Raw genomic sequence first — 144,179 nt, forward strand, 5'->3', positions numbered from 1 at the left:
CAAGGAAGGATCTCTGTTGCAGTCACCTTCATGTTTCTGGCAGAAAACACTGCAGCAAGAGCAGCTTGTGGGAGGAAAGGGATTGCTTCAGTTTACAGACTTGAGGGGAAGCTCCATTATGGCAGAGGGAAATGATGGCATGAGCCAAGGATGGACATCACGTCCTGCCCAATATCAGGTGGACAACAGCAGCAGGAGTGTGTCCCAAAGCTTGCAAGGAGAAGCTGGCTATAACACCCATAAACCTAGCCCCAACAATACATCACCTCTAGGAGGCTCCATTTCCCAAATTGCCACCAGCTGGGGATCTAGCATTCAGAAAACATACATTTATGGGTGACACCTGAACCACACCACTACAGTCTCACAGAAGCCCAGGCTGACTTGGAACTCACTCTGTAGCTCCAGGTTGCCCTCAAACTCACAGCAATCCTACCTCAGCCTCCTGAGCAGTGGAACTAAAGGTGTAGGTGTATGTCACCATGCTCAGGCCTAATGGGTTTAATTTTATTTACTTGCGACAGAGAGAGAGAATGAGCACATCAGGGCCTTCTGCAACTGCAAATTAAATCCGGATGCATGGTCCACTTTGTGCATCTGGCTTTAAGTGGGCTATTGGGGAATTGAACCCTGGCCTTCAGGCTTTGCAAGCAAGTACCTTTAACCACTGAGCCATTTCCACAGCCTGCCCTCTCTCTCTCTCTCTCTCTCTTTGTTTTTTTGTTTTTTGAGATAGGGTCTTACTTTGGCCCAGGCTGGCCTGGAATTCACTATGTAGTTTCAGAGTGGTCTTAAACTCAAGGTGATCCTCCTACCTCTGCCTCCCAAGTGCTGGGATTAAAGGCATGCACCACCACTCCTGGCTCCTCCAGATCTTCTATTTCTTAATATATTTATTTTATTTTATTTTATTTTATTTTTTAAATTTTTATTAACATTTTCCATGATTATAAAAAAAATTCCCATGGTAATTCCCTCCCTCCCCCCTGACACTTTCCCCTTTGAAATTCCATTCTCCATCATATCCCATCCCCATCTCAATCAGTCTCTCTTTTATTTTGATGTCATGATCTTTTCCTCTTATGATGGTCTTGTGTGGGTAGTGTCAGGCACTGTGAGGTCATGGATATCCAGGCCATTTTATGTCTGGAAGGAGCACGTTGTAAGGAGTCCTACCCTTCCTTTGGCTCTTACATTCTTTCTGCCACCTCTTCCACATTAGACCCTGAGCCTTGGAAGGTGTAATAGAGATATTACTCAGTACTCCAGTCACTTCTTTCCAGCACCATGATACCTTCTGAGTTATCCCAAGATCACTTCTATCTGAAAAGAGAAGATTCTCTACCCAAAGAGAGTAGCATTAATATAAGGGTATGAATATTAAGAGAAGTGCTTAGTGGGCAGTTTGATTAGCATAATATATACATTTAGCCAGACATCAGCAGACGTTACACTCCGAGTGCTCATGACTACCCCTATTTTAAGTTTTCAGTATCAGGGATGTATTCCCTCCCATGGAGTGGGCCTCCAGTCCAATTAGGGGGCAGTTGGTTTCCACCATGACAGACATGCCACTATTGCACCCGTTGGCTCATTTGGCCTGGCTGGCCAAATATAAGGCTTGCAGTGTCCACTGTTGAGTATCTTCACTGGTGATATTGATATCTCTTTCTCCCATTGAACTACATACAAATGGCTTCTTCCAGTTTTCTGTCAGCTGGTCTACACGGAAGAGGTTATCAGCTCAGATCCAGCAAGATTTCTCAGTGGAGTCTTCAGCAATAGGGTCTTACCATCTATTCCTGGTGGGAAACCAAAGGCCTCAGCAATGGCCTATAATGGTTTTTGGGGGGATTTGCCATTCTTAAATAAGCTATATTTTGGGCTTGTCATTTGTTGCTTTCTGATTTATAGTGCCTTTGTTTCCTCTTCTGTTGTTCATTAGGGAAGGGTCTCACTTCTTCACAAGCTTGGAACCCTCTACAGACCAGAAATCTTAGCCTCCCAGTTGACAGGATTAAGGGTGTGGGACAAAACACATCCTTAGGGGATAGAGGATAGGGATAGAGGGTTAGAGGATCTGGTTGTCATAATACCTATTCTTGCATAAATACTCTGTGCTTTTTTTCATTGAATGCATACATTGTTTAGTTAAATTTTAGAATCTGCCTGTATTTTGTTCCACTCAGCCTATTTGAATACTCTCATAGCAGGCAGACCCAACACCTAGGGTCACTTTTGTGGCTACTCTGAGAGTCTTAAGAGCCTCACCTAGCACCTTAAGATACTACCCTGAAGATATATAACATCAACTTCATTGATACATCTAATAATACTGCAGATAATTAGAAAATCCAAACATTAAATTAATCCAAGATGCAAAAATTGCTACATCCTAATACAAGAAACACCAAAAATCAAGACAATATAAATCCACCAAAAAGTGAGGTTGATTTAGAAGAAATTCCTGAGAAAGATTTTAAAAGAATTATTATAAATATGTTCAAAGATGTCAAAGAGGAAATCAAAGGATACACAGAAAACCAACTTAGTGAAATAAGGAGGTCAATACAAGACATAAATAAGGAAATAGAAATAATAAAAAACAGTCAGAATTACTAGCAATGAAGAACACAGTCATTGAACTAAAAAACTCTGTAGAAAATCTCACTAGTAGAATGTATGAAGGAGAGGACAAAATATCTAAATTAGAAGACCAGGTGGCTAATCTAATACAGTCCAAAAAAGAGAAAGACAAACCAATAGGAAAGTATGAATGGAAATTTTCAAGATATTCAGGACACTATGAAAAGATCAAAGGTAAGAATTCAGGGTATAGTAGAAGGAGAAGAATTTCACTCTAAGGGCATAGAAGGCATTTTCAACAAAATCAGAAGAAACTTCCCCCAAATTGGGAAAGAGGTGTCAATATAGATACAGGAAGCCTTTAGAACACCAAACAGACAAAACCTAGACAGAACCTCTCCTCGCCATATTACAATTAAACTACCAAACATACAAACCATATATATATATATATATATATATATATATATATATATATATAGTGAAAGCAGTTAGAGAGAAAAATCAAGTCACATACAAAGGGAAGCCCATCAGCATCACAGCAGATTACTCAATACAAACTTCAAAAGGCAGAAGGGTTTGGAATGCTGTATTACAAGTTCTGAAAGATAACAACTGTCAGCCAAGGTTACTTTATCCCACAAAGCTATCCATTCAAATAGATGAAGAAATAAGGGCATTCCACAACAAAAGCAGCTCTACAGAAAATACTTGAAAGAATCCTCCATGCTGAAGAGAAAGAAAAGCACACATATAAGGAACCTAAAAAAAAAAAAAAAAAAAAACTCAAATACTGGTTAACACAAGAAACCAAAGGTAAAATGGGAAGAACTACAAAAAAAATGGCAAAAATAAATACACACCTTTCAATAACATCTCTTAATATCAACGGCCTCAATGCCTCAACCAAAAGACATAGGTTTGCAGACTGGTTAAAAAGCAGGATGCTTAAATTTGTTGTCACAAAGACACTTACCTTTCTATAAAGGATGGGAACTATCTTAGGGTGAAAGGTTGGAAAATGGTGTTTCAAGCAAATGGGTCTAGGAAAAAATCAAGGGTTGCTATACTAACATCTGACAAGGTAGACTTCAGTCCAACATTAGTTTAAAAAGAGGGCTGGAGAGATGGCTTAGCAGTTAAGCGCTTGCCTGTGAAGCCTAAGGACCCCGGTTCGAGGCTCGGTTCTCCAGGTCCCACGTTAGCCAGATGCACAAGGGGGCGCATGCGTCTGGAGTTCGTTTGCAGAGGCTGGAAGCCCTGGCGCGCCCATTCTCTCTCTCTCCCTCTATCTGTCTTTCTCTCTATGTCTGTCGCTCTCAAATAAATAAATAAAAAAAAAAGATAAGGAAGGTAACTTCATATTGATGAAAGGCACACTCCAACAGGAGGACATTACAATCCTAAACATATATGCACAAAACATGGGAGACCTGGAAAATCAAACCTGGGTCCTTAGGCTTTGCAGACAAGCACCTTAACTGCCAAACCATCTCCCCAGCCTTAAAATAAATATTTAAAATTATTTTACTTATTTATTTGAGAGAAAGAGAAAGAAGCAGAAATAGACAGAGAGAGAGAGGGAAAGAAGAGGTGCACCTTGGCTTCTAGCCACTGAAAAGGAACTCCAGATACATGTGCCACCTTGCGCATCTGGTGTTATGTGAGTACTGGGGAATTGACCCTGGGTCCTTAGGCTTTGCAGGCAAATACCTCAACCACTGAGTGATCTCTCCAGTTTTATTATTATTATTATTTTGGGGTTTTTTTTGTTTTGTTTTGTTTTTCCAAGGTAGTGTCTCACTCTAGCTCAGGCTGACCTGGAATTCACTATGTAGTCTCAGGGTGGCCTTGAACTTTTAGTGATCCTTCTACCTCTGCCTCCTGAATGCTGGTGTTAAAGGTTGAGCTACCACGCCTGGCCTATTTTACTTTTTTGTTATTGTTGTTGTTTTGTTTTGATTTTTTTTTTTTTCATGATAGGGTCTCACTCTAGACTAGGCTGACCTGGAATTCATTATGTAGTCTCAGGGTGGCCTTGAATTCATGGCAGTCCTCCTACCTCTGCATCCCAAGTACTGCCTATTTTAATTTTTTAAACATTAAAAAATAATTACAGGAGTCGGGCGTGGTGGCACACGCCTTTAATTCCAGCACTCGGGAGGCAGTGGTAGGAGAATCACCATGAGTTCGAGGCCAGCCTGAGACTACATAGTGAATTCCAGGTCAGCCTGAGCTAGAGTGAGACCCTACTTTGAAAACAAAAAAATTACAGGGCTGGAGAAATGGTTTAGCGGTTAAGGCGTTTGCCTGCAAAGCCAAAGGATCCAGGTTCAACTCCCCAGGACCCACATAAGCCAGATGCACAAGGGGCACATGCATATGGAGTTCATTTGCAGTGGCTACAGGCTCTGGTATGTCCATTCTCTCTCTCTCTCTCATTGCAAATAAATAAATACAATTTAAAATAATAGTAATAATAATAAGTACATAAAGCCGGGCGTGGTGGCGCATGCCTTTAATCCCAGCACTCGGGAGACAGAGGTAGGAGGATTGCCATGAGTTTGAGGCCACCCTGAGACTCCATAGTGAATTCTATGTCAGCCTGGACTAGTGTGAGACTCTACCTCAAAAAACAAACAAACAAAAATTACATATTGCTAGGCATGGTGGTACATACCTTTAATCCCAGTACTTGGGAAGCAGAGGTAGGAGGATTGCTGTGTGTTCGAGGCCAGCATGAGACTACAGAGGGAATTCTAGGTCAATCTGGGTTAGAGCAAGATACTACTTTGACCCTCCCCTCCACCAAAAAATACCTAAAACAAACATAATGCATTGTTTTTTAGAGAGAGAGCACATACATGCCAGGCTCTTTAGCTGATGCAAATGATCTCCAGATACAATTGCTACTTTGTATGTGTGGCTTTATGTAGGTACTTGGGACTTGAAGTAGGCCTGCAAGCTTTGCAAGCAAGCACCTTTAGCTGCTGAGCCATCTTCTCGGTCCTACACTTTGAGACATAAATATATAAAGACTATGCATTCAGAGATCATTTGTATAACTCGTCACTAGGGAAGTTTCTCTGACTAGGTAGAATACTGGAAGCCACAGAAGCAGGCGTAGTGTTCTCTCCTGAGCATGAAGCCTCTCTTGGAGTTTCTTTGCTCCAAATGCCATTTGCATTGATAACTGTCCTCACTTTTTGTGTGGGAGTTAGCCAGAGAGAACATAGTGAGAGCGGCTTCCTTTTTATGGTGTGTGTAATGAAAGAACTGCACCTTCTTAAACTTTAGTTTGAAGAATACAAGTTTGCTTTTAGGGGTTTAATCAATACTAGCCTTTTTAAAAAAATACTTATTTAAGAGAAAGAGAGAGAAGGAAAGAGAAAAAGAAAGAGAGAGAATGGGCATGCCAGGGCCTTTTGCAACTGCAAACGAACTCCAGACACATGCATCTTGTGCATCTGGCTTAAGTGGGTACTGGAAAACTGAACCTGGGTCCTCAGGCTTCCCAGGTAAGTGCCTTCACTGCTAAGCCTCCAGCCCTAAGCTTTTTTTAATGTCAAAGATTTTATAACCTATACTTTTAACTTATACTTTGTTTTTTTTCTTAATATTTTGATACCTGTACTTTTAGAGTTCCTGTCATTTCATTACAACAGGGATTATCATAGCATTCTTTTATATATATATATATATATATATATATATATATATATATATATATATATATATATATATGTTTGTTTGTAAACAGAGAGAGAGAAGGAGGGAGAGGGGAAAGAGGGACAGAAAGAGAGAGAGAGAGAGAGAGAGAATGGGCATGCCAGGGTCTCTTACCACTGCAAATGAACTCCAGACACGTGCCACTTTGCACATTTGGTTTTATGTGTGTACTGGGGAACTGAAATCAGGTCATCTGGCTTTGCAAGCAAGCACTTTTAACTACTGAGCCATCTCTCCAGTCCAGCAGCATGCATTTTTAAGAAAAAAGTATTGGATTGAAGAGATGGCACAAAGATTAACACACTTACCTGCAAAGCCTAAAGACCTGAGTTTGATTCCTCAGTATCACCATAAAGCCAGATGCACGAAGTGGCACATGAATCTGGATTCTGTTTGCATTGACAGGAAGCTCTGTCATGACCGTTCTCTGTCTATCTCTGTTCTCTCTCTCTCTCTCTCTGCTTGCAAATAAACTGGAAAATGGAATGTGAAAGGAATGGAGTGATCCCTCTGTGCAATGTACCAGGACCTCCCTGCATCTTTTGTTTCTAAGTACCTTTGTGATTACATAGCATAGAATGTTTTTTGCCTCAGTTCAAATTATGTGACCTATGTAACCTTGTGACTTCTTGTAATACTACCCCTCCCTTGTTTAACAGTATGTAATTTTGTGGTTTAACTCCCAATCCTGTTCTTACTATAAATAACATGTGATTATTTCAAATAAAAGCTGACACTCCAAAACAGTTCAAGTCTACATCCTGAGATCCCGAACTTTGAGATGCGGACCTGATGTGCCAGCTTTCTTCTTTTCTTTTCTTTTCTTTTCTTTTCTTTTCTTTTCTTTTCTTTTCTTTTCTTTTCTTTTCTCTTCCTTTCTTTTCCTTTTCTTTTCTTTTTACCCAATAAAATTTTGTCTCACATTCTGTGAGTCTATGGTCTTATTGTGCAACAATGGACCCCATAACATGACATTTATATATTGTTTTTCAAGGTAGGGTCTCACTCTAGCTCAGGCTAACCTGGAATTCACTATGTAGTCTTAGGTTGGCCTTGAACTCATGGTGATCCTCCTACCTTTGCCTCCTGAGTGCTGGAATTAAAGGTGTGCATCACCATGCCAGGCTTAATTTTAATTTTTTTTTTCTTGGTGTTTCAGGGTAGAGTCTCACTCTATCCCAGGCTGACATGGAATTCACTATGTAGTCTCAGGGTGGCCTTGAACTCACAGTGATCCTCCTACCTCTGCCTCCCACGTATTGGGATTAAAGGCATGCACCACCACGCCTGGCTCTAAAATATTTCTTAAAAGAAAAAAAATATTAACAACATTGTAAGGTTTTCTTTTGTGGTAGGGTCTCACTCTTTCCCAGACTGATCTAGAATTCACTATGTAGTCTCAGGCTGGCCTCGAACTCACAGTGATCCCCCTACCTCTGCCTCCAAAGTGTTGGGATTAAAAGCATACACCACCATATCTGGCAGTGAGTGAGTTTTGTCTTCTGAAAAATATTTGTTGAAGAATGATACTTCAAGTAGTCAGTTTCTGCAAGAATATTTTTTATCTTATTTATTTATTTGAGAGAGAGTAAGAGGCAGAGAGAATGAGAAAGAGAGAATTGGGGCAGGAGAGATGGCTTAGCTGGTTAAGGTGTTTGCCTACAAAGCCAAAAGACCTAGGTTCAATTCCTAGGATTCATGTAAACCAGATGCACAAAGTGGCACATTCGTCTGAAGTTCTCTCTCAAATAAATAAATAATAAAAGCCCAACCATGTGTGGTGGTGCACACCTTTAATCCAAGCACTTGGGAGGTAGAGGTAGGAGGATAGCTGTGAGTTCAAGGCCAGTCTGACTGAAACTACGTAGAGAATTCCAGGTCAGCCTGGGCTAGAGGGAGACCCTACCTCGAACCCCTCCCCCCCCGGAAAAAGCCAGGTGTGGTGCCGCACCCTTTAACCCCAGCACTTGGGAGGCAGAGGTAGGAGGATCACTATGAGTTCAAGGCCACCCTGAGACTACATAGTGAGTTCCAGGTCAGCCTGGGCTAGAGTGAGACCCTACCTTGAAAAACTAAAGATACATTTTAAAAACAAGTTGTTAAAAAGAGAGAGAGAGAGATCTGGGCGTGGGGGCACACACCTTTAATGCCAGCACTCAGGAGGCAGAGGTAGGAGAATCGCCATGAGTTCGAGGCCACCCTGAGACTACAGAGTGATTTCCAGGACAGCCTGAACTAGAGTGAGACCCTACCTTGGGGGGAAAAAAAGAAGAAGAAGAAGAAGAAGAAGAAGAAGAAGAAGAAGAAGAAGAAGAAGAAGAAGAAGAAGAAGAAGAAGAAGAAGAAGAAGAAGAAGAAGAAGAAGAAGAAGAAGAAGAAGAAGAAGAAGAAGAAGAAGAAGAAGAAGAAGAAGAAGAAGAGGAAGAAGAAGAAGAAGTAGAAGAAGAAGAAGAAGAAGGAGAAGAAGAGGGAAAAAAATGGTACACCAGGGTCTCCAACCACTTTTTGTTTTCTTGGTTTTTCAAGGTAGGGTCTCACTCTAGCCCACACTGACCTGGAATTCACTATGGAGTCTCAGGGTGGCCTTGAACTCAGAGCGATCCTCCTACTTCTGCCTCCTGAGTGCTGGGATTAAAGGCATGCACCACCATGCCCAGCTATTTTTATTTATTCATTTGAGAAAGAGAAAGAGAGACAAAGAGAGAATGAGAGAGCTAGAGAGAAAGAGAGAATGGGCACACCAGGACCTCCAGCCTCTGCAGAGTCCAGATACATGTGCTGCCCCCTTGTGCATCTGGCTTGCACGGGTCCTGGGGAATCAAACCTGAATTCTTTGGCTTTGCTGGCAAGCACCTTAACCACTAACCCATCTCTCCAGCCCTGCAAGAATATTTTGAATTAAATACATATTTTGATATCTAAAAAAATAGTTGGAAATATTTTCCATTTTGTAGAATTTGATGACTATCAAGGTGCCTCAACACTTGCAGACATGATATTTTCTTCTTCTTTTTTTTTAGGCATCATATTTTCTTTTTTATTTTATTTTTTTGTTTTTTTGAGGTAGGGTCTCACTCTAGTTCAGGCTGACCTGGAAACCACTCTGTAGTCTCTGGGTGGCCTCGAACTCACAGCACTCTTTCTACCTCTGCCTCCCGAGTGTTGGGATTAAAGGCGTGCGCCACCACGCCCAGTTTAGGCATCATATTTTCTAAAGTAAAAATACTATGGGGAAGCTGGATGTGGTTGTACACACCTTTAATCTCAGCACTCAGGAGGCTGAGATGGGATTGGCGTGAGTTTGATGCCAGCCTGTGCTACAGTGAGACCCTGCCTCAAAAAACATATACAAAAATACTAAGGGATCTTTAGGTAGATATCAGCGGTAGAATGCTTTGCAGCGTATTCACAACAGCCAAGAAGTGGAATCAATCCAAGTACACATCAACTGATGAACAGATAATGAAAACGTGGCTTGTATGCACAATGAAATAAAAGCAATAAAAGAGGATAAAGTCCTGCCATTTTCAGAAACATGGATGGGACTGAATGTGTTTTGTATTGTGAAGCCTCCATAGTCTCAGGGGCTCTGCTCATTGGCTTTAGGCAGGAACCACAAACGACAGAAATGGAACTTGTTATCTTGTAGTGACTGCAGATGAATGCCAGAGGGCAGTCTTTCCTATGCCACCGCAACTTACATTCCACCTGCACAGAAAGGCACAAGAATCAAATTTTGTCGTTTTTGTTTTTTTGTTTTTTGATATAGGGGTTCACGCTAGCCCAGGCTGACCTATAATTCACTCAGGGTGGCCTCCAATTCAACAATCCTCCTGACTCTGCCTCTCAAATGCTGGGATTAAAGGCGTGCGCCACCACATCTAGCTAAGAATCAGGTTCTAATCAATGAGACTGAAGAATAAAGAAGGCTGCCTCTTTTGAGGCATAATAATGTTTAACGGGCAGGGAGTTGTGGTGCACATCTATATTCCCTGTACTTGGGAGGACAAAGTAGGAGGATCGCTGTGAGTTCAAGGCCACCCTGAGAATACAGAGTAAATTCCAGGTCAGGTCAACCTGGGCTAGAGTGAGACCCTACCTCAGGAAAAAAAAATAATAACATGGGCAGAAGGAATGGCTTAGCAGTTAAGGCGTTTGCTTGCAAAGCCAAAGGACCCAGGTTCAATTCCCCAGGACTCACGTTAGCCAGATGCAAAAGGGGGCGCTTGAGTCTGGAGTTCGTTTGCAGTAGCTAGCGGCCCTGAACGCCCATTCTCTCTTTCTCTCCCTCTTTCTATCAAATAAATAAATAAATAAAAATAAATATTTTTTAGGGCTGGAGAGATGGTTTAGCGGTTAAGCGCTTGCCTGTGAAGCCTAAGGACCCCGGTTCGAGGCTCGGTTCCCCAGGTCCCACGTTATCCAGATGCACAAGGAGGCGCACGCGTCTGGAGTTCGTTTGCAGAGGCTGGAAGCCCTGGCGCGCCCATTCTCTCTCTCTCCCTCTATCTGTCTTTCTCTCTGTGTCTGTCGCTCTCAAATAAAAAAAATAAAAAATTAAAAAAATATTTATAAAAAATTAAATAAATATTTTTTTAAAAAATATTTTAACCAGCATTCAGGAGGCAGATGTAGGAGGATCATTGAGAGTTCAAGGCCACCCTGACTACAGAGTGAGTTCCAGGTCAGTCTGAGCTAGAGTGAGACCCTAACTCAAAAACAAACAAAATAAATTACAAAAAGTATTTAAGCCGGGCATGGTGGTGCACGCCTTTAATCCCAGCACTCGGGAGGCAGAGGTAGGAGGATCGCCGTGAATTCAAGGCCACCCTGAGACTACAGAGTTAATTCCAGGTCAGCCTGGACCAGAGTGAGACCCTACCTCAGAAAACCAAAAAAAAAAAAAAAGTGTTTAACATATTAAATTCATGGGCAACAAACCAGAAAACTATAGTCAAATAAGATTATTACAACATATAAAGCTTCTGTTTCTTAGTCAACAATACTAACATTAAAAAGAAAACATGTGGGACTGGGGAGATGGCTCAGCAGTTAAAGGCACTTGCTTGTAAAGCCCAGGTTCAATTCCCCAGTACCAACATATACAGAGTGTACACATAAAGATGTACAAAGTGGTGCATAGATTGGGAGTTCATTTGCAGTGGCAAGAGGCCCTGGCACTCTCCTCTCTCTTTCCTTGTTAATAGATAGAAGTACATATATTTTAAAAAGTAAAGAGCTGGGTGTGGTGGTACATACCTTTAGTCTCAGCACTCGGGAAGCAGAGGTAGGAGTATAGCTGCAAGTTCAAGACCACCTTGAGACTACATAGTGAATACCAGGTCAGCCTGGGCTAGAGTGAACCCCCTTCCTTGATAAACAAACAAAAGAAAAAAGAAAAATCCGGGTATGTTGACACATGCTTTTAACCCCAGCACCCAGGAGGCAGAGGTAGGAAGATCGCTGGGAGTTCAAGGCCACCCTGAGACTACATAGTGAATTCCAGGTCAGCCTGGGCTAGAGTGAGATCTAGACCTACCTCGAAAAACCAAACAAAAGAATGTTTGTCTGGTGTACATGCGTGGCTGATTTGAACTGAAGACTTTGGAAGCAAGCTTTTTTAAACATTGAGCCAGCTCCTCAGCCATGTGCTAAAACCCTTTTATTCCTATGCACTAGAAACTTTTTTCACTTTGCATTTTTCTTTTTTTTTTTTCTTTTGTTTGTTTGGCTGGTTGTTTTTACGAGGTCTAGGCTAAGGGCCTGGGGCACCAATTTTCTCTCTCTTTGTCTCTCTGTCTCTCTCTAAAAGAAAGACTAAAAAACAAAAATCAACATAGAATTTGATATTTTTGTGTATAATTACATAAGTAATTAATTATGTATTACCTATACATACGGACAGTCTGTACTAATCTATGAGAGCAAGTCTTCCACAGTCAAAATATCTGGTTCAAATTATAGGAATAAAAAATATATAAATGATGATTGCTGATCACATATTATGTATTAGTTATCAAATATTTAAGCCTATGAAGTAGGTATTCTTAGAGTATTGTCACTTTACCCATGAGGACACAGGCCCAAAATCATACTGAGATGAATTTACAATTTGCTTCCAGTATTGTGGCCACCTAACTCATAAATGAATCAATAATAGAATGGTCCATTATTTATGATGTATTTAACAAAAAAAAATCTAGAGTTCCCATTATTAATGACAGGTAAAATTATTTTAACCAGAATCCAGGCATAGCGGCACATGCCTTTAATCCCAGTACTAGGGAGGCAAAGGTAGGAGGATCACTGTGAGTTTGAGGCCACCTGGGACTACATAGTAAATTCCAGGTCAGAGTGGGCTAGAATGAGACCCTATGCTAGAAGAATAAAAAATAGTTTTAGGGCTGGAAAGATGCCCTAGTGATTAAGGCACTTGCCTGCCAAGTCAAAGACCCAAGTTGGGAGTCTCCAGGACCCATGTTAAGACAGATGCACAAGGTGGCACATGCGTTTGGAGTTCATTTACAGTGGTTAGAGGCCCTGGCAGGCCCTTTCTCTCTCTTAAATAAATAAATAAAATGTTTTTAAAATATGTTATATAATAATTATAATGGTATAATAATTATAACTATAATTATATAATTACAATTATATAATTGTAATATTTTTAAAAGCCATCCTGCTTGCAGTTCAATGGACGAGAGAGAAAACACCAGTGAAGATACGCAACAGTGGACACTGCAAGCCTTATATTTGGCCAGCCAGGCCAAATGAGCCAACGGGTACAATAGTGGCACGTCTGTCATGGTGGAAACCAACTGCCCTCTAATTGGACTGGAGGCCCACTCCATGGGAGGGAATATATCCTTGATACTGGAAACCTACAACAGGGTTAGTCATGAGCCCTAGGAGTGTAACGTTTGCTAGTGTCTGGCTAAATGTATATATTATGCTCATAAAACTGTTCAGTTAACACTTCTCTTAACATTCATATCCATATATTAATGCTACTCTCACTTTTGGTAGAGAACTTTCTCTTTTCAGATGGCAGTGTCCTTGGGATGACTCAGAAGGCATCATGGTATTGGGAAGAAGTGACAGAGGAGTGCTCAGCACTGCAATATTTCTATCACACCTTCCAAGGCTCAGGGTCTAATGTGGAAGAGGTGGCAAAAAGAATGTAAGAGCCAAAGGAAGGGTAGGACTCCTTACAACATGCTCCTCCAGACACAAAATGGCCTGGATATCCATGACCCACAGTGCCAGATACTACCTGCACAAGACCATCATAGTAGGAGGTAAAAGATCATCACATCAAAATAAAAGAGAGACTGAGATCGGGAGGGGATATGATGGAGAATGGAGTTTCAAAGGGGAAAGTGGGGGAAGGGAGGGCATTACCATGGGATATTGTTTACAATCATGGAAGTTGTTAATAAGAAATAAATTAATTTTAAAATTTTTTAAATATTTTATTTGCACGTATGGGTGTGTGTGTGCATGTGTGCTCTTGAGCCAGGGTCTCTTGCTGCTGGAAATGAACACCAGTCTCTTATGGCACTTTTTGCCTCTGACTTATGTAGGAAGTTTGAGAACTGAATGCAGATTAGCAAGATTTATAAGCAAGTGCCTTGAACAACTGAGTCATCTTTCCAGCCCTTGATTTGTGTGTGTGTGTGTGGAGACAGGGTTTTACTATGTCCCTAAGGCAGGTTTAGAAATTGAACATGTAACCCAAACTGGCCTCTAACTTGGGATCAGTCTGTCTTCACTTCTGGAGTCCTTTAGAATTTCAGGTATGTGCCATCATGGCAGGCAGAACACATATTATCCTCTTATCCTGCAGAATGGAAAATGGGAGCCCTAACAGGTAAATTTCACAAGCCACACAATTGGGAAGTGTTTATTAGAAGAGCCATTTTGTTGGATCCAGAATGCTCTTTCTAGCCTGCTTTTTGTGCTATCTAAATTCATCATCTATAGCAATACAAGAAATAAGACATTGATTATATTTTTGCTTAAGATGTAATTTTATTTTTATTTATTTATTTGGGAGAGGGAAAGAGGCAGAGAGAGAGAGAGAGAGAATGGGCATGCCAGGGCTTCCAGCCACTGCAAATGAACTCCAGATGCATGTGTCACCTTGTGCATCTGGCTTACATGGGGACTGGGTAATCGAACCAAGGTTCTTTGTCTGTGCAGGCAAGCGCCTTAACCATTAAGCCATCCCTCCAGCCCTTAAGATGTAATTTTTTTTTTTTTTGTATTTTCTTGGCAAGGTCTCACTGGTCACTTGGTAAGGCTGACCTGCAATTCACTATGTAGTCTCAGGGTGGCCTTGAACTTTTGGTGATCCTTCTACCCCTGCCTTCCAAGTGCTGGGATTAAAGGCATGCACCACCACACCCGGCTTCTTTTTCTCTTTCAAATAAATAAAAAATGGTCTTTTTAAATTACATCTTAAAGCCAGGCATGGTGGCGCACCTCGAAAAACAAAAAAAGAGAGAAAAATATTAATATGGGCATTCCAGGGGCTCTTGCCCCTACAAATGAACTCCAGACACATGTGCCGCTTGGTTCATCTGGCTTTATGTGGGTACCAGGGAATATAACCCAGAATGTTGGGCTCCACAAAAAAATGCTTTTGGACTGGAGAGATAGCTCAGTGGTTTGAAGTGCTTGCTTGAAAGCCTGATGGTCAGAGTTCAATTTTCCTGTACCCATATAAAACCAGATGGGTACTGGGCAATCAAACTCCAGTTGTTAGGCTTTGCAGGCAAGAACTTTAACCACCAAGCCATCTCTCTAGGCCTTTATTAACGCTTGAGACAATCTAATGTAGCCTTTGAACTTAATATGAAGCTGAGGATGACCTTGAACTTTTGTCCTCCTGCCCCTACTTCCCAAATGCTCAGGTTACAGGTGTGTGCCACAACAGGTTTACGTGGTGCTTCGTGCATGCTGAGCAAGCAGTCCACCAACTGAGCTGGTTTTGAGAATTCAAATAAGTAATTTTAAACATATACTTGTTGCTGTGGTGTGTGTGTTCATGGTATATGCATCTTTGTATGCAGATGTAATGTGAGACTATGTAGTATGATGTAGATGAGACTATGTAGTCTCAGGATGTCCTCAAACTCATGATGATCCTACCTCTGCCTCCCAAGTGCTGGCATTAAAGGCATGCACCACCATGCCTGGCCCGCCCCCTTTTTGGCTTTTCAAGGTAGGGTCTTGCTCTCTATCTCTATCCCAGGCTGACCTGGAATTCACTATGTAGTCTCAGGATGCCCACGAACTCATGGTGATCTTCCTGCCACGATGTCTGGCTCCACCCCTGCCAACTCACAGTGATCCTACCTCCACCTGTGAGTGCTGGGGTTAAAACCACCACACCCAGATTCTAATCCTCATTTTTTTTTCTTTTTGGCTTTTCAAGGTAGGGCTCACTCTAGCCCAGGCTGACCTGGAATTCCCTATATAATATCAGGGTGGTCTTGAACTCACGGTGATCCTCCACCTCTGCCTCCCGAGTGCTTTCCCTTGTGCAGCTGGCTTACGTGGGTACTGGAGAATTGAACCAGGATCCTTTGGCTTTGCAGGCCTTAACCTTAACCGCTATACTATCTCTCCAGCCCTATTGTTTGTTTGTTTTTGGTTTTTCAAGATAGGGTCTCACTCTGGCCCAGGCTGACCTGGAATTCACTATGTAGTCTCAGGGTGGCCTTGGACTCACAGTGATCCTCTTACCTCTGCCTCCCGAGTGCTGGAATTAAAGGTGTGTGCCACCATGCCCAGCTTATTGTTTGGTTTTTTGAGGTAGGGTCTCGTTGTAGCACAGGCTGACCTCACACTTACCTCTTGCCTTGGCCTCCTGAGTGCTGGAATTAACGAATTGTGCCATCACACCTGCGGTTTTTCTTTTGTTTGTTTTGTTTTGTTTTTCTAGGTAGAGTCTCACTCTAGCCCAGGCTGACCTTGAATTCACTATGTAGTCTCAGGGTGGCCTTGAACTCACGACGATCCACTTACCTCTGCCTCCCCCATGCTGGGATTAAAGGCATGTGCCACCAACTCCAGTCAATTTTTTTTTTTTTTTTGGTTGTAGCACCTCAATGTAGCCCAAGCTGGGACCTATTTTTTTTACTATGTAGTCTCAAATTCAGTGATACTCCTACCTCATCATCCTGAGCACTGAGACTAAAGGTGTGCACCACCATGCCCAGGCCAGTATTTACTTTTTTCCACCTGTTGAATTCTTTTGAGAGAGAAAAAGAGGCAGATAGAGAATGGGCCCAACAGGGCCTCCAGCCTCTGCAAACGAAATCCAGACACATGTGGCACTTTGTGCATCTGGCTTTACATGGGTACTGGGGAACTGTCCTTAGGCTTCACAGGCACCTTAATTGCTCAGCCACCTTTCCAGCCCTGCAGGAAGTTTCTATATATTGCTGAAGCCAAGTTGGCATTCACTCAGACTAGCTTGTAAATTTGAAGAGGCCAATTGCTATCCCCAGTGTAACTTCTAAAAAGTATTTGCACATGTGTGTATGTATGTACCAGGGTCTCATTGCTGCAAATGGAACATAAGACACACATACCACTTTTTGCATCTGGCTTTATCTGGGTGCTGGGGAACTGGACTAGGGTCAATAGTTTTTTGCAACAAGAACCTATACACTAACTTGTCTCTCCCCAGCTCCTCCATGGTTACTCGTAAGAGAATAACTACAAGAATATGCTGGAACATAAATGAGAAGGGAATCAAAATAATATCCTCCCCCCAAAAAATAAACATAAAGGGCAGATTTACTTATTCTCTCCTGAGTTTTTCCCATGTATATATCAGTATAGATGCTATTAAAACTTATGTTTTTCTCGTTAGCCTGCTTCTTATGACAGAGATTCATCCAAATTAAGAACCACAAAAGACAGAGGCTGGAGAGATGGCTTAGCAGTTAAGGCACTTGCCTGCAAGGCCAAAAGACCCAAGCTGAATTCCCCAGGACCTGTGTAAGCAAGATGCAAAAGGTGGCACAAGCATCTGGAGTTTGTTTGCAGCAGTTGAAGGCTCTGATGTGCACATTCCGTAGCTACCTCTCTCTCTCTCAAATAAAAATAATCATAAAAAAAGGTTAAGACAGGCCATCCAAGACTAAGGCCTAATAAGGTTAGAGAGAACATTGTTTTTCCTCCCCTAAATTGCAGATCAGGATGGGTTATTTCTGGACCCTTGTTCATCCTAGAGACTATTAAGAATCCTGTAAATATTGACAGAGGTCATGGGTAAGGATTAGTACCAAAGTACCATTCAGATTGCTGCCTACTGTGCCTAGTTAAGATGGTCAGTTTCTCGTCTCTTCCTTTCCCACTTCAGATCATTGGGAGGAAAATCTGTAAAAATTAATTCCTTGGATTTGTGCCTCTAGTTTGGGAATAACCATTATTTTTTCCCCAAGAAACAGCCATTCCTTTCCTATTTGTCTCATTTCATGTCCTCAGACCTTACTAGATTTCTAAACACCATCACAGGTTATCAGAGCTTTAACCACTGACACATCTCCCTAACCCCAAATCTCTAATTTCAAAAGGCAGAGATTGGCAAGACAAATTTTAAAATATGACCTAACTTCCTTAAGTTCATGCACACACCTTTAGTCCCAGCACTCAGGAAGCTGAAGTAGGAGGGTTGCCCTGAATTTGAGATCAGTATGTGGCCTCCCTCTCTATTTTTAAATAAATAAAAGTATTTAAAGAGTGAGTTTCAGGGCTGGACAGATGGCTTAGTGGTTAAGCACTTGCCTGCTCCTAAGGACCCCAGTTCGAGGCTCAATTCCCCAGGACCCACGTTAGCCAGATGCACTAGGGGGCGCACGCGTCTGGAGGCCCTGGTACGCCCTTTCTCTCTCTCTCTCTTTCACTCTCAAATAAGTAAGTAAAAATGAACATTAAAAAATATTTTTAAAGAGTGAGTTTCAGGTCAGCTTGGGCTAGAGTGGGAACCTACCTCAAAAAAAAAAAAAAAAAAAACTGGGCGTGGTGGCTCACACCTTTAATCCCAGCAGTCAGGAGGCAGAGGTAGGAGGATCACTGTGAACTCAGTGAATTCCAGGTCAGGCTGGGCTAGAATGAAACCCTACCAAAAAAAAAAAAAAAGGGAAAAATAAAATCTATTAGGAAGCTACAAGTTGGGCTGGAGAGATTGTTCAGCAAGTAAGGCACTTGCCTACAAGGCCTAACAACTCTGGTTCAATTCCAGATGCACAAAGTGGCACATGCATCTGGAGTTGATTTGCAACAACTAGAGACCCTAGAACACACATTCTATTTCTCTCTCAGACTGCAAATAAAAATATTTAAAGGCCAGGTGTGGTGGCGCACGCCTTTAATCCCAGCACTTGGGAAGCCACCCTGAGACTACAGAGTGAATTCCAGGTCAGCCTGAGCTAGAGTGGGACCCTACCTCGAAAACAAAGTGACACATGTATCTACACTGGCAGGAGGCCCTGTTGTGCCCATTCCCTGGTAACACGTGTTTTTGTTTTATTGTATTATCTTAATTGTGTTTGTTTGTTTTGAGGTAGGGTCTCACTCTAGCCCAGGCTGACCTGGAATTCACTCTGTAGTCTCAGGGTGGCCTTGAACTCATGGCAATCTTCCTACCTTTGCCTCCTGAGTGCTGGATTTAAAGGTGTGCGCCACCACACCCAGCTGTGTTTATATTTTTGGACTCTGAATTCCATTACTTTCATCTATATTGTTGGGTCATTAACCTAAAACTACATATAACTTGCAACTTCTTTTTCCTTTTTTATTTATTTATTTGAAATGGAGAGGGAGGACAGGTGCACCAGGTACTCCAGCCACTGCAAACGAACCCCAGACACGTGAGCCCCTTGTGCATCTGACTAATGTGGGTCCTGGGGAACCGAGCCTGGGTCCTACCTTTGCCTCCCGAGTGCTGGGATTAAAGGTGTGTGTCATCAAGCCTGGCGTGTGTCACTTTGTACATCTAGCTTTATGTGGGTACTGGAGAATTGAACCCAGGCCAGCAGGCTTTGCAAGCAACTTTAACCACTGAACCATCTCCCCAGCCCTCAATTAATTTAAAACAAGGATGGTGACTCAACAGTCTCTTCTGCAAATCGTGCTGGGACAATTGAATATCCACATGCAAAAGAATGAAGGAGCCTAACCTCATGACAATTTGCTCAAAATAAACCAAAATCTAAATGTAAGGAATTTAAGTACAAAATCTTTAAACATACAGCTAAATCTAAAATGTTAAGGATCTCAGATTTGCCAATGGTTTCTTAAATACAACATGGAAATCATAAGCAACAAAAGTAAAAAAAAAAAAAATTGACTGGATTCCATTAAATTAAAAACTTTTGCACAAAGGAAACTACCAAGTGAGTGAAAAGACAACTAATATAAACTGGAGAAAAATATTAGCAAATGATTCCATCTGATAAGGGACTATCTAGTAGTTGAATATAAGGAGAACCATTATAATTCAGTAAAAAAAAGATAAACACTATTTAAAAATTGCCAAGCTGGGACTATTGTTAGACCTTTTCAAAAGATTCTAAAGGGAGATTGGACATAAGAGCATGTATGACAATATCACAACAAACCCCATTTTTCTTTGTTTTATTCGAAGTCTCACTCTAGTCCAGGCTGACCTAGAATTCACTATGTAGTCTCAGGGTGGCCTCGAACTCACAGTGATCCTCCTACCAGTGCCTCCTGAGTGCTGGGATTAAAGGTGTGCACCTCCACGCCCGGCTAAACCCCATTAATTTGTACAATTAGTATATGTTAATAAAAATTTGAAAAAAGATGGGTTTGGTGGTGCACATATTTAATACCTGCACTCAGGAGCAGGAGGAGGATCACTGCGAATCTGAGGCCAGCCTGGGACTACAGAGTGAATTGCATGTCAGCCTGGACTACAGTGAGACCCTACCTTGAAAAAACAAAAGGCCAAACAAGGCTGGATATGGTGGCACATGCCTTTAATCCCAGCATTCAGGAAGCTAAGATAGGAAGATCACCATGAGTTTCAGGTCAGTGTAGGCTGGAGTGAGACTTTGCCTCAAAAAAAATGCCCATAACAATATGAAAACATTCCCAAAGAAATGTACAATGTTGGGCTGGAGAGAGATGGCCTAGCAGTTAAGGCCTGCAAAGCCAAAGGACCTCGGTTCAGTTCCCCAGGACCCACATAAGCAAGGGGGTGCATGCATCTGGAGTTCATTGGCGGTGGCTGGAGGCCCTGGTGCACTATTTTCTCTCCCCCACTCTGTCTCTTTCTCTCTCTCAAATAAATAAATAAAAAGAAACGTACAATGTCCAACAAGCACATGTCCTTAAAGAAATGAAATCCCCAACTTTAATTACCACTTCACACTCCCTAGAATGGCAATAATAGTAATAATAATAACTATAAACCACCATGGTGGTACATGCCTTTAATCCCAGCACTTGGGGGGGCTGAGATAGGAGGATTGCTGTAAGTTTGAGGCCAGTATGAGCTTAATTCCAGGTCAGCAAGGGCTAGAGTGAGACTCTATCTTGAAAAACCAAAAATTAAAAAAAAAGAACTAGAAATCATTAAGTAATTAGGAAGATGTAGAGAACCTGGAACACTTGTACATTGCTGGCATAAATGTACTCTGGTGATTCCATGATAAGCACAGAATTACCAAAGTCCAGAATTTTATTCTACACATATTTCAAACATTCTGAAACAGAGAACTGAACAAGCATTTTATATATAAATCTTCACAGCAGCACTGCAATAGTCAAAAAGGAGAAACAGGGCTGGAGAGATGGCTTAGCGGTTAAGCGCTTGCCTGTGAAGCCTAAGGACCCCGGTTTGAGGCTCGGTTCCCCAGGTCCCACGTTAGCCAGATGCACAAGGGGGCGCACGCGTCTGGAGTTCGTTTGCAGAGGCTAGAAGCCCTGGCGTGCCCATTCTCTCTCTCTCCCTCTACCTGTCTTTCTCTCTGTGTCTGTTGCTCTCAAATAAATAAATAAATAATTAAAAAAAAAAAGGAGAAACAACCCAAATGCTTAACACTTAAATGGATATACTGTGGAGTGTGTATATAAATACATAATTATCATAAAAGAACTGATATTTACATATATACATATATATGGATGAGTCTTGAAAACGCCATGTTAAAGAATTCTGATTCCATGGGCTGGAGAGATGGCTTAGCGGTTAAGCGCTTGCCTATGAAGCACAAGGGGGCGCACGCATCTGGAGTTCGTTTGCAGTGGCTGGAGGCCCTGGCGCGCCCATTCTCTCTCTCCCCCTCTATCTGTCTTTCTCTCTATGTCTGTTGCTCTCAAATAAGTAAATAAAAAATGAACAAAAAAAAATTCTGATTCCAATATCCAGACTAAGCGAATTCCCAAAGAGATTAGTGGTTTCTAATGGCTGAGTAAAGAAAAAATAGGAAATAACCACTTAACAGTGGTTACTGGGTTTCCATTGGAGTTGATACAAATGTTCTCAAAGTACACAGTAGTGATGGTTGCTCAATGCTGTGGATGTATTAAATGTTGAAATTGTATACATTAAAATGAGCAGTGTTAAATTATAAGTTATGTGTAGTTTATCTGAGCAGAAAGTTAACAATTGAAATGTTTGAAATGGTTTTAAGAATTAAATGGATGAAAGATCTGTTTTTATTGCTTGCAAAACTATTAAGTTCTGATGTGTCTAATATAATTTGTAAATATAAAAGTAGATAATGTGTCCATTCAAAAGGAAATACTTTCTACTAACAAGGAAAAAAGAAAAAAGTGTATCATTTGAACCAGTTCACTATTCAAATGTAAAGCAAGTTCTCTGTAGGCAACTGGAAAATACTCATTTATGAAGCATTAGCAAAGGACATTTATTTTCAGGCTGACTTGGAATTCACTATGTAGTCTCAAGGTGGCCTTGAACTCATGGCAATCCTCCTAAGTGTTGGGATTAAAGGCCTGCCCCACCATGCCTGGCTAAAAGGACATATAGTATATATGCAAATTCCCACTAACTGTGGTCTTTTTTCTGTGTCTTTTCATCTTCTCCTTTGTGTGTGGGGTGGTTTATAAGGTAGGGTCTTGCTCTAACTCAGGCTGGCTGACCTGGAATCCACTATGTATGTTGTCTCCGGTTGGCCTCGAACTCACAGCTATCCTACCTACCTCAGCCTCCTTGAGTGCTGGGATTAAAGGCACGCACCAGCACACCTGGCTTGGTCTTTCTTCTTAATGAGCAATTTTATACAAAAGGGAGAATGAAATATGTTCATAACACTCTTGCCATGTGCAACATTAAACAAAGTGCTCACTGAAACTAAAAAGATGTATGGAGCAAGACACATGGTGTAATATATCTGTAATCCCAGCACTTTAGAGAGTAAGGCTGAAGGATCACAAATTCGAAGCCAGCCTAGATTACATGTGAATTTCAGGCTAGCCCAAAATACATAGCAAAACCTTGCTTCAAATAAAGGAAAAAAAATGGACACTCTGGCTAAATGTATGCTTATCAAACTGCCCAGTAAGCACTTCTCTTAATGTCTATACCCTTGTATTAATGCTACTCTCACTTTTGGTAGAGAATCTTCTCTTTTCAGATGGCAGGGACGACTCAGAAGTTATCACGGTGCTGGAAAGAAGTGACTGGAGTGCTCAGCACTGCAGTATCTCTATCACACCTTCCAAGGCTCAGGGTCCATTGCAGAAGAGGTGGCAGAAAGAATATAAGAGCCAAAGGAAGGGTAGGACTCCTTAAAATGTGCTCCCCCAGACACAAAATGGCCTGCATATCCATGACCTCGCTGTATGTGACACTACCTACACAAGACCATCGTAATAGGAGGAAAAGATCATGACATCAAAATAAAAGAGAGATTGAGATGGGGAGGGGATATGATGAAGAGTGGAGTTTCAAAGGGAAAGTGGGGGGGAGGGAGGGTATTACCATGGGATATATTTTATAATCATAGAAGTCGTTAATAAAAATTTGAAAAAATATGGACACTAAGAGTAAGTAATAAAGTTCTTAATCTCACAGACATAGACACTTTCACAGAATAAACTGATTTCCTGAACTGTATAGACACAACCATCTGTGGCGTGAAGTTCCAGACCATGGCAAGACATTGCATGAAGACTGTACTGCAGACTCAGCAACAGTTACAACGACATCCAGAAACATTTAGTCAGCATTTTGCCCAGAACACAAACTATTAACAGAAAAAGATCAGTGCCCAAACTAAAAAAGCATATATTTTTTATTTGTCCTCTCAGTTTAAATACAGACTAGTTCCATCTTGACATCATGAAACCATTTGACCCGAGGACTTAAAAGAAACAACGTTTATACTTGTAATTGACTTTTCTAAGATAACATTTAAGAATAATCACCTACCTTGAGTATTTTAGGAAATTTAACCTTTTAACTATTCCCTCCCCCTCACAGTTATCCTCAAAACTATGACAAAAAAAGAGAAATTATAAAAATACACAAATGTGAATTGTCAAAAGTGAAATAAAGAATTAAGGAAATCATTACAAAGATTTTAGTTAAATCCTGTTTTTTTTTTTTAACTTTCTCGCAATATTTGGATTTTAAAGATCTTCCCCAGAAGTCTTTTTTTTAAATAAAAGTTTTATTGGAGAAAAATAGAACCACCACATACACAGGGAAAAGAACACAAAATTCAACTGTTACAGAAACAAATGAAACTCACAATTATCAAATGTTGTTTGCAATTACTTTTCAATTTCTTACAAAGAGCTTCCCTTAATATGTCTTGCAAATTTTTCAGCTGAAATAAGCATCAAGTTTCTAAAGAATTAAGGGAAATGGACCCGCTTTTCAAGACAATGAAGGTGGTATCAAGAGCCTTTTAGTAGGAACAACTCTATGTAAAAATGAAGAGCAACTCGTGAGTGGTGTAATAGGCTGATAGCCCAGAGGCCATCAGGGCTGAGTTAGAACACTGATATAGAAGGTCTGGTAAACAAAGGAACCACATTTCCTTGTCAGATGAGCTCCTGTAGGGAAACCAGGGAGGAGCCAAAGAAATATACGCACTGGCTGCTCAAAAAAGAATTAGGCTGGATTCTAAATACTACATATAGTTAGATAACAGTGTGCAAGTGGATGCAATTAGAGAGAAACAGGCAACTTAAAAAAAAAAATAACAGCTGACCACAGGTCTTTGAGAACTCAAGAAAATAATCAACAGTAGACACAAGAGTCCCAAGTCTCCTAAGCTAAAGGTTTGAACCCAGGAATTCTCCCTAATGGCTCCAAAGAGGTAAGGACATATGCAGTTGTAAAAAGCATTAAATTCTAATTAAAAAAAAAAAAAACACACCACACCAAAGTGTCTACTTCTCTTCCATGATCAATTCCCTTCATGGAAAAAAAAAAAAAAAACAAAAACCTGGAGAAAAAGCAAAACCCTGCTGATGATAAAAGAGAAGCCTTTAACTCACATTTGCAAGCTGAATAACAACACTTATGAACAATTTGGGGACATTATCCTCAAAAGCAGGTGTCCAGTGGCTATGAGAACTCTTAAATTCAAGCAACTTGAAATTTTCAAATACAGAGTAAGAGAAATGAGAGAAAAATCTTTAGATGTAGGGTTTCTGGAAGTTAGAATAAGGATGATAGCTCCTTATTTCACATAGACAAAAACTGGGATGCTTCCAAGAAAAAAAAATATAGAGGAAACTGGAATGCGAATCCTAGGAAGCTTGTAACATTCTATGATTGGTCCAAGTTAGACAAACTGTCCAAACAATATTTAAAGACTAAAGCATGTTGAAAACTAATTGGTAAATTTTTGCTCATGTAATAATTTACAAAACATAATTTTGGTCTCTCATGTTTTCATTTTGTATTCATTTTTCATATAAAGAAATAGTTGGTTTTTTTCCTTCCTCTTTATGTTCATCTAGGATAGCAATTTTTGCTTCTAGTTATTTTTTATAAGTACCTGTTAATCAGCACAGCAAACTTGGTGCTAATCCATATATGCACATCCCATACTTACAAGAGGAAAATTTTAGGATGTGAATATACAAGGTATTATGTAAGTAACTGTCGCCCTTCTTGAAAACTTGTTTCCAAAGATTTTTTTTTAAATATCCCTTTCAGTGTAACAGAATGTTATCAAGTAAAATATCAATACCTATGACAACATATGTTTCTTTCCAAGGGAAACCATGAGACAGGTGAACAACCAAGTCCAGGGTGGTTTTTCTATGATAAATACATCCAGAACTCTGTACAGTAAATAAAGTTTGCATGCAGTTTAAGTATTTTTAAATGACTTTTAAGCAAATAAACCTTTTGCTTCATTAATGGTGTATAAGAATCCCCCCCGCCCGTTTAATAGCCATAGGGATCTCTTCCCCAGTTCCAAAAAGGAATCATGAAGACCGAGTACTTTCTTAAAAAATGTTCTGCACATCATACTAAATAACATGCAAAGAGTTCAACAACATTCTTCTTAAAGTATTACTCTTTAAAATGGGCATGTTAACCATTGAGAAAAGTCCACTCAACTATTTCCATTACACTGCTTCATTTGGTCATCGGAAGTATAAAAGAAGTCAAATAATATAGGATCAACAAGTTAGTTTATCCACTGGCTACTGCATATGACAACAAATGCTCCAAGGCCAACTTTCTATGCAATATAGTTGTACTGGTTTGGATTTTCTTTATCTCTTTCCATGTAGTCCCGGTCAATTAAGGATTCTATTCTCTTCTTAAGGTCAGCAGGCTGTAAGAGAAGACACATTTTCAATGTAAAGCTCATAATCATTAGCATAAACCCACTTCTCAATGCCCCACTAAATGAGAGCAAGGGTCAAGTGAAGTAGCACCTATAATTCTAGCTTAGAAGGCTAAAGTAGGGTCACAAGTCTAAGGCGGGCCTGAGTTATAGTTTTATAGTGTTATATAATATTGCCTGTTCTATTTTTTTTTCCTTTTTTTTTTTTTTTTGTTTTTCAAGATAGGGTCTCCCAGCCCAGGCAGACCTAGAATTCACTCTGTAGTCTCAGGGTGGCCTTGAGCTCACAGTGATCCTCCTCCCTCTGCCTCCCGAGTACCGGGAGGAAAGGTGTGCACCACTGTGTCTGGCTGTCTATTCTATTTTAAAGAGATCTGAGAACCAGCTACTTTCTGTACTATTAAATACAAAGACTAAACTTATAACCTCACATGAAGGAAATAATGCTATTTAGTTCAATGAAGATAGTTTGAAAGGTAAGTATACCTTTGCTAGCAAAAGGAGAAAGTTCTCCATGTGAGTTTTCATTTTTATGAATTCAAATTTAAAATGTAGCTAGAAGGCGGACTGTAGAGATGGCTCAGCAGTTGTGTGATTCCTGCAAAAGCATGAGGGCCTTAAACCCTCCAAGTCTGAATCTCTAGATCCATATAAACAGGAGGGCATGGCCACATGCGTGTAGACCCAGTTCTGCCAAGAGGAGCACAGAACAGGAAATCACCTGGGCTTAGGAAAAAACAGCAAGCCCTGGTATGAGTAAGAAACTGGCTCAAATAAGGGGCTGAAGCCAGGTGTGGTGGCGCACGCCTTTAATCCCAGCACTTGGGAGGCAGAGGTAGGATCACCCTGAGGTCAAGGCCACCCTGAGACTACATAGAGAATTTCAGAGACCCTACCCTGAAAAATGAAAAATGAAAAAAACAAAACAAAACAAAACAAAACGGGGGGGGGGGGCTGAAGAGTGATAGAGCAGGCCACCACAGGCACGTGCCTCCCCATGGGGCAATGCAAGGGTACATACATGTGCATACATACACACACCACTCAATAAATAAGAAAAAGTACACACTGGTCACGGTAGTACAATACTGTAATCTCAGTACTTAGGAGGCAGAGGTAAGAAGAATCTAAGTTTGATATTGGTCTGGACTACATAATAACACTATCTCAAAAAACAAATAAATAACTAAAGTAATTAACACATTTAAAAATGTATAGAGGCCAGGCGTGGTGGTGCACGCCTTTAATCCTAGCACTTGGGAGGCAGAGGTAGGGGGATCACCATGAGTTCAAGGCCACCCTGAGACTCCATAGTGAATTCCAGGTCAGCCTGGACTAGAGCGAGACCCTACCTCAAAAAAACCTGTATAAAGGAAATCATTATATAAAAGTAGAGGTACTGTACTGAGCCTGGTGTCACAGGCCTGCACTCTTTGGATGGCTGAGGCAGGAGGATTGTTGAATTTAAGACCTACCTGGAATACAGAATAAGTTCAAGGACAGCCTGAAGAACTTAATGAGATCCTATCTCAAAAAGAAGGGAACAGAGCCTAGCATAGCTCCCCAGTAGTAGAAGACTTTCCTCAATTGTGTGAGGACCTGGTTTACATCCCCGGCACCATGCACACTTGAGCAAAACATACTACATGAAATGACTTTATAAATGAAGGAGCATATCACAATAATTCATATCTGTATGTTTCTAGTTTAATGTAAAATTTAACTGTTACTTAAGTGATTTAGATTTCAGAATCTTCTGACTTGAATATCATCTAGGAAGTTTAGCATCAGGTGTGGCGGCACATGCCTTTAATTTCATAATGTGCATAGTAGAGGTGGAAAGATCCTAGGTTTAAATGTAGTCTCAGTTACCTAGTGTAGTTCTTGACCAGCCTGGGCTACATTGACTTTGTCTCAAAAAAACCAAAAACCAAAAACCAACAACAACAAAAAAAAAAAAAAAAAAAAAAAAACAAAGCAAAAAGCCTGGCCTTCTCAATCACACTATCCCTTGGATGAGAAAATTCCACAGTAGAGATCTGATGTATCCAGCTCCTATAAAGAATATAGTCAGTCGGGCATGGTGATGGCACATGTCTTTAATCCCAAAACTTGGGAGGCAGAGGTAGGAGGAACACTGTACGTTACCTTGAGACTACATAGTGAATTCCAGGTCAGCCTGAGCTAGAGAGAGACCCTACCTCGAGAAAAAAAAAAAAAAAAAAAAAAAAAAAAAAGAATACAGTTGTCCCTTGATATTCCTGTAGCCCTATCTACTAACATCTGCCAATGCTTGCCTCACATATAAAATGGTGTAATATTTGTACCTAACCTACAGACATTTTCTAGTACACATTAAAATCAAGTTAGATGGTGTGTTGGCACATGCCTGTAATCCCAGCAATGGGGAGGCTAAGAATGAGGCAAGACAATCACAATTTTGAGGCCAGCTTGGGATACACAATAATACCCGGTCTAAATAATCAACCACTCAGTAATCAAAGAGAAATCCTTATGTTATAATACCTGATACATGCCTGTTACATAATTTTTACACTATGTTTTACACTATGTTTTTTATATATTTAGAGAATACTGGGAAGAAAAAATCCTGCAAATGTATAGCAAAAATCCAATTGTTGTTGAGGTGGGGGGGGGGGTCTCAAAACTCCCAGGCTCAAGTGATCTCCCTGCCTCAGCCAGTAGCTAGGAATATAGGAACATACTACTGCACCCAGCTAATCTATTTAAGAATATTTTCATGGGGAAGAAAGATTTTAAGAGCCAGATTGAGACAATATGCCCAGAGGCATTGCTGACTGCTGTTCCAATAAGGCACAACCCAAAGTCCCATGGGAAATATCTGCAACCCCAGCGTGGAGGGACTCCAGCAGAATGGGGACAGGGAAAAAGGAAAAAGAGGGTACCAACATATGTTGTATCCATACAACATGTTGTTAATAATAAATTTTAAAAAATGTTTTTGGGATGGAGAGATGGCTTACTGGTTAAGGCACTTGCCTGCAAAGCCAAAGGACCCCAGTTCAATTCTCCAGGACCCATGTAGGCTAGATGCATAAAGTGGTACATGTGTTTAGAGTTCATTTCCAGTGCCTAAAGGCCCTGGTATGCCCATTCTCTCACTCCTCTCTATCTCAAATAAATAAATAAAAAACCCAGCATGGTATCGCATGCCTTAAATCCCAGCACTCAGGAGGCAGTGGAAGGAGGATCGCTGAGTTCGAGGCCACCCTGAGACTACATAGTTAATTCAAGGTCAGCCTGGGCCAGAGTGAGACCCTACCTTGAACTCCCCCCCCAAATAAAAGAGAGAGAGAGAGAGGGAGGGAGGGAGGGAGAGAGGGAGGGAGGAAGGGAGGGAGAGAGAGAGAGAGAGAGAGAGAGAGATTTCAACCTTAGTTTTGTTGAATCCACAGAAATAGAACCCGTGGATAAGGAGAGCTGATAATATAGTATTGTTTGCTAATAGAGTTATTTAGAATATATAAAATGATCCTTTGATCAAAAGCCTGGTATAGTGGCATGTGCCTGTACTTCCAAATAGTCAGGATCTTGAGAATAGCTTCAGGCCAGTTTTCAAGGCCAACCTAAGCAATATATTAAGACCATATCTTAAAAACAAAAACAAAAACAAAAAAAGTAAGAGTCAAGAAAAGACGGGGACTGGAAGGATGGCTTAGCAGTTAAGACGCATGCCTGTGAAGCTGAAGGACCTAGGTTCAACTCCCCAGAACCCACGTAAGCCAAATGCACGTGGTGGCACAGCCATCTGGAGTTTGTTTGCAGTGGCTGGAGGTACCTGGTGTTCCCATTCTCTTTTTTTCTCTCTCTCTCCCTCCCTCACTAAGAGTAATAATTAAATAAATAAAGAAAACATGTGAAAGCTAAAATTTCATCCAGTCATCTCAAAGTTGGAATATCAATCATGGAAAATGTTAATAAAAATTGAGAAAAATAAATAAATGAATGAATGAAGAACAAAAAAAGCTGGAAAATCAAATGACTGTTATTCTTTTTCCAACGAAAAATATTTTCTTAGCCGGATGTGGTGGTGCATGCTTTTAATCCCAGCACTTGGGAGGCAGAGGTAGGAGGACTTCCATGAATTCAAAGCCACCCTGAAACTACAGAGTGAGTTCCAAGTCAGCCTGTGATAGAGTGAGATTTTATTTGAGAGAAATAGAACCTGGGTACTTTGGCTTTGCAGGCAAACCCCTTAACCACTAAGCCATCTCCCAAGCCCTGGTTGTGTTTTAATTACAAACTCCTAGATTATCAGCAGGGTGCTTATTATAGTAATCCCTTTACTTCCAGCATGAGTAAGGTCTCTGGCTGAAGGTGAAAAAGTATTGAGTGTGATAATGGGGGGTAGTATTAGGCCTGGAGGAAAAGCCTACCTTATTAGAATTAACAGCAGCTGAATACTTATATGCCAAGTTCAATGCTAGATTTGTTATATTCGCTATCTCGTTTAAGTCTCACAATAATCCTATGAAGTAAGTATAATTATCTTTATTTTACAAAAGTACAAACAAGTTGAGCAAGGTTAAGCAGTTTACCAAAGTCTAAAGCTCTTAGGAATGAACCCTAATAGCCATGAATCTACCTAAGCTTATGTTAGATGTTTATTATCATAAGTTTAAGACTCTTTTAGAACTTGGAAAATAGTTCAGTATAACCTCAACTTGTTAATAATAGTCTTTACTACTGGGAATTTATTTTGTAAATGGTGAATTTCAATTTATTGAAACTATCAAGAGACTTTTTTGAAAGATACTAAAGGGAAGATGGACATAAGAGCATGTGTAGAAATATCACAATGAACCCCATTAATTGATACAATTAGTACATATTAATCAAAACTGTGAAATAAGCTGGGCACGGTGGTGCACACCTTTAATCCTAGCACTTGACAGGAAGAAGTAGGAGGATGGCGATGAGTCTGAGGCAGGACTGGAACTACAGAGTGAGATCCAGGCCAGCCTTGGCTAGAGTGAGACCCTACCTTGAAAAAAAATAAATATAAAAAGACAGTTATTGAGCTAGGGAGATGGCTCAATGGTTAAAGGTGCTTGCTTGCAAAGCCTGTCAGCCTCAATTGCCCACTACCCATATAAAGCCACATGCTGAAGCGGAACATGTTCGCTTGCAGTAGCAAGAGATCCTGGCATGCCCATATTCTCTTTCTCTCATATAAATACTGTTTAAAAAATATTTTATTTATTTACTTATTTGAGATAGAAAAAGGAGAGAAAGAGGCATATAGAGAGAATGGGTGCATCAGGGCTCCATCCACTGCAAATGAACTCCAAATGCATGTGTTACCTTGTGCATCTGGCTCACATGGGTCCTGGGGAATCAAACCTTTGGCTTTGCAGGGAAGCACCTTCAATGCTAAGCCATCTCTCCAGCTCAACGGTTATTACTAGTTATGTGAATACACATTTTGTTTTGTACATTACTGAGGACAGAACCCAGAGCATCATGTATGCTAGGCAAGTGCTCCATTACTGAGCCACACCCCCGGAATCGGTACACAGGGTTTGTTTGACTTGTTTATTTTTTTTTTCTTTATTGAGGTAGTGTCTTTATCTAGCCCAGGCTAACCTGGAATTCACTATGTAGTCTCAGGTTAGCCTCAAACCCTCAGCAATCCTACCTCTGCCTCTGGAGTGCTGGGATTAAAGCATGCACCCCATGCGCAGTTCTAGCCTTTTTTTTTTTTTAATTTTGAGGTAGGGTCTCACTCTGGTCCAGGCTGACCTGGAATTCACTGCATAGTCACAGGGTGGCCTTGAACTCATAGCAATCCTCCTACACCTCTGCCTCCCGAGTGCTGGGATTAAAGGCGTATGCCGCCACGCCTGGCTCCCCAGCCAGTTTTTAATAAACATTTTTATATAAGCCAGAAGATGAACTCAACCTAGTAAATTAATCAGTCACAATACCAAGTTATTTCTAGGAGTAAAAAAATATAGGGTCTATAGGTACTTAATGGTGGCTGAAGAGTGGAAATTATGTCATGTAGTGTTATAGCCACTGGGACCACCCACATGCTCTAGTAAATAGTCCCCAACGCACGCAAGCAACCCCAATTAAACTCAGTGGGAGCTTGGCATGGTGGCACACTCCTTTAATCCCAGCTCTTAGGAGACAGAGGTAGGATTGGCTGAGAGTTCAAGGCCAGCCTGAGACTACATAGTGAATTCCAGGTTAGCCTGGGCTAGAGCAAGACCCTATCTGGAAAAAAAAAAAAAAAAAAAAGAAGAAGAAAGAAAAGAAAGACATCAAAGTAGAACAGAGGAGCTGTGGGCTGGAAAGATGGCTTAGCAGAAGGCACTTGCCTATGAAGTCTAAGAATCCAGGTTCAATTCTCCACATAAGCCAGATGCACATGGTGATTCATACATCTGGGGTTCGTTAGCACCAGCTGGAGGTCCTGGCACAGCCATTCATATTCTCTTTCTCTCTCTCTCAAATAAATAAATAAAAATAAAAATAAAAATTTTGGGCTGGAGAGATGGCTTAGTGTTTAAGGTGCTTGCCTGCAAAGGACCCACGTTCAACTCTCCAGGTCTCACATAAACCAGCTATACAAGGTGGCACATGCATCTGCAGTTCATTTGCAGTGGCTAGAGGCCCTGGAGTGCTCTCTCTCTCTCTCCCTCCCTCTCTCCATCTCTAATGAATAAATAGAAATATAGAAATATTCTGCGTGAGAAGGAAAATACTTAGTAGCAGAGGCCAGTAAGTTAAAAAGGAGACATAAAGGGAAGAGAAAGGAAGGGAGGAGGGTACTTAATAGGTTGGTATTGTATGTATGTAAGTAGAATGATTGAGATGGGGAGGTAATATGATGGAGAATGGAATTTCAAAGGGGAAAGTGTGGGGGGGGGAGGGGAGAATTACCATGGGATTCTTTTATAATCATGGAAAATGTTAATAAAAATTAAAAATAAATAAATAAAACCTTTTAAAATATAGAAGAGAGACTCCAAAATAGAAGCAAGACTACGAGATTTAATGGAAGGGGAGGGGGGAATCAGAAGGAAGGTAAGGGGAGGGGATTATAATCAAAATACATTATTCACATGTATAAAAATTGTCAATAAATAAAAAAAGAAAAATTCAAGGCCAGGTGTGGTGGTGCACACCTTTAATCCCAGCACTCAGGAAGCAGAGGTAGAAGGATCACCATGAATTTGAGGGCAACCTGAGACTACATAGTGAATTCCAGGGCAGCCTTGGCCAGAGTGAGACCCTACCTCAAAAAACCAAATAATAATAATAATAATAATAATAATAATAATAATAATAATAATAATAAAAAAATAAAATAGAAAAGAAAAGAAAAGAAAAGCTCAAATCATCATTTACTTACTAAACTTTCAGGTACAAGGGCTTTTTACAAACTGTTTTCTCCCCTTTTCACAGCTGGCTACATGTGCCAACAAAGTTCTCTTCTGAATAATGTAGGTAAGCATAGGAAATTAAAACAATTCTTTAAATGGTTTTGAGGCTTCAATCTTATTTGTAAGATTAGTGTCTAAAAATCAAATATAGTAGCTTTCATTAATAACAAGCTCAATATGAGAATTCTGAAATACTGACCTTTACTGGAAATTTTAGCTGGTTGTATACTTCTGAAACAAGAAGATTGTGGCTAAGTGTCTTTCTCATCTTCATAATTCGAACAATTGCAGCATCAATTTGATACTGTCTATCTTGAAATACTCTTTCCGTAGTGCTGGCTTGCTCTTCAACCTAAAAACAAAGTTTTAAACTGAATAATTGCATCTGTTAGGGACATGTCATTCTTGTTGCTTTAAACCTATTGAATTATCTAAATGGGACCTTATAGACACAAGATGAAAAAAGCTACAAATCTTATAACTCCTTCCTGTTCTAATCAGACTGTCCTGCACCAATAAAGCAATGTCAATTTTAGTTACCAGTAAACACTGCCTTTGTTTTTGTTGTTTCAAGGTAAGATCTCACTCTAGCCCAGGTCGACCTGGAATTCACTTATGCAGTTCACTCAGGATGGCCTAAAACTCAAGGCAACCCTCCTACTTCTGCCTCCAATTGCAGGGACTAAAGGCATGTGACACCACACGCAGGTGCAAACACCATCTTTAAATTACTGCTTTGTGTATCTATTCTCCAGGAAAAAAATTAAATATTTTATTTATTTAAGTGGGGGATGGGTGTACCAGGGCCTTTTGCTGCTGCAAACCAACTCCAGATGTGCTCCTGGCTTTGCATGGCTACTGGGGAACTAAACCCAGGCCATCAGGCTTTGCAAGCAAGTGCCTTTAAACGGGGTGAGCCATTTCCCCAGGACCCACATAAGCCAGATGCACAAGGTGGCACATGCATCTAGAGTTCATTAACAGTGGCTGTGGGCCCTGGCATGCCCATTCTCCCTCTCTGTGCCTCTCTTTCTCAAATGAATGAATAAATAAATTAAAAAATAAGAATTATAGATTTAGGCCAGGCATGGTGTATGCCTTTGATCCCAGCACTGCGGAGGCAGAAGTAGGAAGATCACTATGAGTTCAAGGCTAGTCTGGGACTACAGTGAATTCCAGATTGAGCTAGACTGAGACCTCACCTTAAAAACAAACAAAAGCAAACAAAAACATTATAGATTTAGATGCTTAGCAGTAAATTTACCAATCTTGATGTTAAAGTAAAACAATAATCATAGTAACTAAACCAAAATAATAGTTTGGAGCTTTGTTGCATTAGTTTATGGCATAGAATGGATGTTTTGGAAATAAGCACAAGGCAGTCTTTCAAGGGAATAGTAGGTTTTTGATTTGCATGTGAAAATAATAGGAATTTCACTGAAGACATTAACCCTTATTTCATATTAAAATTTTTACAGGTTGGGCACACCTTTAATCCCAGCACTTGGGAGGCAGAGGTAGGAGGATCACTATGAGATCAAGGCCAGCATGAGACTACATAGTGAATTCCAGGTCAGCCTGGGCTAGAGTGAGACCCAACCTTGGAAAAAAATACTTTTATAGGGCAGGAGAGATTGCTCAGTTGTTAAGGCACTTGCCTGCAAACCCTAACTACCGGAGATTGATTCCCCAGTACCCACGCACAAGCAAGATACACAAAGTGGTGTGTGTGTCTCTGCCTGTGAATAAAAGAAAAGAAAAAAAAGAAAAATTTTAAAACTTCTACCAGCCTAGATGTCCCTCAACTGATGAGTGGATAATGAAGATGTGGCACATTTATACAATGGAGTTCTACTCAGCGGTAAAGAAAAATGAAGTTATGAAATTTGCCGAAAAATGGATGGACCTAGAAAGGATTATACTAAGTTAGGTCACCCAGTCCCAGAAAGCCAAGCGCCACATGTTCTCCCTCATATGTGGATCCTAGCTACAGATGATTGGGCTTCTGCGTGAGAAGGAAAATACTTAGTAGCAGAGGCCAGTAAGTTAAAAAGGAGACATAAAGGGAAGAGAAAGGAAGGGAGGAGGGTACTTAATAGGTTGATATTGCATATATGTAAGTACAATGATTGAGATGGGGAGGTAATATGATGGAGAATAGGATTTCAAAGGGGAAAGTGTCAGGGGGGAGGGAGGGAATTACCATGGGATTTTTTTTAATAATCATGGAAAATGTTAATAAAAATTTAAAAATTAAAAACATAAACAAAAAAAACCTTCTACTCATTGAGCTGGTTAACTGAGCAGGTAAGGTGTATGACTACAAAGCCTAACAACCTGAGTTCAATTCCCCAGTGCCCTTGTAAAGCAATATGCATACACAAAGTGGTACATGCATTTGGAGTCTGTTTTCAAAGGCTAGAGGCCCTGATATGCCCATTCTCTGCCTCCTATTTACCTCTGTTTGCAAATACATTTTGGGGGGGGGGGGTTGAGGTAGGGTCTCACTCTAGCTCAGGCTTACCTAAAATTCACTATGTAGTCTCAGGGTGGCCTCGAACTCTCAGCACTCCCCCTATTCCTGCCTCCCAAGTACTGGGATTAAAGGTGTGTGCCCTCATGCCTGGCATAAATAAAAACTTTTACTCAAAGGAATGTGTTCAACCTTGTCAAAACCGAAAATCAACCTACTTCAGAGAGTTAATAGTTTATTTCCTCAGTATCTCACAAACTATGGCATGGGGTATAGCTCAGTGGTAGAGCATTTGACTGCAGACATATCCTCACAACATAACCAAAATTAAAATTCAATGAAAATGTTAATCATAGAAATACTAACACAAATCATTCAGATATTTCACAAAACAAAAAAAAAAATGTAACCTTTACTGCTATTGAGGCTACTAAAAACAAGTATGCTACTTAACAGTGGAAAATTTCTAGAAAATATGGTCCTAATCACTAAAGCTTAAGCTCATATCCCTTGACTCAAAAATCTACTTCTATGAATTTACCATAATGGAAAGATTAATGAAATTAATATTTATATAGAAAAAAAATTAAATGTTTATTTATTTATTGAAAAGAGAAAGGCAGATAGCGAGAATAGGTGTCCTAGGCCCTCCAGTCACAACAAACCAACTCCAGATGCATGCACCACCTTGTGTGTCTGGCTTACATGGGTTTTGGAGAGTTGAATCTGAGTCCTGAAGCTTCACAGGAAAGCAGCCATCTCTCCAGCCACGAAAAACATTTTTTTTTTCTTGAGGCAAGGTCTCACTCTAGTTCAGGCTAACATGAAATTCTGTAGCTACAGGCTGGCTTTGAACTCATGGTGAATCTCCTACCTCAGGCTCCTGAGTGTGGGGCTAAAGGTGTGCACCACCATGCCAGGCTTCAAAAATGTTTCTTGTAGTTTTATGTACAATACTAAAATGTCACAAATTTTACTGCCCAATAACATTATGGGGAGCTAGGCATGGTGGCACATGCCTTTAATCCCAGCACTTGGGAGGCAGAGGCAGGAGGAGCACCATGAGTTCAAGGACAGCCTGAGACTACATAGTAAATTCCAGGTCAGCCTGGACTAGAGTGAGACCCTACCTCGAAAAACCAAAAAAAAAAAAAAAAAAATTATGGGGCTGGAGAGATGGTTAAGGTGTTTGTCTCTAAAACCCAATGACGCAACTTTGATTGTTTAGTACCCGCATAAAACCAGATGCACATGACACATGTATTTGCAGTGGCTAGAGGCCCCTGTGCACCCATTAAATGTTTGCAAATAAGTAAATAAAGTATTTTAAAATATTATGCAGTTATTTGTAATTTTTTTTTTTTTTGAGGTAGGATCTCACTTAAGCCCAGGCTGACCTGGAATTCAGTGTAATCTCAGAGTGGTCTCTAACTCACAGTGATCCTCCTACCTCTGCGTCCCGAATGCTGGGATTCCCACGCCTGGCTATAATTTTTTAAATGTGTAAGTGAAAAAATTCCAGATTGAGTGGAGAATAATGGCTCATGCCTATAATCCCAGCACTCAGGAACCTGAGGTAGGAGGATTTCTATGAGTTTGAGGACAATCTGAGCCATACAGTGAGATGTAGGAGAGCCCAGGCTATGTGGAGGTGAGACCCTGTCTCAAAAAAAAAAAAAAAAAAAAAAAGACTGTGTGGTGGTTTGTGCCTATTATTGCAGGACTTGGGAGGCTAATGTAGGAAGATTGCCATGAGTCTAAGGCCAGTGAAGGCCACAAAGTGAGTTCTAGGTCAGCAAGATCCTGACTCCAAACAAAAAAAAAAAAAAAAAAAAAAACACAAGGGAAAACAAAAATATGAAAGGTTAAATGTTAAGGGCTGGCAAAGTGCTTCTCTAGAATGCACAAAGCCCTTGGTTTGATTCCCTGCATCATATATGCTATGATCCCAGCACTCAGAAGGTAGAGGCAGGATGATCAGAAATTCAAGGTCATCCTTCATACCACAGCAAGTTGAAGGTCAACCCGGCCTGGAGCGATGGCACTTGCCTGTGAAGCCTAAAATCCCAGGTTCGATTCCCCACTGAACATGTATGCTAGATTCATTCACAAGGCAGCACATGCATCTGGAGTTCATTTGCAGTGACTAAGGCCCTGGCAAGCCCATTCTCTATCTCTAAGAAATAAAATGTTTAAGAAAATGTATAGCCAGATGAAAAGCGGGGCATGCATCTGGAGTTTGCTTGCAGCAACAAGAGGCCTTGGCACATCCATTCTCTCTCCCTCTCTTTCCCCCCTTGCAAACAAATAAATAAATAAAATATTTTGGAAAAAAAACATTAGCTGGGCTGGGTGTGGTGGCACACACCTTTAATCCCAGCACTAGGGAGGCAGAGGTAAGAGTCCCAGTCTGGGAGTACACAGTGAACTCCAGGTCAGCCTGGGCTAGAGTGAGACCCTACCTTGCAAAACCAAAAGAAAAAAAATTAATGAAGTAAAACCTGAGCATGGTGGCACATGCCCTTAATTGCAGCACTCAAGAGGCAGAGCTAAGGAGGACTGCTCTTGAATTCACTACATAGTGACTTCTTCCTGGGCTTGAGTGAGATCTTACCTCAAAAAAAAAACAAAAAGAAAAGAAAAATAACTAAATTATATATAGCTAATGAATCAATAATGAAGAAAAAACAAAAAGGGAATACCAACCAGATAGGACAAGTAGATACAAACTATCAAGATGGTGGATATAAGATGGGGTTAAGAGGTCAGTGGGAGAGCACTTGTCTCATATATGCAAGGCTTTGGAGTTCAGTCCCCAGCAGTAAAAGAAAAACAATCTTACTATGAACATGTATAATTCTAATACTAGAAGAAAGCAAAAAGTTTACCGTTTCTTTCATCTGGATTTGATTGATCTTTATCCTGAAAAGTTTGTGTTTGAAATCATCGTTACAAATAAATTTGTCACCATCTTCAATATCTTTGCCTTTTGGGTTTTTTGCAAGAACTCTAGCTTTGCCACAGGCTAATGATTGCAGTGTTCTCCTTAATTCTCCATCCTCTGAAGAAGAAATAGCCATTTAGTTATTAGCTCAACAGCATCAACAGTATATTCAAACTTAACCTAACCTGTACCTTACCCTCTAATAAAACCGTTTCTTTTCGCCTGGGGAGATAGGTCAGTGAATAAAGGTAAAGTGCTTGCTATGCCAGCCATGAGGACCTGAGTTTTCAGTCCTGAGGACCCTCATAAAAGCTGGAAATGTTGGCATATGCCAAAATCCAAGCACTGGGGAGGTGGAGACAGGAATATTCCTAGGGCTTGCTGGCAGACTAATGTAGCTGAATCGGTAAGCTCTAGATTTAGCATAAGACTCTGTCTCAAAAATAAGGTAGAGAGGGCTAGAGAAATGGCTTAGTGGTTTAAGGTACTTGCCTGTGGAGCCTAAGAACTCAGGTTCAATTCCCCAGAACCCATATAAGCCAGATGCACATAGTGGTGCATGCATCTGGAGCTCATTGGCAGTGACAGGAGGCCCTGGCATATCCATACTCTCTCTCTCTCTCTCAATCTCACACACACACAAAATGAGGAAAAGGGTAACTGCATCTTGTAATTGCTTCCTTATAGATACTTCTCTATTGTTACCGGCCTCATCCTAGTCTAAGCCACATAATACTTTATCCAAGAATTATCCCTATAGCTTCTGAACTGGAATCTGCTCTTATTCCAAGTTGTCCTATTGATCCAAAGTTAAATTTGTCCAAGTAAGTTATTTCTATTACTTCACACATTTGAGAATTTGAGATGTGATAGTGAGTTTCATTTGTATGTTTAAACCCCCAACCGCAAAAAAAAAAAAAAAAAAAAAAAAAAAAAAAAATCAAGCTTTATTCACCTTATCTTTCTCAAATGCACTTTTGTTTCTTCTGAAACAGGATCTCAAGTATCCCAGGCTGGACTCAAACTCGCTCAGTATTCTGTATTACTTTTCATGATGTCTACCCACACTCTAATCCACTCCTACATCCAAACCTTTCCTTCTACTATTTCTGCTAGCTTCATATCACCCTGATCACAAGTTGAAGGTCCAGTTCATGAAGATTTTCCTGAAATGTGGCCATTCCACAGTGATCTCTTCATTCCTTAAACTTGTAACACATTTCAAACAAGCACCTTTTCTTTCTTTTACACCCATTGGCTATCTCCCCAGCCTTTAAAAAATATTGATTTTTATTATTTATTTGTTTATTTATGAGAGAATGGGTGTACCAGGGCCTCTAGCCACTGCAAACAAACTCTAGACACATGCACTCCCTTGCACATCTGACTTACGTGGTCCTGGGGAATTGAACCTGGTCCTTTGGATTCATAGGCAAGAGCCTTAACTGCTAAGCCATAACTCTAGCCCCTTCCCCAGCCTTTGTAACACATTCCAAGTAAGCATCATACATTGGTACTTAGTATTTTCAAAATTATGTCAAGTATTATCTCCACCACCACCCCGTTTTATTAAGAGTATGGAGGAAATAGACTATTCTTTGAATCCCCATAGTTCCATTCTTTTTTTGTTTTTCGATGAAGGGTCTCACTCTAGCCCAGGCTGACCTGGAATTCACTCCATATTCTCAGGATGGCCTTAAACTCATGGCAATCTTCCTACCTCTGCCTCCCAAGTGCTGGGATTAAAGGCGTGCGCCACCACGCCTGGCTTCCCCATAGTTCTTAAGATAGTGGAATACACAAAGCAGACAAAATGCTTGCTACTTGACTGACTCCATACAAACCTATTCCAGTAGCTTGCTTGATCTCTTCTAAACTGAACTCCTCTCCTTCATTAAACATTAGCAGCACCAGTGTTTGAAAAAGTGAGACTTGGAGTTCTTTTTTACCCTGTTGGAGAAATAGCAGTGATTGCCATCCTGTTTTTTTCAAGACACATGAAAAATTAATAAAACAAGTCATCTTTACACGAAAAGCATTTTTTAATTAGCGGCTTTAGAAAGATTAACATTACTGAGAAAAACCACTTCAGGTGGTAATACAGTATGTGCAGTGTAAGGATTGGATAAGATTCTACAGAAAATGAGGTAAAGGATTAGGTAACCTCTTTTAACAGGCTTTTCATAAGCCATATTAAAACAGAAAAGTAATGAAAATTACTCAGTCTTGCATATCATTTGATATTTATCATAAGCAACAGGAAATCATATTTCAAAAGCATTTTATTTTGAGGTATGGTCTCACTCTAGCCCAAGCTGACCTTGAACTCACAGTGATCCTCCTACCACTGCCACCCAAATTCTGGGATTAAAGGTCTGCAACACCATATCCAGCCTCACCTCGAATTCTCAATGTAGTTGAGGATAGCCTTGAGTTCCTGATCCTCTTACCTCTGCCTCCCAAGGGTTGGGATTACAGGCATGTGCCACCATGACTTTCAAATCCATTTTTTCTTCAAGGTAGGGTCTCAGTCTAGGCCAGGCTGACCTGGCACTCACTCTGTAGTCTCAGACTGGCCTTAAACTCAAGATGATCCCCCTAGCTCTGCCTCCCAAGTGCTAGGATTTAAGGCGTGTACCACCATGCCCAGTTCAAATGCATTATTTGACTTGATTCAGATTAGTCATAAAAAGCTGTAGGGATTTTTTGAAATTAGATATGTACCCAGATCCTGTTAACTCCCACTCTGTTCTCTAGATCCCAGCAACAAGATTTCTGAAAAGAGGTAGTGTGAACTTTGCATGCACTGGTGGGGAAAAGTTATTATATTGAATTATGGAGAAGGGCCAAATCAATTGTGGAAAAGTTGACAATTTTTTTAAATATTTTATTTATTTATTTGAGAGCAACAGAGACAGAGAGAAAGACAGATAGAGGGAGAGAGAGAATGGGCACGCCAGGGCTTCCAGCCTCTGCAAACGAACTCCAGAAGCGTGTGCCCCCTTGTGCATCTGGCTAACCTGGGACCTGGGGAACCGAGCCTAGAACCGGGGTCCTTAGGCTTCACAGGTGAGCGCTTAACCGCTAAGCCATCTCTCCAGCCCAAAAGGTGACAATTTAAAAATACACAAAAAATTTGTAACAAGTTATCACTGTTTTCATATAGGTGTCTAGGATATACTCATAAAATAATGACTTGAACTTCCAAGTCATGAGGAATAACCTCAACATTAAACATGAAGGAGCTGGGCATGGTGGTGCATGCCTTCAATGCCAGTACTCGGGAGGCAGGGGTAAGAGGACTGCCATGAGTATGAGGCCACCCTGAGACTACATAGTGAATTACAGGTCAGCCTGGGCTAGAGTGAGACCCTATCTTGAAAAAGCAAACAAAACAAACAAAAAACCGTGAAGCTAACCAACTGTTTGGGAATATTCACTTACCTCTTTAAATTCTGCTTTGAGCACACAGTGTCCTAGGGTCGACTGCCACTGGAGCTTCCTGCCACTATGTTTGCCTAGGTAAAATGTCTTGAAAATTTCCTGAAGTTTTACCATCTAAATAAAATAAAGCTTGATTTAAGCTGCACATACAATACTATTACGACTCTTTATACTTACATAATTTGTAATAATTTCCAAAAATTTTAAAGGCTCTAACTTAGTAGGTCCATGAATCACTCTGATAAAAGGTAAAGCTCTCCCAATGGTACTTGTCAGTCTTCATAATCTTTGACCTCTTTTGCCCCATTTAATTATTCCCTCTTCTGAAAGATTCACCTCTTGTGGCTTTTGTGCCTCTCTACTATATTGGTTCCTTTATCTCATATGGCTTCTACACACAAGTTTCTTCCTTTGCAGCAGGCTCTCTTTATTGCCATCTGCCAAATGTGGGCCTTTCCTAAAGTTCTTTTGTTTTTATTGTAATTTACTCACTTGAGAGACAGAGGACAAAGATGGATGCACTAGGGCTGCCACTGAACTCCACATGTGTGCACCACTTGGTGCATCTAGCTTCATATGGATACTGAGGAAATTTTTTTTTTTTTTTTTTGGTTTCTTAAGGTAGGGTCTTGCTGTAGCCCAGGCTGACCTGGAATTCACTATTATTAGTCTCAGGTGGCCTCAAATGCATAGTGATCCTACTACCTCTAAATGCTGGGATTAAAGGCAAGCGCCACTATGCTTGGTGATACTGGGGAATTAAACACAGGCTTTGCAAGCAAGAAAGAACCTTTAATCGCTAAGCCATCTCCCCAGCCTTGTTATATTTTTGGTCTTTTCATGTCAGTGCCTCATTCCAGTCCAGGGTGAACTCACACCTGAGAGATCTTCCTTTCTTCTGCCTCCCAAGTACTGGGATTAAAAGCATGCACCACCACACACAGCTCTGGTCTTTTTCTTTTTGGTATCTTTCTTTTGTCGTCCTCCACACCCTAGGAAGGATCCCACTCTGTTGTCCCAGGCTGGCCTTGAATTTACAGTGATTTTCCTACCTCTGCCTTCCTAAGTGCTGGGATTAAAGGTATGTACAACCACATCCAGCTCCAACTTGTCTTTTTTAAAGTTCTATCTCTGCCCTTGTTTCTTTTCCTACTTACTGAGGGAAATCTACTCTCTGGGCTGCTGTGTTAATTTCCATAGAGGACTCTCAGAATCTCCTTCTCTATCCTTACCCCTTTACTAGGCTTCAGTCCTGAAGTAGACATGAAGACATTAGGGTGGATTTATTCTGTGCCTATCCTACTCCCAATCTCATCTTCAGTTGAAATATGGGAAAGATGTGGCTTGGGAGATGCGTCTATGGTTAAAGGCCCCTACCTACTTACTTGAAATATGGGCAAGAATGTCTAAGAGCTATGGAGAGTGAGGGGTTATAATCTGGGAAAATGTTAGAATAATGGCACTCAATATAGAATTTTAGCATCATTACCAATATGCTAAAGTGTACTAAGAAAATTAAGTGTAAGACTAAAATATCTAAAACACATATCATTTGTTGTTTGTATGCTAGCTAACATAAGCTTTCAAAGGGCGTATTTTTAAAAATATTTATTTCAGAGAGAAACACACACACACACAGAGAGGGGGGGGATTTGTTTGGCACACCAGGCTCTCCTGCAACTGCAGACAAACTCCAGATGCATGCGCCACTTTGTGCATCTGGCTTTACATGAGTACTGGAGAGTTGAATCTAGGTAAGCAGGCTTTGCTAGCAAGTACTTTTAACCACTGAGCTAGGTCCCCAGCCCCAAAGGCGTATTTTCATGTTTATTTATCAAGTAGGGAGAGAGAAAGAGAGGGGGGAGGAAAGGAGAGAATGTGCACACTTGCCCCTGTAAAAAAACAGGCCACTCTGTGCATCTGGCTTTACATGACTACTGGGAATTGAACCCAGGCTTTGCAAGCATGTACATATAATCACTGAACAATCTCCACATTCCAAGAGGCATATATTTTTTAATGAAAAGTAAAAAAAAAAAATATCACCATGGTTTCTATCTCTATAACTCAGAACATAAACAGTAAATCTTACCTCTGGTGGCAAATGGACTTCCATAGGCACATAGGTTGGCCAGTAACCCATTGTCAGGATATTCACAGTTAATTCAATATTCCCAGGTACATTCTGATTCTGCATATACTATAAGGAGATCAGTAAGTATACTTAGGTTCCAAAATAAAAGTACATACATTTCAAATTATAACACTGACTCAATTAATAAATTCCTTAGGGCTGGATAGAGGGCTCAGTGCCTACAAAGCTTCAGGACTCAGGTTCAGTTCCCCAGTATCCATATAAAGCCAGATGTACAAGGTGGCACGTGCATCTGGAGTTCATTCCTTGCAGTGGCTAGAGGCCCTGGTGTGCCCATTATTATATGTCTATATATCTGCCCTGTCAAATAACTTAAAAATATTTTTAATTAGAAAAAATAAATTCCTTATAAAAATACACAAAACTACACCATCCTAAAAGTAAGGGGTAGCTGTTCAGATGAAGTACACAAGAAATGTACTAGAAGAGTATACAGGTTAATATGTTGGCACAATGGCATGCGAAAATGTCCTGACAACATCCTAGGCATTAACTAAAATTTGCACACACAATTGGGCTGTTATAGGATATCTTCACTCCCCCCCCCCCCCGGATGTCACATAGAGATCCCTACATAGCTTGAAACACTTGTAGCAGCCCTCATTCCTCACACCAGCAGCCAGCCCAACTCATTGGATTTTTCACCTACTCCATTCCCTGTTTTCTTTAATATTTTATTTTTATTTATTTATTTAACAGAGAAAGAGGTAGAAAGAGAGAGAATGGGCATGTCAGGGCTTCCAGCCACTGCAAACAAACTCCAGACGCGTGCATCTAGCTAATGTGGGTCCTGAGGTATTGAACCTGGGTATTTGGATTTGCAGGTAAATGCCTTAACCGCTAAGCAATCCCATTCCCTATTTGAAAGGGGTGACCTGAAGTGGGGAGAAAGGGTGGGGGAAACACAACACAGATAAATCCTATTCTGCAACTACAGTCAGATCCATTAATCCTATTTACTCTGAACCTTCTCTTGAGTTTTTATCTTTTATTTCCCATCTATGAATATAGGGGTTAAGGAGCCAGGTATGGTAGCTCATGCCATTAATCCCAGCATAATATATTAGAGAGTAAGAGGTAGGAGGGTTGCAATGAGTTCCAGGCCACCCTGAGACTACACAGTGAATTCCAGGTCAGCCTGGGCTAGAATGAAACCATGCCTCAAAAACCAAAACCAAAATGCACGTGCATGTGCACGCGTGCACACACACATACACACAGAGGTTAAGAAGTCATTACCGAAACCCCAAGGCAATAAAATCTTATTGGTCATTACTGTCATATATATTATTGTTGCTGTTGTTTGTTGAGATAGGGTCTTACTAAGTTCTCAAGTGTTTCATTTTTTTAAAGGTAGGATCTCCCTCTAGCCCAGGCTAATCTAGAATACACTACGTAGTCTCCAGGTGGCCTCAAATTCACATCAAATCTTCCTACTTTGCCTCCCAAGTGCTGGGATTAAAGGTGTGTGCAACCGCACCCAGCAGTTCTCAAATATTTCAAAGCTAGGGACTGAGGAGATAGTTCAGTTAGTGAAGTGCTTTCCTTGCAAACTAAGAACTTCAGCTCCATCTCGAAAATCCACATGATAAAGCCAGGCATGGGGCATATACTTATCATCCCAATATGAGTTAGGGGGGGAGACAACTGGATCCCTGAAGCTCATTGGGAATCCAGTTCAGCCTAACTGGTGAATACCAGGCCAACAAAACCCCGCCTCACAAAAATGGACAGCATTCCTGAGGAGTGACACTGTAGTTTGTCCTCTGGCCTCTACAAGTGTGAGTATACACACACACACACACGCCCCTTGAACATGCACACATACAGATACACATGCATTTTACAAAATTCGAAACTACTTTCTACCTTTAATCTTCTATTTATTTATCTGTGTGTGAGGGGTGGGCAACATAGGACCTCTTGCCACTACAAACTCCAGATGCAGGTACCACTTTGTGTATCTGGCTTTACATGGGTACTGGGGAATTGAACCCAGGCCATTAGGATTTGCCTTTAACCACTGAGCAATCTCCCCAACCAATTCCTCTTTTTTTTTTTTGAGGCAGTGTTCACTCTAGCCTAGGTTGACCTGGAATTAGTCTCAGAGTGACCTCCAATTTATGGCAATCCTCCTACATCTGCCTCTCAAGCATTAAAGGCATGTGCCACCATACTTGGCTCTCTTTATCGTTAATCTATAGATCTAGTTTTTCATTGTAAATGCCTCAGACTTCATATAACCACTTTATCACTGTCCGTATTCTTCCTTACAAGCTCTTAACACAAAAATCTCAAGGGATTCGATGATGATTGTCTAGCTACCATTTATGTCATAGGAATCCCAGTTCAATGCATTTTATTTCTATTTTTATATTATTCTGGATATTTATTAGACAAAATCCTAAAATATGTCAAATATACTTACATTTCATTGATGATCTTCCTCTATTGTGAATAACATTTAAGTTGCTATGAAGTTTTTGTAACAAATACATGTTTCTAGTTTTCCTCTTCAATACAAACTGCCACAAGGAGATAACTTAAATATATATGAGTTTGGGGAATTAAGTAAGAGTTTAACTCACTTTTACCTGTTTGAACTGAATCATGATGTCTTTAGAAAGCTCCATGTCTTTAAACATTCCTTCAAGTTTGCTGGTGAAAGCAGCTCCACACTCTATTAAAGATGTTTGTATATTTATAATAATTTAGCATTGTAAACAAAAGAATTTCAAATGGGAAACACGAACTGTAAAACTTATTTTAGCATAAAATATGATCTGTAACTACTCATAAGAAAAAAAAAAAAACCTTACCCCACAGTGTATGAACCACTAATTAAAATTATTTAATACTGTAGTAACCTTAGCCTCTATTCTAGAATAAAATAAATGAGTTTTTCCTCTCTTTTTTCAAGGTAGGGTCTTGCTTTAGCCCAGGCTGATCTGGAATTCACTATGTAGTCTCAGGGTGAACTTGAACTCATGGCAATCCTCCTACCTCTGCCTCCCAAGTGCTGGAATTAAAGGTGTGCGCCACCACACCCAGCTAATGGAAACTTTTGTACAAATACAAGAACAATGTTGTATCTTTATAAAAAGCCAACATCTCTGGATATGAACAATTGGATGTAAATCTCATGAACTTCTTAAGGTAATGTTTTAAAAACGTATATAAAATGGTTGGCAAGCAAGGTGTTTAATTAAAATCATAAAAATTCAGCAAACATTTCCCCTCAGAAATCAAAGAGACAGAGAATGACCAAACATACCATGTTTGAGTTTGGACAGCATTGACTTTTCAGCATCTACAGATGCACTCTTCCCAACTAACAGGCGTTTGGCCAGATCCTTCTTATAGAAGGCCTCAAAAACATCTTTGCCTGAATTAAATCAAAATACAACACTCATGATGTTGCAATGAAAGTTCACACTAATAACTTTAAATGGATTAATAAAGCACAGCATTATTTCCAATTATTTCACTTTATGTATTATATCCAAGCTTATTAAATGGAACAACATTAGATACCGCTTTTTTATTTGCTTTAGATATCTTGGCTAGACATTTTAAATGCTATATATATATATTGTGAAGAACTAAGGAGTGCATTAACTTTTCTACAGAGAAAACCTTAGTTGAATCGTACTTTAAACACCAAAATTCGAGATTAAAACAAGTAGCAAATTCCAGGTTCTTCATAGTGGAAAAGTGAAAACACACGGCAATTCAGCAACATTCCTTAAGTGCCCACAATGAATTAAATAAATTGAAGGAATAAGACAATTTTAATAACCTTTAATTCCCTTCAGGTTAAAAATACTTGCTAGTCTCTCCAGGAATGCTTTGATTGTTTGTCTGGCTTGTTTTTGTGAGAGAGGCCCTTGCTATGAAGCCTTGGCTTGGTAGTTTGTAGCGTTGGATGGCCTCAAGCTAACAGCAATCTTGCTGTTCAAAGAAAAATATTAAAGTCGCAATGAGCACTTACCATAGATAAATCTAAATATGATCATAATTTTATCTAACATTTTCTCAAGCTCTTCATCTGTAGCTTCTTTGTTGCCTGCACGAAGCTTTGAATCTACATACTTAGCTAAAATGGAGAAGAAAAAAATGGTTAATGACCACGGGTATCTACAAGGTACTGGTCATGACACATACTCAAACAGGAATATAAAAGTGAGTTTTTTGGTATTCTGTGTGTATGCATGTATGTATATGTAATTATAAGTCTCCAAAGTAAGGAACTTGAGTAACTTGTTCAATGCCAATGTCTAATCAACTTAAACCTGTGTCTTCCAAATATTGACAGAGCCAGAACATATCTGCTCTAATAGTTATTAAAATGGGGTATGGCATGATAGAGATGACTTAGCAATTAAGGCACTTGTCTGCAAAACCAATGGACCCAGATTCAATTCCTTAGGGCCTACATAAAGCCAAAGGAATTGAGCATACCAGGGCCTATCGCCACTGCAAAGGCACTCAAAACACATGCATTACTCTTCTGCATCTGGCTCACATGGTTTCTAGGGAACTGAACCTGGGTCCTTAGGCTTTGTAGACAAGTACCTTAACTGTTAAGCCATCTCTCCAACCTGGAAAGCATTCTTAGACATTACTTTCCTTTATTTTAAAATATGTGACAGATTTTTTTTTGTTTTTAATTTTGTTTTTGTTTTTCTATTTTGTTTTCAAGGTAGAATCTCTTTCCGGCTCAAGCTAACAAGAAATTCACTAGTCTCTGGCTGGCCTCAAACTCTTGTTAATCTACCCTCCTCCCTCTACCTCCCTAGTCCTGGGATTAAAGTTGTTTTATAATTTTTTATTGACAATTTTCATTCATGTACATAATGTATTTTGGTCACAATACACTCCCATTACCTTCTTTTATCACCTTCCATAACATTACTTTTCAATTTTCTTTTTTCTTTTTTTCCAAGTCAGGGTTGCATCTAGCCCAGCCTGGCCTTAAACTCAAGGCAATCCTCCTACCTACCTTAGCCTCCTATAGTGCTGTGACTAAAAGCTTACACCACCACACTTTGATCCAAACATTACTTTTCTAGTCATATAAATCAGATACACTACAGAAGAAAAGATGTATAACTCCCCCCACAACCTTCCCCGAGAAGTGTCTTGCTCTAGCCCAGGTTGACCTAAATTCACTATGTAACCTCAGGCTGGCCTCAAACTCTCAGCAACTCTTATACCTCTGTCTCACAAGTACTGGGATTAAAGGTGTGCACCACCACATCTGGCAAAATTTTTAAATAATATTTTATTTATTAGCATGTGTATGCATGTGCCAGGATCCTTTGCCACTGTAAATTAATGTCAGATTCTTGCACCCCTTTTTGCATTTGGCTTTATGAGGGTGCTAGGGAATTGATCTTGGGCCAACAAACTTTGCAAGCAAGTGCCATTTACTGCTGAGCCATCTCCCCAGGCCCAAAATACTTGAAGGAAAATAATTGAAGGAAAATACTTGAAGGGAAATGAAACAGACTTCATCCTTTTGACAGTTGACCCAGTCCTTCTCAGGGCACTTCTGTAACAGTAGTGAGTAAATGCATAGGAAAACCTGAGAAGTACTACATATACCACATCTGACATTAACTGGGCCCATATTATTTATCTTCATCATAAACTTTATCCCCTCCACTGGTTACCAATATTTCATGCTGCACTTTTCTATACCCTTAACTGTGAGTGAGCCTGCCTCAGGTCTAAATCAGTAGCAACTTGAAAAACAGATAATCAAACTTCCTATCATTGTAAGTACATAGGGGTCAATGTTCTAGTTCACAAAATATATATATCATGTTTGAGATGAGGCTTTTCAGATGCTCTTTAGAATAAAGGACTCTACCTCCATGATCTTTTTTTTTAAATTTTTTTAAAATTATTTATTTATTTATTTATTCGAGAGCGACAGACAGAGAGAAAGACAGATAGAGGGAGAGAGAGAGAATGGGCGCGCCAGGGCTTCCAGCCTCTGCAAACAAACTCCAGACGTGTGCGCCCCCTTGTGCATCTGGCTAATGTGGGACCTGGGGAACCGAGCCTTGAACCGGGGTCCTTAGGCTTCACAGGCAAGCGCTTAACCGCTAAGCCATCTCTCCAGCCCATACCTCCATGATCTTAAAGACACTCTTGAGACTTGGTATTATCAGTTATACATTGCCAAAAAATGAGGTGTTGGTATGCCACAGCCTTGCTAAATTTCAAATTGAAAGTTTATCAACACAGTAACATTAAATAACTGGAAAAAGAATTGAGCTGGGGGTGGTAGCACACGCCATTAACCCCAGCACTGGAGAGGCAGAGGTAGGAGGATTGCCATGAGTTCGAGGCCACCCTGAGGCTACACAGTGAATTCCAGGTCAGCCTGTGCTAGAGTGTGACCCTACCTTAAAAAAAAAAATTGAAAACTTACCTATAAGTTCAGCTGGTTTATTTGGCCTTTTATTAATGAATGTTTCAAATGCTTCTTTCATGGCATTGATAAATTTTTCATTCTTCAGAAAGCAGATATCAATTATATGGTCAACCTTATCTTTAAAATCCAGCAATTCTTGGACCATCGTTTTATCTTTTTCAGGATTAATAACAATAGTGCTCCCAAAAGCCTAAAAGTAAAAATTAGTACTTTTTTACTTGATTACCTATAATAAAACAATCCCAAAATCATATTCTAAGTTAGCACATGTACATAAAATATCCTAAAAGAGAAAGCTTTTGTTGTTGTTGTTGTTTTTGAGGAAGGGTCTTACTCTAGCTTGGGCTTACCTGGATTTTATTTTCACTTTGTACTCTGCCTTCCAACTGCTAGGATTAAAGGCATGCACCACCATGCCTGTCTGAAAAAGCTATTTTTTAAAAAAGGAAAAGTGCTGGAGAGATGGCTCAGAGGTTAAGGAACTTAACTTGAAAGCCTAATGACTGGAGTTCGATTCTCCAGTACCCAGTAAAGCCAGATGCACAAAGTGGCACATACATATAGAGTTTATTTTGCAGGGTCTAGAGGTCCTGGTGTGCCCATTCTCTTCCTCTCCCTTCCTCCCTCTCTCCCCCAGGGAGGCAGAGGTAGGAGGATCACTGTGAGTTGGAGGCCATGCTGAGACTACATAGTGAATACCAGAAGAGCCTGGGCTAGAACAAGACCCTACTTCAAAAAACCAACAACAACAACAGAAGAAGATAATAGACTTGGCCAAAAAAAAAAAAAAAAAAAACTAAGATTGAAAACTCTTATTCCCACATTCAGTGCTTTAAGTCTTAGAGACAGAAATCACATCAAACATCACTCAGATTTTATTGCTGATGTGCCATATGGCTATCATTCACAGGCTGACTTCTAAACATTTTCATTAAAAAATTCCAACCAGGCATGATGGCTTATATTTATAATCCCAGCACTGGGGAAGCTGGGGTGTGAGGATTGCCATGAGTTCAATCGAGATCAGCATGGGCTACAGAGTGAATTTCATCTGAGCATGGTGATGCTTGCCTTTAATACCAGCACTCAGGAGGCAGAGGTAGGAGGGTCACTGTGTATTTGAGGCCACCTGAAGACAACATAGTGAATTCCAAGTCAGCTTGAGCTAGAGAGAGACCCTACATCAAAAAAACAACAAAAAACAAATCTTCCTTAAAGATACACTTTTTTTTTTTTCAAGGTAGGGTCCCACTCTAGCCCAGGCTGACCTGAAATTCACTATGGAGTCTCAAGGTGGCCTTGAACCCATGGCAATCCTCCTACCTCTGCCTCCTGAGTGCTGGGATTAAAGGCGTGCGCCACCATGTCCAGCAAGATACACTAGTTTTTAGCAAGAAATGCTTATTGATACTTGTTCTGGGCATCCAGATTATAAATCATGAGAGAGAAACATCACAGGCAAATTGGATTTAATACCTTGATGTATTCAATCCACTGTTGCAAGAGAACCTGAACTCCTCCTCGAACTCTGCTGAAGAGCTGATACAGGAGAGACAAATCTTGAATTCGGTTTTCATCAAGGAGATTATTTAAGCCTGAATTTTGAAACATTTTGGCATTAGATATATAATCAAAAAAGCAAACAGTTATCAGATACTTCTGTGTGGCACATGCCTTTATTTAATGAATTAATTTATTTGGAGGGGAGGTAGAGAGAATGGGTGCACCAGGGCCTCCAGCCACTGCAAATGAACTCCGAACACATGCGCTCCCTTGTGGATCTGGTTTACGTGGGTTCTGGGGAATCAACCTGGGGTCCTTAGGCTTTGCAGACAAACACCTTAACCACTAAGCCATTTTCCCAGCCCCAGTTATCAGATATTTTAATGAAACATAAATTGCTACTGCTCACTGGTCTGAACTACACCTAAATTAGATGTGACTAAAATTCAAGTTATTCTGTAAAGTTTCTGAGAATTATTACAAGTGTTTGTTTTTACATGCTAAGAAGAAAACATCACATACTCACTCTTTGGACCAGGTGGCGGCTCACTCCCTTTAATCCCAGCATTTGGGGAATGGTGAATTAGGAAAATATAATGAGTTCAAGGCTGGGTCTGGACTAAAGTGAAACACTACCTCAAAAATATAAATGAGCTGGAAACATGGCTTAGTGGTTAAAGCACTTACCTGTAAAGCCAAAGGATTCAGACCTGATTCACCAGAACCCACGTCAGCCAGATGCACAAGGGGGTGCATGCATCTGGAGTTAGTTTTCAGTGTCTGGAGGCCCTGGCACACCCATTCACTCTCTCTCAAATGTATGTATGTATATGCATATGTATACATATGAATGTGCGTGCGTACATGCGTGTATAGACAAATGGGCTGGAGAGATGGCTCACTGGTTAAGGCACTTGCCAGCAAAGCCTAATAACCAGGGTTTGATGCCCCAGTGCCCATGTGAAGCAAGCCAGATGCATAGAGTGGCAAATGTATCTAGAGTTTATTTACAGTGTCTTGAGGCCCTGGCATGCCCATTCATATTCTCTCTCTCTCATTCCTCATAAATAAATTAAAAAATACACATGCAACAAAGAAACTACAACAACAAAGAAAAAACCTTGGGCCAGGCATGGTGACACATGCCTCTAATCCAGCACTAGAGAGGCAGGAGGATCACTGTGAATTAAAGGCCACCCTGTGACTATATAGTGAATTTCAGGCCAGCCTGGGCTAGAGTGAGACCCTACCTCAAAAAAAAAAAAAATGACAACAACAACAGCAACAAAAAAAACACTTTAGCCAGGCGTATTGGCGGACACCTTTAATCCCAGCACTCAAAAGGCAGAGGTAGGAGGATCGATGAGAGTTCAAGGCCACCCTGAGAATAAAGAGTGAATTCCAGGTTAACCTGGGCTAGAGTGAGACCTTATCTTGAAAAATAAAAGACACGGGGGCAAAAAAATGTCTTTCCTTACTATATTTACATGTTAAAATTCAAAAATTGGGGGCTGGAGAGATTGCTTAGTGGTTAAGCACTTGCCTGTGAAGCCTAAGGACCCCGATTTGAGGGTCGATTCCCCAGGACCCACGTTAGCCAAATGCACAAAGGGGCGCACGCGTCTAGAGCTCATCTGCAGTGGCTGGAGGCCCTGGTGTGAGCATTCTCTCTCTTTGTCACTATCTGCCTCTTTGTCACTCTCAAATAAATGAATAAAAATAAACAAAAAAATTTTTAAATATGGGCTGGTGCCAAGCATGGTGGCACATGCCTTTAATCCCAGCACTCGGGAGGTAGAGGTAGGAGGAACACTGTTGAGTTTGAGGCCACCCTGACTACACAGTGAATCCAAGGTCAGTCTGAGCTAGAGTGACATCCTACCTAAAAAAAAAAAAAAAAAAAAAAGGCTGGAGAGATGGCTTAGCCATTAAGGCATTTGCCTGCAAAGCCATGTTCAATTCTCCAGGACCCATGTAAGCCAGATGCACAAGGTACCACGTGTGTCAGGAGGTCATTTGCAACAGGTGGAGGTTCTGGCGTGCCTATATTCTTATTTTCTCTCTCCCTCTCAAATAAATAAATTCAAAATTTGTCATTATTTCTGTTTTATGCTCAGTAGTGTGAAGGATGATCTCAGGGTATTCATGAATATTGGCTAAGGGCTCTTTTACTGAACCACACCCTCAGGCCCCCCAGTTTCCCTACTCTTCTTTTTAGTTTTGCTGGGCAGTTAATGAAATTGGCTCCTCCAAAGTTAACTACAATGAATATGGACTGAGAGTTGTCTATCCTTAGAAATGTAGCCACATACTAGGAAGTGTTTTCAATGGCAGAATTATTTCCAAAATAAAATTCCCCACCAGTTTGCCATTATAACTTTAAAAATAATTTACAAATTGCTAGTTACCTTTCTGAAGAATTGCTGTTAAGTGTTCACCTAGAAGTTGTTTTTCTACAGTAGCAATTAGTGACTTCCTAAAAGGGAAAAATATTGAAATTATTGACCTTCTTGAAAAACTAAAGCCTCTCCCACAGGGGGAAAATCAACTCATTTTACAATTTCAATATTCGTATCCTATGTGTATCAATTTAATAGCATTCCAAGTTATTCTATACCTAGAGAAGAAAAAACAGTTTATATGTATTTTAAATTTTTTATTTATTTGAAAGAAAAATACACTCAAAGAAGCAGACAGAGTAAGTGAGTATCAGAGCCTCCTACCACTGCAAACAACTCCAGATGCATGTACCACCTTGTGCATCTGACTTTACACACGTACCGAATGCAAGCCATCAGGCTTTACAAGTGCCTTTGACTGCTGAACCATCTCCCTAGCCCCAGTGTGTATTTTAGAACTTGATTTACATCTTTAAGTGGTCTTTCTGTGGCTGGCATGTTCCAAGTTCCTCTGCTTTTTATTAAGAAGTTTTTTATGCTGTTTAATGAAACCCCTTGTTTGGTAAGATTTAACAAAGTACAGAAACAGTTTTTCCCATAAACATCCAGGCATGGTGTTGCTCACCTATAATCCCAAAACTCAGGAGACTGGCATGGAGGATGATGAGTTTCAGGCCAGCTTGGGCTACATACTGAGTGGTAGGACAGCCAGGGCAACTTAACAAAACCCCACTTCAAACAAAAATATTCATAACAACAGAAAAAAAAACATTTTAAGGATCACATAAGTCCCTAATACTATTTTTAAATATTTATTTGCTTGAGTGAAAGAGAGACAGTCAGAGAGGGAGAGAGAAAGAATGGGAACGCCAGAGCCTCTCTCTCGTCATTGCAAACCAACTCCAGAGCTATGCACCACTTTGTGCATCTGGATTTACATGGGTACTGGGGAATCAAACCTGGGCTGTCAGACTTTGCAAACAAGCCCCTTTAACTGCTGTACCATCTCTCTAGCCCTATAATACTATTTTTAAATTATATCCTAAATATACACATAAAACCAATAATCATATCCTTGAATAAATCTAATTAACTAAGGAAAATAGTATGCTGAAGTTTGTATTATGAAAACAATTGTTAAAGACTACATATACTTGAAAAATATTACTAACATGTTAAGATGCCTACAGTGGTTTAAAGTGTTTTACCAACAGTTTTAAGACTATTGGACTACTTGTAAACACTGCCAATAACAAGTTTAAAAATAAAGTAAAACCAGCAAAAAAGACTGTTAGGCTGAGTTTGTCATACTTACTGGGTGGTTTGATCTAAGTAAGTAATAAGTCTGTCTGCTTCTTCTTCTAGGCGTTTGTTAACATGATGAAGATACTCAGGAACCTACAAAGATAGTTTTTTTTTATATTATTGTTTTCCTCCCCTTAAATCATTCAGAAAATGTCAAGTCCAAAAGATCCTGGGAGCAGCCCTGTCAAATGTGACAGGGTTGAATCATATGTAAAATTAGAGGTAGTTTATGATCCAGAATTCTGGCCTTTAAGAAGAGAGAAAAGAAAGGAGCACCTAAGTGAGAGATGAGCACCATCATGTGGGGAAGATAAATGCAAAGGGCATTTATGTTTTACAATGTAATGTTTACTAAAAGAGACAGTGGATTTATGAATCATGATTGTTAAATACCTCTCGTTCTTGCATTAATTTTTGACCTTCAGCTGCATAAAGCCGGTTAGTTTCTTCCAAAAATCGTTGCTCAAAAGAATCTTGATAAATCTTAAAGGGAACAAAATGAAAGATTTCATTTGCTCCGTATTCAGTGAACACCTACGTGAACAGTACTGTGAACATGCATTTCAAACATCAAACTAGAAACAGCAATCAGATCTGTAGGTAGCAAATGTAGTGACTTACTTGCAAATCAGACAGCATGCTTAAAAGGCTTCTGAGTAAACTTCTATCAATTGCTTCACCATTCCGTTCCCTCTCAATCAAGAGAAGGATGCCATCAATCGTTTTATTTTGGACTTTCTGGTCACTTATAATGTGAGCCCTAAATAACTCCAACCCCATGTCCCTAAAATTAAAAGAAAAAATAACACTTATCATCTAAATTGATAATATTACTTGTCTGAATAGGTTTGTTTAACTTATCAAATGTTTATTAAGGGTCCAGGCTTTAAAGCAGCAATTGTAAAAGGGTAAAATCCACACTTAATATTGATTGACACTATGAAAGCATACAGGAACTCATTGCCTTTAATGTGATCTGAAGCTGGATTTCTCTCTTCCTCCATAACTAAGTTTTGTTTTGTATTTTGTCTAGTGGAATCTTCTTTGGTTAAATCAAAAGATAAAATTAGTTCAAATACATAAAACAATTTTCATTGACCTGATACTAAAAGCTTATTAGGTCATTTATGAACTTGCTTCAGAGGTACAAAACCAGTGATTTCCAATCACTGCTACAGGTATATGCTAAGCACCAAGTGAGGGATGAATTCATTGTACTATTTCACTTTTATGAACATATAGATTATTTCTTAACAGGGTTACAAGAAAAAAATGCATGAAATCTTAATGATCAGCAGTTATCAGGCTTCAGTCACAGAAACTCTGGGACAAGCTTTACCCGGGCCTGACAAAAAATTCTGCATGCATTAATATATGCCAAGGAATGTTAGTTATCTTCAACATTAGCAACAGGTTATAAAAAAGCAACTAGAGGGCTGGAGAGATGGCTTAGCGGTTAAGCGCTTGCCTGTGAAGCCTAAGGACCCCGGTTCGAGGCTCGGTTCCCCAGGTCCCACGTTAGCCAGATGCACAAGGGGGCGCACGCGTCTGGAGTTCGTTTGCAGAGGCTGGAAGCCCTGGCACGCCCATTCTCTCTCTCCCTCTATCTGTCTTTCTCTCTGTGTCTGTCGCTCTCAAATAAATAAATAAAAAATTAAAAAAAAAAAAAGCAACTAGAACCTGCATGTTAGTATTCAGGAGAATATTCCCAATATGGCTTATTTTATTTCAGTGAAATAACTGATTGACTATGATCTATAACAAATCTTTCATAACAATTTTCTGGCATCCTTACCAAATGGAGGGTAGCATTGAATTCTGAAGAACGTAAGTTCTATCCAGAAACAAAAAAATGCTCCTGATCATTATCTGTCAAAAAAAAATCAAACAATATTTGTATTTTGTAAAACCGAAATATCTGCTGTCAATAAAATAAGGAAAATGAAAGGTTTTATATTAGACTAAAAGCTAGCATGCAGATAAACACACCTATCTGAAAAATGCCCATACCATTCTGATTATTTATTTTTTTGTTTGTTTTACACTCCAGCTCAGGCTGACCTGGAGTTCACTATGTAGTTTCAGGGTGACCTCTAACTCACGGTGATACCTCTGCCTTCCAAGTGCTGGAATTAAAGGCCTGTGCTGACACCATGCCCAGCTTAAATTGTTTTATTGTAGCAGGGCGTGGTGGCGCACACCTTTAGTCCCAGTATTCCAGAGGCAGAGGTAGGAGGAGTGTTGTGATTTCGAGGCCACCCTGAGACTACATAGTGAATTCCAGGTCAGCCTGGGCTACAGTGAGACCCTACCTCAAAAACAAATTTTTTCACAGGTAATAAAACAATAAATGGGGCTACAGCTGTGATGGATGACAGAATAAAGTAACCTTAAATGAGATATATTCACTTTCATTAACAACCAACTTAACAAAAATAAAAACAAAGACAGATGTGGTCACTAATGCTAACTGTAATCCTACTTAGTACTATACAGGCTGAAGCAGGAAGATCATAGTGAGTTTGAGCCAACCTGGCTACATAGTGAGTTCTTAGCAAACCTGGATTCTAGAGTGGCACCCTATATCAAAAAAGAAAACAACAACAAAAAAAGACTGAGACAAAAGTCATTCCAAAATGCTGGTTTACCTTTCATTGCAGTTTTAAAGTAAAAATTCAACCAGGGGCTGGAGAGAGAGCTTAGCAGTTAAGGTGCTTGCCTGCCATGTTCGATTCCCCAGGACTGATGTAAGCCAGATGCAAAAAGTGGCACGTGTCTGGAGTTTGTTTGCAGGGGCTGGAGGCCCTGCCCACTCTCTCTCCCCATCTCTCTCTGCCTCTTTCTCTCTCTCAAATAAATAAAATTAAAATAAACATGTAAAGCTGGGGTTTGGTGGTGTACACCTTTAATCCCAGTACTCTTGAGTGGAAGAAATAGGAGGATCACCATGAATTTGAGGCCAGCCTGGACTAGAGTGAGACCCTACCTCGAAAAAAATAAAAACAAACAAACAAACAAAAAAACAACCAGAATTAGGTTTTTATTTGTGGTTTTTCAAGGTAGAGTCTCACTCTAGCCCAGGCTGACCTGGAATTCACTGTGTAGTCTCAGGGTGGCCTTGAGCTAGGATTAAAGGCTTGCGCCACCACACCCAGCTCCAGAATTAGTTCTTAATTCAGAAACAGCGGTTACTGAGATAATCTTTTCTATTACAAAATTATTATTCTTGTAATTAATATATACTGATCGGTTGTGCAAAGTAATGGATTTAATTAAACTTTTTTTTGTTTGTTTTTCAAAGCAGGGTCTCACTCTAGCACAAGGTGACCTGGAAATCACTCTGTAGTCCCAGGTTGCCCTTGAACTCACAGCAATTACAGCAACACTATGCCAGGCTGAACTTTTTTTTCAATTTTGATTTATTTGCAAGCAGAGACAGAGAGAATGGGCATACCAGGGCCTCTAGCCACTGCAAATGAACTCAGGATGCAGATACCACTTTGTGTACCTGGCATTATGTGGGTACTTGAGAATTGAACCAGAGTCATTAGGATATGCAAGCAGTGCCTATAACTGCTGAGCCACCTTCCAGCCCCAAAGCTAGGGAATTACAAATTCAAGGTCACTCTGGGGTACATAGAGAAAACCTGTCTCAAAAGAAACTAACCAGTAAAATGAAAGTACTGTACAATACATATATGAAAATGCTGTAATGGTGTTAAAGAGATGGCTCAGAGGTTAAGGGTACTTGCTAACAAGGACTGATGGTCCAGGTTCAATTCATCAGTTCCTACATAACGCCACATGCATTTGGATTTCGTTTGCCGTAGCAAGAGGCCTGTCATGCCCATTTTCTCTCTCTGCTTGCAAATGAATATATAAAAATAATTTTTTAATGTTTTGTTTATGAATTTACTTAACAGAGAAAGACAGAAAGAGAGAGAGAATGGGTGTGCCAGGGCTTCCAGCCACTGCAGACAAACTCTAGATGCGTGTGCCCCCTTATGCAACTGGCTTACATGGGTCCAGGGGAATTGAACCTGGGTCCTTTAGCTTTGTAGGCAAACACCTTAACTGCTAAGCCATCCCTCCAGCCCTAAAAATACTTTTTAAAATGGTATAATGAAGCCAGGCAAGGTGGCTCACACCTTTAACCCTAGCACTTGGGAGGTAGAGGTAGGAGGATTTCTGAGAGTTCCAGTTAGATCCTACCATGAAAAAAAGTAATTCTCCAGCCTCTGCATCCTGAATGCTGGGAGTACAAATGTGCACTGCCACACATTTTCTGTATAGTGCTAAGGACAGAATCCAGGCTATCACACTGTCTAGACACTGAAGTGCTTTAACACTAAGTTATACTTCCAATCCCTCTAAAAAAGTCTTCAAAACATTCTGGTACCTGAATTAAAAAAAAATGCATTTAGGCAGAAATGTAATATTAAGTACTGTTTCCAACTTACCATTTGCCTACAATGATTTTGCCAGCATCTATCAATCTTCTTTAGAAAAAGAACACTATCCAAGGAATCCATGAGATATACATTAAGGTTATTTTTTAAAGCTTTTTACAAATAAATGAATGTAAAACAAGGACATATTTGTCACAAAGATACTCTATGTACTGAATGAAGTTGAAGAGAAATTATAAAACACTGTTTTGTAAGCTACAGATCTCACTATATGCCTTTAAAAACTAATCTTAAAGCTGGGCGTGAGGACGCATGCCTTTAATCCCAGCACTCTGGAAGCCAAGGTAGGAGGATCAATCATCATGAGTTTGAGGCCACACTGAGACTACATACTGAATTCCAGGTCAGCCTGAGCTAGAGTGAGACCCTACCTTGGAGAAAAAAAAAAGAAAAAAGAAAGAAAAAAGGAAAACAAAAAATATAATCTTAATAAGCCTTGAAAAACCAAATCTCTTAGACAGGAGAGATTGCTTAGTGGTTAAAAAGACATTTGATTGCAAGGCCTGATGGCCCAGGCTCGATTGTACAGTACCCATGTAAACCCAGATGCACAAAGTGGCACATATGTCTGGAGCTCATGTGCAGTGGCAGGAGGCCTGGCTGTGTCCGTTCTTTCTCTCTCTGCTTACAAATAAATAAATCACCTTATACATAACTGAGAAACATGTATCCTGTTTAAGATTTCCTTTAATGCGCTGGAGAGATGGCTTAGTGGTTAAGCGCTTGCCTGTGAAGCCTAAGGACCCCCGTTCAAGGCCTGATTCCCCAGGACCCATGTTAGCCAGATGCACAAGAGGTCACACACATCTGGAGTTCGTTTGCAGTGGCTGGAGGCCCTGGCATGCCCATTCTCCCTCTCTCTCTCTCTCTCTCTCTCTCTCTCTCTCTGCCTCTTTCTCTCTGTCTGTTGCTCTCAAATAAATAAATAAAAGCAAAAGAAATTTAAAAAAGATTTCCTTTAAATGGAACACTGTGGGAGGGCAGGGGAGAATGTAAGAGCCACAGAGTGGGAAGGCATACTTCAGGGCACTGTCACCCCAACATGAACCCACTGGCACAGTCATGGCTCCCAGTGGTTACTAATCCTCCCACAAGACCTGCACTGTTCAGAGCCCATTAACATTTTCAGGATGGAGGACAAATGGAATGAAACAACAAAACAAAGGAAAAACAACCATGAAGGAGGGTCCTCAGTGGATGGCGGAGGGGGAGAGGGACAAGAGAGGGAAACAGAATGGGAACATAGTCAAATTATACTACGTTCATCTATTAAGGTACTCAATTAAATGTAAAGATTTCCCTTAGATTATCATTCCTCTAATGGAAATGTGCTATGATAATAGGGTAAAGATAGGGAAATTGTACTCACATGACTACCACATGTAGATTTAGATTCTAATTAAAACTGAAAAGTCAAAATTTTGATTCTTTCATCTAGAAAATAATAGGGCAAAATATATAAAATGCAAACATTATCTTGAAAATAGGTTAAACAGTGAGGGGTAGAGAGGGAATAAAAGACAAAAAAAGAAAAATGTTTAATTGTTGGCAAGGATATTCTCTGAATTGATGAATCTGTGCTTTGATGTGATCTTCACAAATCTGTCTCAGCTGCTTATACAAGTTGGCAGAAATCTTGTAGGAACAGAGATTTTCTACAGCCTGCAACATGAAACACATACTTTGTTAGAGAGGATGAAGGCTTTCTCAATTATTTATATGAAATTCCATTTGATCTGTGCCATATCAACTCATTCAAAAGTAGTTATTCATTTAATACACAAAAGTGTGACAGCTACTTGGGAGGCTGAGGCAAGAGGATCCTAAGTTTGAGGCCAGCCTCTTCAAATTAGGGCCCCTCCAACAAAGACAGAATAAAACAACAAAATATACCAATGTGGGTTGCAAACTTGTTTTCTTCAAAAATAAGTTATACTTAATTTATAAACTTTTTCAACTATTTTTTAGGCTAAGAACAAGTTACATTAAAATTTTAAGTATTATGAAAACACTTCTAAGTTATAATACTGTAGCCATTTTCAGGATCCTTAATGACCTCAGTTGTCCTTAAGGCTCATAACATGGTATCACTGTTGTCAGCTTTTTCTAAATGTCTGCAGTCATACATTCAGATAAGCAGATTAAGTGGTTGGCTTGGCAAATTTTTTCATTACCAATGTATTGTGCAAAAGATCTAAGTTAGTGTGTTTATTATGGCTACATATGTGGTCAAAGGACTCAAGGTTTTTTCTACCCGTTGAGGTTATGCAATTTCTAACTACTACTACATATAAACGCTATCTTATAAATGCTAGTAACTTTCAAAAGTGAAATTACACTAAATTTAAAAAAAATAAAAAAAAATAGTATCTCGGCCAGGCATGGTGGCACACACCTTTAATCCCAACACTCGGGAAGCAGAGAGGTAGGAGGACCATCATGAGTTTGAGAGCACCCTGAGACTACATAGTGAATTCCATGTCAGCCTGGGCTACAGTGAAACCCTACCTTGAATACCTAATAATAATAGTTATTATTATTATTAGTTATTATTGTTTATCCCTCAGCCAGGTCAGACAGTGCTATTACAATTCAATCAACACTTATTATACTTCCTTAAGTTTTCCTGAACAGAATGCAAAGTAGAAATTAATGCTAGAACTATTAAAATGAGTGTAATTAATAACATGAAATTTTCCCCAACATGTCTGTTTAATAATAGTTAAATACAAGGTTTGGGGATTTGGCTCAGTGGCAGAACCCTTCCCTAACTAGCTTGAGATCCAAGGTTCAAACTACTCCACTAGATTAAAAAATACAAAAGAGGGCTGAAGAGATGGCTTAGCAGTTAAGGCCTGAGGACACAGGTTCGACTACCCAGAACTTATGTAAGCCAGATGCACAAGGTGATGTACTCATTTGGAGTTTGATTGCAATGGCTAGAGGCCCTTGTGCACCAATTCCTTCTCTCTCATAATAAATAAATAAATAAATAAATAAATAAATAAATAAATAAAGTCAGGCTTGGTAGTACGTGGCTTTTACCTCTGCACTCGAGGCAAAGGGAGGAGGATCGCCATGAGTTGAGGTTACCCTGAAACAACATAGTGAATTCCAGGTCAGCATGGGCTAGTGAGACCCTACCTTGAAAAACAGAATACATAAAATAAAAAAGAAAGCTCACTGAGCATGGTGGCACATGCCTTTAATCCCAGCACTTGGGAGGCAGAGGATTGTCATGAGTTCAAGGCCACCCTGAGACTACACTGTGAATTCCAGGTCAGCTAGATCTAGACCATACCTCAGAAAACCGAAAAACAAAGAACAAAAAGAGAGAGAGAAAGCTAGTTAGCTAGCTAGCACAGCATGGTGATGCATGCTTTAATCCCAGCACTTGGGAGACCAAGGTAACAAGATCACTGTGAGTTAAGATAGAGGCCAGGCTGAGACTACATAGTGAATTCCAGGTCAGCCTGTGCTAGAGTGAGAACCAACCTCTAAAAACCAAAATAAATAAATAAATACAAAAGAATCTAATAGTTGAATTGGTCCCTTACTATACCAAAATCTAACAAGGTAAATTCATATTTTATGGTTTTATTTTTTGGATTTTTTGAAGTAGGATCTCACTCTAGCCCAGGGTGACCTGAAATTCACTCTGTAGTTCCAGGCTGGCCTCAAATTCATAGAGATTCTCTTACCTCTGCCTCCTGAGTGCTGGGATTAAAGGTGTATGCACCATGCCTGGCTCTGGGAGTTGTTTTTTTTTTTTTTTTTTTTTTTAATTATGAACATCAAAAGACAGGCATGGTAAAATCCTGATGTAATCTGACCTAAGTGTAACACTGATTCCTTTCTCACAATAACAAAGGCCAAAAATTCCAGTAAAGAGGCTATATTTGGCAGTGCATACCTTTAATCCCAGCACTGAGGAGGCAGAGGTAGGTGGATCACCATGAGTTTGAGGCCAACCTGAGGCTACATAGTGAATTCCAGGTCAGCCTGAGCTAGAGTGAGATCCTACCTCGAAAAACAAAAACAAACAAAAAAAAATTAGCTGGGTACGACAGCGCACCCCTTTAACCTCAGCACTCGGGAGGATTGCTGTAAATTGGAGGCCATCCTGAGAGTACAAAGTGAATTCCAGGATAACCTGGGCTAGAGAGGTAGACCCTACCTAGAAAAACAACAAAAATTATAAATATTTATTTGCTGGGCATGGTGGTACACATCTTTAATCCCAGCACTTGGGAAGCAGAGGTCAAAGGGTCATCATCATGAGCTTGAGGCCACCCTGAGACTACTTAGTGAATTCTAGATCAGCCTGGGTTATAGTGAGACCCTACCTCAAAAAATATTTCATTCATTTAACTTGTTTTTTTAAATGCTTTTTTAAGATTTATTTTTATTTATTAGAGACAGTGAGAATGGGCGCACCAGGTCCTCTAGCCTCTGCAAACAAACTCCAGACACATGCGACACCATATGCATCTGGCTTACATGGGCACTGGAGAATCAAACCTCAGTCATTAGGCTTTGCAGGCATGCGCCTTAACCACTAAGCCATCTCTCCAGCCCTCATTTACTTATTTTGAAAGAGAGTCAAATAAAGAGAATGGGTATGCCACGGCCTCTAGCCCCTGCAGAAGAACCCCAATGCATGTGACACATTGTATATCTGGCTCATGTGGATACTGGGGAATCAAAACTAGGTCATTAGGCCTTGCAGCCACGCTCTAACCACTAAGCTATCTTTACATTCCTGTAGTGAATTTTTTTAAGAGAAGTCACACTGCCAATAAGCAAGTCAAGTAAGTTAGTAAATGAAAACAAAGCTAACGGAACCCAATGGAAGGAAGTTATACCTCACCAGGGAAGAAAAGGCCAGTTAAATTCAAAAGCTATGGAAAACTGGAAAACTCTAGGAGACACGGACTTATATTCCATATAACCTTGGGTTAGGTCATAAATGCCTAAGAGTACATTTATGTTTCTTTCATGTGTCTCTGTTCATGGATCCTCTATGGCTTGTTCCCGTTTCTCTCTCTCTCTCTCTTTTTTTTTTTTTTTTGTTTTTTGAGGTAGGGTTTCACTCTACTACAGGCTGAGCTGGAATTCACTGTGTAGTCTCAGGGTGGCCTCGAACTCACAGTGATCCTACCTCTGCCTCCCAAGTACTGGGATTAAAGGCATGCACCACTATGCCTGGCTTCTTCTCCACTTTTCCTACTCCCAGTACTTCCCCTAAATCCTACTTAATTCCACTTCCTTATATAGTGTTTTCCTTTTACCCCTAACAGTTCTTACATTTTTTTTTAAGCAAACACCTTGAACTACTGAGCCATCAGCCCAGCCCACAATTTTGTGTGCGGTTTTGTTTTTCAAAGCAGGGTCTCGCTCTAACCCAGGCTGACCTGGAATTCACTATATAGCCTCAAGATGGTCTTGAACTCATGGCACTCTTCCTACCACTGCCTCAAGTGCTGGAATGAATGGTGTGCACTACCACATCTAACCACATATTTTTATTTATTTGCAAGAAGAGAGAAGGGGGAAGAGAGAAACATGGGCATTCCAAGGACTCTAGCTGCTGCAAACAAACTCCAGATGCACGGGCCACTTTATATTATGATGACGGCTTTATGTGGGAACCAGACTCAGGTTGTTAGATTTTTCATGCAGGCACCTTAACCGCTGAGACATCTCTCCAGACCCCTCAGTTTTTTGGTGTGTTTATGTGTGCATGCATGTGTGTGCACCAGAATCTCATGCTGCTGCAAACAAGTTCCAGATGCATGTATCACTTTGTGTCTGACTTTACATGGGTGCTGGGGAACCAAATCTGGGCTTTCAGGCTTTGCAAACAACTGCCTTTAACCACTGAGCCATCTCCTCAGTACCCTCTCCCTAACAGTTCTTGACACATCAATTTATCTTCTCCTACAGCATACTAAACATTCTCTTCCTACTCAAATAGGCTTCATTTCTTCTCATTCCTCTTACTGTTACAGATTCAAGTAGTACTCCCTCCCATCGCACCACACTGACTTGTTACTAAATATTATCTTTTTATGTGTATATCCTGTCTTCTTGACTCTCCTTAATGATAGTGATCAAGTGGCCATATATCTTTAAAAGTTATTTAATACTTCTTGAGCTTTAAACAAGGAATACAGGAGTACCCAAAAACTGTTATAGCATGCCAGTCATGACAACACACACCTTTAATCCCAGGACTCGGGAGGCAGAGGTAGGAGGATAGCAGTGAATTAGAGGCCACCTTGAGACTACACAGTGAATTCCAAGTCAGCCTGAGCTAGAGTGAGACTCGACTTTGGAAAAATAACAACAAAAAAGCCATGATATATCTACAATAATGTGTCCTGCACATTAGAAGGGACTTCAGGTAGAATGAAAGAAATGGCCAGGAAACATACAATTACAACAGTGTGCACTAGCTGCACACTGACAAGTAGAGAGAACAGGCTATCATTTAGGTAAGGGCAAGATAGCAGAACTGAAAGAAATGGATAAGGAGCTAGCGGGAATGAGAAGCAGAGACTTAAACTTCAGGTTTATATATATTACAGTCTCAACTACATTTAGCTGGAAGGTGGTAAATGAAGTTTTAGGAGGGCGAGGGGTGTAGCGCAGTGACAGAACACTTGCTTAGCAGGCTTGAGGCCCTAGGTAGAAACTCTAGCTAGCATCATAACAAGTGAAATTTGTGCCAGGCATGGTGGTGCCTTTAATCCCAGCACTTGAGAGGCAGAGATAGGAGGAACACCATGAGTTAGAGGCCTCACTGAGACTACATAGTGAATTCCATGTCAGCCTGAGCTAGAGCGAGACCCTGCCTTGAAAAAAAAAAGAAAAAAGAAAAAAAAAAGAAATTTGAGGTGAGAAAGGAAGAAGCATCTAAGATAAGCATTCACTCATTCACTTTTGTACATATTTGTGCAGGGGCTAGGTGTGTGCAAACATGCATGTGTATAGGTAAGAGGTTGATGCCAGCAATATTCCTAAGTCACTCTCCACTTTTTAAAAAAAATTTAGTTTTCAAGCTAGGGTCTCACTCTAGCTCAGATTGACCTTGAATTAGTCTCAGGGTGGGCTTGAACTCACTGCTGCTAACCTCCTACTTCTGCCTCCCAAGTGCTAGAATTAAAGGCATGTGCCACCACACCCAGCTCACCTTATTACCTCATTAAATATCACCTTATTACTTTTAAATATTTTATTTTTATTTACTTATTTGAAAGTGAGTGAGCCGGGCATGATAGCCCAGGTCAGCCTGGGCTAGTGTGAGACCCTATATTGAAAAAAAAAAAAAAGTGGGAGAGGGATGGAGAGAGAGAAAATGGGTTCACCAGGGCCTCCAGCCACTGCAAAAGAACTCCAGATGCAAGCACCACCTTGTGCATCTGGCTTACTTGGGTCCTGGGGAATTGAACCTGGATCCTTTGCCTTTCAGCCAAGTGACTTAATTGCTAAGCCATCTCTCCAGCTCTTATTTTATTTTTTGAGGTAGTGTCTCAGCCCATGCTGAGATGGAACTTAATTCTATAGCCCCAGGCTGGCCTCCAACTCACAAAGATTCTCTTACCCCAGGCTCCCTAGCACCAGGATTAAAGGTGATGCCTCCAGGCCTGGTTCTGCTTCCCTCACTTTGGTCCTTTTTTTAAATTTAGTTTTTCAAGCTAGGGTATCAATGTAGCCCAGGCTGACTTGGAACTCATAGTGATCTTCCTACCTGTGCCTCTGGAGTGCTGGGATTAAAGCCATGTGCCACCATGCCCAGCTGCTTCCCTCAATTTGGAACAAAGTTTGTTTTGAGCAGTCACATGTGCCTAGTGCCTAAGCGAATTTTAAAGCTTTCTGACCCAAAACCAAAGAAATATATTTTATGTCACAATCTATCTCACATAAATGCATGTAACTGAAAAAAAAATCTTTTTATGGAAAACTACACATTATTGTGTGTGGTGCAAACTAATATTTTCTATTATATTTCTTTTTATAAATTATGTTTTGAGGGCTGGAGAGATGGCTTAGCAGTTAAGCGCTTGCCTGTGAAGTCTAAAAACCCCAGTTCGAGGCTCGGTTCCCCAGGTCCCACGTTAGCCAGATGCACAAGGGGCGCACGCGTCTGGAGTTCGTTTGCAGAGGCTGGAAGCCCTGGCGCGCCCATTCTCTCTCTCCCCCTCTATCTGTCTTTCTCTCTGTGTCTGACGCTCTCAAATAAATAAATAAATAAAAATTTTTTAAAAATTATGTTTTGACTATAAAGGGTTTGGCATATAGCTCAGTGCAGTGGTAAAAGTGCTTGCCTAGCAAGTACAAGGGGCTAGGTTGATCCCAAGCACTGAAGAAAAAAAAAAAAGAAACACTAAAAAAAGTCTTACCATAAACTATGAATTTCACAAGTACCTTAGAGAAAGGGACTATATAATTTTTAAGGCCCCAAGGTGTCTGTCCAGCTATACACCATAGGAAGCAGCCACTGAATCAATAAGAAATGAGTTTACTAAGCACTCTTCATCCTATTAGATTTGTTTCTATTTTAATTTATTTTATGGATTTGAGAAAGAGAGAGATCAACAGAGAGAGAATGGGTGCACCAGGGCCTCCAACCACTGAAAACGAACTTAAGGAGCATGCGCCACCTTGTGCATCTGGCTTACATGGGTCCTGGAAAATTGAACCTGGGTCCTTAGGCTTTGCAGGCAAATGTCTTAACCACTAAGCCATCTCTCCAGCCCCCTAACAGATATTTGAAATACAAAAAGGATAAAAGAGGCTGGGGAAATTGGCTCAACAGTTAAAAGCACTTGTTACAAAAAGCCTGATGGCCCAGATTCAATTCTCCAGCATCAACATAAAGCCAGATACAAAAAGTGGCATAAGCACTTATTTGTTTCCAACCACAAGACACACTGAAGTGTTCAAACATACATACACACAGAGAAATACACATATGTGTAATTTTCAAGGTAGGGTCTTATAGACAGCTTCAGGTTCAGAGAGGACCTTTTAGACCAGACACAGTTATGGAGAAAGGGATATTTATTGAAGATTACAGATCCAGGGGAAGTTCCATAAATGGCAGAAGAAGCTGGCCTGCCTTCACAGGTTCAAGCAGAGAAAGAGAGAAGCATAAGCCAAAAAGCCAAAACCCAGCATAGCACACTTCAGGAACTCCAACTAGGCACACTTTGTATATCTTTAGATTGAAATCTGAAACCCACCACCACACCTTAAGATCTGCCCAGTGACACTGCCTCTGGCCAAGTGGCTGCAGATGCAAACTACAAACAAACAACTGAATATATTGGGGACCATCTATTCAAACTACCACAGTCTTGAAAGGAAACACAAAATGCTGTTATTGCTTAAGTGTTACAGATAGGCCAGGTGTGGTGAAGCACACCTGTAACACAACCATTTGGAAGGCGAAAGCAGGAGGGTTGAGAGAGTTCAAGTCCAGCCTGAACTATACAGTGAGACTGAAAAAATAATCGAAGCCAGAAGTGGTCATTTGGAAGGCAGAGGTAGGACGATGGCTATGAATTTGAGGCCATCCTGAGACTATCTAGTGAATTCTAGGTCAGCGTGAGCTAGAGAGTAAAACTCTACCTCTAACCCCCTGCAAAAAAAACCAAAAACCAAAAACCAAAAACCAAACAACAAAACCACCACAGACTGGAGAGATGGCTTAGTGGTTAACACATTTGCCTGTGAAGCCTAAGGCTCTAGGTTCAATTCCCCAGAAAACACGTAAGCCAAATATACAAGGTGGCCCATGAATCTGGAGTTCATTTGCTGTGGCTGGAATTCCTGGCATGCCCATTTTCTATCTCTGTCTCTCTACGTGCCTCTTTCTCTCTCTCAAATAAATAAAATATTTTTGAAAGTCATGAGTTTAAGATAACCTCTATTTATTTTAGATCTCTGAAATTTAATTTTAGAAATATGCTAATTATTTCCCCTTTCACTAAGTAACATTGTGATCATTACTAGGGTTTGATTCAATATAGTTCTTCTAATAATGCAAGTATTTATTTCTACTAACCAGATTCTCAATAGCTTCATAAAGCATTTAAATACAATTTTATTTTATTTTATTATTTTTTGGGTGGGAGTTGAGGTAGGGTCTCACTCTAGCTCAGGCTGCCCTAGAATTCACTATGTAGACACATGGTAGCCTTGAACTCATGGCGATCCTCCTACCTCTGTCTCCCAAGTGCTGGGATTGAAGGTGTGCACGACCATGCCTGGCATGAAATTGTATTTTAAAAAGGAAATATAGAGCCGGGAATAGTGGCGCACATCTTTAGTTCCAGCACTCGGGAGGCAGAGGTAGGAGGATCGCCGTGAGTTTGAGGCCACCCTGAGATTACATAGTGAATTCCAGATCAGCCTCACTAGAATGAGACCCTACCTCAGAAATAAAAAACAAAGGAACTATAGAAACTTTAAGTGGACACTTATCACCTATCTATGTAACTTGGCTGGCTTCTTCACAAGCTCACCTCATTATGTGCTTATTAATGTCTGCTGGGTTTTGTTTTGGTTTTTCAAGGTAAGGTCTCACTCTAGCTCAGGCTGACGTGGATTTCACTATGTAGTCTCTGTCAGGGTGGTCTTGAACTCATGGTACTCCTACCTCTGCCTCACTAGTGCTAGGATTAAAAGCGTGCATCACCATGCTCACCTCAAGTCTGTATTTTTTTTAATTTATGTATTTATTTGCAAGGAGAGACAGAGATAGAGAGGAGACAGACAGAATGGCCATGTCAGGGACTCTAGCCACTGCAAACGAATTTCGGATGCACGTGCCACCTTGTGCAGCTGGCTTACGTAGGTACTGAGGAATCAAACCTGGGTCCTTAGGCTTCACAGGCAAGTGTCTTAACAACTAAAATCAAAAACGGGCTGGAGAGATGGCTTAGTGGTTAAGCACTTGCCTGTGAAGCCTAAGGTCCCCAGTTCGAGGCTCGATTCCCCAAGACCCACATTAGCCGGATGCACAAGGGGGTGCACGCATCTGGAGTTCATTTGCAGTGGCTGGAAGCCCTGGCGTGCCCATTCTCTATCCATCTCTCTCTCTCTCCCTCTCTCTGTCACTCTCAAATAAATAAAAATGAACAAAAGATATTTAAAAAAAAAGGTTAAGCTTTAAAAGAAAAAAATCAAATACGTCAGGCGTGGTGGCTCACGCCTTTAATCCCAGCACTGGAGAGGCAGAGGTAGAAGATCACCATGAGACCGAGGCCAGGCTGAGACTACATAGTGAATTCCAGGTCAGCCTGGGCTAGAGTGAAACCCTACCTCAAAAAACCAAAACCACCACCAAAAAAAAAAAAAAAAAACAGCAGGGCATGGCATTGCATGTCTTTAATCCCAGAACACAGGAGGCTGAGTACTTGGCCAGCCTGAGACTACATAGTGAATTCCAGGTCAGGCTGGGTTAGAATAAAACCCTACCTTCAACATCCCCCCACCACCAAAAAAAAAATAAGACAACAAAAAGGGATGGACTGGGGGGGTGGCTCAACCATTAAAGGTTCTTGTTACCAGTGATGCCCATGTAAAAACAGATGCACAACGTGACACATGCATCCTGTGTTCATTTGCAGGGGCAGGAAACCCTGGTATGCTCATGCTCCCCCCAACCCCGCTTACAAATAAGTAGAAAAAAAAATTATTTGGAAAAACCAACACAAAACTACCCAAAGGAAATATAAGCAAGTAGCAAATGAAATGTAAATGTTTAGTTAACAAAATAAAGATACAAACCTGGGCTAGAGTGAGACCCTACCTTGAAAAAACAAAATTAATAAGTAAATAATAAAAGATACAATTCCTATACCCTGGACCTAAGAGGTTATAGACCTAATAGGTTTTTTGATCATTTTCCAAACTCATGTTTATAGAACAAAAACAAGCCAGATATGGTGTCACATGTCTATAATCACAGCATTCAGGAGGTTAGGAAGGATATTGAATTTGAGGATAACCTAGTTTATATACCACACTGAGATCTTGTCTCATAAACAGAAGATCAAAAGATGCACCACAAAAAATCTCAACAAGTGATAATGCAATAAAATATAAAATTATCTGTACATCAAGTAAAAGAGTCTAAAATAATATACTACACCTAACCATACTGTGGAACTTGAATTACTTTTCTGTTTGTTTGGGTTTTTTTTTTGGGGGGGGGGGGGTTCAAGGAAGAGTCTCGCTATAGCCAGGCTGACCTGGAATTCACTATGTAGTCTCAGGGTGGTCTCTGAACTCACGGTGATCCTCCTACTTCTGCCTCCCGAGTGCTGGGACTGAAGGTGTGCACCACCATGCCCGGTTGAAAGTTCCCAGGCAGATAAAATTTAGAGCAAAACCATACCTTAAAAAAAAAAAACATCGTCATCCTAGCTACAGATGATCAGGCTTCTGCATGAGAAGAAAAAACTCAGTGGCAGCAGCCAGTAAGTTAAAAAGGAGATATAAAGGGAAGAGAAAGGAAGGGAGGAAGTTGGTTAATAGGTTGGTACTGTATATATGTAAGTAGAATGACTGAGATGGAGAGGGGATATGATGGAGAATGGAATTTCAAAGGGGAAAGTTGGGGGGAGGGTATTACCATGGGACTTTTTTATAATCATGGAAAATGTTAATAAAAATTGAGAAAAAAAATGAAATAAAAGAATTCAGAAAAAAACATTAGCATTTATTAAACAATAATGATTGATTAAAAAGAAAGTATGACCTAGGCTCATTTTAAAAATAGCTTTAGGGAGCCAGGTGTGATGGCACACGCCTTTAATCCCAGCACTCGGGAGGCAGAGGTAGGAGGATCACCATGAGTTCAGAGGCCACCCTGAGACTACATAGTGAATTCCAGATCAGCTTGAGCTAGAGTGAGACGCTACCTTGAAAAAACAAAATAAATAAAAAAAATAATAATAACAATAATAGCTTTAGGGCTGGATAGATGGCTTAGTAATTAAGGTACTTGCCAGGAAAGCCAAAGGATCCAGGTTTGATTTCCCAGTACCTATGTAAAGCCAGATACAAAAGGTGGTACATGTGTCTGAAACTCATTTGCTATGGCTGGAGGACCTGGCTAAACCATTCTATACCATTTAAAACCTAATAGCTTTATACGAAGAATAAATGTTAGGCTCTGATATATAAACTTCAAACTGCTCTAAAAAAGGTAGCTGATTTAAAAATACTCATCTACTCATACAAAGACTGAGAACATAAGAAGTATAATCCTATTACTTAATATACTGCTTGGTAAAATTCACACCAACAACAAAATTCTACCAATAAGATAACCACATGTGAAATGAGGATATTTTCTTAAATGCAGAGAGATGTCATTCTAGGAGTGTTGCTACTAATGTTTCTCAATTTCATAAATGGTATCTACTGAAGCATATTTAAGATGTGATGTGTTCATTAAGCATCTGTTCTGGCCTACTAAGATTTAAAAAAAAGTATGTGGCTTTGTGGCTCTAGAATACACTGTAATTTTAAAATATTAAAATAAAGATTTCACTATGTAGCTTAGGCTGTCCTCAAGCTCACAGCAATTATGCCCCAGTCTCCAGAGGGCAGGGATTACAGTTATGTGCTACCACATTTGGGTAAAGATTTCTTGATCAAAAGACTCAGGCTAGCCAGGCGTGGTGGCGCACGCCTTTAATCTCAGCACTCAAGAGGCAGAGGTAGGAGGATCACCTTGAGTTCAAGGCCACCCTGAGACTATATAGTGAATTCCTGGTCAGCTTGAGCAAGAGTGAGACCCTACCTCCAAAAAAAAAAAAAATGGAAAAACAAACAAAAAAGACTCAGGCTAACGTTATGTTGCAAGCAGTATATTAAGGAAACCTTGACTAAGGGAAGTAACTCACCCATAGTTTTGGGAGTGGCAAATCGATAATACCAGCACTAGAGAAGCAGAGAAAGGAGGATCACAAGTTCCAGGCCAGCCTGAGCTAACATAGTGAGATTCTAGCTCAAAAGAACAAGAACAAGCCAAGTGTGGTGGTACACACCTTTAACCCCAGCACTTGGGAGGCAGAGGTAGGAGGATTGTTGTGAATTCCAGGTCAGCCAGGACTAGAGTAAAAACTTACCTTGTTTTTTTGTTTTTGTTTTTTTTTATTTTTATTTATTTATTTGGGAGCGACAGACACAGAGAGAAAGACAGATAGAGGGAGAGTGAGAGAATGGGCGCGCCAGGGCTTCCAGCCTCTGCAAACGAACTCCAGACACGTGCGCCCCCTTGTGCATCTGGCTAACGTGGGACCTGGGGAACCGAGCCTCGAACCAGGGGCCTTAGGCTTCACAGGCAAGCGCTTAACTGCTAAGCGATCTCTCCAGCCCAAAACTTACCTTGTAAAAACACACAAAAATTCATTTGAAAGCCAGGCATGGTGGCACATTCCTATAATCCCAGTCCTTGTTTGGGGGTAGGGGGACAAGAACAAGTCTCTATTCTAAGGCAGACTAATCAACCCAACTAGTTTATTTAACCAATTTAGCCATAGTCCCATTGACAGTCAACCAAAAACAAACAAGCGAACAACAACAAAACACCTTACTGCCTCATCATACCCACACAGTATTTGAAAGGCTGCCAGGAACAAATAGTTATAAAATTTTGGAACACATAATCTCAAGTTACTTTTTAAAAAAGATAATTGAAGCCAGGCACATATGCCTTTAATTCCAGCACTCAAGACACAGTGATAGGAGAATCAATGTGAGTTCAAGGCCACCCTAAGAATTCCAGGTCAGCCTGGGCTAGAGTGAGACTCTACCTCAAAAAACATTAAAAAAAAAGAAAAGAAAATGTACTCAGAACAGTGTGTTCTTTTCTAGAAATTAAAAATGGTGTATATAGTACGTGCAACTGACACTAGAAACTTCTATATTTAAGATTTTAAGCAATATGGTTTTCATGCAGAAAGCTACGAATAGATATGGACCATTAAATGTTTACTTCAGGAAAAGAAGGTAGGTTGGGGTTTGGAGTACTTTAGTTCTATGCAACTACAAATTTCTATATTGCTGAATTTCGGTGCTTTTTTGAGACAGGGTCTCACTCTAGCTGAGGAACTTTGCACTTATAGGCTGGACTTGAGAATTCATGATGATCCTCCTGAGTGCTGGAACTAAAAGCATGCACCACCATGCCTAGCTAATTTCAGTGCTTTTTAATTACTTTTCAATGAACTAAAATTAAACAAGCGCCTGCATTATGACATATTTACCTCATTCATCCTTGTTTTAATTAGTTCATTCAAAGAGATTATCCTTTCTGAACCTTAACATTTCAAAATAATCTTTTAGAGAAAGCTCTCAGGGAGAATTCATAAAATTAAGGAATTAAAACCGATAAGCTACAAGGCCACCCTAAGACTCCATAGTGAATTCCAGGCCAGCCTGGGCTAGAGTGAAACCCTACCTCGGAAAAAAAAAAAAAAACAACAATAAACTAGGGAGATGGCTCGGTGGCTAAAGGCATTTGCTGGCAAAGACTGCCGGCCTGGGTTTAATTCCCCAGTGTCAATGTAAATCCAAATGCACAAAGTGGAACATGTATCTAGAGTTCATATGCAGCAGCAAGAGGCCGTGGTGTGTCCATTTTAATTCTTTCTCTCACCTGGAAAATAAGTAAGTATCAGGGTGTAGTTGTGCATGCCTTTAATCCCAGGACCTGGGAGGCCCAGGCTAGGAGGATCACTGTGAGTTTGAGGCCAGCCTGAGATTACACAGTGAATTCCAGGTCAGCCTGAGTTAGAGAGACATCCTACCACAAAAAAAGTAAAAATAGGGCTGGAGAGATGGCTTAGTGGTTAAGCGCTTGCCTGTGAAGCCTAAGGACCCCGGTTCAAGGCTCGGTTCCCCAGGTCCCACGTTAGCCAGATGCACAAGGGGGCGCACGCGTCTGGAGTTCGTTTGCAGAGGCTGGAAGCCCTGGCGCGCCCATTCTCTCTCTCCCTCTATCTGTCTTTCTCTCTGTGTCTCTCGCTCTCAAATAAATAAATAAATAATTTTAAAAAGTAAAAATAAAAATTTTAAAAACAATAATCTAGCTAGACCTAAGTGTTTTAAATTTATTATAGCACAAACAGTAAGATATTATGAAAAATGCAGACACTTGTAGTTTTATCTTTTGGGGTTGTTTGTATGAGACACAGTCTCATTATGTAAACCATGCTTCAGCTTGAACACAAGCTTCTCCTGTCTCAGCCTCCTAAGTGGTAGGATTACAGGCATGTGTACACCTGGCCACTTGTGACTTTAGACTAAAAATACAAGTGAACAACAGCACGTAAAACTTAAAAAGACAAAGCCAAGTGTGGTGGCACACGCCTTTCATCCCAGCACTCAGAGGGCAGAGGGAGGAGGATCACCATGAGTTTGAGGCCACCCTGAGACTACATAGTGAATTCCAGGTCAGCCTGGACCAGAGTGAGACCCTACCTCAAAAAAACAAACAAAAAAAAAAAACTTAAAAGACAAAGAAAGCAAAACCACAAAACCCATAAGCAATGTCGCTTGAAACAACATGATTTATACAACCAACATATCAAGAAAGATATTTTCACATCAAAAGCTCAGGAAAAAAATTCAAGGTGAATTCTGCTCATTAATATAATCAATGTGGGCTGGAGAGATGGCTTAGCGGTTAAGTGCTTGCCTGTGAAGCCTAGGGACCCCAGTTTGAGGCTTGATTCCCTAGAACCCACGTTAGCCAGATGCACATGGGGGTGCACGCGTCTGGAGTTCGTTTGCAGTGACTGGAGGGAGGCCCTGGCGCGCCCATTCTGTCTCTCTCTCTCTGCTTCTTTCTCTCTCTGTCACTCTTAAAAAAATAAATAATTTAAAATATATATATATATATATATAATCAATGTGTTATAAATATGAAATATAGCAATATATTAATGAAATTCAATATGCTATACACCAGCATATTCATAAAAATACTACATACACAAATGAAAACATAACACCTGTTCTGATGACAATTGGTTCCTAAAGACAATTTTACTCAATTTTACTCCTTTAACCACTGCACCACAGTGTCATTTTAAAAAAATTATTTACTTACTTACTTGACAGAGAAAGAGGTAGAGAATGGGTGCACCAGGGCCTCCAGCCACTGCAATGAACTCCAGACACATGCACCCCCTTGTGCATCTGGCTACATGGGTCCTGGGAAATTGAACCTACATCCTTTGTCTTTGTAGGCAAATGCCTCAACTGCTAAACCATCCCTCCTGCCCCACAGTAACATTTTAAATACTGAAGTGTTAGGCTGGGAAATGGCTTAGCAGTTAAGGCACTTGCCTGAAAAGCCAAAGGACGTAGGTTCAATTCCCCAGGACCCACATAAGCCAGACACACAAGGGGATGCATGCATCTGGAGTTTGTATGCAGTGGCTGGAGGCCCTGGTGCACCCATGCTCTATCAGCCTCTCTCTCTCTCAGCCTCTCAAATAAATAAAGTATTTTAAATACTGAAGTATTATTAACACAGCAGCATGGTGGTAAAAATGTATTTTAGTACTAGACATCTTGTTTGAGTTCTCCTATACCTCCAATAAATTGCTTGGGTAGGTCACAGTCTCCTTGTCAATAAAATAAAGACAATAGGGCTGGAGAAATGGCTTACCAGTTAAGAGGCTTGCCTCCAAGGCCAAAGGATCCATGTTCAATTTCCCAGCACCCACATAAGCAGATGCACAAGGTAGTGCATGCATCTGGAGTTCGTTTGCAGCAGCTGGAGGCCCTGGGACACCCATTCTCTCTCTATATGCCCCCCCAATCAACAAATAAAATATTTTTTTAAATAAATAAATAGAGCTGAGTGTGTTGGTGCATGCTTTTAATCCCAGCACTCGAGAGGCAGAGGTGTGCGTTCTAGGCCACCCTGAGACTACCTAGTGAATTCCAGGTCAGCTTGAGCTAGATTAAGACCTTACCTCAAAAAAAAAAAAAAAAAAAAAAAAAAAAAAACCAGAGCTGGAGAGATGGCTTAGCAGTTAAGCGCTTGCCTGTGAAGCCTAAGGACCCTGGTTCGAGGCTCGATTCCCCAGGACCCACGTTAGCCAGATGCACAAGGGGGTGCACGCGTCTGGAGTTCGTTTGCAATCGCTGGAGGCCCTGGCGTACCCATTCTCCCTCTCTCTATCTGCCTCTTTCTGTCTTTCGCTGTCAAATAAATAAATTTACAAAAAAATAACCCAAACAAACAAATAAAGATAATAACTACTCCCCTATCTACTTGAGTCTTTCAGTGATGCTCACATGAAATAAAAGAAAATAGATCTGCTTTGCAGGCTGTCATGTACACTATAGGAAGATATTGGGTCTTATGATCTCTTAAGGTCTTTCCCACTCTAATTCCATAATTCTTTTATTATTATACAATTTGAGAATCATATGTATAATATGTCAAAAGAACCAAATGAGGTGAACTTATCCTTAATAGCTTAGTAATACTACCAGCTGACACTTACATAGCATTATTACGTGTTTATTATTGTTCTGAGTGTTTTGCATGCTCTGATTCATTTAATTTTCACAGAAATAGAAATTGGTGATCTTAATTTACATATTATAAGTACAAACGCCATCCTGTGGTTTATAAAAAAGTTTGATTAATGATAACATCACTTTGATTTACATATGATAGTGTTTCACCGAGGTGTTTTGTTGTAGTTTTTCAAGGTAAGGTCTTGCTCTTCCCTAGGCTGACCCAGAATTAATCTTGGGCTGACCTTGAACTCACAGCAACCCTCCTACCTCAGCCTTCTGAGTGTTAGGATTGAAGGCATGTGCCACCATGCCCGGCCATCGGCCACCGAGGTGTTTTTTAAAACCAGGCTGGCTTTGAACTTACAGCAATCCTACTTCTGCTTCCAAAGTGCTGGGATTAAAGGTGTGTAACACCATACCTGGCTATTTTTTGTTCATTTTTAAAATTTTACTTATTTGTAAGGAGAGAGAAGAAATGGATTTGCCAAGGCCTCTTGCCACTGCAAACAAACTCCAGATGCATGTGCCATTTTGTGCATCTGGCTTTATGTGGAAATTGGGGAATCAAACCTGGGCCTTCAAGATTTGCAAACAAGTATCTATACCTACTGAACCATCTTCCCAATCCTTGTTTGTTTGAGGCAGTGTTTCACTCGAGCCCAGGCTGACATCTAACACACATCCTCCAACCTCAACTTCCCAAATGCTGTAATAAAAGGCATGTGCCACCATGTCTGACAAGGTTATTTTTTTTTTCTCCAGGTAGGGTCTCACTCTTATCTAGCTCAAGCTAACTTAGATCTGCATTCTGTAGTACCATGCTGGCATTGGACTTATAGAAACCCTCCTGCCTCTACTTCCCGAGTGTTGGGATTGAAGGAATGCACCTCTCTATGCCCAATCCCTAGCAAGGCATTTTTTAATAAGCATTTTACTTGAGTTATAAGCAATCCTAAGAGGAAAACAGGGAAGGCAGTTTACTCCATTTATAGGGGAAGAAACTGAAACTCAGTGGAGTTTACTATCTTGTCCAAGATTAAAAACAGGGTAACTGGGATGCAGAGATAGCTCAGCAGTTAAGAGTTCTTGCCTACAAATACTAACAACTCAAGCCAATTTCTCCAGTATCTATGTAAAGCCAGATGTGACAGGTAGTGCATGCATCTGGAGTTTGTTTGCAGCTGCTAGAGGCCCTAACATACTCATTCATTCGTCCCCTTCCTTTCCTTTCCCTTCCTTCTCCCCTTCCCCCCACCTCTGCCCCGCTGGTGTGGTGACTGGCACACACACCTTGAATCCCAACACTAAGGAGGCAGAGGTAGGAAGACCACTGAGAGTTTGAGGCCCCTCCGAGAATATATAGTGAATTCCCGGTCAGCCTGAGCTAGAGTGAAACCCTACATCGAAAAACCATTTTTTAAAAAAAAGGGAAAGAAAGAAAGAAAAAAGAATGAACCAAAATATAGTTGAAGAAAATCTTCATGTTTGAGGCCTTTTCTATAGGTAGGTCACAAAACTAAGCAAAGACTGGGGGGCTGGAGAAACAGTTCAGCAGCTAAAGAGACTTGCTTGCAAGGTCTGACAGCCCAGGTTTGATTCCCCAAAACTCACATAAAGCCAGATGCTCAAGTGACACATTTATCTAAAAGGAGTTTGTTTGCAGTGGCTAGAGTCCCTGGTGCTCATTCATATTCATTGTCATTCTCTCTCTCTCTTCTTAGAAGTTAATAAAAATACAGCAGGTAGAGAGAAGGTTCAGCAGTTAGTGTGCTTGTATGCAAAACCTAACAACCCAGGTTCAATTCCCCAGTGTCCACATAAAGTCAGATGCCCAAAGTGGTACATACATCTGGAGATTGTTTGCAGTCGCTAGAGGCCCTGACATGCCCCTTCTCTGTCTTTCTTCTATCTCTCTCTTCTTGAAAATAAATAAACATTAAAAATAAAAACTGGGGGGCTGGAGAGATGGCTTAGCGGTTAAGCGCATGCCTGTGAAGCCTAAGGACCCCAGTTCGAGGCTCGATTCTCCAGGACCCACGTTAGCCAGATGCACAAGGGGGCGCATGCATCTGGAGTTCGTTTGCAGTGGCTGGAAACCCTGGCGCGCCCATTCTTTCTCTCTCTCTCTGCTTCTTTCTCTCTGTCTGTCACTCTCAAATAAATAAATTAATTAATTAATTAAAAAATAAAAATTAAAAAAATTAAAACCGGGGATGCAAAGATGGTTTAGCAGTTAAGGCACTTACTTACCTGCAAAGCCTAAGGACCCAGGTTTGATTCCCCAGAACCCAAGTTCGATTCCACAGTACCCACATAAGCCAGATGCACAAGGTAGCAAATGTGTCTGGAGTGCATTTGCAGTGCCTAGAGGCCTGTCACACCCATTCACTCTCTCAAATTAACAAACAACAAGTAAATAAATAAAAACAAAGGAATATAAACATTCAAGTTTGTTTTTTGAAAAAATAAGGTAAGAGGGGCTTGAGAGATGGCTAAGCAGTTAAGGTGCTTGCCTACAAATCCTAGTGACCTGAGTTAGATTTCTCAGAACCAACGTAAAGCCAGATGCACAAAGTGATACATGCATCTTGAGTTTGTTTGCAACAGCTAACGGCCCTGAAGCGCCCATTCTGTCTCTTTTCTCTCTCTGCTTGCAAATAATTTTTGTTTTAAAATTAAATAAAATAAAGTGGAGAGCAACTAAGGAAGACACCTGACATCAACCTCTGACTTTTGCAGTGCCCATACATCTGCAAATACACATACACACATGCCCACCACACATGCATGCATGCACACACACACAAACACACAGAGACTCAGCAGAAATAAATTTTAGGATCCACATTACAGGATTCCACTATAAGTAAAGCCTTTACTGTATCAAAATATAACCAAAGAGCCATCCCAGCACTTGGGAGGCAGAGGTAGGAGGATCACCATGAATTTGAGGTCACCCTGAGTGAGACTATAGAGTGAAATCTAGGTCAGCCTGAGCTAGAGTGAGCTCTCATCTCGAAAAACAAAACAAGGGGCTGGAGAGATGGCTTGGCGGTTAAGCACTTGCCTGTGAAGCCTGAGGACCCGGTTCAAGGCTCGATTCCCCAGGACCCACATTAGCCAGATGCGTAAGAGGGCGCACGCGTCTGGAGTTCATTTGCAGTGGCTGAAGGCCCTGGAGCGCCCATTCTCTCCCTCTCTCTGCCTCTTTCTCTATCTGTCTGTCGCTCTCAAATAAATAAATAGAAATAAAAAATATTTTAAAAAAACAAAAAAATGTATACACACACACACACATACATACATATATATAGAGACAGATCTGAGGGCTGGAGAAATGGATTAGCAATTAAGGTGCTTGCCAAAGGATCCAAGTTCGATTCCCCAGGACCCACATAAGCCAGATACAGAAGGTGGCACATGCATCTGGAGTCTGTTTGCAGTGGCCGAAGGCCCTAGCATGCTCATCCTCTCTTTCTCTCCAATAAATAAATAAAAGTAAAATATTTAAATAGATATATAAGTGAATCTTCATCAGAACTGTGTAATTATGTACCCACAGTACATTTGAGAATATGTGGTCTAATTATAAAATAAGAAGATATCAATGAATTTAAATTGTAGTAAGTAGAGAACCTAAAGTCTACTTAATTGTTCATTTCATAAAGTAAAACAGATGTGATCCCACCAATTTAAATTAGCCAAATCTGGTTTTACACACTAATACATACCTGGTAGAGTTCTTCCAAATTGTACTTAATTGAAGTACTATTCTGAATAGCTTCCACTGCTTCTTTCAGTTTCTGCCATGTTTCATCTGTGTAGTTTTCTGGTAATTTAGGCTTATCTAGATAAATGTAAAACACTGGTATTAGAATAGGTAGGATATAGTAACCAAAGAGCCATAATATAGCTAAATATTAAAAAGCCACTACTATATTTAAGCTCAGTATAAATAAAACCCAAAATGCTAGAATGATGTTTAAGTCATTTTGACTCGCCTATTAAAATTGAAGGTGAGGTGTTTTTTTTTCTCCTATTGATTGTATGGCTTCAAAAATAAAACTTCAAGAATGACAGATAAAACATAACAACCCTGACCTTATTCTATCATGTCTAAAACATAAGTTGACATGAATCTTGTACAGGAGATTTAAAATACTGAGTGACTATTATGTACAAATCATTTTATAAACTTGTTAGAAATCTTCTTAATAAAGTATCTTGTAGTAAATATTAAGATCCCTGCTTAACAACTGAAGAAACTCAGCCTGGAACTCATTTGGTAAGCTTGCCCAAGGTCACCATAGACAGCCAAAGGCAAAGCTGGGATTCTAATTCAGGTCTATTTGACCCCCAAATTTATGTAGCAACCACAACAATGGAGAAAATTTCTTAGGTTTTGATCTATTAATGAGCAGAGTGAATGTGTAAGAAAAATTTAACGTCCAAATGACTCTAGAAGCAATGCAGCATTTTCAGAATTTAAAGAAGCAGCTTAATATAGGCTCTAAACTTTACTGATCAGCAGTAAGTAAAAAATATATATTAAAAATATAAATGCTTTAATGTGTTAACTCCAGGAGGAAGAGGAAAATAAAATCTCTTAATTTGCAAATGCAATTAGGATCACAGCTTATTTCTTTAAAAGTCATTGCCTATTAAATCAATGTATCTTTAAGTGAAATAACAAACACATTATCCAAATACAATTCATCTTCACTTTAGAAAGATCTACTATTAATTTAGAAAGAATTCACACCAGAGGATGGAAAGGGGTGATATAAAAAAAGAAAGGGTTAAAAACGACCATATCATAACCCTCTGCTTGAGACAAACAGCACAGTTCTGTTTTCCACACTAATGCTGCAAACACAAGCACAAAGTAATTCTCTCAGTGCCGATGGCCACAAGGCACTTATCTGGTAAATATTACTTAAGTTCATTCATTTAGTTCTCTATTTAATACACATTCTAGCATTTGTTACCTGCCAGCTAAAGATGGTGAAAAAGTCAGAAAGCAGAAATACATTAAACAGATAAAAATTGACTTAGCTTAAGTATAGTATAAATGCTGGCTTTTATTTTCATCAATATTCACAAAACTCACTTATCTCATGTATAATGAGCAAATTCTCTAGAAGTGCCAGGTCAATACTTTGAGTCCCATTTTAGTGATGAAAATGTAGTAACTGTTCCTATCTTTAGACTAGTGAGCGGTATACAGAGTTACTACTTCTGTGTGTATACACAACATTTTTCATTTCCAGACCTTAGCTTTGGAAAGAAATACAGAAAACGCAAAATATATTTTCCCCAAATACTGTTTCCACAATGAGTTTCACAAGTGCAGTTAGTAATCAACATTACAAACCTAATTATATTATTTAAGCATAAAAATAACACCACTGCTATCTGCATTTTAAACACTGGAGAATGTGGCCTCGAAGCATAAAAATCTCAGCAGTGCTGAGACTCACTATGCAACTGAAATAAATCTCCTTAAAATAGACGAATTTCTCACCTGTAAAATCCTCATCAGTCATACTGTAGATTATCAATGTTATGAGGAATAACAGATTAGGTACAATTGGATGAGAGACCTCAACAACACACTGCACGGAAATCCCTGGAGTATGCTTCAGAACATGGATACAAACCACCCCAGAAAAATGAACCCTTTACCTAAAAATGGACCTCCCCTCCATTTCACTGATTATGCATAAAACACTAGGCTCCTCTATACTTTTTAATATAACATAAATAGAGCACGTGACTGCTCCAGTGTCAAAGCCTTGGTAGGTGATTATGAAATTTTGGCCTTGGTTACCTTTAAAGTTCTTGATCACTAACTTCTTAGCAGAGCCAGGTTTGCTGTTAGCAAAGCTAGAGACGGTGGTAGAAGATTTGGCTAGGCCATTTGCATGATGCACTGAAGCCACAGAAGAGATTAATATACTCTTATTTTTAAGTTGCTGCTGCTGCTGCTGTTGAGATGTTGCAGCAGTTGGTGAAGATGATGATGAGGAGGAGGAGGAGTCCTCAGCCATCTTCGCATCAAACCCTACAAACTCCAGGGTGTCTTCAAAACGCAGCTTCTTCTGTATCGGTACGTGGCTGGAAGCAGCCACTGGAACCCCGAGGCAGAAGGTCGAGGTGGAAGGGGACGCCGAATCCCTAGGTTGTGAAGGAGGAGTGGAAGAGGAGGAAGAGGTGGAATCAAAGTCTTCTCTCTCGTTACTACTGTTACTGCCGCTACTGCTGCTGCTGTTTAACTTTCTCTTCTTGGCAGAGGTGGGCGGAGTGGTGCTGGTATTACCATCAGTGGCAGATCTGATCTCCTGAGCAGCAGCAGCAGCAGCTGAGGGATTGGGGGAAGAAAAACCTGTTGGAAACATGAAAATAGCGGGGTCAACAGGCAGAGGAGCATCAAAAGCACACGTTGATATGCCTGCGTGCGTGTAAGAAAGGTGGCAATGCTAGAGGGGGAAGGGAAGAAAGAAGAGAGGAGAAACACAGAGGACGAGGAGGAAAGTGGAGGGGGGGTATACCGGGGGAATGGGAGGGTTTGGGAAGGAGGAGAGGCTGCCACCAGCAGTGAGCCGAACAAGGGGGGGAGAGCGAAAGAGGAGGCAGACAGGTAAACGGCCGTGCCGTCCCCCCTTCCCCTGCTTTTCGATCTCCCTCTCCCCCCCTCCACGTTCCGCAGAAGCGACTCAGAGAGTCGGTGAAGCTTGCAGCTCCTCCTCCTTTTCTCCCTCTCTGGGAGGGGAGATGCTGGGCTTGGGGGGAGGGGGACGAGAACCAGGCTTGTTATTGTCAATAGCACAAGAGGCTAAAGATGGCGCCACTTCCGGTCACGCGGCACCCGAAGAGAGGCGGCGTCACCCTCCTGGAGTGGGGGGTGGAGAGAAGGACCTCAGCCGCCCGGGGTGCGGGGGACCAAGGCTCCGGGAGGGGGCGGCTGGAGCTCCCGAGCCACCCGGCTTCGTCCCCCCCCCTCGCTCCCGCTCCCGGTCCCCGTCCCCAGCAGCACCCTCCTACCGGGACCCCAGTGACTCCCATCCCGTTCCCGTCCCACGGGGAGCTTCGCGCCGCGGCGACCTTACCGGAAGTGACTGGGCAGACACTTTTCATAGCGCCCAGATCCTGAAGCCCCCGGGTCGGCCGAACTGGAGGTGGGGGGGTTAGGGGAGGGCACACGGGGGGGAAGAGAGGTGGCGCAGGAGAAGGGGGCGGGCACTGGAGACACCTTCCGAGCTCTTGATTGGAAGCTTCTGAACCTGAGGAGGGCGGGCACAGAGGGTGGGGGTGGCGGGAGAAGAAGCGGGAAGCGGCTCGTGAGACTGGGTAGGTGGTGTCGGCGAGGGGCGGGGTGAGCTAGCTGGGAAAAAGGGGGGGGAGGGAGCAAAAAGTAAGGGAACAGGAGGATGGAAACTTTGAAAGAGATAAAGGAATAAGGAGGGGTAGCAAGGCTGCAGGGAGTAACCCGAAATAGAGGAAAACACAGCGTGCCTTTATGCCTGCTGCTAGACAGGAATGTCTCTGTTAAGATAGAAAAGAAAAAGAGCTTAGATAGGAAGAAAGAGAGTTTTTTTGATTCAGTGAAGCAACAAATTGTTTCCCATTTTTTTGTCAGAGACAACAGACCAAAGGGCCTGCCTTTTGAGTTTCTCAGTAATAACAGCTGTAAATCCTCTTAGGTTCCTACCAGGAGAGTTTTCTTAGATGGCTGGCCAAATCAAGGGTACCTTGCAAGGCTAAGAAATAGCTCCACCCAGCACAATTTCGGGGTCTCCCCTGCCCCCAACCCATCATTCCATAGCTCAGTAATTTGTAGACCAAACAAAGCTAACACCTACTTCCTTCATTTACTAAATCTCAGCCTACAGACTCTAAAGGAGGCGTTTTTGGAAAATAATACTCACAAAACTCAGTGTTTCCTACTAATGTGCTCCATGAGCGTAAATTTTACCTTTAATCACTGCTAAGAAAAAAACCTCGAAATTTGCTTAAATTAGCAACAATAAATGTTATAAAATCCCTGTTGGCAGTTTTTACTTAATCTTGGGCCATTCTGCCTTGTGTAGAATCGCATGCTTGTAATTGCAGCACTCTTGGAGGCCCCGCGGCTGAAGGAAAGCTAGTTCTAAGCCAGACCGGGCTACATGGTCTTTAAAAAAAACAACAAACAAACAGCCGGACATGGTGGCGCACACCTTTAATGCTAGCATTCTGGATGCTGAGGTAGGAGAATCACCATGAGTTTGAAACCACCTGACACTACACACTTAGTTCCAGGTCACCCTGGGCTAAAATGAGACCCTACATCGGAAAAAAAAAAAAAAAAAAACATAAAACACCTTAGAAGGAGAGGATACGAGTGTTAAAGTAAAATTTAACAGTGTGGTACATGCCTTTAATCCCAGCACTTGGGTGGCAGAGGTAAGAGGATTGCCACGAGTTTGAGGCCACCCTGAGACTACATAGTGAATGCCAGGTCAGCCTGAGCTAGAGTGAAACCCTACCTCAAAAAAAAAAAAAATTAACAATATTGCCCATTTGTAGGTTCAGAAACCATAAGCATCTCTCCAGTGGTGGAAGCCGGTCTCACAACAATGATAACTGCTAAAATGTAGAAAGTATTGTGGGAAGAGGCAAAACAAACAGCTAAAGAGCAAATGTGGAACTCAGAACTACACTCAGAGACAATATTTATGCTGGGTCTCAAAGTGAGTATTCGCTAAAAGATAAGGGGGATGCCTTGTTGGTGGCACATGCTTTTAATCCCAGGACTGGAGAAGCAGAAGTATGAGAAACACTGTGAGCTTGAGGCCAGCCTGAGACTACATAGTAAACTCCAAGTCAGCCTAGGCTACAATGAGGCCCTACGTTGAAAAACCAAAAATAAATAAATAAATAAATAAGGGGAAGAGTACATTTCTAAGCAATGGCAAAAAGGGCAAAAAAAAAAAAGGAGCTGTGAAAAGGTTCTGTGTGTGTGTGTGTGTGTGTATAAGTGCTAAATATTTATAAATTTATTTATTTTTCTTTTCTTTTGTTTCGAGGTAGGGTCTCACGCTAGCTCAGGCTGATCTGGAATTCACTATGGAGTCTCAGGGTGGCCTCATTCATGGCGATCTGCCTACCCCTGCCTTCCGAGTGCTGGGATTAAAGGCGTGAGCCACCACACCCAGCAAAATTTATGAAAGATGAATTAATACAAGTAAAAGGTAATAGACAGGATAAGCAATAGAGAGACAAAGGAGACAAAGTCTTTTTATATACAAAAAAAAAGAACTTTTATACTGACCTAAAGGAAAATGCAGTCCTGTTAATATCCAACTGTGTTCAAGTAATAGCTTCTGACTTCACATGAGTTAAGCTCCTCAGTCTTCTGAGTTACATCTTAATTCTAAAAAACTCAATTCCTTTGGTTTTTGAGCCTTAGCTCTGTGAGTGTGTGTTCGGGGCGGGGGTTGGTTCTGGATTTAAGCCCAGAGTCTCATGAACATTAGGCAAGCACTCATCCACCAAGCTACATCTCTAGCCTTTTTTTTTTTTTTTTGGACACAGGTTCTGGTTAAGTTTCTTAGGCTGGACTTGAACTCATTCTTAGGGAGGCCTTATACTCTGAAATTCTGATTCTACCTCAGCCCTCTAAGGAGCTCTGATTATAGACCTGCACCCAAGCCTAGCTGTGATTCACAGTGAATAACACAGTAGTCTCACTTGCTATTTAAATTCTGTATGAAAGACCCCTGAATGTTATGGGAAAAAGTAACAACTTTTTTTTCTCTTAAGTGATTAACAATTGTCTCTTTTTTTTTCATGGTAGGGTTACGTTTATTCAAATTGGGTTTCTGTCACTTGCAAAATAGAATCCTAGCTGGGTGTGGTGCATTTAATCCCAGCACTCGGGAGGCAGAGGTAGGATTGCTGTGAGTGTGATGCCACCCCGACACTCCATAGTGAATTCCAGCAGTACCAGCAGGTCTAAACTAAGGTCAAGGTGTTTGGTCCTTTCTGGATTCCTGACCACCTTGCTGGGAACTACATAATTCACACAGTAATACAGCTTCACATAAAGTTTGGGAAGAGCATATGCATGAAGACACTTGCTTCAGATATGTCCCTGACCACAGTGGCCTCTTTTATGTTCCAAATGATGAACTTTTTAATAGCCTTGTCCTTGGGCAAATATCAGGCACAGTTAGTGCTACCAACAGGCTGCACATGCCCACAGCCTTTTTATTAAATTTTTTTTTGCTTATTTTTATTTATTTGAGAGTGACAGAAGAGGAAGAGGAAAGAGAGAGAGAGAATGTGCACGCCAAGGCATCCAGCCACTGCAAACGAACTCCAGACACATGTGCCCCCTTGTGCATCTGGCTAACGTGGATCCTGGGGATTCGAGCCTCAAACCAGGGTCCTCAGGCTTCACAGGCTAGCGCTTAACCGCTAATCCATCTCTCCAGCCCACCCACGGCCTTTTCTTGGCAGTTGTTCTTTCATTTTGTCATCTTGGACGCCGGGGCCAGAAAGAACTAACAATTATCTTTTGACACTTTATAAATTCAGTCTAGTTTGTGCCAGGTCAATCCTCACATATTTAGCATATGTAAATATAGATATGTAACTTTCATGAGTTTTGCTTCTATTTACATTTTGTTGCACAACCAACTTAGATATTACTTCTTATGAGAGGACCAGAACTTTTTCTTAGAATCTCAGACCAACTTAAAATGAAGAAAAGCCGGGCGTGGTGATGCACGCCTTTAATCCCAGCACTTGGGAGGCAGAAGTAGGATTGCTGTGAGTTCGAGGCCACCCTGAGACTCCATAGTGAATTCCAGGTCAGCCTGGGCTAGAGTGAGACCCTACCTCAAAAACCCAAAATAAATAAATAAAGATAAAACAAAATGAGAGCTGGGTATGGTGGCGCACACCTTTAATCCCAGCACTTGGGAGGCAGAGATAGGAGGATCGCCGTGAGTTCGGCCACCCTGAGAATACAGAGTGAATTCCAGCTCAGTCTGGGCTAGAGCGAGACCCTACCTTGAAAAACCAAAACAAAAAAGAATAAAATGAAATGAAGTAAAGCCTCCCATGTTGTTATGTGAAACATCGTTTACATCTAGAATTGACTGATTGTGGGTAGGTAGAACATAAAAGTGTTTTATACATCCAACCAGAGTTAAATGTTCTCTCGACATTAAAATATATTTTTTCAAGGTTGAAATCACTGAACCCACAATAATCAAGTTGTGTAATGTGGAAAACCATACAATTATAGCCATTATCAGACAAAACCTGATTGGGCACCTACTTCATATTCCTTATATAGAATCTTTCATCTTGTGCATTCAACTCATTACCTTAGAAACATTAATTAAATTTTACAATGTTGCCAGATGAGGTATAGTTATTATTGGCTCTCTTTTAGCCAGATTTTATTTATAAAAGTAAATATATGCATAAAGGAAAATACAAACAAGTACTTCATCCTGTAATGTTCATTCCTCTCTTTAGGCATCCCCCTTGATGATATTTAAATGCTTTTTTTTTTTTTTTTTTTTTTGGTTTTTCAAGATAAGGTCTCACTCTATTCCATGCTGACCGCGAATTCACTATGTAGTCTCAGGATGGCCTTGAACTCACAGAGATCCATCTACCACTTTCTCCCAAGTGCTGGGATTAAAGTTTTAAAGGATTTTTTTTGTTTTTGTTTTTTCAAGGTAGGGTCTTACTCTAGCCCAAGCTGACCTGGAATTCAAAATGTAGTCTCCGGGTGGCCTCAAACTCACAGTAATTCTCCTACCTCTGCCTCCTGAGTATTAGGATTAAAGGCGTGTGCCACAACACCCAGATCAAATGTTTGTTTTTACTTTATCTTTTCCCCCATTTTTTTTTATTTTAGTTATTTAAGAAAAAGAGGCACACAGAAACAGAGTAGGTACAAGCATGCCAGGGTCTCCTGCCACTGCAAATGAACTGCAGATTCATCTGCATTTACATGGGCACTGGAGAATTGAACCCAGGCTGCTAAACTTTGTAAGCAAGTGCCTTTAACCACTGATACATTCTCCAGCCCTCCCTTCCTTTTGTTGTTGTTGGTGGTTTTCAGGTAGGGTCTCACTCTAGCCCAGGCTGACCTGGAATTCACTTATCTAGTCCTAGGCTGGCGCAGACTCACAGGACTCTTTCTACGTCTGTCTCCAGTGCTGGGAATAAAGATATGTGTGTGTGTGTGTGTGTGTGTGTGTGTGTGTGTGTGTGTGTGCGCGCGCACCACCATACCTGGCCTGATTGGTCTTGGCAAAAACTTTCTCACTATAACCCCAATGGCTCAGGAAATAAAACCAGAGATCAACTGCTGGGACCTCATGAAATTACAGAGCTTCTGTACAGCAAAGGACAGTGTAAAGAGAGCAAAGAGGCAACCTACAGAATGGGAGAAAATCTGCCACCTATTCATCTGACAAAGGATTAATACCTAGGATATACAAAGAACTAAAAAAACTAAATAATAAGAAATCAAACAACCCAATTAAAAAATGGGCTATGGAAGTAAATAGAGAGTTCTCAAAAGATGAAATACAGATGGCATATAAACATCTAAACAATATTCTACATCCCTAGCCATCAGGGAAATACAGATTAAAATGACATTGAGATTCCATCTCACTCCTGTTAGGTTGGCTACCACCATGAAAACAAATGACCATAAATGCTAGTGAGGATGTGGAAAAAGAGGAACCCTTCTACACTGTTGGTGGGAATGCAATCTGATCCTGCCATTGTGGAAATCAGGGTGGAAGTTCCTGAGACAGCTAAAAATAGAAATACCATATGACCCAGCTATAGGCCTCCTAGGCATATATCCTAAGGATTCATCTCACTACCTTAGAGCTACTTGCTCAATCATGTTTATTGCTGCTCTATTCACAATAGGTAGGAAATGGAACCAGCCTAGATGCCCCTAAACTGATAAGTGGAAAATGAAGATGTGGAACATTTACACAATGGAGTTCTATTCACCTGTAAAGAAATATGAAATTTGCAGGAAAATGGATGAATCTGGAAAAGATTATACTTAGTGAAGTAACTTAGGCCCAAAAAGCCAAATGTCACATGTTCTCTCTCATATGTGGATCCTAGCTGCAGATGATTGGACTTCTCTGTGAGTAGGAAGAAAACTCAGTAGCAGAGGCCAGTAAGCTAGAAAAGAGACATAAAGGAAATAGAAACAGAAGGATGGGGACTTAATAGGATGATATTGTATATATGTAAGTAGAAAAACAAGCCGGGTGTGGTGGCGCACGCCTTTAATCCCAGCACTCGGGAGGCAGAGGTAGGAGGATTGCCATGAGTTCAAGGCCACCCTGAGATGACAGAGTTAATTCCAGGTCAGCCTGGACCAGAGTGAGACCCTACCTTGAAAAAGAAAAAGAAAAACAGATTAATGGTGGTGAAAAGGCCCAAATGAGGCCAGGGGAAGAGACTGAGTAAAGGAAAGGTGGAGGGAACGCTAACCAAAATCTAAGAGGATATAAGTAAGTCATATGGAAACCTACCATTTTGGACAATGGAATACTCAGAAGCCATAGATTTTTACTAGAAAATTTTCAGAGCCAGGGATGGGATACCTTCCAGTGAGTTGTTGGCCAGGGAGGTCCCTGATACCCTCAAAACATTATAGACCATTGCCAAGGCCCTTGGTTTCCCATCAGGAATAGATGGTAAGATCCTATTGCTGAAGAATTGACATACTTGGGCTGCAAGGTCACTGAGAAATCCTGCTGGAACTGAGCTGAAAACTTCCTCCATGTAGACCAGCTGATAGAAAGCTGGAAAAAGCTAGGCTGCATGCAGTTCAATGGGAGAGAGAGAAAAAAATCACCAGTGAAGATAACAGTGGACACTGCAAGCCTTAAATTTGGCCGGCCCGGTCAAATGAGCCAATGGGTGCAATAGTGGCATGTCTGATATGAGGTAAACTAGCAGCTCTCTAATTGGACTGGAGGCCTGCTCCATGGGAGGGAATACATCCCTGATACTGAAAACCTACAACAGGGATAGTCATGAGCCCTTGGTGTGTAATGCCTGCTGCTGTCTGGCTAAATGTATATAATATGCTCACCATACTGCCTAGTAAGCACTTCTCTTAATGTTCATATCCATAAATTAATGCTACTCTCACTTTTGGTTAGAGAAGCTTCTCTTTTTCAGATGGTAGTGACCCTGGGATGACTCAGAAGGCACCATGGTGCTGAGAAGAAATGACAGAGGAGTGCTCAGCACTGAAATATCTCTATCATATCTTCCAAGTCTCAGGGTCCATTGCGGAATAGGTGGCAGAAAAAAATCTAAGAGCCAAATAAAGTGTAGGACTCCTTGCAATGTGCTCCTCCACACACAAAATGGCCTGGATATCCATATCCTCACAGTTTCTGATACTACCTACATAAGACCATCATGATAGGAAGAAAATATCATAACATCAAAATTTAAGAGAGACTGATTGAAAGGGTGAGGGGATATGATAGAGAGTGGAATTTCAAAGGAGAAAGTGGGAGGAGGGAGGGAATTACCATGGTTATAATTATGGAAGTTGTCAATAAAAAAATAAAATTAAAAAATAACAATAAATTTGTTTCATTTTGTTTTAGTTTTTTGGAGGTAATGAAGGAAAATAGGAAAAACCTAGCTTCTTTTAGGCAGTTTCAGTTAGAAATTGAGACCTAGTAGCCAGGCATGGTGGTGCATGCCTTCAATCCCAGCACTCAGGAGGCAGAAGTAGGAGGATCACCATGAATTCCAGGTCAGCCTGGGCCAGAGTGAGATCCTAAAAAAAAGAAAGAAAGAAAGAAAAGAAAACAAATGAAACGAAACTGAGGCCCAGAAACAACCAGGACTTACCTGCTCTGACACGAGAGGGGACCTCTTGACAGAAATGGAACTTGTGTCTGATCAAGACTGATCTACAGGGCCCCCTACTGTCCACTCTAGCATTCTACCTGGATAGATGGCCCAAATAGGTTGGCTCAGGTGAGCTGGCCCAAGTGGGGGGGGGAGGGGAGCTCTGGGATCCGCCCTCCAAATCTACAAATCAACTGGGTCTTCCTCATGCATACAAAGACTGCTATCTCTTCCTTGAAAAACTAAAAAAAATATATTCCCTCTATAGAAAAGCACATGAGCCAGGTGTGGCTCACACCCTTGATCCCAACACTTGGGAGGCTGAGGAAGGAGGGTCACTATGAGTTTAAGGTCAGCCTGTGCTAGAGTGAAAACCTAACTCAAAAACAAAAGGAAAAAAAAAAAAAAAGAAAGAAAGCACCTGGCAAATGCCCTGTGTGTTCCAAGTCTCCCTACATATATTCCTAAATTCTATCTTCCACATGCTTGCGGTCCTACCTCAGTCTTTCCTTGAAAGCCTCAGTTTAACTCCCCTCCATGTGCTTCTCAAGTTTTTTCCCCAGAACCTCAATTTCTCTTAAATGGACCATATAAACTATGCAGTGTTTCCACATTAGATGTTTCCTACTTCCCATGTGTTTATGACTCTGCTCTAGCTTTCCTTCCTGATCCCAATCTCCCTTAAATAAACCCCACAATCTGTGGTTTCTCCATAAATAAACTTAATAATTCATAATTTATCCTTCTTGAGTACATCTTTATCAATTCTTTGTTAAAGGAAGGGCAGAACCCAAACTTGGGGTTCATAAATTTGGTGGAGCACCTCTGAGCCCCAAAAGTTCTGCATCAGTAGGGTCTCACTCTATCTTAGGCTAAACTGGAACTCACTCTATAGTCCCATGCTGGCCTCAAACTCACAGAAATCTTCTTGCCTCAGCCTCCTGAGTTCTGGGATTATAGTTTGAGCCATCACACCTGGCTTTGTTTCCTTTTTTTGTTTATTTTATTTATTTAACAGAGAAAGAGGGAGAGAGAGAGAGAGAGAATGGGCATGCCAGGCCCTCCAGCCACTGCAAACGAACTCCAGATGTGTGCACCCCCTTGTACATCTGGCTAATGTGAGTCCTGGGGAATCGAACCAGGGTCCTTTGGCTTTGTAAGCAAACGCCTTAACCGCTAAGCCATCCCTCCAGTTATGTATTTTTTTTTTTTTTGAGGTAGGGTCTCACTCTAGCCCAGGCTGACCTGGAATTCACTATGTAGTCTTAGTCTGTTGCAGTCCGGTTCGCATTGCTGGTAGAAATCACCCAACAAGAGTAGCTTCTGGGAAAAAGAGGTTTATTTTGGCTCACAGGCTTGAGGGGTTTGATAAACTTAATTACTTGTTGATCCTATGGAGCCAAGTCAAATGTAAATGAGTCAGATTCCATATTTAGCAAAATATTATAAAATTATCTCATTTACATTTGAGTACTTAGCCCCTTAGCTGACTGGGAACCATCTAAAAAGCAAAAATTAGGTACTGAACAAGGGAGGCCGTTTTCCCTGGAAATTTAGTAATGGGAAGCCAACCAGCTTTCTTCTCCCTTTGGTGCAATCAAGCACTTGCTTGCTATGGAATTGCTCAGCCTTTTTTTGGTTTTCGAGGTAGGGTCTCACTCTAGCCCAGGCTGACCTGGAATTCACTACGTAGTCTCTGGGTGGCCTCAAACGCTCAGTGATCCTCCTACCTCTGCCTACTTAGTGCTGGGATTAAAGGCGTGCACCACTATGTCTGGCTCTCTCAGCCTTTTTTTTTTTTTTTTTTTTTTTTTACTAGTGTTCATGTTATCAACAAACGTCCCAATACCTCCACACAGTACTTTAATGTTTGATGTTCCCATGGTATTCCATTTTTATTTTCTCACAAGCAAGACACAATTGAATCCCCTGGGGGGGGGGTCATCTTTTGAAATACATCTTGGTTTGATAGAGCTCAACAGTAGAGCAGTTACCTATCATATATGAAGCCCTAGGTTTCATCCCTAGCACCACACACACACACAAAATGTTCAGGTTCAAGCCCAATTTAATTCATTCAAAATCTGTGGACAGGGCTTCAGTTACCAGTATTGTTTAAGAAAGTTGCTGGGCCTGGTGGTGTAAGACTACCTATAATCCCAGCTAGTTGGAAGCCAAAGCAGGAGAACACTGACCCAGGAGGAGCATGAGTTCTAGATAAACCTTGGCTACCTAACCAGCTCCTGCTTCCAGAAAAAGGAACCTGGAGCTGGAGAGATGGCTCAGAGGTTAAAGGCTTTTGCTCTTTCTTTCCCTTCCTTCCTTTTGTTTTAATTATTTTATTATTTATTTACTTGAGAGTGACAGAGGGGAAGAGTAAAAGAAAGAGAGAGAATGGGCGCGCCAGGCCCTCCAGCCACTGAAAACAAACTGCAGATGCGTGCACCCCCTTGTGCATCTGGATAACGTGGGTCCTGGGGAGTAAAGCCTTGAACCAGGGTCCTTAGGCTTCACAGGCAAGTGCTTAACCGCTAAGCCATCCCTTGAGCCCCCTTTTTCTCTTTCTTGTTTTGGTTATTGGAGGTACAGTCTCATATGGTCATATTCTAGAGGTAAAAATGTCCAGAAGAACCATTCTTACATTTTTAGTATCTGTGACAGTGCTCATAGCATCTTCAACATGCATGCAGCCCTTTGGAGAAAACAGTTGGTCCTTTAAACCTTTAACTTAAAAAAAAAAAAAAAAGCTAATGGAATTTCAAAGGGGAAAGTGGGGAGGGGAGGGAGGGAATTGCCATGGGATTTTTTTTTATAATCATGGAAAATGCTAATAAAAATTTAAAAAAAAAGAGCTGTAACTCAAAGCACATACTTTTCCAGCTATCTTGACTCCATCATGAAATTGCACTTTGAAAACAATAAAGGAAGAAACCCTCAATAAATCATCAGCCTTATCTAACAGGGAGATGACTAAAATAGGAGACTCCTTTTATTGCCTCTTGTAGTACACATGTGTGTGAGAGCATGTCAATATCAAATGGTTTATCAATGTGCAAGTGAATACAGGTGTGGATACATGGTTTAGAATGGTGCTACCTGATCAAGGACAATTAACATTTAAAAAATATTTTATTGGGCTGGGGAGATGGCTTAGCAGTTAAGCGCTTGCCTGTGAAACCTAAGGACCCTGGTTCGATGCTCAAGTCCCCAGGCTCCACATTAGCCAGATGCACAAGGGGTGCACGCATCTGGAGTTCGTTTGCAGTGGCTGGAGTCCCTGGTGTGCCCATTCTCTCTCTCTACTTGCCTTTCTCTCTCTGTCACTCTAAAATAAATAAATAAAAATGAACAATTTTTTAAAAAAATAAAATATTTCATTTACTTATTTAGTTACTAGAGAGAGAAGAAGAGAAAAAATGGGCATGTCAGGGCCTCTAGCCATCACAAACAAACTCCAGATGCATGTGCCACCCTTGTGCATCTGGCTTACCTAGGTACTAGGGTATTAAACCTGGGTCCTTAGGTTTTGCAGGCAAGCGCCTTAACTACTAAGCCATCTCTCCAGCCCAATTAACGTTTTTAAATTATTATTTCAAATTTGAAGCTTGTTTCTTCTCACTTTTATTTATTTTTATTTTTTATTTTAATTTTGGTTTTTCAAGGTGGGGATATCAATCTGGTCCAGGCTGACCTGGAATTAGCTATGTAGTCTCAGGGTGGCCTCAAACTCATGGTGATCCTCCTACCTCAGCCTACCAAGTGCTGGGATTAAAAGCGTGCACCACCATGCCCGACATTTAAATTTTTTTTAATTTTTAATTTTAATTTTTATTTTTATGTTTTTGTTTTTTTGAGATAGGGTCTCACTCTAGCCCAGGCTAACCTGGAATTCACTCTGTAGTCGCAGGGTGGCCTTGAACTCACAGCAATCCTCCTACCTCTGCCTCCTCCCAAGTGCTGGGATTAAAGGCGTGTGCCACCATGCCCGGCTTTTATTTTTATTGTTTATTTTGTTTTTTCAAGGTACAGTATTGTTCTATCCAAGGCTGACCTGGAATTCACTATGTAGTCTCAGGGTAACCTCGAAATCATGGCAATCCTTCTACATCAGCCTCCCAAGTGCTGGGATTAAAGGCGTGCACCACCATGCCCGGCTTCACTGCTTTTATTTCTATTTTTACTTTTGGTTTTCCAAGGTTGGGTCTTGCTGTAGCCCAGGCTGACCTGGAATTCAGTATGTAGTCTCCAGGTGGCCTCAAAATCATGGCACTCCTCCTACCTCTGCTTCCCAAGTGCTGGAAAGGCATGTACCATCATGCCCAGCTACTTCCTTTATTTATTTTTTTTCAAGGTAGAGTCTTGTTCTAACCAAGGCTGACCTGGAATTCACTCTGTATTTTCTGGGTGGCCTCAAACTCATGGCAATCCTCCTATCTCTGTCTCCCGAGTGCTGGGATTAAAGGCATGCGCCACCACACCCGGCTCTACATTTTTTTTAAAGATTTTATTTTTTCATTTATGAGAAAGAGAGAGAGAGAGAGAGAGAGAGAGAGAGAGAGAGAGAGAGAGAATGGGCACACCAGAGCCTCTAGCCACTGCAAACAAACTCCAGATGCATGTGCATCTGGCTTACATGGGACCTGGAGAATCGAACCTGGGTCCTTAGGCTCCTCAGGCATGCGCCTTAACTGCTAAGCCATCTCTCCAGCCCCCGGCTCTACTTCTTTTATTTTTTGAGGCAGCTTCTCACTCTAGCCTAAGCTGGTCTTGGACTTAACAGTGATCCTCCTACTTCAGCCTGCAGACTGTTGGTTTAAAGATGTGTACCACCACACCTAGCCTTCACATTTTTTCTCTCCATTTTTGACTTCTCTAAGGAAACTTTAGATATTAAATGATCATAAATTTTGTTATATTTTACAGATTACTAAGAATGAATAATTTAATTTTAGCATACAAAAAGTCTGTATGTTGAGCTATGGAGATGGCACTTGTTTGGAAAGCCTGATAGCCTGGGTTTGATTCCCCAGCACCCATGTAAAGCTAGATGCACAAAGGGATGCATGTGTCTAGAGTTCATCTGCAGCTACACTAGGTCCTGGTGTACCCATTCTCATTCTCATTTTCTCTCTCCTTGAAAATAAATTATTTAAAAAAAAAACTCTGATCTTATTACCATGTAAAAATGTTGATCCTCTATTTCAGTTAAGAAAAAACTTTTTTTAATCTTATTTTTATTTATTTAAGAAAGAGAAAAAGAGGCAAATAGAGAGAGAATGGGGCATGACAGGGCTTACAGCCACTGCAAACGAATTCCAGATATACGTGCCACCTTGCGCATCTGGTTTACGTGGCTCCTGGGGAATCAAACTTGTGTCCTTGGGCTTTGCAGGCAATTGTCTTAACTGCAAAGCCATCCCTCCAGTCCCCAACCCCTTTTTTTTGGTTTTACGAGGTACAGTCTTCACTCTAGTCCAGGCTGACCTGGAATTCATTATGGAGTCTCAGGGTGGTCTTCAACTCATAGTGATCTTTTCACCTCTGCTTCCCAAGTTCTGGGATTAAAGGCGTGTGCCACCACACCAGGCCCCAAAAAAGATTTTGTTTTTGTCTTTTCAAGGTAGGGTCTCACTGTAGCCTAGGCTGACCTGGAATTCACTATGTAGTCTCATGCTGGCCTCAAGTTCATAGCAATCCTCCTACCTCTGCCTCCCAAGTGCTGGGGTTAAAGGTGTGGGCTACCACGCCCGTACTGCTGATATTTTTTTCTGTTTTTAATTAATTTGTTTATTTTTATTTATTTATTAGAGACAGAGAGAGGGAGAGAAAGAGAGAATGGGCATGCCAAGGCCTCCAGTCACTGCAAATGAACTCCAGATGATATCAAAATAAAAGAGAGACTAATTAAGAGAGGGAGAGGATACGATAAAGAGTGGAATTGTGAAGGGGGAAGTGGGAAAAGGGAGGGAACTATCATGGTTCTTGTCTATAACTATGGAAGCTGTCAATAAAAATGTTTAAAAACAAATAAATAAAATTGTCGGTGAAATCTGGGCATGGTGATTCACATCTTTAATTCCAGCACTTGGGAGGGAGAGGTAGGAGGATCACTGTGAGCTTGAGGTGAGCTTAGGCCAACAGAGTGCATTCCATGTTAGCCTGGGTTAGAGTGAGACCCTGTGGTGGTTTGATTCAGGTGTCTCCCATAAACATGTGTTCTGAATACTGGTCCCCAGCTGGTAACATATTGGGAACTGGATCCTCCTGGAGGTGTTGCATTGTTAGAGCAGGCTTATGGGTGTTATAGCTATATTCCCCTTGCCAGTGTTTGGCACACACTACTGCTGCTGTTGTCCACCTGATGTTGGCCAGGAGGTGGTGTCCACCCTCTGCTCATGCCATCGGTTATCCCCTCCCAACATGAAGCTTCCCCATGTCTGTAAAAGCTAAAATAAACCCTCTCCTCTCACAAACTGCTCTTGGTCAGAGTTTTCTGCCAGCAACGTGAAGCGAACTGCAACAGACCCTACCTAGAAATAAAATAAAATAAATAATAAAATAAAATAAAATAGTGCTGGCCATAGTGGCACATGCCTTTAATTCCAGCAATTGGGAAGCAGAGGTAAGAAAATCACCATGAATTTGAGGACACCCTGAGACCACATAGTGAGTGGCCTTATCTCGAAAAGCCAAAATAAATAATATAATAAAATAGGGCTGGAGAGATAGCTTAGTGGTTAAGGCACTTGCCTACAAAGCCTAAGGACCCATATTCAACTTTCCAGGCCCCAAGTAAGCCAGATGCAAGCATGCAAGGTTGCACATGAGCACTAGGTGGCACAGGTATCTGGAGTTTGATTACCGTGGCTGCAGGCCCTGGTGCACCAATTCTCTCTCTTTCTCTCTTTCACTCTCTCTATCTCTCACACACATAAAAAGGCCAGTCTGTTGGGCTTGCCTCAAAATTAAAATATACCAGGCATGGTGGCACACACCTTTAGTCTCAACACTTGAGAGGCAGAGATAGGAGGATTGCCATGAGTTTGAGGCCACCCTGAGACTACATAGTGAATTCCAGGTCAGCCTGAGCTAGAGTGAAACCCTACCTCGAAAAACCAAAAATAAATAAAATAAAATAAATCAGTTGTCCATGAATACCTAGCTTCTGAGTTATCACTTAATAACTGGAATACCAAGCAACTATTTTCAGCCAGAGATAGTCCAAAATGCTGTAAGGGAATATTACATTAATATAAAGCTACAAGAGAGGGTAATGGAAGGGGACTGATCATGGTATATTGCCTAGATGTACAGAATTGCTGGACGTGGTGGCACATGCCTTTAATCCCAGCACTCAGGGGCTGAAGTAGGACGACTGCGATGAGTTTGAGGCCACCAAGAGACTACATAGTAAATTCCAGGTCAGCCTGGGCTAGAGATATATATATATATATATATATATATATATATATATATATATATATATATATAATTTGTATATATAGTTTATATATAATATATGTAAATATAAATTATATATATACATACATACATATAATTCCATTTGTAGTCATTCTCTTTTTTCTCTCACTCAGATAGGGGCTCATTGTATAGCCCACAGTATCCTCAAACTCATCATCTCTCTCTGCCTCAGCCTTTCAAGTGTTAGTATTATAGGTGTGCACTGTTCTGCCTAGCTTATTTTTTGAAGCACTTTTATATAAAGTCTTATTTTATCTTCATAATAACACATGAGATAATTTAGGTTCCATGCCCATTTTATGACAAACAACTCAGCAAAGGAGGTAAAAACTAATTGCCAAAGTCATGAAGCACACAGACTGAAGTCAGGTTACTCAATAACATTAAATAGAGTACCTTTTGCAGTTTACAGTTCAGATGAATTGACTCATCTCAAAGAAATTTATTCCTCATCTTTTTCGAAATCCTGATGAGTGAAACATATTTTCCTCACATGAGTACTACATGAAACTTTTATGACATGTCTCCTTGCTGAAATGTAAACTGTCCCACTCTCCAAAATAGCTGAGATTACAGTCCTGTGTTCCCAGGCCTGGCAAACAGGATATTCTTTGATAGAATGGCTAATAAATTATGTGGTCACATAAGGAAACACTACATAGCACTAAAAGGTAAATGAATTGCAGCTAAAAATATGTCTCAGAAACAATGTTAGATCAAAAAGGAAATCACAGAATATATGCACTTCTCCAGACATGGTGGTTTTCAATTGTAATCTCAGCACTTGGCTGGCTGAGGAAGGAGGAATCTGAGAGTTCAAGGCTAGCCTAGGCTATATATCAAATTCCAGGCCAACCTGGGCTACAGAGTAGAGACCTTATCTCAAAAAACAGACTAAAAATTTACAAATATGCTATGGTAATTTGAGTGTTGTAGTATAAATGTATGGCCCCACAGACGCAGGTATTTTATTAAAATTAAGCTTATAACATGGGTCTCTAGCCACTAGCTGGAGGAGGTGTCATGGGGGCAGATCTTAGGGTGCAACCCTAAGGTGTGTTTGATGGTGGATCTTGATTCTAGCCCAAAGGTATAAAGAAAGCAGTTTGAGCTAATGTTTTGCTTGTGGTGCTGGCAGTTGGTAGTTTCTCTCGGCTTAAATCTATGGAAGTAAGCAGCTTCTTCCACCATTCATTGAGTTTACTCTGGATTGCTAAACTGAAATAAACTCCTTCTTCCCAAATAAACTGAGTCTGGTTGGATATTTGCCCCAGAAATGTGGAGCTGACTACAATATCTACAAGGTATAAGAATACAGACAGGAAGCCGGGCGTGGTGGTGCACACCTTTAATCCCAGCACTCGGGAGGCTGAGGTAGGAGGATCACCATGAGTTCGAGGCCACCCTGAGACTACATAGTGATTTCCAGGTCAGCCCGGACTAGAGCGAAACTCTACCTCGTAAAGAAAAAAAAAAAAAAGAATACAGAAGGGAGAGTGGGAGGGCATTACCATGGGATATTTTTCATAATCATGGAGGTTGTTAAAAAATCTTGAAATGGTGCTGGGAAGAAGTGACAGAGGAGTGCTCAGCACTGAAACATCTTTATCACACCTTCCAAGGTTCAGGGTCTATTGTGGAAGAGGTGGCGGAAAGAATGTAAGAGCCAAAGGAAGGGTAGGACTCCTTACAATGTGCTCCTCCTGACACAAAATGACCTGGATATCCATGACCTCACAATGCCTGACACTACCTACACAAGACCATCATAATAGGAGGAAAAGATCATCACATCAGTCTGATTGAGATGGGGAGGGGATATGATGGAGAAAGGAGTTTCAAAGGGGAAAGTGGAGGGAGGGAGGGCATTATCATAGGATATTTTTATAACCATGAAAGTTGTTAATAAAAATTTGAAAAAAAAAACCTTAAAAAAATCTTGAAAAAAAAAGAAATTAAACAGAATCCATTCTTAAAAAAAAAAAAAAGGGCTGGAGAGATGGCTTAGCGGTTAAGCGCTTGCCTGTGAAGCCTAAGGACCCCAGTTCGAGGCTCAGTTCCCCAGGTCCCACGTTAGCCAGATGTACAAGGGGGCGCACACGTCTGGAGTTCGTTTGCAGAGGCTGGAAGCCCTGGCGCGCCTATTCTCTCTCTCTCCCTCTATCTGTCTTTCTCCCTGTGTCTGTCGCTCTCAAATAAATAAAAAAAATGAACAAAAAAAAAAAAGAATATAGAAGGGAAAGCCAGGCATAGTGGTGTACACCTTTAATCCCAGCACTAGAGAGGCAGCGGTAGGGATGATAGGCATGAGTTCAAGGCCACCCTGAGACTACATAGTGAATTGCATGTCAGCCTGGGCTAGAGTGAGACCCTACCTCAGAAAACAAAACAAAACAAAACAAAACAAAAAAACCGAATATAGACGGGAAATTCTAAACACAAGATCCACGATAGGGAATTTCTCTAGAGTCTAGAGGAAATGTGTTGCGTGTGGTGGGGAGGGGTGAGGGTGGGGTAAAGTAAGGGACTTAGGCAAGGAGAATTTAGGTAGATTCAAAAGCAGTGGTAATTTAATCTAGTTCTTAAATTGGTGATGGGTTCTTAAACTGATGATGAATGTTTGTTTTATTATTGTGCTCCATAAATTACATGTCACTATATTCTTTTGTGTGCATTAAAATTACACAAAAAAAAATTTTTAAAGTTCAAATATAGCAAGTGGTAACCTGTTGAAGGTTAGAACCTGACATCTGGAGAAAGAAAAACTAGTAGAAATGTCAGATGATAACTACAATTATTTTTGCAACATTTAAGGCTATCTTGTACATTCTTTGAAATTACTTGGGGGTGATATTCTATACTGGTGAAAAATGATCTTTTACTGTTCTACAAGGTGGGGGTTTAAATTGTTATAATCTATATACTAATCATATCATATGAATCCAAAATTGAGGTGGGCCTGGTGGCTCATGTCTGTAAATCCTGGAACAACGGAGACCAAGGCAGGAAGTTTGACCCAAGTATGAAGTCACCTTGAGCTTCAATGAGTTGTAGTCCCTGTCTCAAAAAATTCCAAAATTAACACTCGGAAAGCAGAGGTAGGAGGATCACCGTGAGTTCGAGGCCACCCTGAGACTCCAGAGTGAATTCCAGGTCAGCCTGGACTAGAGTGAGTCCCTACCTCGAAAAATAAAACAAAAAATATCCAAAATTAATTTGTATGATCAGAATGGTGAGATCTGGAGACCCGCAACTTACTGAAATATGTTTCAAACAGTGTTTGCAAAGAGAATGAAATTCATGGACCATGTAGGCATATGTAAGTCAAAAGTCAGCACTGAAGGGCTGGAAAGATGGCTCAACTGTTAAGGCACTTGCCTCCAGAGCCTAACAGCCTGTGTTCTATTCACCAGTACCCACAGAAGCCAGATGCATAGGGTGGCACATGGATCTGGAGTTTATTTGCAGAGGCTGGAGGCCCTGGCACATCTATTCTCTCTCTCCCCATCTATCTATCTCTCTCTGTGTGTCTATATATCTCTGCTTGCCAATGGCTAAGTAGATTTTTTTGAAAAAGTATCATTGTACTAGAGAGATGGCTTAGCAGTTAAGGCGCTTGCATATAAAGCAAAAAACAAACAGACAAAAACACAGCTTTGATTCCCCAGGACACATGGAAGCTGGATGCACTAGACGGCACATGTGTCTGGAGTTCATTTGCAGTGGCTAGAGGCCCTGGCGCACCCATTCTCCCTCTGTCTCTGCCTCTTTCTATTAAGTGTAAGTGTGTGTGTGTGTGTGTGTGTGTGTGTGTGTGTGTGTGTGTGTGTGTGTGTATTAAAATCACTGAAGGGATTCGAATAGGAGAGAAAGGCCTATAATCAGATGTGCATTTAGCAATGTCTAGGAATCAACACAATTTTTTTTTGTTGTTTTTTTCGAGATAGGGTCTCACTCTAGCTCAGGCTGACCTGAAATTCACTCTGTATTCTCAGGGTGGCCTTGAACTAATGGCTATCCTCCTACCTCTGCCTTCCAAGTGCTGGGATTAAAGGCGTGTGCCACCACACCTGGCTTTAACAGACTTTTAACTACAAAGTGGAGTTTCAAAGGGAAAAGTGGGGGAAGGGAGGGAATTACCATGGGATATTGTTTATAATCATGGAAGTTGTCAATAAAAAATTAATTAATTTAAAAAAGAAAAAAATAAGTTGGTATGCTCCTTTGCTCCTTGATCCCCATTAAAGTCCACTCTCACGGGCTGGAGAGATGGCTTAGCGGTTGAGCATTTGCCTGTGAAGCCTAAGGACCCCAGTTCGAGGCTCGGTTCCCCAGGTCCCAACGTTAGCCAGATGCACAAGGGGGCGCACGCATCTGGAGTTCGTTTGCAGAGGCTGGAAGCCCTGGCGCGCCCATTCTCTCTCTCTCCCTCTATCTGTCTTTCTCTCTGTGTCTGTCGCTCTCAAATAAATAAATAAATAAATTTAAAAAAAAAAGTCCACTCTCACTCTATTAACAGGTTTTTTGTTTGTTTTGTATTTTTAATATTTTATTTTTATTTATTTATTTATTTGACAGAGAGAGAGAATGGGCATGCCAGGGCCACCCACCATTGCAAACGAACTCCATGCATACACCCCCTTGTGCATCTGTCTTACGTGGGTCCTACGGAATTGAAGCTTTGGCTTTGCAGGCAAATGCCTTAACCACTAAGCCATCCCTCCAGACCTCCCCCCCTTTTTTTTGTTTTTCGAGGTAGGGTTTTACTCTAGCCCAGGCTGACCTGAAATTCACTATGTAGTCTCAGACTGGCCTCAAACGCAAGGCAATCCTCCTACCTCTACCTCCCAAGTACTAGGATTAAAGGCAACAGTTTTTTTTTTTTTTTTTTTTTGAGGTAGGGTCTCTCTTAGCCCAGGCTAACCTGGATTTCACTATGTAGTTTCAGGCTGAGCTTGAACTCAGGGCAATCCTCCTACCTCTGCCTTCCAAGTGTTGGGATTAAAGGCATGTGCTACCACATCTGGCTGTAACAGTTCTTTAAAGAAATACTTTCTTTATTTGAGAAAGAGGCAGAGACAGAAAGGGAGAGAGAGAGAGACAGAGAGAGAAAAAATGGGTGTGCCACGGCCTCTAGCCACTGCAAATGAACTCCAGATATATGCACCACCCTGTACATCTGGTTTTACGTGGGTACTGGGGAATTAACCTTTGGCTTTGTTTGCAAATGCCTTAACCCCTAAACAATCTCTCCAGCCCAGTGGTTTTGTTTTTGTTGTTGTTGGTTTTTTTTTTTTTCAAGGTAAGATCTCACTCTAGCCCAGGCCAACCTGGCGCTCACTCTATAGTCCCAGGCTGGCCTCAAACTCAAGGCAAACCTCCTACCTATGCTTCTTAAGGGCTGGGATTCAAGGCGTGCACTGACAAATCCAGATTAACAGTTTTTGCTAAAGTATTTTTAGGTTTGAAGAAATGGCTTAATGGTTAATGTGCTTGCCTACAAAACCATAGGACCTCGGTTCAATTCCTCAGGGCCCACTTAAAGCCAAATACACAAGGTGACACATGTGTCTGGAGTTTCTTTGCAGCTGCTGGAGACCCTGGTGCACTCATTCTCTTTCTCTCTATCTGCCTCATTTCACTGTCTTAAATAAATAAATAAATAAAATCTTTAAAAATAAATAATTTTAAAAATGTACTTGTGTGTGAGAGAGGCAGAAAGAAAGAGGCAGGCAGACAGAGTGAGAGTGAGTATGGGCATTCCAGGGCCTCCTGCCACTGGCACATGCGTCTGGAGTTCATTTGCAGTGGCTAGACACCCTGGTGCACCCATTCTCTCTCTCTCTCCTCTTCTCTTGTTCTGCTTGCAAATAAATAAATAAATAAGAAATACAACAAAAAAGAACCTTGGAGGGCTGGAGAGATGGCTTAGCAGTTAAGTGCTTGCCTGTGAAGCCTAAGGACCCCAGTTCGAGGCTCAATTCCCCAGGACCCACGTTAGTCAGATGCACAAGGGGGTGCACGTGTCTGGAGTTCGTTTGCAGTGGCTGGAGACCCTGGCACACCCATTCTCTCTCTCTCTCTCTGCCTCTTTTTCTCTCTGTTGCTCTCAAATAAATAAATAAAAATAAACAAAAAAATTAAAAAAAAAGAACCTTGGAAATGGTGTGCTTATCATGTTCAAGGCCTTGGTTCAATCTCCATCACCCCAATCCACTCAAAAAGAATCATACTGTATGACTTGTTCTGTGACATTGCTTATTAACATTGCATCATAGATATCTTTCCTTACACTATATAGGTGTACCTCAACACTTCTAACCTAGGCTAGTTCACTCCTTAGACAAGCTGGTGGTCCCTTACTCCAGGGAGATCACCATATTGATGTAAAAACTTAGTTTGGATGCCCAACTGGCAGAGCACACTACAGCCTAAAGCTCCTAGACTCATATGGTCTTCCTGCCTAAACTTCCCAAGTAGCTGGGATTACAGGTGTATGCCACTATCTCCAGCAGAACTTATTTCTAAGGGCAATATTGTATACCATCATCTTTATCAGCACTTACATATGTAGACACTTTTGTATTTTTAAACAAAAATGGTAAGATTAATATACATATAGCTGTACAAGTAGCCCCTTTCACTTTATATTGGAAAATTTTCCTTGACAGTGTGTAGAAATCAACCTCATTATTTTATTTTATTTATTTAAGAGAGAGAGAGAGAGAGAGAGAGAATTGGCATACCAGGCCCTCTAGCCACTGCAAATGAACTTCAGACACATGTGCCACCTTGTTCTGGCTTTACATGGGTACTGGAGAATTGAACCTGGATCCTTTGGCTTTGCAGACAATCATCTTGACTGCTAAGCCATCTCTCCATCCCCCGTTCTCTCATTTCTTCTCGAGGCAACTCCAACAGACTGGCCTTTTTCAATGTGAGAGAGTGAGAGAGAAAGAATAGGCGTGGCAGGGCCTCCAGCCACTATAATCAAACTCCAGACAAGTGTACGATCTAGTGTGCATGTGCAACCTTGCGTGCTGGTGTCACCTTGGGCATCTGCCTTATGTGGGACCTGGAGAGTTGAACATGGGTCCTAAAGTTTTGCAGGCAAGCAAGCACCTTAAGCGCTAAGCCACCTCTCCAGCCCTGTTCTCTCATCTTAAAGAGAAATGGGCCTGGATGAGGTTAACTGTGCCAACCTTCAGGGTGAACTGCAGAGCAAGTTTGCAGTCATCCACCAGGTTGATGCAGTCACAGGACAGCAGCACAGTGGGTTCATCAGCCCCTTGGTGAGTATAATGCCAAGAGAGAAAAGAGTAAAGCAAGCTGTATTGCTTGAAGTAAGTGAGAGCACTGGGAATTTTTCCCCTAAGCAGTGTTTCCCTGAACAGAAGAAACTGTACTGGGGAGACTTAGCAATGCCTATAATTGGAGATACTTGTCATCAGATGTACAGGTGGGCACATTCATGAGCATGTGCAATTTTTGAGACAGTGCACCATAAATTGCATATTTTAATATGTAGGGTGGAAACCAGGTGTGGTGGTGTATGTCTTTAATCACAGCACTCAGGAAGCAGAGGTAGGAAAATGGCTGTAAGTGCCAGAACTGGGTTACTCCCCACAGTTTGCTGTTGATCAGGGAGACCCATGAGGTCCCCAAAATAATACAGGCCATTGCCAAAGCACTTAGTTAACTGCCAGAGCTAAAAGGTAAGACACTATTGCTAAAGACCCATAGCTGGCTGTCAGAAGACATCCTGGAACCATGATGGAACTGAGAGGGAAACAAGTTTCCTCCTGGCTAGCCCTCATAGTTCTGGAAAGTACTATGGGAGCTGCTAGGGGAAAATAGTAACCAACAGCATGAATAAGCTGTAGATCCTTCAAGTTATGAAAATAATCAGCTGGGCAAAAGGTATACACACACACACACACACACACACACCTGTGCAATAGTGGCACACAGACTATGCAGATAACCAACTGTTGTTGGATTGTACATGAGGTACACTCACTGGGACAGAATTCATACCTGGTACTGGAAACCAAGTCAGAATCTCATGGATAAGAATCTCATATATGATGGAGAATGGAATTTCAAAGGGGAAAGTATCAGGGGGTTGGGAGGGAATTACCATGAGATATTTTTTATAATCATGGAAAATGTTAATAAAAATTAAAAAATTTAAAAAAATTAATAAATAAAATAAAACAAATATTAAAAAAAGAATCTCATAAACTCCAGAGCTGGAGAGATGGTTTAGTGGTTAAGGTGTTTGCCTGTGAAGCCTAAGGATCCAGGGTCTATTCCCCAGTACCCATGTAAGCCAGATGCACAAAGTGGTGCGTGCATCTGGAGTTCATTTGCAGTGGCTGAAGGCCACTGGCATGCCCATCCACTGTCTCTCTCTCTAATAAATAAATAAAATATTTTTTTAAATAGAAGCTCACAGACCCCAGAGAGAACTTCCACTACTCTTTGGCTAAGAAGTATCATCAAAAAGTCTCTCAAATAACTATGTTTATCCACTTTAATCCAAGCTGCTCCCACTTTTTTTTTTTCCCGAAGTAGGGTTTCACTCTAGCCCATACCTGGAGTTCACTATGTAGTCTCAGGGTTGCCTTGAACTCATGGTGATCCTCCTACCTCTCTGCCTCCCAAGTGCTGGGATTAAAGGAGTGCACCACCACGCCCGGCTTGCTCCCACTTTTTGTTGGAGAGTCTGTTTTATCTTACAGATAGCAGAAAATACTAGGGAGATCCAGGATACATCGGTACAACATGAAAAGTCAACTGCCTACCATGAAATGGGTGACCTATACCATATTTTTGAGGGCCCAGGAATCATTACAGAAGAAACAGAGAGAATGGAATTTCAAAGGAGAAAGTGTGGGGGGGGAGGGAGGGAATTAACATGGGATTTTTTTTTTATAATCATGGAAAATGCTAATAAAAATTTTAAAAAAAAGAAACAAAGGCATTGCAGCTTAACCAGTAACTCTGTGATCTTTGGCCTGAACATGTTCCCTTCCCCCAACAACCTTATATAAACCTACATGTAAAAATAAACTAGTGAGGCCTTGACAAAAAAAGAAGAAGAAGAAGAGAAGAAGAAGAAGAAGAAACAGAGACACCAGCCGGGCGTGGTGGTGCACGCCTTTAATCCCAGCACTTGGGAGGCAGAGGTAGGAGGATCGCCATGAGTTCGAGGCCACCCTGAGACTCCATAGTGAATTCCAGGTCAGCCTGGGCTAGAGTGAGACCCTACCTTGAAAAAGAAAAAAAAAAAAAAAAAAACAGAGACACCAGTACTGCCCTCACTGCTAGCCTGGAAACCAGTCCTAGGGTGATGAAGACAGACACTATGGTCACTGGAATCTCATCTAAACCAAATCCAAAGCCAGGTGTGATGACAAACACCTTTTGTTTTTGTTTTTTCGAGATAGGGTCTCACTCTAGCTCAGGCTGACCTGGAATTCACTATACAGTCTCAGGGTGGCCTCAAACTCGAAGAACCAAAAAAAAAAAAAAAAAAAAAAATCCCAGATTCTACAGAGAATTTAACACTAAATCAGGAGATTTTATTTTTCTTTCTGAGGTAGAGTCTCACTCTAGTTCAGACTGACCTGGAATTCACTATATAGTCTCAGGGTGGCCTCAAACTTACAGTTGATCCTCCTACTTCTGCCTCCCAAGTGCTGGGATTAAAGGCGTGCACCCCCCCACCTGGCTAAATCAGAAGATTTTTTTACACTCACGCCAAGGCTCAGTGAACATGGTGTAAGGAAAGAAGGGCAGAGAGATTATCAGAGCTACAAGGTGAGGCAGCATCCCCACCCCATAAAGACTAATTGATACCTTCAAGATACCACATTGAATACCAATTACCCCACTGAGGAGGGCCTTTCAGTGAAATGGGGGTGGGAAAGAAGGTATATAAGAGTATAACCTTTAAAAAATAAAATGTAATTACAATATTTATTTGTAGTAATTAGAAAGCTTGTATGGACAAATTACGTGTTGGTCCCATTCCCCTCCTCCCTGCCCCCATTCCACTCCACCCTCAGTGGGGTTACTGGTATTCACCATGGAGTTGAGTTATGAAGGCACCAGTCACTGTGTGGGGGAGGGAAGTGCATTGTCTTTGTAAACTCCTTTCCACTCTGTGGCTCTTAGAACCTTTCTACTCCCTCTTCTGCAATGTTCCCTGAACCTTGGCAAGTGTGTTTAAAGTCTACTTTAGTGTAAAGCTCTCAGCAACTTCTGGATTTCTGCTTTGATACATACTGAGTGTCCTCAGCGTCTGTCACCATCACCCTGGTGCAGGTTGTCAGGCTTTCTCTGAGAGCAGCACTCATGTTTAACTCACTATTTCTGTAGTGTGTCACCTAGACCCTGGCCAATGTGCAAGAGATGGTTCATCTCATGATAGGGAGTCTGGAATTCATTTGCAGAGTCAAGAGGCCCTGACATACCCATTCTTCCTCTCAAATAAATAAATATTAAAAATAAATAAATACAGGCTTGAGAGATTGCTAAGTGGTTAAGGCACCTGCCTGGAAAGCCAAAGGACTCAGGTTCGATTCCCCAGTACCCATGTAACCCAGATGCACAAGGGGGGAACATGCATCTGGAGTTCATTTACAGTGGCTAGAGGCCCTGGCACACCCATTATCTCTCTCTTTCTTAAAATAAATAAATAGCTGGGTATGGTGGCGCATGCCTTTAATCCTAGCACTTGATTGCCGTGAGTTTGAGGCCACCCTGAGACTCCATATTGAATTCCAGGTCAGCCTGGGCTAGAGTGAGACCCTACCTCGAAAACCCAAAATAAATAAATAAATATTTAATAAATAAATAAAATTTTGATTGGGCTAGACAGATGGGTCAGTGATTAAATGTGCTTGCTTGCAAAGCCTGCTGACCCTGGTTCAATAACCTAGTAGTCACATAAAGCCAGATGCACAAAGTGGTACATGCATCTGAAGATCATTTGCAATGCAAAATGTCCTGGTGCACCCATTCTCTCTCTCCCCCTCCCCCATTTGAAAATATGTAAACAAATAAAAATACTATTTTTTTTTTTTTTTGCTTTTTTGAGGTAAGGTCTTGCTCTAGCCCAGGTTGACCTGGAATTCACTATATAGTCTCAGAGTGGCCTCAAACTGATGCTGATCCTCCTATCTCTGCCTCCCTAGTACTAGGATTAAAGGCATACACCACTGTGTTTTGTCTTAAATATTATTATTATTGTTTTGTTTTTCAAAAGGTACAGTCTTGCTGTAGCCCAGGCTGACCTGGAATTCACTTTGTAGTCTCAAGTTGGCCTTGAACTCACAATGATCCTCCTACCTCAGCCTCCCAAGTGTTAGGATTAAAGGTGTGTACCACCAGGCCTGGCAATATTTTAAATTTTGATGGACTGCCACATTATCCTTCAGAAGTGTGCTAGTATATGACCCCATTTTCTATATAACAGCTGATTGCCATACACTCTTACCAAGAGTAACTTTTAGCAGGCTTTAAAGTTATAAAATGAATATGATGGAGAATGGTAATTCAAAGGGGAAAGTGGGGGAGGAGGGAATTTCCATGGGATATTTTTTTATAATCATGGAAAATGCTAATAAAAATTTAAAAAATACAAAATAAAAAAGTTATAAAATGTTACAAAACTCATTCATACTGTAAAACAACAACAAAAGTAGAAGTGTTCTCTTGACTACCATCCCTTGATCCTAATTTTCTCTGAGTAAATGCATTTCTACCTTGCTATTGTTGCTATTTTTTTCTTTATGCTTGATCTTTATAGGTATAATAGTTTTTTTTTTTAATTTTTATTTATTTGCAGGGAGAGAGAGACAGGGAGAATGGGTGTACCACCAGCCACTGCAAATGAACTCCAGATGCATGAGCCACTTTGTGCATCTGGCTTTACCTGGGTACTGGGGCATCAAACTGGGGTTGTTAGGCTTGGCAGACAAGCCCCTTAAACACTGAGCCAGCTCCTGTAATACGTCAATAATTTACTCACTTCCTAGACATGCTGTTAACAATTATTTTGACTTACTGTTATCTTCTGTGTCAGCTTCATCCTCTTTTCTTTCGCTTGATCTAGATGATTGTGCCATCCTCCGTCTTTTGGGGCTATAGGAAAACACAATTCACTTTTATTTTTTATGTATTTATTAGAGACAGAGAGAGGAAAAGAGAGAGGGAGGGAGGGAGGGAGGGAGAATGGATGTGCCAGGGCCTCTAACCACTGCAAACGAACCCCAGACGCATGTACCACCGTGTGCATCTGGCTTACGTGGGACCTGAACCATCCAACCAGGGTCCTTAGGCTTCGCAGGTATGCACCTTAACCGCTAAGCCATCTCTCCAGCCCCCACGTTTATTATTTTATTGATAGCTTCCAAAATTATAGACAACAAACCATAATTCGCTTCCCTCCTCACTTTCCCTTTCACGGGTCCCCTCTCCATCATATTCCCTCCTCCTCTCAATCAGTCTCTTTTTTTTTTTTGATTTTTTTGTTATTGTTGTTTGTGTTTTTCAAGGTAGGGTCTTTTTTTTTTTTCTCGGTTTTTCGAAGTAGGGTCTCACTCTAGCCCAGGCTGACCTGGAATTCACTATGGAGTCTCAGGGTGGCCTCGAACTTATGGTGATACTCCTACCTCTGCCTCCCCAAAGCTGGGATTAAAGGTGGGAGCCACCATGCCTGGCCACAGTAGGGTCTTGCTGTATGTAGCTCAGGCTGACCTGGAATTCACTATGTAGTCTCAGCATGGCCTCAAATTTACAGTCATCCTCTTAACTCTGCCTCCCATGCTGGGATTAAAGGTGTACGCCCCCAGAGAAAGATTGAGAATGGGAATGCCAGGGTCTCCTTGTGGATCTGGCATTACATGAGTACTGGAGAATCCAACTGGGGTTGTAAGACTTTGTATGCAGGTGTCCCAACCGCTGAACCATCTCTCCAGCCTCTATTGCCCTTATTTTGTTCTACCTCCACACCGAGCCACAGTGCTGTGGTTGCTGGGCTGGGTGACTGAGATTTAACTAGGTAGTTTTTTTGTTTGTTTGTTTGTTTTTAAATATTTTCTTTTTTGTTTATTTTTATTTATTTGAGAGCGATAGAGAGAGAAAGAGGCAGAGAAAAAGAGAGAGAACGGGCGCGCCACGGCCTCCGGCCACTGCAAACGAACTCCAGACACGTGCGCCCCCTTGTGCATCTGGCTTACGTGAGCCCTGAGGAATCGAGCCTCCATCCGGGGACCTTAGGCTTCACAGGCAAGCGCTTAACCGCTAAGTCATCTCTTCAGCCCAGCTAGGTAGTTTTTTCACATTACGCTTCTAACATGTTTTCCCCTAAATAATTCTTCTTCTTTTTTTTTTCAGTTTTTTTATTTTAATTTTTCAAGGTAGGGTCTCTCTCTGGCCCAAGCTGACCTGGACTTCACTATGGAGTCTCAGGGTAGCCCCGGACTCACGGCGATCCTCCTACCTCTGCCTCCCGAGTGCTGGGATTAAACGCGAGCGCCACCGCCACCACCACACCCGTAACACACTACTTCTAAACATCTGGCTATAATTAAATGTAATGCAACAGGGGAACAACTTAAGCGTTGCCTCCAAACTTAACTTCGTGAGTCTAGAGTCCCAAACATGACCCACCCTCACAAAATTTTGAAGGGAATTATATTCCACTACATTAAAGCCCTGTTTTACTCACCGTCACTGGAGGATCAATAAAATCTGTCTTGTTCTATCTAGTACCCATTTGACCTAGTGAACCGTGAGGGCCGAGACATTCCGTCGACAGTCTAACACACCAACGCACTCCTATGGCCTCGCGGTTTTTTCTTCAAGCCCTGCCCACAGACCATTGGCCATTAATGGAATTTGTAGATGATTGACAGCAGAGCTGACCAATCCCCACAGAGAGACTAACAAACAGCTAGGCTGACATCACAAGCGAGGGTGGGAGGGGCTAGAGAGGGGAGGTTTCAAGTATGGCGAGGCAACACACCCTCTAATTTCAACATGTGCTCAGAGGGCTTGATGCTGGAGAATTTGAGTTAGCTTCCTCATTTGCTTTGACTCAAAAACCAAACCAAAACAAGACTCAAAGCCCTTAAAGTAATGTGAATGGTATACATTCCCAAAGTCTGACTTATGTTCAATTTATTATTATTATTGTTGTTGCTATTTTGGTTTTTCAAGGGAGGGTCTCGCTCTAGCTCAGGCTGACCTGGAGTTCACTATGTAGTCTCAGGGTGTCCTGAAATTCACAGCGATCCTCCTACCTCTGCCTCCCGAGTTCTGGGATTAAAGGCGTGCGCCACCACACCCAGTTTATGCTCACTTTAACATTAGTACCTATGGGGCATCAACAGTCACCAAGGTTGTTTTGTGATTTGGCACAGTTATTAAATTTACTAAAGAGGAGAGGCAACCTCATCACCACGAAGAGAGTAGTTGACTTGTTCCACCAGGTCTCCAATGACACAGCCCTGGCTTACAGAGCAGGGGTCATAAAGGTCACCAGTGAGGGTAGAAGATCAGAGTAAGAGATGGAGCAAGGGTAATGGCTAGAAATCTCGTTTACAGACATGTGCCACCATGTCTGCTTAGCGAACGTGACTATGATGCTTGCTACTTGGCTTTGTTTGTATTTCAGAAGTTCTTTTCTGGCCAGGCATGGTGGCACACACCTTTAATCCCAGCACTGAGGGGCAGAAGTAGAAGGATCACCATGAGTTTGAGGCCACCCTGAGACTATATAGTGAACTCCAGGTCATCCTGGGCTAGAGCAAGACCCTACCTCAAAAAAAGGGGGGGGGGGGCTGGAGGGATGGATTAGCAGTTAAGGCAATTGCCTGCAAAGCCAAAGGATCCAGGTTCAATTCCCCAGGACCCACTTTAGCTAAGATGTACAAGGGGACACATGCATCTGGAGTGTGTTTGCAGTGGCTTGGGGCCTTGGCACACCCATTGTCTCTCTCTCTCTCCTCTCGGCCTCTTTCTCTTTGTCAAATAAATAAATAAATAACAAAAGAAAACACATGTAAATAAATGCTTACATAAATAAATACATAACTGGAATGCAGATTGGACCATACATGAAAGATGGAGACAAATCTTATATGAAAGCATACTTGATGGCTGAGAGAAATAAGCCAGCACCAGAAGAAGCACTCCCAATATGCCATAGACTATGCTTTCCCATAAAAATAAGTTTATTAAGAGATTGAGAAAAGGAAAGGTGGAGGGAGGGCTAATAAAAATCTAAGAGGATATAAATAAATCATATGGAAACCTACTTTTTTGGACAATGGAACATTCGGGAGCCATAGATTGTTACTAGAAAATTTTCAGTACCAGGGATGGGATACCTTCCAAGGAGTTGTTGGTTAGGGAGAACCCTAACACCCCCAAAACATTATAGGCCATTGCTGAGGCCCTTGGTTTCCCAGCAGGAATAGATGGTAAGACCCTATTGCTGAAGATTCCACATACTTGGGCTGCAAGGCCACTGAGAAATCCTGCTGGCACTGAGCTGAAAACCTCCTCCATGTAGACCAGGTGACAGAAAGCTGGAAAAAGCTATGCTGCATGCAGTTCAATGGGAGAGAGAGAAATCACCAGTGAAGACACTCAACAGTGGACACTGCAAGCCTTAAGTTTGGCCAGCCAGCCCAAATGAGCCAACAGGTGCAATAGTGGAAAATGTGTTATGGGAGAAACCAATTGCCCTCTAATTGGTCTGGAGGCCCATTCCCTGTGAGGGAATACATCCCTGATACTGAAAACTTAAAACAGGGATAGTCATGAGCCTAGGGGTATAACGTCTGCTGCTATCTGGCTAAATGTATATACTATGCTCATCAAACTGCCCAGTAAGTGCTTCTCTTAATGTTCATACCCATATATTAATGCTACTCTCACTTTTGGTTAGAGAAGCTTCTCTTTTTCAGATGGCAGTGACCTTGGGATGTCTCAGAAGGCACCATGGTGCTGAGAAGTGACAGAGAACTGCTCAACACTGAAATATCTCTATCACACCTTCCAAGGCTCAGGGTCCATTGCAGAAGAGGTGGTGGAAAGAATGTAAGAGCCAAAGGAAGGGTAGGACTCCTTTCAATGTACTCCCCTCAGACACAAAATGGCCTGGATATCCATGACCTCACAATGCCTGACACTACCTGCACAAGACCATCATAATAGGAGGACAAGATCATGACATCAAAATAAAAAAGAGACTGATTGAGAGGGGATATGATGGAGAGTGGAGTTTCAAAAGGGCAAGTGGGGTCAGGGAGAGCATTACCATGGGATATTGTTTACAATCATGGAAGTTGTGGGATGACTGTATTGGTGGGAGAGATCCTAGGAAGGTGGATAGAAGCTGGACTGCAGCTCCTCAGGAGTATTCGTAGTTGATGTTCTCTGAGAGCTGTTGTTGGAATTCATATAGAAATTCCTCTGGGCTCTGAGAGTATACTAGGAACCCCAGTGAGGAGGAAGGCTTTTTTTTTTTTTAATTAATAGTGAGGAACAGCTAATTATCCATCTGTTTTTTTTTTTTTTGCTCTATTTTATTATTTATTTATTTGAGAGAGAGAAGCAGATAGAAAGAGATAGCACAGCAGGGCCTTCAGTGGCTGCAAATAAATTTCAGATGCATGTGCCCCCTTGTGCATCTGGCTTATGTGGGTCCTGGAGGATTAAACCTGGGTCTTTCAGTTTTGTAGGCAAGCGTCTTAACTAATAAGCCTTTTTTTTTTTTTTTTTTTTTTGGCTTTTGGAGGTAGGGTTTTACTCTAGCTCAGGCTGACCTGGAATTCACTATGTAGTCTCAGGGTGGCCTTGAACTCATGGTGATCCTCCTGCCTCTGCCTCTGCCTCCCAAGTGTTGGGATTAAAGGTGTGCGCCACCATACCCACCTTTTTGTTTGTTTGTTTTGTTATTTTTTGTTTTCTGAGGTAGGGTCTCACTCTAGCTCAGGCTGACCTGGAATTCATTATGTAGCCTCAGGGTGGCCTCAAACTCATGGTGATCCTCCTACCACTGCCTCTGGAGTGCTGGGATTAAAGGTGTGTGCCACCATGCCCGGCATGCCCAGCTTTTTGGAAGATGTACTTTTGATCACAAGAACAATGCACTGAATCTCTCCACTGCCAGAGTAAAATTATTTTGATAATACACAGGGGAAAGATGATGCAGCCTTTACTTTCTGTCTCCTCGGTACCCATCCAGACTATTACTCTAAACATCATTACCTTGTTTATTTTTTGTACATAAATTTGACATTTTTATGGACTTTGTTGAGATATTTTGTAGAATTTGAGTGTCATAATATTTTTCATAAATAGTCAGGAGTTATGGCTGCATAACATGGTGAAAACCTATAAATCTCAGCCCTTATGAGGCTGGAGAGATGGTTCTGTGGTTAAAGGATCTTACTTACAATGCCTGATGGCCCAAGTTCAATTCCCCAGTGCCCATGTAAAGCCAGATACACAAAGTGGCACATGCATCTGGAGTTCATTGCACTGACAAAAGGCCCTGATGTACCCATTTTCTCTCTCTCTCTCTCTCCCACCTATCTCTTTGCAAATAAATTAAAATTAAAAAAAAAAAATCTTCCAGTCATGGTGGCTTCCACCTTTATTTCCAGCACCTGGGAGGCACAAGTAGGATGGCTGAGTTGGAGGCCAGCCTGGAGCTACAGAGTTCCAGGTCAGCCTGGGCTAGAGTGAGATTTTACCTCAAAAAAAAACAAAAAAAAAAACAAAAAAACTGGCCGCGGCTTGTGCTGCTGCTGCAGGCGGCGCCGCGGCGGCCTGCGGGCCCGGGCCTGCTCCGGGGCTGTTGGGAGCTGCTGCGGCGGAAAACTGCAGCGGAGCTGGGCAGGCTTCTCCAGCCCTCCATGCGGTACGGGGGGGGGGGGGGGGGGGAGGTTTCGTGGGGACAGGGCTTGGTGAGGCCATCCCCGGGCCGGACGGTGGAAACAGCGCGGTTTGTTGTTTTTTTGGAAATGAGGTCCCACTCAGACTCCCGGGCCGGGGCCGAACCCGCCAGGTAACTCAGGCCGGACTCGAACCCGCGGTCGTCCTCCAGCCTCAGCCTGCCGAGTACTAACATAACCAGCGTGAGCTACCTTTCCGGGAGATAATTCTGATTCTTGTATTTCCTCTAGGACCAGCTTTAGCAATCCAGGGCACATCCATATTCACAGAGCTAGCAAATGACACCACTGGAGATGACAGTTCCAGCCTTTTGGATAATGTCTTTTGGATGGCAGCTCCCAAAAACAGACGCACCTTTGAAGTCAACCGGTGTAGGAGAAGAAACTCCCAGAAGCTTGTTAAAGTTAAGAACAATGTAGATGTTTGCCCCCAGTGTGGTCACCTGAAGCAGAAGCATGTCCTTTGTGGCTATTGCTATGAGAAAGTGCAGCAGGAGACCAAAGAAAACAAATATGGAAGCAAGAAGGGGAACCTTTTAAGGCTCCTGCCTTAGAGACTGTGGTGCTGTATACCGGAGAGATGCCCTCCGAACAAGATCAGGGCAAAAGGATTGTTGAAGGAGACAGGAAAAGGCCGCCCTGGTTCACCCAGAATTGACACCAAACAGGCCGGAAAAATAACTCCATAGCAAGACATCTGTCTAGGAATTGGAAGTCTTTGTGGTCATATGATGTGCCTGTTTTAAATATAAAAATATTTTATAAGTAATTTTAATTGAGGTACTTGGAAGAATGTATCATGAATAAACAAAATGTTTTGTGGTTTAAAAGAAAAAACAAAACAAAACTAAGCCGTGCATAGTGGCAAACGTTTTTAATCCAAGCACTCATGAGGCAGAGTTCAGAGAATTGCTGTGAATTTGAGGCCACCCAGAGACTACATTGTGAATTCCATGTCAGCCTGAGCTAGAGCAAGACCCTACCTTGAAAAAACAAAACAAAAGTAAAATCTTTAAAAAAAATGTCGGGGGGGGGGGGTTGCTGGAGAGATGGCTTAGTAGTTAAGGCATTTGCCTACAAAGCCAAAGGACCCAGGCTCAACTCCCCAGGACCCATGTTAGTCAGATGCACAAGGTGGGACATGCATCTGGAGTTCGTTTTCAGTGGCTGGAGGCCCTGGCATGCCCGTTCTCTCCCTCTCTATCAAATAAATAAATACAAATAAAAATATATAAAAATTTTCCATTATTTCTAAATTACACTGTCTCAAAAAATTTTGATATAACCACACAAATGGACTAAAACAGATTATCAACCATATATGGATATGTAGTTGGAAGTATGGGTTCCTCATGTACTCACTGAGGTCCTGAGATTTTTCCTTGAGAACCACTGTTGGATAGTAACAAGAGAAAGACAGGTCAGGTATGGCGGCATACACCTCTAGTCCCAGCACTTAGGAGACAGAGGTAGAAGATCACTATGACTCCGAGGCCACTCTGAGACCACGTAGTGAATACTAGGTCAGCCTGGTTTAGAATGAGATCCCATCTCAAAAAATCAAAGAGAGGGAGAGAGAATAATATGGGTACACATGCTGGTTTAGGTGGGTTGGCGGGGTAGTGGCAGTCTGTGGACAATGGACGAGAATAAAAAACCTACAGTAGGAAATTGGATGGTTTAGGCTACACTAACACTAAGCTACTAGCCTCCCTCATATGATTACTGAGCACTTGAAATGTGGCTAATATGACTAAGGAACTGATTTAAATGTTCCACTGAAATGTTTGGATGTAATGTAAGTAGTCTTAGGTATTAGTGGATATCATTTTGGGTGGCACAGGTTATAGAATATTTCCATCACTACAGAAGTTTATATTGAACTGCACTAGTTTAGGAATATACAATGTGACTGCTAGGAAGCATTAAGGGACTACTTAAGATACACATTCATGAATTTAAAATAAAACCACTCAGCATGTTTTTTTTTTTTTTTTTTTTTTTTTTTTTACAGCCACATTCAGCTGTCTGGATCTAGGCAAAGAGTGGGTACTTGCATGGGTGTGTCTTAGTCTACTTTCTGTTGTCATAACTGAATATCATAAACTGGGTAATTTATAAATAAAAGAGGCCTGTTTAGTTTGTGATTCAGGAAGTCTAAGAGTAAGATGCTAACATCTTCTTAGGTAATGGCATAGCAGAGAGCATTACTCAGTGAGCCAGCAAATTTGCTACTTGAGTCTTTACTCTTATAAAGCCACTAATACAGCATGAGGGCCCCATTCTAATGACCTCATCTAGTCCTAAATTCCTTCCAGAAGTCCCATAGCTAAATACTATTGACACAAGACTCTGGTAATTAGTCTGGAAGAGTCCATAAGGAACAAGTAGGAAACCTATTTCCCATGGAAGGGAGAAAAAAACAGACATTTGATAGCCTAAGTCAGGGAAATCAATACCTTCAGGAAAAATCAAGGTTTTCTTTAGAGTAAGATGAAGGGACTACACAAAAATTAGGCTAAAGATATAGAAAGTATTTCCTGTGATGGATATGAGTTCCAGAAGTTGTAGTGAAAAAAATTTCAGGAAATTTTAAGGAAAGCTGCCAGCGCCGATGAAGTTTCCAGGACTGTGAGTAGCCTAGCTGGAGGGGCGGAAATGGACTACCAGAGACTTGTTGCTGGTTAGAATAATCAGACTTGGAGAGTTGTCACTGACTAAAGTTGTTGGACTTAAAGCTACAGAATTTGATGTTTGCCCTGGTTGTTTTAAATCTTGTATTGGTTGAATATTTCTTTGCTATGCCCAGTGTCATCTCTTGCAGTGTGAATGTTTATTCTGTGCCATTATGGGTTTTGGGGGGATTTTTGGTATTATGGCTCAGTTAAAAGACCTTGGATTATGGGGGTGTATGAACATCATTGGAATTGATAAAAACTATGGAGACTTTTAAAATTAGACGAATGCATTGCATTTTACATCATGTATGGTTATCAGTTTATAGGGCTCAGGGGCAGAATGTGGTGGTTTGATTCAGGTGTCCCCCATAAATTTAGGTGTTCTGAATACTAGGTTCCCAGCTGATGGAGATTTGGGAATTAATGCTTCCTAGAGGGAGTGTATTGTTGGGGGTGGGCTTATGGGTGTTATAGCCAGTTTCCCCATGCCAGTGTTTGTCACAATCTCCTGTTGCTATTGTCCACCTGATGTTGGCCAGGGGGTGATGTCCACCCTCTGCTCTTGCCTTCATTTCCCCCTACCATTTTGGAGTTTTCCCTCAAGCCTGGAAGCCAAAATAAACCTCTTTTTCCCACGAGCTGCTCCTAGTTGGGTGATTTCTACCAGCAACGAGAACCTCCTGACTGCAACATTAAGGAAATGTGGGAAATGAGGACAGAGTTATGGAATGGCAAATGTACACAGTCAAATGCAGTTGAAAGTGGGTTAGAAAAGTGGGGTATAGCCTTGGAATACAGAGGTCAGAACATAACTGAGTGTAGATCATTGCCTTCCACCATTTTGCAACAGGGTCTCTTTTTGTTGCTTGCTGCCTACATCTTGCTGTAGGCACACTGGGATTACAGAAATACAACAACCACATCCAGCTTTTACATGGGTACTGGGGATCTGAATTTCTAATCCTGATTCTTTTTTTTTTTTTTTTTTTTTTTTTGGTTTTTCGAGGCAGGGTCTCACTCTGGTCCAGGCTGACCTGGAATTCACTCTGTAGTCTCAGGGTGGCCTTGAACTCATGGCAATCCTCCTACCTCTGCCTCCCGCGTGCTGGGATTAAAGGTGCACCACCACGCCCGGCTCTGATCCTGATTCTTGGTGGAAAATGCTTTTTCCACTGAGCCATTTCCCTAAATTCAAGATGTTGTCATCATCATTATCATCATCATTTTCCCTGTGTGTGTACGTATGTGCATGCTCATGTGTGTGAGTGTGGATGCATGCTTGCCATGGTGACACCTTCAGATGTCAGACCTCACATTTCAACTTGTTTTTTTAATTTTTTTTTCTTCACTTATGTGTGTGTGTGAGAGAGAGAAAGAGAGAAAATGGGCATGCCACGGCCTCTAACCACTGCAAACAAACTCCAGATGCATATACCACCTTGTGCATCTGGCTTACGTGGGTACTGGGAAGTCGAACCCAGGTCCTTAGGCTTCACTTGAGGCAAGTGCCTTAACCACTAAGCAATCTCTCCAGCCCTGACCTTGCTTTTGAGGTATAGCCTCTTGGTGTGATTTTTCAATGTATTTGCTTGATTATTTGGCCTGTGAGCTTCCAGGAAATTCTCTTACTCTACCTCTGTTATCACTAGGCGCACTGGTATTACACACAGCCACCATAGCATGTGGCTTTCATGAGATTGCTGGGGACCTGAACTAAGGTACTCAAACTTACACAGCCACTGAGCCATCCCCAGCCTTGTTATTACTTTTAGTTAGTCTACAAAATGAGTTGCTGACATTTTCATACATGTATACTATGGTGCATTGCTCATGTTCACCCTCACTTCCCCCTCCCTCCTGCTACCCCCTTCCTCCACACAAATAGTTTATCTTCTGCTTTCATGAGAAATAGGTTTAAATGTCAATGGTCCCCTGTGGAGCAAGCAGCAGATCCTGCAAGCTGTAAAATCAACCATCCAGACAACCCGCACACACCGGTGTGATAGTGGCAGATGGGCTATGGGTACAATCAGGTGCTCTCTAACTAGAGATGAGTTTCACTCAGGGGGAGGGGAATTCATACCTGGTACTGAGAGCCAAGTCCAAAGCCCATGGCTTGGAAAGTCATAGACCCTTGAAGGAAGCTTTCACTGTTCTTTGGCCTAAAGGAGAGTTTACTCTCATCCTAAAGCCTTCTAGTTTACTGGGTGTGGTGGCACATGCCTTTAATCCCAGCACTTGGGAGACAGAGGTAGGAAGATGGCAGTGAGTTTGAGGCCACCCTGAGAATACATAATGAATTCCAGGTCAGCCTGAGCTAGAATGAGATCTTGCCTCAAAAAAAAAAAAAAAAAAAAAAAAAAGAAAGTAATAAAAAAATAAAAAAAAGAAAAGAAAGAAAGAAAAAAAAAAAGCCTTCTAAGAATCTATGTTTATCCCCTTTGATTCATACTGCTTTCACTCTTGGTTAGAGAATCAGTTTTTCACAGATGGCAGCAAATACCAGGGGAGACCCAAGACTCTAAAGTACAAAAAAAAAAAAAAAATCGACTGCTTATCACAAAATAAGTCATCTCTATCTCACTCACAAGAGGCTAGGGAACATTACAGAGGAATTGGAGGGTTAAATATGAGTGCTGCTTTCATTGCTAGCATGAGAACCTCCTCCAGAGACATGGTCATAGACACTAAGGAGACTCAAAACTCAGTAAAGCAGAAATTCAGAGGCGGCTGAGAGCTTGACATCAAAGGAGAATTACAACTTGGAATTATAATTCCAAGGTTCAGGGAACATTGTAGAAGAGGGGGTGGAAAGAATGTCAGAGCCATAGGTTAGAAAAGTATATTCTGAGGTATTGTCCCCCAAAACAGAGACTGAATGGTGCACTCATGATCTCACAGTAAATACTGATAATCCCAATAAGGAAGGCCCTCAGTGAAATGGGGGTTGGGGTAAGGGAATATAAGAGCATAGGACAGGCGTGGTGGCATGTCTTTAAACTTGGATTTTGGGAGGTTGAGGCAGAAGGATCATTGCGAGTTTGAGGCCAGCCTGTATCTAATTCCAGGTCAGCCTGGGCTAGAGGCAAATCCTACCTTGGAAAACAAAACAAAAAAGTGCTGGAGAGACAGCTTAATGGTTAAGGCACTTGCCAGCAAAGCCTAAGGACCTGGATTCAGTTCCCTAGAACCTACATAAAGATAGACAAAGTGTCACATGTGTCTGGAGTTTGTTTGCAGTGGCTAGAGGCCCTAGCATGCCCATTTCCCTTCTCTCTCTCTCTGTCTGTCTTAATAAATTTAAAAAAGAGTATAATCTGACAGGAATATGACCAATTTGTATTATGTTCATATATTAAAGTTCTCAAAAAAATGAAAAAAAAAATCAAAGGTCTCTAGTGGATTCCCCTGAGGTAAATAGTGGGGGGAGGGTGGACTCAAGGTAGACAGGGAACAGAAGTGTATGAGCTACTTTCCTGACTCTTGTTGACAATTTGGGAAAGCTTTACATTTGCTCTTTTCTAAGGCTATATTTGAAGTGCATGGGTCTGTTCTTGATGACTGTTGGCAGAGGAGGAAACCTTAAGGAAATTCTCTCCCTTTCTCTCAAATAAATAAATAAAATATACCTTTTTTAAAAAAAAAGAAACAAGCCAGGCAAGGTGGTGGACACCATTAATCCCAGCACTTGGGAGGCAGAGGTAGGAGAATCGCCATGAGTTTGAGGCCACCCTGAGACTACATAGTGAATTCCAGGTCAGCCTGAGCTAGAGTGAAACCCTACCTCAAAAAAACAAAACAAGGGGGCTGGAGAGATGGCTTAGTGGTTAAGCGCTTGCCTGTGAAGCCTAAGGACCCTGGGTCGAGGCTCGATTCCCCAGAACCCACGTTAGCCAGATGCACAAGGGGGGGCATGTATCTGGAGTTCGTCAGCAGTGGCTAGAGGCCCTGGCACGCCCATTCTCTCTCTGTCTGTCTCTCTCTCTCTCTCTCTCTCTCTCTCTCTATCTGCCTCTTTCTCTCTCTGTCTGTCACTCTCAAATAAATAAATAAAAATAAAAATAAAAATAAAAATAAACAAGGGCTGGAGAGATGGCTTAGTGGTTAAGCGCTTGCCTGTGAAGCCTAAGGACCCTGGTTCGAGGCTCAGTTCCCCAGGACCCATGTTAGCCAGATACACAAGGGTGCACATGCGTCTGGAGTTCATTTGCAGTGGCTGGAGGCCCTAGAGCGCCCTATTCTCTCTTTCTGTGCCTCTTTCTCTGTCTGTAGCTCTCAAATAAATAAATTAAAATTAAAAAATCTATAAACATATGATGGAGAATGGAATTTCAAAGGAGAAAGTGTTGGGGGAGGGAGGGAATTAACACGGGATTTTTTTTATAATCATGGAAAATGCTAATAAAAATTTTAAAAAACTATAAACAAAACAAACAAACAAAAGAAACAATAGTGAAATAGCATGATCCCATGTGTATTTGTTTGTTTTTCTTTTTGAGACAGGTATAGTTATATAACCCAAGCTGGCCTAGGATTTGTGATCCTCCTGCTTCACTGTCTTTGACTGCCAGGATTATATCCAAGCTTCACAAAGTATGGGCTCATTTATACTCTTATTTTATTTTATTGTTTATTGTTTGGTTTTCTGAGGTAGGGTCTCACTCTAGCCCAGGCTGACCTGGAATTCACTATGGGGTCTCAGGGTGGCCTCGAACTCATGGCAATCCTCCTACCTCTGCCTCCCAAGTGCTGGGATTAAAGGTGTGCACAACCACACCTGACTTCCTTTTTAATTTTTGAGAGGGAGAGAGAGAGTGGGTGCACCAGGGCCTCCCAGCCACTGTGAATGAACTTCAGATGTGCGTGCCCCATTGTACGCACGTGCGACATTGCACACTTTCATCCCTTTTGCGTTTGGGACCTGGAAATTTGAACATGCATTCTTAGCTTTCGCAGGCTAGCACCTTTACTGCTAAGCCATCTCTCCAGCCCTCATTTGTACTCTTTAAAACCATATACACATTTACGTGTGTGTGTGTGTGTGTGTGTGTGTGTGTGTGTGTGTGTGTAAATGCCCCAGAAAATTTCTGGAAAGAAACATACAAAATTCTCACCAGTTACTCCCAAGGGGATTGGAAGGAACAAGCTGAAGACTGCAGGTGGGAGAAGGGTGCGGGAAATGGTTTAAGAATTGTGATTTAGAGAAGACCAATTTGTAATTATTTGGGTTCAAAGCCAGATTCTTGAACTTCATAGCAAGAGAATATGGGGTCAAGTTACTTGGCCTCCTTTTCCCTCAGTTTCTTCACACATAAAATGGAAAGGCTAATTAGTATGTATTCCATAAGTCACTGTGAAACTTAAATGAGTTAATACCTAAAAGTATTTGTGCTGTGCCTTGTCTAAGAAGATTACTTTATAATCATCATCATCATCATTATTTGAAGTGCTGAGGAAGTAATATCACCAAGGAAATAACCCAGAATTTTGTGCATTTTAAGCGAGTACTCTATCTCTAAACTACATTCCCAGCCTGATAGTCAGCTATTATTATTATTATTATATGTTTGTGGTGTTTAAATGTTATATAATGTGGACATATTTATGCATTTTCTTTGAAAAAGTGGGGAAACTGGACATCAGAGATCGAGAAAGAGAGGGAATAGAGAAGCTGTTGAGGCACATGCATGTAATCTTAGCACTCAGGATGCTGAGGCAGGAGGACTGCTGTGAGTTTGAGGCCAGCAATTACATTGAGAGATATTGTCTCAAAAAAAGAAAAAAAAAGAGGGGGCTGGAAAGATTGCTCAGTTGTTAAATGTGCTTGTTTATAAAGTCTGACCGGGGCTGGAGAGATGGCTTAGCGGTAAAGGCATTTGCCTGTGAAGCCAAAGGACCCAGATTCGATACCCTAGTACCCACGTAAACCAGCTTCTGGAATTCGTTGGCGGTGGCTGGAGGCCCTGGAATGCCCATTCTCTCTGTGTCTGTCTATCATCTTTCTATCTCTGTTTCTCTCTGCTTATAAATAAATAAAATAAAAATAAAATCTGACAGGCCAACCTCAATGCCCAGTACCCATATAAAGCCAGATGCACAAAGTGGCACATGTCTGGAATTCATTTCCAGTGGTAAGAGGCTCTAGGACACTCATATCCCCATTCTCTCTCACACAAATAAAGAAAGATTCTGGGCATGGTGGTTCATACCTTCAATGCCAGCACTTGGGAGGCAGAGGGTAGCAGGATCACTGTGAGTTCAAGGCCAGCTTGGGACTACATAGTTAGTTCCCGGTCAGTCTGGGCTATAGTGAGAACCTACCTTGAAAAACAAAACAAAACAAAAATAAATAAATAAAAATGTTAAAAATTAAAAAATTTATGGCTGGAGAGATGGCTTAGTGGTTAAGGTGCTTGCCTGCAAAGCCAAAAGACCCAGGTTTGACTCCCCAGAACCCATGTAAGCCAGATGCACTAGAGGGTACATGCATCCGGAGTTCGTTTGCAGTGGCTAGAGGCCCTGCCATGCCCATTCTCTCTCCCTCTCTCCCTCTCCCTCTCTCTCTCTCTCTGCCTGCCTTTTTCTGTATATATATCTCTGTCAAATTAATAAATAATTTTACCTGAGACTATCTAGCGAATTCTGTCTGCTTGGGCCAAAGAGTGACCCTACCTGGAAATTTTAAAATAACAAAAGAACAAGAAAAAATACAAAATAGAGATAATTTTAATAAATTGAGAAAGGTTACTGCAGCTATCTGTTCATGACAGGAGTCTGGAATGAGATGGAATTTTCTTTTTTTTAATTTTATTTAATTTTTATTAACATTTTCCATGATTATAAAAAAAAAATCCTGTGCTGGAGAGATGGCTTAGCGGTTAAGCGCTTGCCTGTGAAGCCTAAGGACCCCGGTTCGAGGCTCGGTTCCCCAGGTCCCACGTTAGCCAGATGCACAAGGGGGCACACGCGTCTGGAGTTTGTTTGCAGAGGCTGGAAGCCCTGGCGCGCCCATTCTCTCTCTCTCCCTCTATCTGTCTTTCTCTCTGTGTCTGTCGCTCTCAAATAAATAAATAAATATTTTTTAAAAATCCTATGGTAATACCTCACTTTCCCCTTTGACATTCCATTTTCCATCATTTTACAAGGAATTTTCTTTTTTAAATATTTATTCATTAGAGGCCGCGCCATCTTGAGCGGCCGCGGGCTCTCCAGTGCGTGCTCTGCCCTCGGAGGGGGAGGGGCGGCGACGGAAGCAAGAAAAGTAGCGAGACGCGCGGGAAAAAAAAAACAACAAAATTATTCATTAGAGAGAGACTGGATGTGCCAGGACTCTAGCTGCTGCAAGCAAACTCCAGATGCATGCACCACCATGTGCATCTGGTTCCCATAGGTTCTGAGAGTCGAACCTGGGTCCTTACGCTTCACAAGCCAGCAGTTACCTTCTCAACATTCAAGCTTATGGAAGGAGAGGTTTTATTTGAGAGAACGAGGCAGAGACTGAGAGAAAGAGAATGGACATGCCAGGGCCTTCAGCCACATGTGCTCCCTTGTGCATCTGGCTTACGTGGGTCCTGGAGAGTCGAACCAGGATCACATTGAATTCTTGGTTTTCCTGACGCCATTACAGGAGTGCAACCAGCATGGCCTTTTATTTTATTATTATTTTTTTTTAATAATTTTATTTATTTATTTATTTGAGAGCGACAGACACAGAGAGAAAGACAGATAGAGGGAGAGAGAGAGAGAATGGGCGCGCTAGGGCTTCCAGCCTCTGCAAACGAACTCCAGACGCGTGCGCCCCCTTGTGCATCTGGCTAGCGTGGGACCTGGGGAACCGAGCCTCGAACCGGGGTCCTTAGGCTTCACAGGCAAGCGCTTAACCACTAAGCCATCTCTCCAGCCCTATTTTATTATTTTATTTTTATTGATTTTGGAGGGTTTTTCTTTTTTTAAAATTTTTGTTCATTTTTATTTATTTATTTATTTGAGAGTGACAGAGAGAGAAAGAAGCAGAGAGAGAGAGAGAGAGAATGGGCGCGCCAGGGCCTCCAGCCACTGCAAATGAGCTCCAGACCCGTGCACCCCCTCGTGCATCTGGCTAACGTGGGACCTGGGGAACCGAGCCTCCAACTTGAGTCCTTAGGCTTCACAGGCAAGCGCTTAGCTGCTAAGCCATCTCTCCAGCCCTTTTTTTTTTTTTTTTTTTTTTAGTTTTTCGAGGTAGGGTTTCACTCTAGTCTAGGCTGACCTGGAATTTACTCTGTAGTCTCAGGGTGGCCTCAAACTCACGGCGATCCTCCTACCTCTGCCTCCCGAGTGCTGGGATTAAAAGTGTGTGCCACCACACTTGGCCAAGCCTTTTATTTTTTAATCTGTGGTACTGGGAATTGAACCCAGGACCTTGTGCATGCTAAACCACTGAGCTACCCCACCTAGCAGCCATACCTGGAACTGAAGGTAGAAGTCGCAGATCAGATGTGGGGGAGAAGCACTGAGCAATATTAATGTGGAAGAAGGGGAGAGAGGAAAGAGATATGAGAAGGTTCAACCATTTTTCTCATTCTCAGCGAACTTACCCAATCACAGAAAAAAAATCGACACATAGTCTTACTCATCTGCAACACCTAACCTGAATTTGCCCAAGATGCCTTACATACCCACCAAGTACCTCATGGACTAGACAATAAGATGGATGGGAGGGCAGGGAGGGAATCAAAGGGTGGAAAACAGTAATCCGGACCCAAACGGCAATGGTACCATAAAATTATACTTCCTAAAAGACAGACCAAATGACTGAACCTTCACTAGTCCCTTACAGGAAACACCTGAACCACAAGACACTGGAGAGGGTAGGATCAAGACTGACCTAAATCTCCTACATCTTCCTTCCCTCCCTCTCCCCCTCTTCCCTCTATCTCTATCCTCTCTAACTCTTATATATTAGTTATCTTTTTCCTCAATTTCTTAGTGGACACTGACCTGTAACCCCCACTTCCAGCTTGGGCCTACAATCCACAATGAGCTTTAGATCAGAGAAACCTACAAGGTTTCCCAAAACAATGACAGACTTCTGTCAGAGTAATTGATGACCCACCAAAGGCCAGTGGTAAGACCCTATTGCTGAAGACTCCATACGCAGCTGACACGTAAAATGGAATGACATGGCTGGAAGCCAGGAGAGAGTCAGTCCCCAGACAGTCAGCGTGTCTAGTGCCAGAAGGCGCTACATAGGCGACTGGGGGAAGTGACCAAGATCTGTCCAAGCAACACATTGTTTAACCTAAGTAGCAACAATTAACCGGATGTGATACCCACACAAGTGCAATAGTGGTACACAGCCATGGTGAGGAATCAATTGCTCTTGATTTGGCTAACTGATCCACTCAGTGGTACTAGACCCTTAGCTGGAGCTGGGAAACAAGTCAGAACCATACCCAAACACAAGCCCACTCTACAATATCAAGCTACCATCAATCACGGGGTATAAGAGGGCCTACACCTATCAAACTGTCTATCAAAAAAGTAAGTGTTATCTCAATTTTCTGGGTGCTAACTTACTCTCCATTGGAGAATCTGCTTCTCTTTTCCAGATAGATGCAGATCCTAAGAAGAGATCTGCCCCAACATACCTCAGAAGGGGCCCAACTGAAACTAAGGACAACTGGCGAAATAAGCAAGGGTGATGTTTTCCTGTGAACTGGATACCAGCACAAAGGGGAAGGAGATCAATGCAGAGAAAAATCAACTCCTACCAAATCAGAGAGCCAGAGCCTCAGAGGCCCCCAACACCTCAGCACTGAAGCAGACCAAAAATGAACCCAACATGGCTCAGGGAAATCTCGTGGAAGAGGGGGCGGAAAGAATGTCAGAGTTACATGTTGGGTCATGATTTGCAGAGACATTTATCATACTAATAACTGGGGGCTAACTCCACAATGCACGACCCATTTTCAATAACAAGGAGGGTCTAATGGGAGGGGCTAGATCACAGATGAGCCTAAATAATGGTACCAAAATGCCTGTATTTACTGAAAAGAAAACTAATAAATTAAATTAAAAAAAAATACCAAATGGAGGGCTGGAGAGATGGCTTAGCAGTTAAGGCGCTTACTTGCAAAGCCTAAGGACCCAGGTTTGATTCCCCAGTACCCATGTAGGCCAGATGCACAAGGTGGCACATGTGTCTGGAGTTCGTTTGCAGTGGCTAGAGGCCCTGGCACACCCATTCTCTCTCTCTCAAATAAATAAATAAAATATTTAATTTTTTTTCTTTCTTTATTTAAGAGTGACAGACAGAGAGAGAAAGAGGCAGAGGGAGAGAGGAAGAGAATGGGTGCACCAGGGCTTCCAGACACTGCAAATGAACTCCAGATGCATGTGCCCCCTTATGTATCTGGCTAACATGGGTCCTGGGGAATCGAGCCTTGAACTGGGGTCCTTAGGCTTCATAGGCAAGTGCTTAACTGCTAAGCCATCTCTCCAGCCCTAAATAAAATATTTTTAAAAAGAGGAAAAAAAAAGAGATATGAGAAGGAGGAAGGGGGAGAAGAAACAGGAATTTTTTGAAAATTATTTATTTATTTGAGAGAGACAGACACAAAGAGAAAGACAGAGGGAGAGAGAGAATGGGCGCGCCAGGGCTTCCGGCCTCTGCAAACGAACTCCAGACGCATGCGCCCCCTTGTGCATCTGGCTAACGTGGGACCTGGGGAACCGAGCCTCGAACTGGGGTCCTTAGGCTTCACAGGCAAGTGCTTAACCGCTAAGCCATCTCTCCAGCCCAGAAACAGGAATTTTAATAATGAAAATAATTTAAAAGGAAGGGAGGAGGGTACTTAATAGGTTGATATTGTATATATGTAAGTACAATGATTGTGATGGGGAGGTAATATGATGGAGAATGGATTTTCAAAGGAGAAAGTGGAGGGGGAGGGAGGAAATTAACACGGGATTTTTTCATAATCATGGAAAATGCTAATAAAAATTTAAAAAAATTATCACTGCATTGCATCAATTATCTTGTTGAATTCTTCCATTAACTTCATGAAATACAGTCTTCATTTTACAGAGAAGACATAATTTAAGTAACTTGCCCATGGTCATATGGTAAATAAGTCAAAGTGGGTGCTTACATATTTGGCATTGATAAAAATATAAAGGTGTGGCCTGGGTGTGGTGGCCTATGCCTTTAATCCCAGCACACTTGGAAGGCAGAGATAGGAGGATTGCCATGAGTTTGAGGCCAGACTGAGGCTACATACCAGGTCACCCTGGGCTACAGGTAGACCCTACCTTGAAAAACAAAAAACAAACAAACCAAAAAAAAAAAAAAAAGGCGTGAGTGAGGTATTGTGCATTTGGCTTATCCCAAGTTTGGCTACATGGTTAGTCCTGATAGTCTTCTAATAAATAAGGACTCCCAGCTCTTTAAATTTAGCTATATTTGTGGCTGGAAGTGGGGGGGGGGGTGTTTTGCTGGCATTCCGATTTCGTTTGGTATAGAAGGCTCTGGACAATTGGAAGGACCAATGGGTTTTCTCACCTGTGCTATTCAGAGTGACTGGTGGGTGGGGGGGGGAGTGGTTTTGCTCTTGTAGGGGATATAATTCCAGGCTACAGCTGCCTTGCAAGTGTAAGGCAGAGAGACAGTTTGTGGGAAATATGAGCCAACCAGAAGACTTCACAGCTTCAGATATTGAGGGATGTGAGGCCCAGCAGGGGTTTGGCAATGAGCCAATTCTTTCTTGTAGAGAAAGGAACTCCTCCAGTGTGGCCTAGCTCCTCAAGAAACTTCCTTTCCTGGACTCTTTGAAGGGTTTAGGTGCTATGCTTGAAGGGCTTCCCTGGGAAGCATGTTGGAGTCTTGTATTGAGGTGACATTATAAAACGTGTTCAAAGTCCTAACCAGAGACAAACACAACTGTTACACGACTAATATTTTTGATAGCTTTTAGTAAAACATGATTGGCTTGGGGTTTATGTCCTGCTTTGCAGTATGTTGAGGACACTTACAGAATTAGGTGCCCAAAATATTTATTTACAAGTCAAGCTTAGAGAAAAGGCATGCATGTATAAAACAAAGGTACATTATAACTACTGACTATAAATAAACAAAGTTCAACTTGTCAAAATTAGCCTTTAAAAAAACATCTATTTGAGGGCTGGAGAGATGGCTTAGCAGTTAAAGTGTTTGCCTGTGAAGCCAAAGGACCTAGATTCAATTCCCCAGGACCCACATAAGCCAGATGCACAAGGGGCATATGGGTCTGGAGTTCCTTGGCAGTGGCTAGAGGCCCTGGCTTGCCCTCTCTTTCTTCTCTCTCTGTATGCTTGCAAATAAATAAATAAGTTAATTAATTAAAAAATACCTATTTGAGCTGAGTATGGTGGCAAACGATTTTAATCCCAACACTAGGGTGACAGTGGTAGAAGGATTGCTGTGAGTTTGAGGTCAGCCTGGAACTAACTACAGAGGGAGTTGCAGGTCAGCCTGGGCTAGAGTGAGACTCTACCTTAAAAAAAAAATTGAGAGGGGATGAGGGGAGGGGATATAATGGAGAATGGAGTTTCAAAGTGGAAAGTGGGGAAAGGGAGGGCATTACTGTGGGATATTGTTTACAATCATGGAAGTTGTTAATAAAAAAACAATAACAATTTAAAAAAAGAGGAAGCTGGGCGTGATGGCACACACCTTTAATCCCAACACCCGGGAGGCAGAGGTAGGAGGTTTGCCATGAGTTCAAGGCCACCCTGAGACTATATAGTGAATTCCAGGTCAGCCTGAGCTAGGGTGAGACACTGTCTTGGGAAAAAAAGAAAAGAAAAGAAAAGAAAAGAAAAGAGGTGCTGGAGGGATGGCTCAGTGGTTAAGGCGTTTGCCTGCAAAGCCAAAGGATTCCGGTTCAATTCCCCAGGACACACGTAAGCGAGATGCACAAGGGGGCACACAAGTCTGGAGTTCGTTTGCAGTGGCTGGAGGCCCTGGCACACCCATTCTCTCTCTCTCTCTCTCTCTCTCTCTCTCTCTGCCTCTTTCCTTCTCTCACTCTCTCAAATAAATAAATAAATGAAAATAATTTTAAAAAAAAGAATAAAGAAAAATGGGCCAGGCATGGTGGACACGCCTTTAATCTCAGACTCAGGAGGCCACAGTGAGACTACATAGTGAATTCCAGGTCAGCTTGGGCAAAACCTTACCTTGAACATCCCCACCCCCACAAAAAAAAAACAAAAAAAACACACACACACAAGAAAAAGTACTGAAATATCTCTAACACACCTTCCAAGGCTCAGGGTCCATTGCGGAAGAAGTGGCGGAAAGAATGTAAGAGCCAAAGGAAGGGTAGGACTCCTTACAACGTGCTCCTCCAGACACAAAATGACCTGGATATCCATGACCTCACAATGCCTGACACTACCTACACAAGACCATCATAATAGGAGGAAACGATCATGACATCAAAATAAAAGAGAGACTGATTGAGATGGGGAGGGGATATGATGGAGAACGGAGTTTCAAAGGGGAAAGTGGGGGGAGGGAGGGTATTACCATGGGATATTTTTGTTTTGTTTTGTTTTTTTCAAGGTAGGGTCTCACTCTAGCTCAGGCTGGGCTGGAATTCACTATGGTAGTCTCAGGGTGGCCTGGAACTCACAGCAATCCTCCTATATCTGCCTCCCAAGTGCTGGGATTAAAGGCATGCACCACCACGCCCAGCACCATAGGATATTTTTAATAATCAAGGACGTTGTTAGTAAAAATTTGAAAAAAATGAATAAACAACTTAGTAGCAGAGGCCAGTAAGTTAAAAAGGAGATATAAAGGGTAGAGAAAGGAAGGGAGGAGGGGACTTAATAGGTTGGTATTGTATATATGTAAGTACAATGATTGTAATGGGGAGGTAATATGATGGAGAATGGAATTTCAAAGGGGAAAGTGCGGGAGGGGGAGGGTATTACCATGGGATAATTTTTATAATCATGGAAAATGTTAATAAAAATTGTGAAAAGATAAAAAATAAATAAATTTTTAAAATAAAAAATAAATAAATAAATAAACATTATATATATTTGAGGAGGAGCCTCTAGCTGCTGCAAATGAACTCCAGACAGACATGCCACCTTATGCATCTGGCTTTATGTGGGTAGCAGGGAATTGAACATAGGCCATCAGGCTTTGCAAGCAAATGTCTTTAACTACTGAGCCATTTCTCAGAATTAGCCTTTTCGGTTTGTTTGTTGGTGTGTTTCTGTGTCATATATGTGCATGAATATGTGCACACACACGTTGTGCCAGATGAGGTGTCCTCTTCTATTGCCCTTCTGTGCTGTTCACTTGAGGCAGAGTGTCTCTTTCTGAACCCAGAGTTGCCGTTTTCGGTCAGACTGACTGCTAGCTGACCAGCAATCCCCAGTTATTCTGTCTCCAACCACCGCAAGGACTTGGGTTACAGGCATATGTGGCATGTCCAATTTTTTCCGTGGGTGCTGAGGATCAGATTCACACCTTATTTTAGTTTTTTTTTTTTTTTTTTTTTTTTTTTTAGGGCTCTCATGTTTGTGTTCCCTGCAGAGCCATTTTCCCACCTGCAGATTTTGTGTTTTTGAGACAAGGTCTCATGTAGCCTGGGCTGGGCTCAAACTTGCTACTTAGTGAAGAATGACCTTAGACTCCAATCTTCCTGTTTTACCTCCTGAGTGCTAGAATTACAGTTATGAGCTGCAAACACCCATGTTAAATGGAACTTACTGGGCTGGAGAGATGGCTTAGCGGTTAAGCGCTTGCCTGTGAAGCCTAAGGACCCCGGTTCAAGGCTCGGTTCCCCAGGTCCCACGTTAGCCAGATGCACAAGGGGGCGCACGCGTCTGGAGTTCGTTTGCAGAGGCTGGAAGCCCTGGCGCGCCCATTCTCTCTCTCTCCCTCTATCTGTCTTTCTCTCTGTCTCTGTCGCTCTCAAATAAATAAATAAAATAAAAATTTAAAAAAAAAATGGAACTTACTACTGAGTTATACATGCTACTAGACAAACACTCTACCAACTGAATTGCATCTCCAGATACAGCCTCCCTCCCTCCTCCTTCCTTTGTAGACAGTGTCTCACTATTTTTCTCAGGCTACCCTTGAACTTGCAATTCTCCTGATATACCCTTCTGAGCTATGGGATTACAGGCTTGCACCACCACACTTAGTTTGTAAATTTATTTGTTTGTTAAAATATTTTATTGACAAATTCCATAATTATAAATAATATCCTGTGGTAATTCCCTCTATTTTGTAAATTTATTTATTTTTAAAAATATTTTATTGACAATTTCCATAATTATAAATAATATCCCGTGGTAATTCCCTTTATAAGTTTATTTTTACTTATTTTTTGAGACAGGGTCTCATGTAGCATAAGAGGGCTGTGAATTCACCATGTGGCCAAGAATAGCTTTGAATTTCCTTAGGCTTCCACCTCCTGAATTGTGGGATTATAGGTATACACACCATGTCTGGCTTCAATTTTGATTTTTTTTTTTGTGGGGTCTTGCTCTAGCCCAGGCTGATCTGGAATTCACTATGTAGTCTCAGGCTGGCCTTGAACTCACAGGGATCCTTCTACCTCAGCCTCCTGAGTGCTGGGATTAAAGGTGTGAGGCATCACACCCAGCTCCCAGGGTTGAGTTTTAAAAAATATGTTTGTTCACTTAATTTCAGGCAGAGAGACATGGAGAGAAGAAAGACAGAGTAAATGAGCATGCAAAAGCCTCCAGCCACTGGAAATGGACTCCAACTGCATGTGTCACTTTGTGCTTCTGGATTTACATGGGTAATGGGGAATCGAACTTGGGGCATTAGGCTTTTCAGGCAAGTGCCTTAACCACTGAGCCATCTCTCTAGCCCAGGTTTAATTTCTGAAGAGGATAATTATTTTATTTATTTATTTATTGATTGATTTTTCAAGGTAGAGTCTTACTCCTGGAATTCACTATGGAGTCTCAGGGTGGCCTTGAACTCACGGCACTCCTCCTACCTCTGCCTCCCGAGTGCTGGGATTAAAGGCGTGCGCCACCATGCCGGTGATAATTACTTATTTCAAGATGATAATTTTGAAATATCTGTGTCTATGGCATGAGTTTATGGTGGCAATTGTTTATTTGAAGGTGAGTACTTTCTCAGAAGCAACTCCTCAACCATAACCATGGAAAAACTGAATCCACTTTATGATAATACTGTATATAACACTTTTAAAAAATTTTTCCTGGGGAAAGTCACAGAAATACCTATTCACTTCAGATCAAAGAAACAATTCTGTCCAGTTTTGTGAGCCAGTGAGTTTACTGGGGTTACTTACAGGCTCACAGGTGACTCAGTACTGAATAAAACCCATTCCCATGCCAGCAAGGTAAGGACTAATGAATGCTGCATCATGGAAGATCTCTGCCCAATTCGTAAGAAGCTACCTCAGAAATTGTTGGAACCTCCAGGATCTGTGGCGGAGTCTTGTAAGTTTCCTGAGCAGCTTTTTGTCTTGTGAGTTTCATGACGACCTCCTTCCCATTATAAACAAATTCTTTCAATCTGGATGAAACAGCTACATAATAAACAAACACATTTACCTAGAAATGCATTACAGTGAAAAGTGGGCTCTGCTTATGTATCTGTGTAGGTAGACTATGACTGCGTATGTATATATATATATGGAGGCAAATATCTCATTATTAATAATGATAATCTAAATTGGCATTATCATAATTAAGATTCAGTTTTGCAATTATCAGCGTTTATGATGGTAGATTAACCTGTACATATGTAAATATAACTATATGTCAGTTCCCATAAGTGTGTGGTTTCCTATAATTTAGATCCAAGATATATATATATTTTTTTTCAAGGTAGGGTTTCACTCTAGTCCAGGTTGACCTGGACCTCAATATGTAGTCTCAGGGTGGCCTGGCACTCACAACAATCCTCCTACCTCTGCCTCCCGAGTGCTGGGATTAAAAGAGTGCCCCACCACACTCAGCTTTGTGTGTGTGTGTGTGTGTGTGTGTGTGTGTGTGTGTGTGTGTGTGTGTGTGTATATATATATATATATATATATGCCATCATCTTTTTCTCCTATTATGAGGATCTTGTGTCAGTATTGCTAGGCATTGTGAGGTCATGGATATCAAGGCCAATTTATGTCTGGGCAGTTGCAGTTGCATTGTAAGGAGTGGTGACTTTTCTTTGGCTCTTACATTCTTTCTGCCACCTCTTCTGCAATGGACTGTGAGCCTTGGAGGGTGTGATAGAGATGTTTCAGTGCTGGACACTCCTCCATCCCTTCTTCTCAGCAGTATGGTGCCTTTTGGGTCATCCCAGTGGTCACCACTATCTGAAAAGAGAAGCTTCTCTAACCAACAGTGAGAGTAGCATTAATATATCAATATGAACATTAAGTGTAGTGCTTTCAGGGCAGTTTGGTGAGAATAACATATGCATTTAGTCAGATGAGAGCAAGCTTTATACCCCTAAGACACATGACCTCCCCTGCCAAAGGCTTTTGATTAGGTTTTCAGTACCAGGCATGTATTCACTGCCATGGAGCGGAACTCCGGTACAATTGGAGAGCAGTCGCTTTTCCCCACAGCAGACATGTCACTATTGCACACGTTCTGTCATTTGGCCTGTCTGGCCAAACTTGAGGCTTCCAGTGTTCACTGTTTTCAGCACTGATGACTTCAGTCTCCCATAGGGCTGCATGCAATGCAGCTTTTTCCAGATTTCAGTTGGTTGGTCCACAGGGGGAAGGTTTTCAGCTCAGCATAAGCTTGATTTTTTCAGTGATCTTGGCCATGCATGTGAAGTTTTCAGAAATAGGGTCTTACCATCTCTTACTCGTGGGAAACCAAGGGCCTTGACAATAGTCTGTAATGCTTTGGAGGCAGCAGGGACCTCCCTGGAGGCACACACCTTTAATCCCAGCACTTGGGAGGTAGATGTAGGAGAATCATCATGAGCTCAAGGCTACCCTGAGACTACATTCCAGCTCAGCCTGGTCTAGAGCCAGACACTACCTTGAAAAACCAAAAAAAAAAAAAAAAAAAAAAAAAAAAAGAAAAGAAAATAAAAAGAAAAAGAAAATAAAAATAAATAAATAAGGACTGGAGAGTTTGCTTAGTGGTTAAGGCACTTGTGTACAAAGCCTAACAACCTGGGTTTGATTCCACAGTATACATGTAAAGCCAGATGCAGTGATGCATGCATTTGGAGTTTGTTTGCAACATATGGAGGCCCTGGCATGGCCATTCTTTCTCTCTCTCACTCTCTCTTCTTGTAAACAAATAAATAAAATTATTTTAAAAATTGGGCTGGAGCCAGGCGTGGTGGCTCACGTCTTTAATCCCAGCACTCGGGAGGCAGAGGTGGGAGGATTGCCATGAGTTCAAGGCCACCCTGAGACTCCATAGTGAATTCCAGGTTAGCCTGGGCTACAGTGAGACCCTACCTCGAAAAACAAAAAAAACAAACAAACAAAAAAATTGGGCTGGAGAGATGGCTCAGTGGCTAAGGCATTTGTCTGTAAAACCTAACTTCCTGAGTTCAGTTTCCCAGTACCCATGTAAAGCCAGATGCATAAAGTTGCACATGCATCTGGAGTACAACTGCAGTGGCAGGAGGCCATGGTGTGCCCATTCATTTTTGCCCCTTTCTCTCTCTCCTTAAAAATGAATAAACAAATAATTAAAAAATAAAATAGGGGCAGAGAGATGGCTCATCAGTTAAGGCGCTTGCTTGTAAAGCCAAACAACCTGAGTTTGATTCCCCAGAACCCACATAAAGCCAGATGCACAAAGTGGTACATGTATCTGGAGTTTGTTTGCAGCAGCTGGAAGTCCTGGTGTGCCCATCCTATTTCTCTCGCCCTGGCATTCAGCGCATGGGAGGCAGAGGTAGGAGGATTGCTGTGAGTTCAAGGCCAGCCTGAGACCACATAGTGAATTTTAGGTCAGCCTGGGCTAGAGCAGAACACTACCTCAACCCCCTCCCTCCCTCATAATACAATAAAAGTGGGTTGAGGATTTTTCTCAGTGGTAGAGTGCACAAGACCCTGGGTTCCATCCCCAGTATCAACAAAACACACAAAAACTCATCACTGAGCAGGGAATGAATGGGTGTTGTAAGTTGAACATTGCCAGCTCTGTTAAGGACTTAACCATGTAAAGGAAAAGTGGTTATTATTTCTTATAATATACATTTTTATTTGACAGAGGGAAAGGCAGAGAGAAAGAGAAGGAAAGAGAAAGAAGGAGAGAGAATGGTCATGCCAGGGACACGTAGCCACTACAAACAAACTCCAGACACATGTGCCACCTTATGCATCTGGCTTTACGTGGTTCTGGGTGGGAAATCGAACCTGAGACCTTTGGCTTTGCAGTCAAGCACCTTAGCCACTAAGCAACCTCTCCAGCATGTAATATACATTTTTAGCACATTACATTTTGTTATTTTTAAAGATTTATTTATCTTTATTTATTTATTTGAGAGAGAAAGAGGCAGGTAGATTGAGATAGACACATGCACCACCTGGTGCATCTGGCTTACATGGGTATTGGAGAATTGAACCTGGGTCATTTGGCTTTGCAAACAAGTGCCTTAACTGCTAAGCCATCTCTCCAGACCATTTTTTAATTTATTATTTTTTATGGCAGAGTCTCAGTCAGGCCTAAGCTGACCTGGAAATCACTTTGAAGCCTCAGTAAGTAAAATACAAAACAAAAAAACCCAGTATTTTCATACTAAAAATCAAAAGGCTGTTTGTGGTGGTGTGCACCTTTAATGCCATCACTAAGGAAGCATTGTGAGATAAAGGCCAGCCTGGAATTAGACTGGTTCAGGTTCAGGTTAGCTTAGGCTAGCGTGAGACCCTATTTTGAAAAAACAAAACAAAACAAACAAACAAACAAACAAAAGACAGTAGTACTTTCAGGTTGGAAAGATGACGGGAATAAAATATTTTATTTTATTTTTTATTTTTTTAAACCCAACACAATATAATTTATTTTACAAAAATCACAGTCAGGCAATAGAAAAGACAGACATTAATGATGAAGGCAGTAACACATGTGTTCACTACCTGTACCTTACACACGAGAATGCTACATCATGTGCCCTGAAATTCCACGTGCAGAGAGCCAAGCAGGGTAAATTGAGGCTCATTACTGAGGTTAAGAATTAAGTGAGGATAAAAATTCTCAATGAAAACTTCAAACATAGCAACTCCTAGATCTTAACAACATATTCCACTCTGTATCTGTTACACTGAGAGTCGTCGTTGGCAATATAAAATTTCTGACCAATATCAAAATTTGGATAAAACACACACTGAAGGCATTTTCTTTTTTTTTTTAAATTATTTTATTTTTTTTTTCAATTTTTATTAACATTTTCCATGATTATAAAATGTATCCCATGATAATACCCTCCCTCCCCACCCCACTTTCCCCTTTGAAATTCATTCTCTATCATATCCCCTCCCCATCTTAATCAGTCTCTCTTTTATTTTGATGTCATGATCTTTTCCTCCTCTTATGATGGTCTTGTGTAGGTAGGGTCAGGCACTATGAGGTCATGGATATTCAGGCCATTTTGTGTCTGGAGGAGCACGTTGTAAGGAGTCCTACCCTTCCTTTGGCTCTTACATTCTTTCTGCCACCTCTTCTGCATTAGACCCTGAGCCTTGGAAGGTGTGATTGAGATGTTACTCAGTACTCCAGTCGCTTCTTTCCAGCACTATGATACCTTCTGAGTCATCCCAAAGTCACTGCCATCCTTTTCAATTTCTTTCCCAAAAAAACTGAAGAGAAGGAAGCACAAATTCATCCTCTGAGGCCAATGTTACCTAGTAAGGAATTGAAATTTCCACAGGAAATATCACTCTTTACTCGTCTTCTCTGGATGTCCCTTGCTGTGACGGGCTTCCTCTAATAGCTTTTGTTAATCACTTTAAAAGTCATCATGGGCTGGGCATGGTGGTCTTTAATCCCAGCACTCGAGAGACAGAGGTAGAAGGATCACTGTGACTTTGAGGCCAGCCTGAGACTACAAGTGAACTCCAAGTCAGCCTGGGCTAGAGTGAGACCCTTCCTTTTTCCATCCTTCATAAAACTTCTGCCGTCTGTGCAACAGGTAGCCTGAGTGTCCACTGAAGGCATTTTCTAGTAGATACAGATGTTACGGGGGGAATCAATGAATGTTCAAGAAAATCTTAGATTTCATAAATTTCTGCTGAGCTTTGTCAAACCAAATAGCTCAACTATAATGCAAGAGAAAAGAACCCCCTACTAACACATTAGTGGGTCTTACCAAGTAAATATATTAATTCAATCTTAGGAAAAATTTTGTATGTGAAAAGACCTGGAGCAATTGATATTGAAAGGAGCGTCTAGAAATCAACTAACATCTTGACACTCGTTCAGTGATTCAGAAGCCTGACAGATAATCTGTTGGTATATATTATTAGGAAATAAAATATTTAAAAAAATAGTACTTTCCTCAAACAAAGAGTTCAATAAATTGGAAACCCATCCAGGTATTATTAATTTCTCGATAAACAAAGTTAACTTTGATTTTTTTGGAATATATATATATACACACACATGCGTACATATATATACATATATATATTACATATCATGTTGCCACTTTTCAATATTTTTTGTTTTGTTTCTTTTGTAAAAAATTTATCTATTTGACGCCAGATGTGGTGGCGCACACCTTTAATCCCAGCACTCGGGAGGCAGAGGTAGGAGGACTGCTGTGAGTTCGAGGCCACCCTGAGACTCCATAGTGAATTCCAGGTCAGCCTGG

At 41.3% G+C, this 144,179-nt stretch overlaps 1 protein-coding gene, 2 non-coding genes and 1 pseudogene across 5 annotated transcripts; 2 read left to right on the plus strand and 2 right to left on the minus strand.

Annotated features, from left to right (window-relative positions):
- The first annotated feature begins 5,620 nt into the window (after positions 1-5,620).
- On the plus strand, positions 5,621-5,832 carry LOC123456778. The gene has a single exon (XR_006634659.1). It is a non-coding gene; the product is annotated as a small nucleolar RNA U3 (small nucleolar RNA).
- A 17,768-nt stretch (positions 5,833-23,600) lies between these two features.
- Positions 23,601-86,529, minus strand: Cul4b (cullin 4B). Of its 3 annotated transcripts, none has more exons than XM_045140245.1 (21): positions 86,388-86,529; positions 85,109-85,663; positions 83,010-83,125; positions 62,270-62,373; positions 60,703-60,772; positions 58,038-58,111; positions 56,864-57,026; positions 56,636-56,725; positions 56,253-56,335; positions 54,947-55,014; positions 52,512-52,630; positions 51,033-51,225; positions 48,582-48,686; positions 47,865-47,975; positions 47,185-47,270; positions 44,528-44,635; positions 42,436-42,549; positions 40,836-40,941; positions 38,936-39,108; positions 33,774-33,926; positions 23,601-26,129 (listed from the first exon to the last, which is right to left on the minus strand). In XM_045140245.1, exons 1-21 carry the CDS (start codon positions 86,413-86,415, stop codon positions 26,034-26,036), a joined length of 2,715 nt encoding a protein of 904 aa, XP_044996180.1. In that variant the 5' UTR covers positions 86,416-86,529; the 3' UTR covers positions 23,601-26,033. The 3 variants fall into 3 exon arrangements, with proteins under 3 accessions (XP_044996180.1, XP_044996179.1, XP_044996181.1); XM_045140244.1 differs by having other exon boundaries at positions 47,179-47,270; positions 86,388-86,524; XM_045140246.1 differs by lacking the exon at positions 86,388-86,529 and adding an exon at positions 86,323-86,361 and having other exon boundaries at positions 47,179-47,270.
- Positions 62,737-62,867, minus strand: LOC123456971. The gene has a single exon (XR_006634827.1). It is a non-coding gene; the product is annotated as a small nucleolar RNA SNORA33 (small nucleolar RNA).
- Positions 86,530-108,854: 22,325 nt separating the features above from the next.
- On the plus strand, positions 108,855-120,321 carry LOC123456572 (annotated as a pseudogene).
- The last annotated feature ends 23,858 nt before the right edge of the window (positions 120,322-144,179 follow it).

This window comes from Jaculus jaculus, chromosome X, assembly GCF_020740685.1.
Source record: "Jaculus jaculus isolate mJacJac1 chromosome X, mJacJac1.mat.Y.cur, whole genome shotgun sequence".
Lineage (NCBI taxonomy): Eukaryota > Metazoa > Chordata > Mammalia > Rodentia > Dipodidae > Jaculus > Jaculus jaculus.

Excerpts from the sequence above, each read along its gene's own strand:
- Cul4b (XM_045140244.1), bottom strand. The coding sequence starts at position 86,415 with ATGAAAAGTGTCTGCCCAGTCACTTCCG. Across the intron at positions 85,664-86,387 it reads TGTCTGCCCAGTCACTTCCG|GTTTTTCTTCCCCCAATCCC; the intron begins GTAAGGTCGCCG and ends TGTTTCCAACAG. Across the intron at positions 44,636-47,178 it reads TTCAGTTCAAACAGGTAAAA|TATATGCAGAATCAGAATGT; the intron begins GTGAGTTAAACT and ends ATCTCCTTATAG.